This window comes from Hyperoodon ampullatus, assembly GCF_949752795.1.
Source record: "Hyperoodon ampullatus genome assembly, chromosome: 13".
Lineage (NCBI taxonomy): Eukaryota > Metazoa > Chordata > Mammalia > Artiodactyla > Ziphiidae > Hyperoodon > Hyperoodon ampullatus.
In genome coordinates this window covers 26777480-26903011 of record NC_136926.1, presented here as the reverse complement: position 1 = coordinate 26903011, position 125532 = coordinate 26777480, and the positions used below count along the sequence as shown (strand labels likewise).

The 125532-nt window shown below is 53.7% G+C and overlaps 6 protein-coding genes and 1 pseudogene across 9 annotated transcripts; 5 read left to right on the top strand and 2 right to left on the bottom strand.

The window, feature by feature from the left end:
- The first annotated feature begins 5088 nt into the window (after positions 1-5088).
- On the top strand, positions 5089-47515 carry UBE2L3 (ubiquitin conjugating enzyme E2 L3). Of its 2 annotated transcripts, none has more exons than XM_079717613.1 (4): positions 5089-5148; positions 18544-18639; positions 42522-42708; positions 47156-47515. In XM_079717613.1, exons 1-4 carry the CDS (start codon positions 5122-5124, stop codon positions 47308-47310), a joined length of 465 nt encoding a protein of 154 aa, XP_079573739.1. In that variant the 5' UTR covers positions 5089-5121; the 3' UTR covers positions 47311-47515. The 2 variants fall into 2 exon arrangements, with proteins under 2 accessions (XP_079573739.1, XP_079573740.1); XM_079717614.1 differs by lacking the exon at positions 5089-5148 and adding an exon at positions 13453-13472.
- A 4734-nt stretch (positions 47516-52249) lies between these two features.
- On the bottom strand, positions 52250-54073 carry YDJC (YdjC chitooligosaccharide deacetylase homolog; the record flags this gene model as incomplete). Its single annotated transcript, XM_079717431.1, has 5 exons — positions 52250-52914; positions 53111-53288; positions 53368-53467; positions 53664-53823; positions 53910-54073. 5 exons carry the CDS (start codon positions 54071-54073, stop codon positions 52545-52547), a joined length of 972 nt encoding a protein of 323 aa, XP_079573557.1. The 3' UTR covers positions 52250-52544.
- Positions 54074-56555: 2482 nt separating this feature from the next.
- On the top strand, positions 56556-61841 carry CCDC116 (coiled-coil domain containing 116; the record flags this gene model as incomplete). Its single annotated transcript, XM_079718156.1, has 5 exons — positions 56556-56627; positions 57452-58015; positions 58131-59015; positions 59893-60501; positions 61539-61841. 5 exons carry the CDS (start codon positions 56556-56558, stop codon positions 61839-61841), a joined length of 2433 nt encoding a protein of 810 aa, XP_079574282.1.
- Positions 61842-65655: 3814 nt separating this feature from the next.
- SDF2L1 (stromal cell derived factor 2 like 1) lies at positions 65656-67575 on the top strand. The gene is made up of 3 exons (XM_079717362.1): positions 65656-65859; positions 66157-66353; positions 67173-67575. The coding sequence occupies exons 1-3, from the start codon at positions 65673-65675 to the stop codon at positions 67452-67454; spliced, it is 666 nt and encodes a 221-aa protein (XP_079573488.1). The 5' UTR covers positions 65656-65672; the 3' UTR covers positions 67455-67575.
- Positions 67576-74310: 6735 nt separating this feature from the next.
- LOC307062437 lies at positions 74311-81291 on the top strand (annotated as a pseudogene). The gene is made up of 6 exons: positions 74311-74532; positions 74696-74819; positions 76194-76391; positions 76935-77005; positions 77276-77380; positions 81117-81291. The product of its transcript is annotated as an uncharacterized misc_RNA (transcript).
- Positions 81292-82893: 1602 nt separating this feature from the next.
- On the top strand, positions 82894-106302 carry PPIL2 (peptidylprolyl isomerase like 2; the record flags this gene model as incomplete). Its single annotated transcript, XM_079717079.1, has 20 exons — positions 82894-82925; positions 84444-84493; positions 86747-86792; positions 88489-88551; positions 89436-89487; positions 92112-92163; positions 95152-95243; positions 95814-95903; positions 96736-96811; positions 97515-97675; positions 98683-98758; positions 99208-99314; positions 99472-99561; positions 99762-99795; positions 100324-100441; positions 104806-104862; positions 105453-105525; positions 105634-105696; positions 105785-105924; positions 106108-106302. The coding sequence occupies 20 exons, from the start codon at positions 82894-82896 to the stop codon at positions 106202-106204; spliced, it is 1569 nt and encodes a 522-aa protein (XP_079573205.1). The 3' UTR covers positions 106205-106302.
- A 1024-nt stretch (positions 106303-107326) lies between these two features.
- On the bottom strand, positions 107327-125133 carry YPEL1 (yippee like 1). Of its 2 annotated transcripts, none has more exons than XM_079717688.1 (7): positions 125036-125133; positions 112641-112923; positions 111282-111325; positions 110795-110903; positions 109904-110129; positions 107905-108040; positions 107327-107631 (listed from the first exon to the last, which is right to left on the bottom strand). In XM_079717688.1, the coding sequence occupies exons 2-5, from the start codon at positions 112845-112847 to the stop codon at positions 110040-110042; spliced, it is 450 nt and encodes a 149-aa protein (XP_079573814.1). In that variant the 5' UTR covers positions 112848-112923; positions 125036-125133; the 3' UTR covers positions 107327-107631; positions 107905-108040; positions 109904-110039. The 2 variants fall into 2 exon arrangements, with proteins under 2 accessions (XP_079573814.1, XP_079573815.1); XM_079717689.1 differs by having other exon boundaries at positions 107327-107573.
- Positions 125134-125532: the final 399 nt, after the last annotated feature.

The following is a 125532-nucleotide window of genomic DNA, read 5'->3' as shown; positions in this document are numbered from 1 at the left end:
GTGGGAAGGATATGCCAGAGCTGAAGGGGAGACACTGCCCCTACAGGACACGGGCACTAATTCATGTCATTTGTCAGGTTCTAAGGAGGACTTGGGTTGAATAGTGTTTTTTAATAGTGTTTAAGGAGGTATGCTGGGAATTCCCTGGCAGTCCAGTGGTTAGGACTCAGCGGTGCTGCCACTGCAGGGGGCACGTGTTTGAGCCCTGGTCGGAGAACTAAGATCCCACAAGCCTCACGGTGCAGCCATAAAAAAACAAAAACAAAAGGTGTGCTGCTGGCAACAAGTTTGAGAACCTCTGGGTTAGAGACCCTCCTGTCTGTTATGGGCACAGACACCACTGCCCCAACACCCCATGATTCCACTGATCCTGAGAGGGGGCACGTGCCCCTCACGTCTGGCTTCACCCCATGTCACCAGCCCTGTGCTCCATGTGTGACCTCTGGGTCGTGTGGGGTGCTGGGATGCTGATCTGCATCCCTCCTTTGCCACCCACACCCTGCGTTTTGCAGAGCTTGAGGCCTTGGTGAGGGCCCTGGGCTCCATCCTGAGAGCCCCCTGGAGGGTTTTAAGCCCCCAACCTCTGTGGCCACAGTAGTCCCAGCTTTCCAGCCCACTTCTCTTATGTGTGAGTCATCAATGTGTTTTCTGTCTGTTCTCTGATACCTCCTCAGCGTCTAGAACAGTGCCCAGTACATGGTCCACACTCAGTGAGTACGCGACTAAAGACGGAGGCAGGCTGACCAGATGTGGCCTCTGTCCTCGTGGAGTTTACAGTCCAAGGGCAGACACAGGCACTAAACACAAATATGGCAAAGGGACATAGTGAACTCGGAGTGTGGGCCAGTGCTGGGGGCTGAGGGTGGTGCTAACGGGGAGAAGACCCCAGCTGAGCTGAGGCAGGAGAGCAAGGGCTGCCCACAGCTGAGACTGGATCTAGGGCGGAGAGACCTGCCAAGCTCCTGGCCCCTCTCAGTCTGTCATAGTCCTTGTGTGCCTGAGGAGGGACTGGGGCTCAGAGGGGAAGGGTCACTCAGCCGTAGCCCACACAGAGCTTCCTGCTCCAGGTCGTGGGAGGCCTGGCACCCCCAGCACCAGCCCTTCCTGGATGGATATATTCTCTGCCGCCACTCCTGGGCCCTGCTGCCTGCTCTGGCCAGTCCACACCCTCCCGGGCAGGCAGGGACAGCGTGTGCCAGCTTCCAGCTCTCCGGCTGGGGCTCCCTGGCCTGCTAGGCTGGCCTCTCACCTGGCAGCCTCAGCCTCACTCCCCACACGTGTGCCCCGTGGGTGGCCAGCCCCCCCACCTCCGCACATGACAGGCCTGACACCTGAGGTCCCACCACAGCTGGAGAGGCTGGCACTGTCCTCTTCAGAGGAGGAAACTGCCTTGGCCCGTGCGACCCAAGTCTGGGCTCTGAACTGGTGCTGTCAGAGCCTGCCCATGGGCTCTGGCCACCCGGGTGCCATCGTAATCCCCAAGCTGCTGCCTCCCGAGGACCCCACGGGGCTGCCAGCAACATCTTGACTTGCAGCTGCCCGCTGTTGCCAGGACAGAGCCATCATCCGTCTTCTGCATCTGCATTCCTCCCCACTCTGGGCCTATTCCGACCACCCTTCTCTCTCCATAGCCTGAAGCTCGAGGCCTTGTCCATCTCGCACTGACACTAGTGGCAAGACCTTTCGTCCAGTCATTTGGCCATTGCTCTAGGTCAGGGGATGGTCTTTCCTTCAAAAAAGGAGCACCCAGTCTGGCTGAGCACCCAGTCTGGTCTGGGCAGAGGGTGGGGGGCAGGTGCCATATTAATTCCTTCATTCACTAAACAGAAATCCTCCAATGGGGTTTGTGAAGGAAGGATGGAAGGATGGAAGGAAGGAGGGAGAGTAGGGGGGCGTAGCAGGGAAGGAGGGAAAGAGGGAGCCCTTTGGGTTGGCTGAGTCTCCCAGCCCTTACTTTACCCCACACAGTCCAGGAGCAGACTTGGACTGGACCCTTAGATGGCCAGGGGGCTGAGAAAAGCTTGATTGACCCCTTGAGCCTCAGTTTCTTCCTCTCAATGGGTCTACTAACAGTTCTGACCTCAGAGGATGGTTGGAGGCGTCAAAGGAAGGCTTGTGCGTCGGCACCGGTAGGACCCAGCACACCGCAGGTCATCAAGTTCCCCAAGCAGGGTGGCAAGTCATGTGCTGAGACCTGACTGGCACTTGCAGAGGGACAAGGCGGTGTTGGGGGAGGGAAGGACAAAGGCACCTTGGGCAGTGGGGGCAGCGTGGGCAGAGGCCAGGGCACAGGCTGTGGGCAGGTAGGGATGCGGGACTCGAGGGTTTGGGCCGGCAGAGGGAGGTCAAGGCAGAGCCTCACCACATGGACCACATCCGGGTCTACTCCTGGAGCCCTCTTCCTAGCTGGGCGAGGCAGGGCAAGCTACTTCTCAGAGTCTCAGCTTCCTCCCCTGTGAGACAGAACATCTAAGCGCACGGCCCTGTGGTGCCGATGAGCTCAGTGGAGGGTGTAGATGTCCGGCCCAGGGCCTGGCACCCCTTTGGCCCTATGGAGTGTGAATACCATTGCCAAGTCCCTGCCTTGCCAGAGACACTTCCTTCTTGCTGCAATGCCTCCTCCCTTTCCTGGACCCTCCCCTGTCCTCTGAAGGGCCCCTGTCTGAGCCTCAACAAACCCTCACACCTCTGTCATTTTCCTTGGTGCCTCCCCAGGGTGTAACAAGCCCCTTGAGGGCAGGGACCTGAATCTCCTCCCTGAACCTAGAGGTGAGCACCCAGGACCTGTGCTGACTGGAGAAAGGAGCAGCAGGTGGTGAGTTTGAGCAGAAGGGCCTGGAACCCAGAAGGAGGAGGGAGAGGAGGAAGAGGTCACTCTTTTTTTTTTTTTAATTAATTAATTATATTTTTGGCTGCACTGGATCTTCATTGTTGCGCGTGGGCTTTCTCTAGTTGCGGTGAGCAGGGCTACTCTTCGTTACAGTGCACGGGCTTCTCATTGTGATGGCTTCTCTTGTTGAGGAGCACAGGCTCTAGGCGCCCGGGCTTCAGTAGTTGTGGCACATGGGCTTAGTTGCTCTGCAGCATGTGGAATCTTCCTGGATCAGGTCTCAAAGCCGTGTCCCCTACTGACAGGTGGATTCTTAACCACTGCGCCACCAGGGAAGTCCCGAAGAGGTCACTCTTGATGGGAGGCTTGGGGAGGTAGCACAGAAAAGTCAGGTCTGGATGAACAGGATGGCTGAGTAGAGGGGAGCTGGTGTGACCAGAAGCCAGGACTGCTATGCAGAACAATGAAGGTTTAAGACCCAGAGAAGGGTCCCAAAGTCCAGGCAGCTTTCCCACCGGGACTGTGTGCTTGTTTATGGCCTTCCACTTTCCAGGGCCTGTGCCCACTTGCAAAGTGGGTGCCAGGGAGCCATCTTGCCATGGGGTTGAGGATACAGGAGATGCTGCAGCAAAGGTTAGCTCTTGGCACTCGGCCTCTTCCAATCCCACCCCTCTCTTCCTGGTTTAGCACGTCAAGGTGAAGGGTATGCACTGTACTTCCTCAGCTGGCTTGGGATTTCTTCAGGGCAGGGTCCCCTTCCCTCTGAGGAAGCAGTTCCCAATAGAACTGTGTTCTTTCATTGACCTGGGCCCACTAAGCACCAGGCCCAGTGCACAGGAGGACCATAGAGTCATTTCCCAGGCCAGGCTCCCAGGTCCCCTGTGGCTCTAGGGAGTAACTGATGGAGTCCCTCATACATTTGCCAAATGTGTCTTGTTGTTGTTGTTTTTATTTATTTATTTGGTTGCACCAGGTCTTAGTTGCAGCATGTGGGCTCCTTAGTTGTGGCATGTGAACCCTTAGTTGTGGTATGCATGTGGGATCTAGTTCCCTCACCATGGATCGAACCCGGGTCCCCTGAATTGGGCGTGGAGTCCTAACCACTGTGCCACCAGGGAAGTCCCTTGTTGTTTTTTGTTTTTGGCCACTCTGTGCAGCATGTGGGATCTTAGTTCCCCAACCAGGGATCGAACCCGCACCCCCTGCAGTGGAAAGGGGGAGTCTTAACCACTGGACCTCCAGGGAAGTCCCACATTTGCCAAATGTTTAGGAGCACCCACTGTGTGCCAGCCCTGGGGGGAGATAAAGGACAGGCAGGGTCCTCATTGCATGAGGCTTATCATCTAGTTTCTTCCCCACTCTCTCCCTGCGTTAAGCCTGGGCTCTCAGGTCTCTGGGTGGGAGGCCGGCTCTATTCCAGGCTATCCATCTCCAGTGCTCTTTTCCTCTGTCTTCTAGTGGGAAACCAACTGCTCTCAGAATGGAGAAAAACTCCTTCACAAGGCCTGAATGATCTGAAGCTGCACCCTCCACTTTGCCTGCACTGCCACCGAGGTCCAAACCGCCATCACCTCTTTGCCTGGATGGCCACAAACAGCTTGTACATGGCCCTGCTCCCCTTCTTACCCCCTACCTACCTCATCCTCCATTCTCCAACCAGAGTCTTCTCCTTACACGCATGCATCTGACCATGGGCTTGCCCTTCCGTCCTCAGAGCTGCTCCTCCCCACCCTTCAGGTCCCAGTGGTGGCTGTGGAGCCAGCAGCCCCGTCTGGAACAGAATTGGGCTCTGCTCCTTGCCGGTTGCATGACCTTGGGCAAACCCTTGGCCTCCACTATGCTTCTGTTTCCTGTGAAATGGGGCTGTTCGTGGTGAATGTTGGCTATAATTACACTATTTCCTCAGTGAGGCTCCCTGACCCTCCCCACCCCCCCCACCCCCGCCCATGAGCAGGTTCCCACAGTCACTTTCCCCTCACCTCGGCGCTGATTGGTGCCTGAAATAATCCTGCCCCTTTACCCATCTCCCGCGGCCAGTATCACTGTGAACCTACTATGTGCCAGGCCCTGTTTCCCAGTGCCACCTCACTGGGCGCCCCGCAAAGGCAGGGTCCCCGCCGGTCCCTGCGCCCCGGCGCTCCCAGGCCGCCGGCGCCGTGCCCACACCGCGCCCGCACACAGTAGGCGCCTCGTCCGCCCGCGCCGCCGCCCTCCCCCGCTTCAGGAAGTGCGGGGGCTCCGGCGCCGGCCGCCGCGATGCATTCTGGGCCAGCAGCAGCACCAGAGCCAAGATGGCGGCCAGCAGGAGGCTGATGAAGGTAAAGACTATTCTCCGGCGCCGGCGGGGGGACTGGGAGTGGCGTCGGCCGGGGCCGCGCGGCCGCCCGGACCCCTCGGGGCGCCGCCGCCGCCCCCCGCCCCGCGTGGCGCCGCCGCCCAGGGCCGTGTGATGAGGGAGCTAAGGCGGCCGCTAGGCCGCAGCCCAGGAGGGAGCGCCAGGCCGCGCCGCCCCGGCCCTTCGCCGCCCGTCCGGCTGCCCCGCCCGGCCCGCGGGCTCCCTCCGCGCGGCGGCGGAGGCAGCGGGAGGCCCACCGGGCGCCTGCGGAAGGCCCGAGCACCAAGCCCGCGCCGCGGAGCTGCCCCGCCCTGGGCCATAGCGCACTGGGCTGGAAGCCGCCGGGACGGGCGGGCTGGGGGCTCGGGGCGGGGGCCGGCGGGCGAAAGTTAGGCCGGGCTGCCGCGGGCGATCGGGGTGCGCGGGGGCCGGCAGACTGTCGCTGCGACTGCCGGCAGACTGTCGCTGCGACTGCAGAGTCACACAGCGGCAAGTTCGGCCCCGGGGTGCAGGAGAGCGGGAGGGCGGAGAGCGGGGGGCGGCCGGCCGCGGCGCGGGCCTCCTGTCCCGTCCTCGTCATCCGCGCTCCGGGCCCTGCTGGAGCAAAGTGCCATTTTGGGGGTGGGGGTGGGAGTCAAAACCGACCAAAGTTTATAAAAATAACTTGGTACTTTGTATCTTGAACGCGGCGGGGTGCATTCTTGCTCGCTGGCTCCCCGGGTGAGGAGCACAGATGCCACCCGGGCCCAGTCCTTTCTCGAGTGTGTTTGCCGGCGTCCCCCAGAGCCGATCTCGCCTAGGTTTGCGAGTCGGCCGCCCTGCCGGTGGTGCTGCCGGGCTGCACCGGGCCGAAAATCAAAAGGGCCCAAGAGCTGGCTTCCTGGGGGGAGATAAAGGGCTGGGGTTCCTCCTGGGCAGAGCAGTGCTCCGGAGAGCCAAACGTTGAGTTTGGAGTCCCAGCCTCCGGGCCCTCCCTCCCTGGGAACGTTTCCTTTCTTTTGTTCCCTAAGGACTAGACACGACATTGAACTTCATAAGACTGGATTGGAAGTGGGCACAAAAGAAGAGTCAGCAGAGTCCAGACTTCTCTCTTCTCTGTCAGTGACACCACCGTCCACACAGTCGTCCGGATGGGAAGACTGTTATTCATTTATTTCCCTGCTCTACTTCCCAGAGGCAGTCATCCTTGCTGCCTTTCGGATTTTACTTTAAAGGTTTCTTGAGTTCCTGACTTCTTCTCTAATCTTACTGAGATTACTTGAATCCATACCCTCACCTCTCAGGTGCCTTTCTGAGTTCTCTCCTTCTCTGACTCGCCTTCTTGGCCACCACAGTTCCTTTTCTAAAGCAGATATTTAATCCTTTCATGCTCCTGACCTAACCTCCGTGATTTTATTGTCCTCGGAAGTTAATCCTAACTTCCTGACAGCAAGACCCTTAGGCTGCTGGAAAGTAATCTGTTCAGCCACACCTCCTGCTCCTTGGTTCGCCATCACTCTTGCACCTGATCACCGTAGCTGCCATTTTCCTTAGCCTTGACTTTGTGCAGCTCTGTACTTCATGTTCATGTTGGTGTGTAATTCTCCCTGTGAAGTAGACCCTATTATTCCCATTTTGTAGGTGAGAAAATGGAATGCAGGGAGAATCGCTGGCTTGCCCCAGTTTTCTAGCTAGGGAGAGAGTGAGCTGTGATATGACTAGTTCTGTCAGACCCGAGAGCCCCCGGCCCTTAGGTGGCTTTTGCACTCGCTGTTTGCTCTCCCTGAGAAAAGCTACCTTCCCCTTGCCTTTCATCCCCTTCCAGGGAAGTCCTGGGTTCAACTCCGAGGCCAGCTACTCTGAGGCCTTGCCTCCCCCATCAGAATGAGTTGTTTCCGCCTTTGTGTGACCACAGCACTTTCTTTATGTTTCTCTTTGAGCACTTGTCACAATCGGATTTGTGTTAGACTTGCCTTTCCTACCAGGGTCTGAGTTCCTCAGGGGCAGGGATCTTGACCTAATTCATCCTGGTATCCCTTAGTCTAGGCCAGCTGACCCAGTTTGGGGCTCCCAGGCTCCCAGGGGTCTGAGAGGGGAGTTACTATGGTTTTTCAATTATTTTTGTGTTTCAAAAAAATTAGAGCTTAGGAAAAAATATGTAACATTAACTGAGTACTTGTTAAGTGCTAGATCGTTTACGTAAGTTTTTTTTTAATGTTTTCAATAACTCTTAAAGGTAGTGTGTTGTCATCTTTATTTTACCAACGAGGAGGTTGTGAGGCTTAGCGGACCATCCTGGAGAGAGATGAGATGCTACTTCTCCCTGGCTCCCTATCCCAAGTTCCATGCCCCTTGTCACATGGCCTCCTTTCTTATTCCAAGGATGCACGGAGGAGTATGTTGATTCCTGACTCTTGCCTGGAGATTCTTTCAGTTTAGTAGGGGATGCTCGTTACAAGATTGTAATCATTGGCTCTGAGAGTCAGTGTTTAGGCCTGGTTAATTAAAAAAAAAAATTTATTGAATGAGGTTGATCAGTACATGGGCTGGATAATAAAAAGGATTTTCAGTGGTGAAAAGTAAACATGTTGAATAATCAAATGGATTACATCTTAACTGAAAATTTCCTCAGAAACCATTTTCTGAGACACTTGGAGTCAAAGATTTCTTTGTAACAATGGACTATCTGCAGATAGTGTAAAATACATTATTAAAAGTAGAGTGATTTGCATATATCAGGCTGAGAAGTTATTTTAGGCAAAGTGAATATGATAAAGTCTTTAATTTAAAAAGCAATTGCCAAAAGGATTAGCCTTTTTCAGAACACTTTAGGAATTACAATGTTAATAAAACATTAAATACATTTTAATTTGCAAGCAGCTGATTCAGCATGGATGGCAACTGCCAGATTGTAACCATTGCTTCAGTCAGGAGGGGAAATAGCTACAAAAGTGAAACCTGTAGGTGTGGCTGAGGGAAATTGATTGCAGTCTGTTCATTTCTTTTTAGCCTCTCAATTGCACACATCTCCTGGAAGGGCCCTCCAGCTGGGTATCTTCCCAGAAGGGCTTTTCTCAGTGGGGAAATTTGTAGATTTAAAAGAGGAGTGACATTTTATTAGTTATTATGGCATAACTCTTGAGATAAGAAGTTGAGATGTGTAGCAACCTGTTAATGCTCTTTAAATACTGCTCACTCAGAGCTCCATGTTGGTGTACTTTCAGCCCATAATCACATGTGAATGAGTAGGAGGAGTTGCTAAATAATAGTTCATTGGAATTCATTGTACTGAGCAGTGAACTAGTTTGCTCTTGAGTGCAGGTGTAGTACTCCCTGAGGTTGGGTAATGAACACAAGGAGCGGTGAGTGTGTCTGGTGGGTGTGTTGTGCATGAGGGGAGTTTTACAGATGGTGTCAGTGTTCTGAATCCACTGGGTTTTTGGGACTCGAGGAAAGCACAGCATTTTTTACCCTAAATTCATGCATCGCAATGAGTTGGACTATTTTAGCCTCCCTTAATGATATTCTTTGTAAATGTTTCTCTCTTAAGAGATAATTGGGACAGGCCCTGGGAAAGAGAGTATGCTCATTATTGCAATATTGGAACCTTTTCTTGAGGTGTACACGAGAACAAAAACACTTGTCTCAGGGTACTTAGACCTATTCAGATTTTGCTACAACTCTGAGTTAAGAGGCTGTTGATTTAGTGTTTTATTACATCAGGTCACTTGAAAGTATTCTCACTCTTGGAAAGTATCACTAAATGTTCTAGAGATAACTTCTCTTTTCTTTGATGCAACAGTAAGTTGGGAATTAAAGCTTACAGAACCATCCCTCCTTGGGCCTTGACTCTGGTCATCCCCGACACCCCCCACCCCCACCCCGCCCCTCCTCAGGAGTTTCCTTTGAATGGTGCTGGACCTGCAGGCCTCCGGGTCTGAGCCCCGCCTGTGCCCCCACGTCTCTCTTGCCTCCCTTAGTTAATGGGCCACTTGTCTACTCCATCACCAAGGAAGAACCTGGGGGAACCTGCCTCACCCCTTCCTTCCACATTGAGCCACTTGCCAGATTCTGCTGAACTAGGCCTTTATCTCCCTTCTCCGCCTGTCTTTTCTGCATCTCCGCTGCCATGCCCTTCATGCAGGCCGTCCCTGTTGTGGTGGACACCTGCCTGGGATCGCTCAGTGGGTTCTTTGTGCTTGTCCCCAGTCAGCTCCTCACTCCCACGTCATCCCTAAGCGGCAATGCGTTGGAGAGAAGTGCTCACGCCCAGGCCTTGCCCCTAGAAACCGGATCCAGGTTCAGTAGGGCAGGACCCGCACTCCTCAGCGTGTCCTGTCGGGGGTTGGGCTCATCAGCCTCATCTCCCCCGCTTGCCCTGGGATCCCCTGGGCCCGCGAGCTCTGCACTCCCCGGCCTCCGGGGGCCACCCGGCTCATCTCTCTGCACCAGGGCAACTCCTTGACTCAGCTCCGGGGGGGTCTCCTCTGGGCTGTGCCCTCAAGGAGTTGAAGGAGGGAGAAGAACGGCCCAGCCTAGAACAAAGGTCCTGGGCTGCCTGTGTGTGCTGGACGCCTGCCAGCTGAGGAGTGGTTGGCGGGGTAAGCCCCTCTGGCGGGAGGAGGCCGAACTTGGTCTGGCCCTTCACTCTGAGCAGGGCTTTGGTAGCTTACTGGGCAGCTGGTGAGGGTGAGGAGCTTTCATCCTTCAGAACAGATGTAGTAACCCCTGGCCATGTGCTTCTGACCTTGCTCGGTCCCCTCTTTGAATTTTAGGGAGGCCACCCCTGTGGCGCTTTCCAGAAGCACTGGGGACTGACCTGGTTTTACCCTCCTCAGCGTGCCCAGCGTGCCTGGCCCTCCAGGACAAGCCCTCCCTCCGTCGGCTCGGCCGCTGGCAGAGCTGCCTCTGCACGAGGGAGGCCAGCGCGGGTGGGTTTCAGGACAGGTGGCAGAGAGACGCTGTGCCTTTCAGTTGAGGATCCAGTGGAGCCCCAGGTGCGGCGTCCAGAAGCGGCCGCTCGCTGATGAGGGCTCTGCTGGCATGTGTCTCCTGTCCAGACTCATTCTGTGTGTTCTCCAGGGCTTGGGTGAGCCTCACCCTCGCCCGGGAGAAAGGGGGAGGAAAGGGTCTTCCATTCAGGGCAGAGCTATTGAGAGTGGAATACTGCAGAGCGATTAAGAGCTCAGGTGCTGGAGCATGTGTCCTGATCCGCCGCGTCTTAGCTGAGTGAACCCAGGCAAGTTGCTTAACCTCTCTGTGCATTAGTCATGTCATCTGTGTGAAGATTGAGTTACTACATATCAAGCGCTCAGAAGAGCGCCTGCCATGTACTAAGTGTGGGTGTCAGCACGGGAGCCAGGAGAGTGGCCTGGCGGGAGGGAGGGAGGGAGGGTTTGGAGGAGATGGTGCTGCCCTCGGGGGTCATGGGTTGGGGCAGGGAGGACAGGAAGCCCCCCTCTCCACACGCCCTCCCGACTCTTGAAGTCACCTGTTCCTGAGGGTTAGTGAGAGGTTTCCTGAGACAGCTGTGCGAACGTGTCTTTGTTTAAAGATGTTTACTTTTTCCAGCAAAATCACACAGCTTTTGAATTCAAAATCAGTGTCTCAGAATCTCACCTGTGTGTTTTCTCTTCCTGTGCTGAGTGTTTGGGCCAATGAGGCCGCTGAGCTGGGCTGGCGGTCCCGTCAAGGATGCTGTGCCTTTGGTCTCCTGCTCCAGGTCCTCCAGGCCTTGGCCGCAGTCTCTAGCGTCCAGAGATGCAGGGCCCTGACAGGTGGGAGGCTGAGGCCCGGCCACCACCCACGGGCCACCACCCATGGGTGAGGCCAGCCAGGCGCTCCCTGCTCTCAGGGTTTCTCTCCTGCTTTTCACATGGCTGCCTGTAAGAAGGGATGGGATGGAGAGTAAAGTTCGTCTCAGGTTAGGTGGTGGTGGGGTTTGTGCTGTTTTGAACAGTTCCAGGCCTGTATCAGTTGGAGTTTTCCGTACTCCTTATCTTGCCAGATTTTGTTTCTGCTTCTCACTAGCAAGTTCGGCAAAGGGGTGAAGTGTGCCGGACAGCCCCTGGCCCAGTGGACACATGTGCAGCCAAAGCAGGGACTGGCATCAGGTCCAGTGCTTCTGCTGGTGCTCCCTGTCTGAGTGGACTGGGCAGTGGCTGTAGCTCCGAAGTCAGATGGCCCCTGAGCCCTTCCTGAGATGGTCTGTAAATGTGTGCGTCCGCCCCCCACCCCCGTGCCAGTCATTGGGAAACTCAGCACAGGAAAGCCACTTTACAGGTGGATCTGCTGCATGGTCCACATGACTGTCCCTGTCTCCATCCCGGGATGCTGAACTCCAGAGTGTGATGCAGGTCAGAGTGCCAGGCCCACCCCCGTTCAGTTGGAGGCACATGTGCATCCCGGAGTGAGGCCACCGTGCAGAGTGGGCCAGAGCGTGTGGGCAGCGCTGAGTGTCCCCTGCAGCCGTGTCCTGTTGGCACGACCGTGCGCGGGCGGCCTGCTCCCTGGAGCAGCGTGCTGTGGTTGAGTTCTCCAAGACCTGGTTCAGATCCTCATCTCTGCCGCGGGCTCATCTGTGTCCTCGCCCTGAGCCTCAGTGTCCTGATTTCTCCAAAGGGACAGTGACACTCCCTCATAGAGTGAGGACCATCGCTGTGTGTGTCCATCGTGGCAGTAACTGAGTGTGACATAGCTGGCACGCCACTGGCTCGCTGTGGAGACGTGGTGGTGGGGGCCCCTTGGCTGAGCAGTCACTGAAATAAGAGACTCATGTCCTGGAGCTTTGAAGCCTTATGTTTTAGATTTACAGTGTATTGAATTACATTAAGGTCATAATTGAGTGTCATTGCCACTGGTTCCTTTGTGCAAGCTTGGAAAGTGCATTTCTGTCAAAATTAGTCACTTCGATATAGTCCCACAAGCAGGAAGTAGCTCTTTCAAATTATTAACGTCCCACCAGTTGTGTGGCTGATTTGACAGGGATCTCGTACTCTCCCTTGAACGTCGGGCTCTACCTGCCGGGTTTCATTTTGCCTGAATGGGAGAGCCTAGAAGTGTTCCTGGCACAGAAGAAACAGTCGCGGGGTAACTTGCCGTAAATGGAGGGCTCAGGTGAAGGCTGCGTGTGTTCGTCCTTTTGTCATCCAGAGTCTGGGAAAGTGCAGTTCCAGGGCCGCCAGGCCCCCCAGGATCCTGACCAGGGAATGGGAGCCCCCACCCCCCTTGCCCACTGCTCTGTGGCTGGACATCCATGGAACAACAGCTCTGGCTCAGGCTCTAGTCCTGGCTCTGCCCTGTCCAAGGTCTGTCTGTGACTAGGTCCCTCTCAGCCTCTTTCCAGCTTTCCCTCCTGTCAAATAAAGCTGACGGGTTGGCCTGGCCTCCCTCAGGGGCATCGTGAGGCTCTGGTCTCTGCTTCTCACTCAGGGTCTGGCTCCTGCTGTTCACGTGGCTGGGTGGGGTGTGCGCCTCTTGCACAAATGCCCATATCTTCCCTAGCATGCCTCCTCCTGTTCTGCTTTGTTGGGATTTTGAAGGTGACAATGCCCTGTGGAGGGGAGTGTGATGCGCCATTGGCAGGCCCCTGTCTTATGCTTCTTTGTCTTTTTCTTTTTAATTGGATCAGGTCATTTCTGAAAGCTTTGTACTAACAACCGTAAACATCTTCATTTCTCCTTTAAGGCCCCCGTGAGCTCTGGTCATAGGCTGTCAACACCAATGTCATGTCATGTGTATGTCCTGTTATATAGAACAGATAGAGTATGTATGTTGGTGCCCTGACACTCTTAGATTTTAAGAAGTGTGGTGACACAGTTGTGGAGGGGAACGAACCAAACCCTAATTGAGTACCTCCTGCCAGCTTCAGCACCATCCAGCGTTTCTTGTAATTCTCAGCAGGGCCCTGAGGAGTAAGCTTCCTACCGTAAGACTAGACTCCTAGACTCGAGCTTCAGGTGGCGTGAAGGGTGGGGCTGGGTTGAGCCCAGGCCTGTCTGACTCCAGAGTCCTCTGCTCTTCCTGGTCCACTGATGATTTGTTGAAAAAACCACCTACCAAATCAAAATATTGTTTCTGTGTATTATATATAAAATAAGTGTTGAAGAGAATGGTTGGGGATTGAAATATTCTGCTTTTATCGCCCATAGGAAGGTTCAGCAGAGAAGGTTCAACAGTAGAATAAGCAATATAAGTCACAGACAGCATGCACCTTCTAAGAAAAGTTCAGACCGGTTTCCGGGTTTCTGTCGGCGCAGACTTGTTGCTGTCAGAGGGACTCCTCGCCTTGCTTCTGTGTGCCTGGCCCAGTGGGAGGCCTTTGCTCTGGTAGGAGCTTGTTTGCAGATGTGGAAGTGACACTGAGTCAGGGACTTGGTCTCTTCTTTGCTGGAAGGCTGGGTTGTTCTCAAGGAGGGGTGCCCCTCACTGTGGCCTGGGACCCCTGGCCCAGGTGCCTGGTGCTCTCTGGAGGTTCTCAGTCTGTGCGTCCACGGGAGTCAGGCACCCCTCACTCCCCCCTGCGCCTGGGACCGAGTCCCTGGCCAAGTCCCCAGAATTAGTAGCCTTTCCAGCCAAGCTCTGTTCCTGTTGCTTCCCTAACCACCCAGGGGTTCCTTCCTTCTACGGCTCTGCCTGCGTCTCCCACGGGGACACCTATTCTCCTCTCCACCCCAGGGTCCATCCTCCCCCTCCCTCAGGGCTGGTGTCAGCCTCTCCCGTGAAGCTGTTGGCCTCTGCTGTAGGCCCCCCACACCCCCCCGCAGGTCCCCAGAGCAGCTCCGCTCTCTTAACCCAGCTTCAACAGCCAGGAAGACCTTCAGCTTTACTTTCTGTAGTTCTTTAGGGGCACATTGTGCTTTTTTCCGTTTAGCAAATAGGAAATTACACCATGATATTAAATATGCCTTTTTTAAAAACTGTACCAGCGTCCCCTACCTTGACACTTGCCATCCACAGCATTGATTTGACATCTGAATCAGCCGTGACTCAGACAGCTGATTTTTCCTTTCCTTTCTGGATTTCATTTTTCATTTTTCTTTTTTGTTGAAGTATGGTTGATTTACCGTGTTGTGTTTCAGGTGTACAGCACAATGATGCAGTTATATATACACACATATATATATATAAGTTCTTTTCCAGCTTCTTTTCTCTTATATGTTTTTATAAAATACTGAGTATAGTTCCCTGTGTTATACAATAGGTCCTTGTTGGTTATCTGTTTTACACATAGTATGTCTGGATTTCTTAAAGAGGACCATGGCCTCACACTGATTAGGAACCACTGGCTCCTGAGGGCTTCTCAGTGTGTGAGGATTACCCAGGGAGATTGTAAACAGTCGAATATCAAAGAAGGAAAGAAACAGAGACTTTGTTAATTCTTCCCCAGCTCAGATGTGTACACTGCATTGTGAGACGAGGGCGTGCTGTGTATAATGTGTCCTGCTCCTTGTCTCTGCTCAGGGACCAGCGAGTCTCCTGCTGGGGCCGGGCCGTGTCCCCTGCTGGGGCCCACGGGGCTGTCGGGCAGTGGTCACTTGTGCCCGATGCCACGCTTTGGCCTGGAGTGTTGGCGACGTGCCGAGGTCCCCCTCTGGGCTTTGAGGAGTGCAGCCCTCTCTCTCCCTCGCCACTCACCCTGCCCAGGAAGCCCACTCCCCACCAGGAGGGGGACGTGTGAGTGTCTGGTTCTCCTTCCCTGGTGTCTCTCTCGGCCTGTCAGCATCGTCCCATCTGCCTGAAGCAGCTGATCGACTGCTCTTACACAACTGTCGCAGACCTTTGTGGGGCATGTTTTGTCAGTCCCTGTGGTTCTTGGCTTTGGTCTTCCCAACTCCGTTCTGGAGCTGGGCCCCTCTTTCTCCCACCATCCGTCGGACGTTCCAACTCTGAATCTATGTGGCCTCCTTGCCATTCCTTCCCCCGTTCTTCATCTTCAGTTACAGGCTGCAGTCACGCTGGAGGGTTTGTCAGGCCTTCAGATGAACCGGTCTCTCTTTTTTTGTTCCTATAAATTTATTTGTTTAATTTATTTATTTTTGGCTGCATTGGGTCTTTGTTGCTGCACGTGGGCTTTCTCTTGGTTGTGGTCCACGGGCTTCTCATTCTCTTTTCTTGTCGCAGAGCACAGGCTCTAGGCGCGTGGGCTTCAGTAGTTGTGGCTCGCGGGCTCTAGAGCACAGGCTCAGTAGTTGTGGTGCACGGGCTTAGTTGCTCCATGGCATGTGGGATCTTCCCAGACCAGGGTTCGAACCCCTGCCCCCTGCATTGGCAGACGGATTCTTAACCACTGCACCACCAGGGAAACCCCCGTCTCTTCTCTGAATGACTTGAGTCGGTCTTCAGCTTGTTCTTGGTGGAGGCGTGATTGGTATTTCGGGCTGAACAGTTCATGTCTGCGGGACTGTCTTGTGCATCTCAGGACTTTCAGCGTCCCGGCCCCCAAGAGTGTCAGTGGTTCTCAGCAGCTGCGGCTCTGGAGGGCGTTGGGAAGCTGGGTGGAGCAGTGTCACAGGCCTGGCATCTAGTGGGCAGGGCTCAGCGCCATCCTGTTGAGAAACTCCCAGGGGCTGCCTGGCATTCCCTGGAGATGACAGGACTGGATGGCTGGCTTGTTTGTCTTGGTTTCTCTTACTTCTGCCTTATACCCACTTGTTGTTCTTTAGAACTATGCAAAGGCGCCTGCCTCGTCATTTTTGCTGAGCGTCACTTGACGGCAAGGTGACTTGAGCTTACCCGGTAACCATGCTCCGGGTTTCCCAAGCATCCCAGCTCTGCTGTCACAGCATCGCCGTCTTCTCCTGCGGGTAGAGGGGGGGCAGGGTTGCTGTCCTTCTCGCACCGAGCGGAGCGGCTCCCGTCTTTGTTCCCGTGTCTCTTGATATCAGAGCATGATAGTTGCCCACCCTGCACCCCTGCCAACATGCCCACTCGCCCCTGTTTCTTGAGCAAGGTTCAGTTTCTCACTGCCAAGTTACGGTGGACAGTCCTACCTGCCACGTTTTTGTAATTTCCTTTGAAATGTACCTTCTTGTGTTTATTACCCATACCTGGTGTTGTTAGTGTGTGGATTTCTGAAGCTGTAAAGTATATTTATAGATTATTTTAAAATTTATTTTGTCCTATGAATATTGCATCTATTCTCTGTTGTTTCTTCTTTCTTACTCTTTTTTTTTTTTTTTAATTTTTAAAAATTTTTTTGGCCTTGCTGTGCGGCATACGGGATGCAGGATCTTCCTGAGCAGGGATTGAACCCGTGCCCCCTGCAGTGGTAGCATGGAGTCTTAACCACTGGACCACCAGGGAAATCCCTGTTTGACTGTCTAATTTCACAATTCTATCTGGAATTTTTTCCCGTCTGTATCTGGTTTAAACATTTTTTAGCTTGGTAGGACTCAGCGCTACGGGACGTGGTCTCTTCTGTTTCTAGACAAGAATCTTACTCTAGTGCCTTGAGCCAAGGGCCGGAAGGTCACAGCACATAGAGAGCCCTGTTTACCCCAGAGCCTCGCCCCTCTCCAATCCCCTGCTTCCCATCCGATCACTCACCGGATCACTAAGCAGATATTGTATTTGCACGTGACCATGGGCTCCTGGGCTTTCTGACCCCTGCCGTGCGCCTCCTCTTTTGGAGCTTACGTTCTGTTTGGGGAGTGGACCAGAGTGGGAGTGTGGGTGTGAGATTTGTTTCTTCCCCTTCCTGAATGTGCCCAGGCTTCATAATCCCCAGGAGAGCTTTTCCGATGAGCCCTGGGCATTAGTAGGAGGACCAGCTGACAGCTGGCAGGTCGGGTGGTCTCTCAGGTTCCATGATTCCCCTCCTGCGGGCTCAGGAAGAGGAGCCAGGCCACCCCTTCCCCCACTGCTGGGGCCATGGCCACTAGCATCTTCCTCGTGGAAGCTGAGCATTGCTTAGAAATGGAGCTCATCCTCTCACTGTGCAGCTTGCTAAAAATCCCCATTTCTCTCCACCCCACACCTGCTAGACCAGAGTTTCTGGCCCTGGGGCCCAGGCCGACGAGTGTGGTGGGCAGCTAGGGCCGGCAAGCAGCAGTCTTCCCTGTGGGAAGAGACTCAGCCTGGCCCCTGCCACCAAGCAGCAACGTGTCCCACCTGTCTCCTCTGTGTGGTCACTTGGCGTGCTGTCCTCCTCATCCTGCCGCGTGCCAGGCACACCTGTGACATTGGCTCAGCCCCTTTTCTCGGGACTCTTCTCCTTCCTTATCTCGTATCCCCCAAGGTGCCTTGTACACTGGCTGTTTGATGGGAATGTGGGGCGCAGAGGATGGGGGGGCTGGTTCAGAGCCTCCGTGCCATCCTGCGCCACGGCACCAAACATGAAGGGGCTTCCTGGTTCTAGAGGGCTGTGGGGGCTGGACCAGCGAGGAGGAAGCCAGGGCTGTGGGACGCCATCCTGTGGGCCCCGCGGAGGAGGCAGGGCTGGGCCAGGTGGTGCCGTGGGGTTGCAGAGAGAGGCATCCAGGAGATGCGGAGGACGCTGTTGTGTCGTGGATGAGAGCCGGGTCGGGGCGTGGTGAGGGAGTGCCTCACTGTAGGCTCTGATGATGGAGAAGCATGGGGGACCCAGGTGGGTGGGTGGCTGTGCAGTGGGTGGCTTGGGCCATAACGCCTATTGGACGGTCACTCGAGTTGTCAGGGAAGCGGTGGGAAATGTCAGGCTAGTGCAGGGTTGAAAAACAAGTGACAGACAATTCTAGGCTAGAGACAGGACAGGGCCCTGATGTCGCCTGGCCGGCCGTGCTTTCTGGATGAAGTGGAGTTTGTATGATAACAACCCCTCATATATTTGCAAGGCGTTCTCTTGCTCATAGCATGGTTCCCCCTCCTTGTCTACATCTTTGGGTCTCAATGCCCTTCTTTTGCAGCAGAGGAAACTGAGGCTTAGTGAAGGTTTCCATCCTCCCTCACCCCCCATCCAGTCCCAGCCTGGGTCGTCGTGCCCCAGCCATGTGCCCTGTGGAGGGAGAGCCCTTCTGAAACTGCACTCCGGCGTTGGGTGGAAAACTGTGGATTTGTTTGCTTCTCTTCCCCAGTTCCATTCACCTTTACACAGAGGCAGCGCTTCATAGATCTGGGTTGGAAGGAGTCAGGTCTGCAGCACCTGGCCTGTGCCCCTGCTGTGTGGGGACAGCCCATAGGGGAGGGGATCGTCCGCTGGGGCTGTGGGTTCACCAAAGTGGTTGCTTGTCTTGGTCTGGGGTACGGGTCAAGGGGGCCACTGCAGCTCCAGGCCTCTTAACCAGGCCAGGGCATCCAGCCATGCTCTGAGATGGCCTTGGTGGCGGTGTTGGCACTTGGCTTAATTTGAGGGAGTCAGGAGGGTTCTAATGTGTGGTGCTTTCCCCTATTTGACACCCCTTTATGCTTTGTCAATCAACAGGAGCTTGAAGAAATCCGCAAATGTGGGATGAAAAACTTCCGTAACATCCAGGTTGATGAAGCTAATTTATTGACTTGGCAAGGGCTTATTGTTCCTGTGAGTATTGAACACCTCCACTTCCTACCAGATTATTCTTTACGCTGACGTGTGTGCTGCGGGCTTCTCTCTCTGCTCCCAAGGCGGCTATGACTCTAGGCGGCCAGCAGGTGCCCAAGGCGGCTGTCGCGGAGGCTCACAGGGCAGGACCGTGAAGGGGAGCCCATCTAGGCTCTGGTCTCCTGACATTCTGGGGTCCGAGCCTTCCAGGCCTGTGGGGGTCGGCCCGGAAAGGACGTGTGTCTGTGCTCGTGCTCTTCCCTCGCTCCTCTCTGCCTGGCCGCATTTGTCCAGACGGCCGCTTTCTCCGACCTCTCTTGGGAGGTAGTAGGTGTTTCCATCCACGTCTTCTCTTTGCTCTCCTGCCTGGGTTTGCGTCTGTGTCTCTAACCCTCTGGACACCTGTGTTCCAGGTTTTATTCTTGGGACCCTCCAGTCTGTGCCTCCCATTGGTCTCAAGTCCCTTTGCCTAGTGGCCCCCCAGTGTTTCTCTGGGGCATCTGCCCCCACGCCCCACTCCCTGTCACCCAGACTTCCTTTGGGCGCTCTGGCCCCCTCCTCACCACGGCTTCCTGTGGCCTCCCTGCCCTCTGGATTCCGCATCTGCTCTTTCTGCAGCCCTTCATCTCCCCCTCCAGAGGCTTGTCCCACGCTGACTCCAGCTGTGACCCCGGTTTCCCTGCCCTCCCAGAACTGCTTCTGGCAGCACCTGGCCCACGTCCTCAGCCCTGGCTCGGCAGGTCCAGCCCCGGCCCTGATGTCCTCACTCCTGTCCTGCCACTTCCTCTCAACTCTTAGCCATGGCTCTTGTCCAGCCTCTTGCCTTTCTTTTGCTCTGTTTTGTCTCTTGGGGACCTTGCTTCTTCCAGTGTCAGGTCACTGGGTTCTTGCTGGACGTGGAGGGGTGCGTCTTGGCCTCTGCTCCTGCCCGCTTGCCAGAGGCAGCCTTACTTGGATGTCACGTGCCTTCCGTGTCCCCGGCTTGCGACAGAGACCCTCTGTGCCAGTGACCCCCGTTCCTTCCTGTTCTTCCCACCCCCTGCCGCCTCCTTTCATCCCCCCTGCCCTGTGCCTCTCCCCCTCCCCCCGCGCCCCCCATGCCCACCCCACCGCCCAATGTAAAATCTCTCCTTATGAAGAGATGGGTCACTTTGCCAGAGCCGAGCAGAGGGCATGCTGACCGGAGATGCTTCCTTCTTGACACTGGTTCTAGGTCATGCTTTTTTAACAGTCCCTGGAACTTGAACAGCAAATATTGGATTTGTAGTTTATTTTTATAATCATTTGGATAACTAAGGAAAGATATGCTTTGTAGTGTTTCAGTGCACACCAAAAATTATAAACCTGGCAGCGTCCAGCCTGGTTTTGCCCCCAGTGCTTGCCCACTGTGGGGACCTATTAGATGTTGAGTGGAAGGATGGCCAAGACCATCTGACCCCTGGCACTTTCCTAATTGAGATTTTGTTTCCTACTGATAAAAAAATAGGTAAATAGTTAAGATGTGGATCTTTTGAAAAATGATAAGAACGACCGGGACAGTTTTAAGCGGTCAGGCTGGGCAGCCTACTGTGGGAGCTTAGTAGCCAGCTCCAAGGGTAGGTGGCTCTCTGGCAGGCGCCTCCCTGGTGTCGCATCGGCAGAGCCTGTGGAACGGGCGACTTCTCATTGAGCCCCGCATGGAGATGGCTGGTAGAGTCCCAGTGGCCTGGGCCAAGGCTCCAGGCAGTGTCTGGAGCATCTGGGGAAGCTGCGCCTGGAGACAGTGCTGTGGCCAGGGCTCCTCTCGCCCTGCTCACGCTGCCTCTTCCTACTTCTCTGGCTTCCTTCCTGTGAGCACGGCCTGGGCCCCTGGGTTGGCGTGAGGAGAGTTTCAAGGAGAAGGTTGGCAACTACTCTGTCCAGGGTCCCCACTAGTACCCCACACCTGGGCCTCAGGTCTTCCTGCTCTGTAGGGGCTGGGTCAGCAAGGGGTCTTCTCCCCAAACTCACCTGCGATCCATCCAGCTGGAGTGAAAGCAGGGCCAAGCTGATAAAGATGTGGCCCCTGGGAAGTGGGCCTTTACAGCAGGGTACTTGCTGGTCCTGGGGAAGCCACCTGGCAAATCCACCCTGGTTGCAGTTCAGAGAGAGGGCAGGCCCAGACCCCAGGGGGCGACGGCAGGGGCACTTCATTGTTACCATGGCAGTTCAGGTTGATTCCCTTTAAACACTTGTGTTTTTTTTTTTTTTTTTTTTTTTGCGGTATGCGGGCCTCTCACTGTTGTGGCTTCTCCCGTTGCGGAACACAGGCTCTGGACGCGCAGGCTCAGCGGCCATGGCTCACGGGCCTAGCCGCTCCGCGGCATGTGGGATCTTCCCGGACCGGGGCACGAACCCGTGTCCCCTGCATTGGCAGGCGGACTCCCAACCACTGTGCCACCAGGGAAGTCCTAAACACTTGTTTTTATATAACATTTTTCCATTTAAAATTCAGATGTAAGGTCTAAGGAAGAAAAGAATCCCATAATCCCATTATGAAGAAATTCAGTTTAGTGAGTTTTCGGCACCTGCCCTTCAGGAACAGAGACCTAGTAGTGAACCTTCTTGAGGCGTCTCTCCCAGTGGGCGTGTCCACCCCTAACCAGGTGCTCACACCCCTTTTAATGGGCCAGTTGCTAATGTCATAATTTTATCATTATTTGGTCATTGCCTTGAAACTCTTCATGAACATAAGTTTTAGTAACTATCCAATAGCCCATGTTTTATAAGTTATAGGTGTACAATATAGTCATCTTTATTTTAGATTCTGAGCTTAAGATACAGTATTCTGTATTATATATTCCATTAGGGTCAGGGTTGTACTATATATAAGGAAAAACCATCTGTAGGGCTATATATGTTGTCAAATTATTTTCCGGAAAGGTTGTGCTACTTTGCACAAGTGCCCACAAGTGCCCACACGTGTCCTTGGCTGTGGTGGAGGTTGCTGAGCATTCTTAAAGGGGGTTCTGAGTGGCACGTGCTTCAGCACCCAGGCTGTGGGGTCCCGCTGCCCAAGGGGAGAGCCCCAGCCCTGCCCCTGACTGGAGGGGTGGTGATCTTGGGCCAGCTACACAGTTAGTCCCAGCGTCCTCACCTCTAAAAGGAGCACTTCCCTTCTGGCTGTTGTAAAAGTTCAGTAAGTGCACATGTTAAATGCTTAGTCTCACTTGGGGGCTCTCTGGAACTCTGTTTGCCCTAACAGAGGGTCCATGAAACAACGCGCAGAAAGAAATTCTTGTCAGCTTGATAGGTGCAAAAGTTCTCAGCTTGATTTGTGTCTTTGTCCCATTTGGGCTGTTGTATAACAAAATACTAGACAGCTGAGCTTATAAGCAACAGAAATTTATTTCTTACAGTCCTGGAAGCTGTAGGTCTGAGATCAGTGCTGGTTGGGTGAGGGCCTTCTTCTCACGAGTCACAGGCTGTTCCTCGCATGGCAGAAGGGGCACCAGTCCCATTCGTGAGGGCTCTGCCCTGGTGGTCTAATCCCCTCCCAGAGGCGCCACCTCCCCACACCATCACCTTGCGGGGGTAGGTTTTTGTTTTTGTTTTTGTTTTTGTTTTTCTGGCTGTGTTGGGTCTTCGTTGCTGCACACAGGCTTTCTCTGGTTGTGGTGAGTGGGGGCTTCTCTTTGTTGCAGTGCGTGGGCTTCTTGTTATGGTGCCTTCTCTTGTTGTGGAGCACAGGCTCTAGGTGTGCAGGCTTCAGTATCTGTGGCTCACGGGCTTAGGTGCTTTGCGGCATGTGGGATCTTCCCTCACCAGAGCTTGAACCCATGTTCCCTGCATTGGCAGACAGACTCTTAGCCACTGCGCCACCAGGGAAGTCCGGGGCGGTAGGTTTTTTTTTTTTGCGGTACGCGGACCTCTCACTGTTGTGGCCTCTCCCGTTGCGGAGCACAGGCTCCGGACGCGCAGGCTCAGCGGCCATGGCTCATGGGCCTAGCCGCTCCGTGGCATGCGGGATCTTCCCGGACCGGGGCACGAACCCGTGTCTCCTGCATCGGCAGGCGGGCTCTCAACCACTGCGCCACCAGGGAAGCCCTTGGGGGGTGGTAGGTTTTGACATAGGAATTTGGGGGGGACACAAACATTCGGACCATAGTAATTTGCATTTAAACTTTTGTTTTTGCAGTTGAAGGTTTTTTCACTTATTTGTTGACTGTTTATGTCTCTACAGTCTATTATCTAATAAGGTTTTAGTATGTTTTTCGAATTGCAGGAATTCTGTGTATTAATCCTTTGTGTCTGGGACAAATAATTTTCAGCTTAGTGTTTTCTTTTAAATTTTGTTTATTCAAAATTCCTAATTTTAAAGCTTCTCTTTTAAAAAATTTAAAAATTTTGCTTCATCAATCTTTTTTATTGTGGTAAAATATATATGACATAAAATTTGCTATTATAGGGCCTCCCTGGTGGCGCAGTGGTTGAGAGTCCGCCTGCCGATGCAGGGGATACGGGTTCGTGCCCCGGTCTGGGAGGATCCCATATGCCGCGGAGCGGCTGGGCCCGTGAGCCATGGCTGCTGAGCCTGCGCGTCCGGAGCCTGTGCTCCGCAACGGGAGAGGCCACAACAGTGAGAGGCCCGCGTACCACAAAAAAAAAAAAAAAAAAAAAAAAAAAAAAAAAAAAAAAAAAAAAAAAAAATTTGCTATTATAGTACTTTTTAAGTGTACAATTCAGTGACATTAATTACAGTCAAAATGTTTTGCAGCCATCATCACTGTATTTCCAAAACTTATCACTCAAACAGAAATTCTGTAGCCATGAAGTAATAACACTCCGCTCTCCTGCCCCCCAACCCCTAGTACTCCCTAATCTACTCTCTATGTCAGTGAATTTGCTTATTGTAGATATTTCACATAAATGAATCATATAAAATTTGTCCTTTTTTATCTGGCTTATTTCACTCAGCATAATTTTTTCAAGGTTCATGTACATCATACCATGTATCAGAACATCAGTTTTATGGATAAATAATAATTTAATTTTCTTTTATATGTCTGCACCACCTTTTTTTTTTTTTTTTTTTTTTTTTTTTGGCCTCGCGTTGCAGCATGCAGGATCTTAGTTTCCTGACAGGGATCGAACCCGTGCACCCTGCAGTGGGAGTGTGGGGTCTTAACCCCTGGACTACCAGGGATGTCCCACTGTACACCACCTTTTGTTTATCCATCTGTTGATGGGCACTAGGGTCGTGTGCACCTTTGGCTGTTGTGGGTGATGCTGCTGTGAGCATTGGTATGCAGGTATCTGCCTGAGTCCCCATCTTCAGTTTTTCAGGTGTATATATGTAGAAGTGGAATTGCTGGATCACATGGTAACTCTGTGTTTAACTCTTTGAGGAACTGCCAGACTGATTTCCACAGTGGCTGCACCATCTTACATTCCCACCAGCAGTGCACAAGGATTCCAGTTTTTCCACATCCTCACCAACAATTATTTTCCTTTTTTTTTTTTAAGTTATAACCATTCTAGTAGATGTGAATTGGTATCTCATGGTGGTTTCGATTTGCATTTTCCTGATGATTAAGGATGTTGAGCATTGTTTCATGTTTTTATTGGCCATTTGTATATCTTTGGGGGAATGTCTAAAGTTCTTTAACCCCCCCTTTTAAAAAATTTTTATTTATATATTTATTTTTGACTGCATTGGGTCTTCATTGCTGCTCGCGGGCTTTCTCTAGTTATGGAGAGTGGGGGCTACTCTTCATTGAAGTGCGCGGGCTTCTCATTGTGGTGGCTTCTCTTTGTTGTGGAGCATAGGCTCTAGGCACGTGGGCTTCAGTGGTTGTGGCACACGGCCTCAGTAGTTGTGGCTCGCAGGCTCTAGAGCACAGGCTCAGTAGTTGTGGCGCACGGGCTTCGTTGCTCTGCGGCATGTGGGATCTTCCTGGAGGGCTCAAACCCGTGTACCCTGCGTTGGCAGGCGGATTCTTAACCACTGCACCACCAGGGAAATCCCTTAAAGACTTTTTTTTAAGAGCAGTGTTAGGTTTGCAGCAAAATTAAGAGGAAGGACAGATATTTCAGGTATACCCCTCCCCCCCCCCCACATAGTCTCCCCCATTATCAACATCCCCCACCAGAGCCGGGCATTTGTTATAACTGATGAACCTATGTTGGCACACCATAATCACCTAAAGGGCACAGTTTACATCGGAGTCACTCTTGGTGGTGTACATTCTGAGTTTGAACAGTGTATAATGACATGTATCCACCATTAGAGTATCATGTAGAGTAGTTTCACTGCCTCAGATCCTGTGTGCTCTGTCTGTTCAATCCTTCCCCACTCCTGGCAAATACTGATTTTTTTTTTTTTAAACTGTCTTCATAGTTTGGACGTTCAAGACTGTCGTATGGTTGGAATCATACAGAAGCTTTTCAGATTGGCTTCTTTCGTTTAGTAATGTGCAATTAAGATTTCGTTGTGTTTTGATAAGCTCATTTCTTTTTAGCACCAAATAATATTCTGTTGTCTGAATGTACACAGTTTGTTTATCCATTCACCTCCTGAAGGACATTTTGATTGCTTCCACATTTTGGCAGTTCTGAATAAAGCTGCTATATACATTCTGAGTTGGGTTGTTTGTCTCTTTGTCTTTGAGTTAAAGGAGTTCGTTATATATTCTACATATTAAACCCTTACTAGATATATAATTTGCAGATATTTTCTCCCATTCAGTTGTTGTCTTTTTACTCTCTTGACTGTGTCCTTTGATGCACAAAGATTTTAATATTCATGAAGTCCATTTTATCTATTTTTTCTATTGTTACCTGTGCTTTCAGTGTCATATTTGAGAAACCATTGCTAAATCCAAGGTCATGCAGGTTTTGCCCTATGTTTTCTTCTGAGAATTTTTATAGTTTTAACTCTTGAACTTAGCTCTTTGTTCCATTTTGAGTTTTTTTTAATGGTATAGGGTAAGGGTCCAGCTTCATTCTATTGCATGTGGATGTACAATTTTCCCAGGACCGTTTGTTGAAAAGACTGCTTTTTCCCGTTGAATGATTCTGGCATCCTTGTCAAAAATTAATAGAGCTAGATAACTAATAAGGACCTACAGTGTAGCACAGGGAGCTCTACTCAGTACTCTGTAATGGCCTGTATGAGGAAAGAATCTAAAAAAGAGTGGATATACATATAACTGATTCACTTTGCTGTACAGCAGAAACTAACACAACATTGTAAATCAACTATACTCCAATAAAAATTAAAAAAATAATAGAACATATATGTGAGGGTTTAATTCTGGACTCTCAATTCTGTTCCTTTTTATATTTATTTATTTGGTTGCACTGGGTCTTAGTTGCAGCAGGTGAGCTCCTTAGTTGCAGCTTGCAGGCTCCTTAGTTGTGGCACGTGGGCTCCTTTAGTTGAGGCAGGTGGGCTCCTTAGTTGTGGCTCCAGGGCTCCTTAGTTGTGGCTCACGGGCTCTTTAATTGCGGCATGTATGTGGTATCTAGTTCCCTGACCAGGGGTCAAACCCGGGCCCTCTGCATTGGGAACATGGAGTCTTATCCACTGTGCCACCAGGGATGTCCCTCACTTCTGTTCTGTTGGTCTGAATGTCTGTCCTTATGCCAGTACCACACTGTTTTGATTACTGTAGCTTTGTAGTAAGTTTTTGAAATCAGGAAATGTGAGTTCTCCAACTGTGATCTTTTTCAAGATTGTTTTGACTATTCAGGGCCCCTGTGTAACTGGGCAGGACCCTATGGGGCCTTCCCGGAACAGACCCCTCCCCCATATCCTCTGCTTTAGCTCCTCCCTGAAGTACCTAGATAAAAGTATCTGATGCACATTTCTTGAGTTGTTTTACAGTTGCTAAAACCACCACCAAATGGAAGAAATTAACTACTTGATGACCATGAGTAAGTAGCTCTCAGACCTACTGGCGCCTAAGGATTGATAATATTAACCCCTGTGACACTACCCTGTTACCTCACCATCAACCAATCAGAATTGTGCACAAGCTGATTACATACCCTGGGACTTCCCTCCCTCACCTGGCCTTTAAAAATGCTTTCCTGAAACCCATTGGGGAGTTCGGGTGTTTTGAGCACTAGCTGCCCTGGACTCCTTGCTTGGCACCCTGCACTTTCCTTCACTACAGCTCAGTGTCAGTAGATTGGTTTTACTGAGCATGGGCAAACAGACCTAAGTTTGGTTCAGTAACACCTTGAGATCCCATATGAATTTTAGGATGGGTTTTTCCATTTGAGAAAAAAAATATTGAGGTTTTGATAGAGATTATATTGAATCTTTAGATCACTTTGGGTAGTATTGTCATCTTTACAATAGCAAGACTTGCAGTCCAGGAACCCAAGATGTCTTTCCATTTATTTAGGTTTTCTTTAACTTCTTTCAGCAGTGTTTTGTAATTTTTGGTGTACAAGTTTTACACCTCTGTATTTTTCAGCTCAGGATGAAAAAACAAAACCGAAACAAAATCATAGCCTGGGTCACTTGAAACAACAGAATTCAATTTTCTCACAGTTCTGGAGGCCAGAAGTCCCAGATCAAGGTCTGGCAGTAATCAGTAATCAAAAACCTCCCAAAAAGTAAAGTTCTGAATTGGATGACTTTTCTTGGTGAATTCTACCAAACATTTAAAAAATTCGGTTGGTTTCTGATGAGGACTCTTCCATAGCCTTCTTGCTGTGTCCTCATGTGGCCTTTTCTCAGTGCACAGGGAGAGAGAGCAAGGATGCTCTCTTTTTTTTTTTGGCCGCGCCATGCAGCCTGCAGGATCTTAGTTCCCCGACCAGGGATTGAACCTGTCCCCTCAGCAGTGAAAGCATGGAGTCTTAACCACTGGACCACCAGGGGAGTCCTGGGAGCTCTCTTCTTTTTAGGATACTAATGCTGTCAGATCAGGACTCTACCCTGTGACATCATTTAACCTTAATTACTTCCTTACTCTCTAACCACACTGAGGTTAGGGCTTCAATATAAGAATTCAGAGGGGACACAGACATTCAGTCTGTAACAGCCACCTCGGTTAAATTTATTCCTAGATATTTTACTCTTTTCAATGTTACTGTAAGTGGAATTGTTTCCTTAATTTCCTTTTCGGATTCATTGTTGTTCACTGTTAGTGTACAGAAATGCAACTGATGTTGGCGTGTTGATTTTGTATCCAGGAACGTTGCTAAATTCATTTTTTCTAACAGTTTGTGTATGAATAATCTTTAGTTTTCTATGTATGAGATCAATTCATCTCTGAATAGAGGTAGTTTTGTTTCTCCCTTTCCAATCTGGATGCCTTTTATTTCTTTTTCTTGCCTGATTGCCCTGGCTAGAACTACCACATATTGTATTGAATATAAGTGGCAAAAGTGGACATCCTTGGGACTTCCCTGGTGGTCTAGTGGTAAAGAATCTGCCTTCCAATGCAGGGAACGTGGGTTTGATCCCTGGTTGGGGAACTAAGATCCCACATGCCACAGGGCAGCTCAGCCTGCGTGCCACAACTACTGAGCCCATGCACCTTGACTAGAGAGCCTGCATGCTGCAAACTACAGGGCCCACGCGCCGCAACAAAAGATCCCGTGTGCCACAACTAAGACCTGACGCAGCCAAAAAAATAAAAAGCGGGCATCCTTGGGAATTCCCTGGCAGTCCAGTGATTAGGACTCGGGGCTTTCACTGCCGGGGCCCAAGTTTGATCCTTGGTTGGGGAACTAAGATCCCGCAAGCTGTGCAGTGCAGACAAAAAATAAAAATAAAAAATGTTGGCATCCTTCTCTTGTTACTAATTTTAGGAGAAAAGCTTTCAGACTTTCACCATTCAGTGTGACGTTGGCTGTAGGTTTTTCATGTTGGCTGTAGGCTTTTTTCATGTTGAAATTTCTTTCTGTTCCTAGTTTATTGAGTGTTTTCATCACAAAAGTGTATTAGATTTTGTCAAATGCTTTTTCTGCATCAATTGAGATGATCTTTTTTCCTCCTTCATTCTATTAACATGGTGTGTTGATTGATTGATTTTTGTATGTTGAACTGTCCTTGCATACCTGGGATAAATACTACTTGGTCATGGTGTATGATCCTTTTAATATGCTGCTGAATTTCAGTTTGCTAGTATTTTGTTGAGGATTTTTGCATCAAAATTCATATACTTTTCTAATAGTGTCTTTGACTTTGATATCAGGGTTATGCTAGACTTGTAGAATGAGTTAGAAAGTGTTCCCACCTCTTCAGTTTTTTGGAAGAGTTCAAGAATGATTGGTGTTAATTTTTTTAATGTTTGGTAGAATTCACCAAGAAAAGCCGTCCAATTCAGAACTTTACTTTGTTGAGAGGTTTTTGATTACTGGATTACTGATTCAGTTTCTTTACTACTTATAGGTCTATTTAGATATTTTCTCAATTCAGTTTTGGTAGATTGTGTGTTTCTATGAATTTGTCCATTTCATCTAGGTTATCCAATTTTTTGGTGTACAACTGTTCATAGTATTCTCTTGTAATCTCTTTCTATTTCTATAATAAATGTAATGTTCCCACTTTCATTTCTGATTTTAGTAATATGGATTTCCTCTTTTTTCCTTAGTCTAGCTAAAGTTTGTCACTTTTGTTGATCTCTTCAAAGAACCAACTTGTTTTTATTGATTTTTTGTTTTCTCTATTTTTTTTCCTGCACTGTTTATCTCCTCGGTAATTGTTACTACTTATTTCTTTCTTCTGGTTTTGGGTTCAGTTTGTTCTCTTCTCACTTTTTAAGGTATTCAGTTAGATTATTGATTTGAGATCCTTCTTTTTTGTTGTAGGCATTTACAGCTGTAAATTTTCCTCTGGGCACTACTTTTGCTGCATCCTTAAGTTTTGATGTCTTGTGTTTATCATCTCAAGGTATTTTCTAATTTCCCATGTGATTTCCTTTTTGACCAATTGGTTGTTTGTGTTTAATTTCCTCATACTTGTGAGTTTTCCAGCTTTCCTTCCATTATTGATTTCTAGTTGTATTCCATAGTGGTCAGAAAGATATTTGTTGATCTTCTGTCTTGTTCTGTTATTGAAAGTGGGGTATTGAAATCTCCAACTATTATTTTATAACATATTTCTCCCTTCAGTGCCATCAATTTTTGCTTCATGTGTTTTGGTTCATAATTTGTTAGTTGCATATAGGTGTATAATTGTCATATCTTCTTGATGGATTGAACCTTTTACCAATATATAATGTCCTTTGTGTCTTGTACTTTTTCCGTCATTTACTTCTAACCTCTTTGTGTCTTTGTATGTAGAGTGAATCTCTTATAGTCAGCATATGGGTGGATTGTGTTTTCTTATCCATTCAGGCAATTTCCATCTTTTAAGTGGAGAGTTTATTACATTCACATTTCAAGTAATTACTGATAAGAAAGTATTTGCTTCTGTTATCTGTTTTCTGGATGTCCTGTATACACTTTGTTCCTAAATTCTTCCATTATTGCCTTTTTGGGTATTTAGTTGATTTTTTTGTAGCGTATTATTTTGATTCCATTCTTCTTTTCTTTTCTGTATACCTGTTAGTTATTTTCTTAGAGGTTACCTTGGGGATTACAATTAACATCTTAATCTTCTAACAACCTAGTTTGAATAATACCAACTTAATTTCAGTAGTTACAAACACTCTGGTCCTATATATTTCCATTACCCAGCCCCTCATATTGTTACTGTCACAAAGAGAAGTTACAAACCCAAAGTATAATAACCAATAATGTTGGGTTTTATATTATCTTGTATAGTTTCTTAACCATTTTTCTTTATTTCTTTTTATGGCTTCAAGTTACTGTCTAGTATCTTTTTGTTTAGCCTGAAGACTCCCTTTTGTATTTCCTTACAGAACATCTACTAGTGATGAATTCATTCCCTCTTTTTCTTTTAGATTTTTTTAATCTGGGAATATCTTAATTTTGGCTTCATTTTTTTTTTTCTTTAAATTTTTTTCTGGCTGTGCCACACAGCATGTGGGATCTTAGTTCCTTGACCAGGGCTCGAACCCACTCCCCCTGCAGTGGGAGTGTGGAGTCTTAACCACTGTACCACCAGGGAAGTCCCTCACCTTCTTCTTCTTTTTTTTTAAAAAATTATTTATTTATTTACTTATTTTTGGCTGCATTGGGTCTTCGTTGCTCCACGTGGGCTTTCTCTAGTTGCATTGAGTGGGGGCTACTCCTCATTGTGGTGCTAGGGCTCCTCATTGCAGTGGCTTCTCTTGTTGTGGAGCAGGGCTTTAGGTGCACAGGCTTTAGTAGTTGTGGCACATGGGCTCAGTAGTTGTGGCTCACGGGCTCTAGAGCGCAGGCTCAGTAGTTGTGGCATACAGGCTTAGTTGCTCTGAGGCATGTGGGATCTTCCCGGACCAGGGCTCAAACATGTGTCCCCTGCATTGACAGGCGGATCTTAACCACTGCACTGCCAGGGAAGTCCCTCGCCTTCGTTTTTGAAGGATATTTTTTGCTGACAGTCTTTTCCTTTTAGCACCTTGAATGTGTCCTCCCACTGCCTTCTGGCCTCCATGGTGTCCGGTTAGAAATCAGTTGTTTGCTGCTTTCAAGTTACTTCTTTTGCTGCTTTCAAGATCATCTCTTTGTCCTTTGATGATTTGACTATATATCTTGGTATGATCTCTCTGAGTTGATCCTGCTTGCAGTTCCTTGAGCTTCTTGGATGTGTAGATTCATATCCTTTATGGAATTTTGAATGTTTGGGGTCATTATTTTTTAAAATATTCTTTCTGCCCCTTTTCTCCTTCTTATCTGTTTGTGGGCCCCCATAATATGTGTGTTGGTGTACTAGGTGATGTTCCATATGTCCCTACGCTCTGTTCACTTTTCTTCATTTTTCTGCTCCTTAGATGGGATAATTTCAATTATCCTAACTTCAGGTTTGCTGACTCCTTCTTTTGCTTGCTCAAGTCTACTACTGAATTGCTCTAGTGAGTTTTTCATTTCAGTTATTGTGTTATTCTCCAGAATTTTTGTTGAGTCCCTTTTTATAATTTCTGTGTCTTTATTGGTGTTCTCATTTTGTTTAGACATTATTTTCCTAGCTTTGTTCAGTTTTTTTTTTGGCTGTGTCGGGTCTTAGTTGTGGTGTGCTGGCTCTTCGTTGTGGTAAGCGGGCTTCTCTCTAGTCGTGGCGTGTGGGTTTTCTCTTCTCTAGTTGTAGTGCGTGGGCTCTGTAGTTTGCAGCACTCGGGCTCTCTAGTTGAGGCTTGTGGGCTCAGGGGTTGTGTGCGGGCTTAGTTGCCCCACGACATGTGGGATCTTAGTTCCCCGACCAGGGATCGAACCCACATCCCCTGCATTGGAAGGCAGATTCTTTACCACTGGACCACCAGGGAAGTCCCTGGTTTTGTTTAGTTTTTTGCCCATGACTTTTTTTTACCTCTTTGAGCACTTTTTTTGGGGGGGGGGTTTTGGCCACACAGCTTGCAGGATCTTAGTTCCCCAACCAGGGATCAAATCCGGGCCCATGGCAGTGAAAGCGCCGAGTCCCAATCACTGGACTGCCAAGGAATTCCCTCTTTGAGCATTTTTAAGACAGTTGATTTTAATTCTTTGTCTGGTAAGTCTAATGTCTGGGCTTACTCAGAGATAGTTTTTGTCAGTTTTTTTTTTTTTTCCTTTAAATGGGCCATACTTTTCTGTTTCTTTGTATGCTTTGTGATTTTGTTGTTGCTGTTGAAAATTGGACATTTGAATATTATAATGCGGAAATCAGATTCTCCCCCTCCCTGCAGGGTTTGCTGTTCTTGAGTGTTGAAGGCTTTGCTTGTGTTCCACCAGTGTTTTGACTGAAATTTCCTTGAATGCCAGGAGCTTAAAAAAAGTCTCTCAGTCTTTGCAGATTGGCTCTGTGCTAGGGTACTTCTTGAACATGTAGCCAGGCCAGTTACATTTCTGCCTTCTTCACTTCCTGCTTTTCTTGAGCCTATGGTTAGCTGGTGGTGAAAGCTTCAGATCTTCTCAGTTCTTTTCTTAGCGTGTATCCTGTCCTAGGCATATGTGTGACTTTCTCAGCTCCCCAGTGTACCTGGGTACTTCTGAATGCCCTGATATCCCTGGGTTTCTCTGTGGCTTTTCCTCCTTGGCTTTATGCAATCTGTTGTGTCTCACCTGCCATCCTTTGCTGTAGGCAGCTGTGAGTTTTTCATGGCCTTACAGTCTTTTATTTATTTGGCTGCTCTGGGTCTTAGTTGTAGCACATGGGATCTTTGTTGCAGCATACAGGATCTTTAGTTGCAGCGTGCAGGATCTAGTTCCCTGACCAGGGATCGAACCTGGGCCCCCTGCATTTGGAGTGCTGAGTGTTAACCACTAGACCATCAGGGAAGTCCCCTACAGTCTTCTTGAGCAGTTCCTGTGCTTTTCCCATGCTCTGTGGGTTTTGAGCGAGGCAAAACAGATGAGCACCTGTGTCAGCCCTCCGGGTAGCCCCTGGACCGGTTAGAACAGACAGACAGTAATAAGGTCTGCTCTGCTTCTCTGGAATGGAGGGCCCGGGTCCCACATGGTGGTCATAGGTGGCCATCATTCACCCATCTTCAAGATGCCTGTCGCCCAGCCAGGGAGCGGCCAGGCTAAGGGCAAGTAAAGTCGACACAAAGCTTTCCTACTGTGTTTTAGTTGCCTTTTTCTTGATTCTGCATTCACAGCCAAAGGTTGCTGTAAACCTTTGACTGTTTTCCAGAGTTCTGACAAAGTTGGTTCTGATGGTTTCTGCAGTATTTTGTTTGTTTGTTTCTACGGAGGGATGGGAGTTTGGAGCCGCCTGCTTTGCCATTTTGCTGATGTCACACCCTAAATTTTTCTCTTTTAATCAGGAATGAGTGGATTTCATTAAAGGCCATATTACTGTCAATTAGGTTTTGTGGTGTGGGTTTTCAAAGTGGCCTGTTAATTAAGCCCCTCATTGCTTTCTGGATTAATTCCCCCTTCAGTACAATGGACTGTTTTTAAATATTCCAGTGTATTAAATTTCCTAGTCTTTAGTGTGTTTGCATCTGTGGTCATATGTGAGATTGGGTTGTGTTTTCTGTGTTTAGAGGATTTTGATAGATGGTTATACTGACTTCATATATCAAGAAGTAGAAATTTCATTCTTTTTTCTGTGTTCTGATTTGCTAATTTTTGCTTTTATGGTAATTTCTGCTTTTATGTTATGTCTTTTGTTTTCCTTGGTATTTGTTTGCTCTTTGCTCTTTTTTAAAATTTATTTTTAATTTATTTATTTTAATTTATTTGTTTTTGGCTGCATTGGGTCTTCGTTGCTGCGCGTGGGCTTTTTCTAGTTGCAGTGAGCTGGGGGCTATTCTTTGTTGCAGTACACAGGCTTCTTATTGCGGTGGGTGCTCGTTGAGGAGCACGGGCTCTAGGCACGCAGGTTCTGTCGTTGTGGTGCGTGGGCTCAGTAGTTGTGGCTCGCGGTCTCTAGAGCACAGGCTCAGTAGTTGTGGCACATGGGCTTAGTTGCTCCGTGGCAGGTGTGATCTTACCGGATCTGGGCTTGAACCCGTGTCCCCTGCATTGGCAGGCAGATTCTTAACCACTGCACCACCAGGGAAGTCCCTCTTTGTTCTTTTCTAACTTGATGATTTGAGTGCTTAGTTCTTTGTGTGGGGGGGTGTTCATCCCCAGTTGAGTTCCTTTCTTGCCTGGGCTGCTCCCTACCCATGTCATTGTCACCCTGGACTTACAGGGGTGCTGCTGCTGGTTTTACCTTTTATTGAGAAGGTAAGACATGCACACGTGACAACGTTTCAACAACGACAGTGTCTTCTGTCTGTGCCTCTGTCCCTCATTTGTAAAAGGAGCTGGTAAATGCCTGCCTCTCGTCAGTGTGTAGTCAGACTGCCCTGGATTTCTTTGCCTTTGGGCTTCAGAAGCACAGACTTGGGAGTCAGCTTTGTACTCCTGAGGCCTTGCATCTCCAAAACTGTGTCAATAATTGTTTTTAAAATGAAATTGAGTTTCGTGGAGAGGCCTCGTACCGCCCTGGTGGTCACTCCACCAGCCTGTTGGGAGAGGACACAGTCTTTCTGCCATCACAGTGTCTCTGGCCTCTGCACTAGCCCCGAGGCTCGCGCACCAGGTTCTGCTGAGCAGAGTGTTTTTGGGAATGAGCCTCAGGTACACCGATCACATCCCATTGCAGAGGCTGCAACTGCCTTTGCCTCTGTGCAGGCCATTCCGTCTCACAGGTTCTTTGAGCACCTCGCAGGCCCTGGCTCCCCGACCTGGGCTCGGGCCCCAGCCTCTTTCGAGGAGCTTTTGCTCCCCTGTCCTGGGGCTGGGCTGCTCAAAACTGACAATTGTTGAGGTAAATACCTGTTTGTTAACTTTCAGAGAGAGAGACCTCCTATTCTGCTTGTGAAGCCGTGTGTGCCCCTTCCAACTGGCTCATCCTCCTGCACCTGCGTCTTTCTGGTGCTCTCCATTCCCTGGTCTCAGTGAATCACTCCCTCCTCTCTGTTCCCTCCACTCACCATTCATAGTAGTGAGGTCGCTTTTGACTGCAAGTAAGGAAACCCCCTACTTAGTGTGGCTTTGAAAAGGGAAAGTTGCTGCCCCTGACAGAGTCCTGTGGCAGGGGCTCTGGGCTGGCCATCCAGCGGCTCAGCGAGGGGAGAGCACAGACCTGCCTGGGCTTCACGGTTTCCCGGAAGGAAGAGACCGTCTCTTCTTTTCTCTCTCTCTCCTTGAACTTTTTATTTTGAGATAATTGTAGCTTTTCATGCAATTGTAGGAAATAACACAGAGATTCCCCAGTAGCCTTCACCTGTTGTGGAACTGTAGTGCAGTGCTGTAACCAGGAAGTGGACCCTGATCAGTCCACCAACCCCATTCAGACTTCTCCAGCTGTGACACGTGTGTGTGTGTGTAGTTTGGTGTGACCAAAAACAAAGACGCCCATCCCAGGGGCCCACCACAGACCCCTCACTCCTCATTATCCAGAACCAGGACGTGTGGCCACCCCTGGTCTGTCACTGGCTGAGGTGTAGGCAGTACCATGATGGACTGTGCTGTCCAAAAGGAGTATACTGCAAGCCACAGCCATGCTTCTAAATTTTACAGAACTCCCATTAAAAATGAAAATGAGGGAATTCCCCAGTGGTCCAATGGTTGGGACTCCACGCTTTCACTGCTGAAGGCCCGAGGAGGGTGTGGGTTGAATCCCTGGTCGGGGAACTAACATCAAAGGAAGGAAAGAAGGAAGGAAGGGAGGAAGGAAGGAAGGAGGGAAGAAGGGAGGAAGGAAGGAAGGAAGGAAGGGAATGAAACAGGTGGAATTCACTTTGGTAAGTATTTTACTTAATACAGTATATTAAAAATATTCTTCTACATGTAATCAATATAAATAATTATTAACTAGTTTATTCTTTTTTTTTGCACAAAGTCTCAAATCCAGGTGGTATTTTACGCTTATGGCACATCTAAATTCGGAAGAGTCCTGTTTCAAGTACACAATAGGCACTTGGGCTGCTGGCCACCATATTGGGCGGGACAGGTGTAGACCAGTCAGGATTTACCCCTGGTTCACAATGAGGGGGCAACATGGACGGAAACAAAACTGGGATTTTGCCAGCAAGGAGACAGCGGGGAGCAGCCGTTGGCTGGACAGTCCGTTGGGGTCAGCTGTGGTCCAGCCCCCCTCTCTTTGGGGCTCCTCAGAGGGCTAATTCTGCTTTATAACTGGTGGTGTGGGTGTCGTCTCAGCGAGTTCTGGTTCAAGCAGAGACCTTTATCTGTTTCCCTCCCACTTCCTGTCCCTAGCACTGTGCATTACACAGAGTAGGCGCCTCACAAACAGTCTGTAAGTTATTGAATTTGTAGTTCTCAGAGAGCCTTGGAAACTACATTTTGGTGTGTGCAGGTGGATTATTCGTGCAGGGTTGTCTCTGTTTCTTGTTCATTAGATGCCAGTAGCCACCTTTGTCATTGGGACAACCTCAGGCATTTCTAAACCTCTCCAGGAGGGACAACACTGTCCTCAGTCGAAAACCCTGTTTCTGAGTTAGCTTTGATTTCCTTTTTAACAGTTTCATTGAGAGTCACAAACCCTGCATTTCATGCATTTAAAGTGTACAATTATTCAATGGCTATTAGTATATTTGCAGAGTTGTTTCTCCATCACCACAATTTTAGAACATTTTTTATTACTCCTCAAAGAAACCTCCCCTTGTTAGCATCACCCCCAGTCCCCCAGGCGTAGGCAACCACAGATCTACTTTGTAGATTTAGCTATCCTGTATATTTCATATAAATGGAATCATATAATACGTGACGTTTTGTGTCTGGCTTCTTTCCTTAACATAATATTTTCAAGGTTTATCTATGTTGTAGCATGTATTCATACTTCATTCCTTTTTATTGCCAAATAATATTCTGTTGTAATGGATATATCATAGTTTACTTATCCGTTCACCAGTTGATAGGTATTTGGGTTGTTTCCACTGTTTGGCTATTATGAATGATGTTGCTGTGAACATTCGTGAACAGGATTTTATGTCGACATGTGTTTTCATTTCTTTAGGATATTTAGGAGTGGGGTTGTGGGTCCTGTGGTCGCTTTATGTTTTTGGTAAGGAAGCGTTTGGGTCCAGACACTCTTCACGAGTGCAGCAAGTTCTCGCCCGGCAACGAGGAGGAGGTAAGGAAATTGTGCTGCATCTGATGGTGGAATATGCTGCAGCCCTAGTGAAGGTGTGGGCGCGCCGAGGGCGGGCGAGTGGATGCTGCCAGCAGCAAACCGCATGCGTGTGTGCAGGGGCGCCGCGTGCCAGGGCGCTGGCCCACACCGCACGTTTTCTACAACAGACAAGGAATTCTCCCATGTTAGTAGCTCTGCGGCTGGGTCTTAGAAAGCGAAGTGTGATCTTCCCCACGCGTGGGCGGGCACAGGCTGTGTAGCCAAGAGCACTGCCCTCCCAGAATCCGGGTCCCTTGACCAAAGGGTGTGCTGACTGCTGTGCGCCGCAGGCTGTGTCGTGGACACGCTCAGCCCTTATCCTGGGGCGGAATGTCTAGTACTACTTTTTTGGTGTGAATGTTATATTTCGATGAGAAATAACAATAAAGCTACTTTTTTTTTTTTTTTTAGATGTTGGGGGTAGGAGTTTATTTATTTATTTATTTATTTTTGCTGTGTTGGGTCTTCATTTCTGTACGAGGGCTTTCTCTAGTTGTGGCGGGGGGGGCACTCCATCGCGGTGCGCGGGCCTCTCTTGTTGCAGAGCACAGGCTCCAGACACGCAGACTCAGTAGTTGTGGCTCACAGGCCTAGTTGCTCCGCAGCATGTGGGATCCTCCCAGACCAGGGCTCGAACCGTTGTCCCCTGCATTAGCAGGCAGATTCTCAACCACTGTGCCACCAGGGAAGCCCCAATAAAGCTACTTCTTTTCTTGAAGGGAAGGTGAATCATGCCGTGAAAGGTGCCCATGAGTTCAGAGGAGGGAAAGTTCCTGTGGAATTCCGTTTTATTGGAGACGGTGTTTTTTTTTTTTTTTTTTTTTGCAATATTCAGCGTGCTTTATTGGGTTTTTAAGAAATCATTTTGAAACTTAGTGACCAACCTAATTTCTTTAGTTTTTTTCTTTGTAATTTATTTTACGGAAGTGTAGTTGATTTGCAATGTTGTGTTAGCTTCTGGTGTACAGTAAAGTGATTCAGTTATATACATGTATGTATTCTTTTTCCTATTCTTTTCCATTATGGTTTAGAGATTGTGATTTTAAATTTAGGTGTAATTCAGAGGGTAGTTTGGTCATGAAAGATTGGAAAATCTGTTCTAAAAATACTTCCACAAATGTTTATTTTCAAAGAGAAAACGATGGAATTTTTAAATGTCAGAGTGTTCATTGATAAAGAGCTGTACTGTGAAAAGTCCTGCTAACCCAATTGTTGGAAACATTACAAAGAGGTCATCTTCAGAAAGCAAAGTTAGCAGACGATGACTCTGTTCACTGCGCAGACTTGGTAATTCAGGCAACCACGGAGAGATAAGAGAGAATGAACACTTAACGGTTACAGGGGGTGAGAAGACACAGTCTGTGCTCAGAGGCCAGGAGCTTTTCCTGCCTTTCGACCAGGCCCTCTAGTGGACTGTGAAGGTTAGAACGCAAGGAAGCCCACCTTCCCGTCCCTCTGTAACTGGACCCCGGGGCAAGCAGCCTGAGGGTGGGTCTGGGCCAGGCCTGGGTAGACGTCCTCAGGGCAGCCAGGCCGGGCTGTGTTCCTTGTGGGTGAAGGGTTACCCTGCGGAAAGGACACTGCTGAGGGTTCTCCACCGGTCGACACACGTGGTCGATCATCAGTGGATCCATCTAGGAGCTGCCTGTCCACATCAGTCCAGCCACGAGTCCCGTGTTGTGTCAGATTGCCAGTTGGGCATGCACCACGGGGACTTGGTGTGGCTGCTGTCCAGGTCAGGGAGTGGCTGCTAGAGAGCTGTGGTGGAGAAGTGGTGTCCTCCCTGAGCCCCAGGGAAAGCTGCCACAATGGTGACACAAACTGACACAAAACTGTGACTGATGTACGATGGTGGAAGGACTCTGGGTCTTCAGTGGATTAAGAGATGCATGGGGTGTGGTGGGGTCTCGGGGTTCCTGAAGGTTGCCCTGGGGAGGAAAGGGCCAGCTTGCCTGCAGGCCAGGAGTGGACCCGTGGGGGAAAGGCCCAAGGGGTTTGGAGGAGCCTCCTCTTGGTCTTAGTTGCTCCAAAGTGGCTTTGTGCCTGGGGAGGGTGGGGCGAGAGGAGCCAGGGTTTGCACTGTCCTTGCCGGTATCCCTCCATGGCTTGTGGAGAGGACCGTCTGAGGCAAATTCCTGAAATTTTGAATACTATTTTTCTACCACAAAGCTGTGTTTTCTCATTGAGGCCCCTTCTAGTTTCTGAGCTGCCTTCCCACAGAATAAGTTTAGCTCTAATGTGTGGAAAACTCACGTGTGGCACTTAGGCCTTTATCCACAGGGTAGGTCCTGTGTTGAATTTTTGCACACCCCCTTCCACACAAATCCCTGGGGTTTTGGAGCCACTCCTTTGGTCACCCCGAGCCCTGGACGGGGACAGAATCTCCGAGGAGTTAAGACACGTTCCCTGTGCAGCGAGAGGTTCGGCCTGTCCTGTGTCCTGTAGTGAGAGAGCTGCTTCTCCTGACTTTTTGCCCATGTGCAGCATGCAACGTGGGTGGCTCCTACCTCCGGGTCACCCCCACATGACAGATGTTGGGGAATGTCCTGGGCTTGCCTGGCTGGCCTGGCTCGTCCTTGTCTCCAGCTCCTGGCACGTGGCCCAGCACGCGGCGGCGGGCCCCAGGTGGGGTTGGTCAGTCCTGGGTGATGGTCGAACATACCTGGTGGGTCTCAGCAGCCAGGGTCATCCAGGAAGGCTCTTTCCGTGGCTGAAGCAGGTCCCTTCTTAAAACCCTGAAGCAAAATCTCCACGTCCCCGTGGGCTCGTTGGTAATGGTGAGTCTAGCTCTCCTAGGTAGTGAGCAGTCAGGACAAGGCCTGGGAGGAGTCCGCTGCCACTTTAACTTCTGGACAGTGTTCTAGACAATTCTGTGTTCCCTAAAGAAGGGATTAGGGAAGGTTTTGTTAGGGTGAAAATGATTTCCCAGTCCAGCCATGGCCCACCCCCTCCGGATGTGCGTGGGTCTGTCTCCTCACCCAGGTGCAGCACCCGCGGTGTTGACATCTCCTCCCTCACCTGCCCCTGAGGCACCACCTTCCTGACGAGCTTCCCGTAGGTTCATCTTCCGACCGCGGATCCAGCTGCTCGATTGGGTGGTTCAGACCCCTAAACTTGGCCCCAGCCTCCTGTCTTGCTCCATGCTGTCACCTCCAAGCCCCTACCGTCCTAGTTTTTAGTCCTCTCTGCTGGGAAGGCCTCTCCCACCCCTCAGCCTTCCCTAATTTTACCCTTCTTGGGTGGGGATAGACCAGGGGACAGTGTGGGGACCTGGCGTGTGCCGGCCTCACTCCCCAGCAGAGGAATCCCATTTGCTGGAGAATATCTCATTACGCTGGTGCTTGAGGAGCGCTGTGCATTCCTGGGCACTCAGTGAAGCCGGGCCTCCTTTGAGTGGGCTGGGACCCCGGAGAGCTGGAGTCCGGGGCCGGGAGGCCGAAGACTGGAGGGCTGGCTCAGCTCTGGACGTGGAGGCAGAGGCTGGAGAGAGGCTGGCCTCTTTCTCTTGGGGCATTTCTCAGAGGCTCCTGGGCCATCAGTGTGCAGGCCCTGAGGGATAGTTCTCTGAGTGGTCCTAAGGACACAGGGGTGGGGCATGGTTCTGGCCCTGCCTGGCGACCAGCTAGGGGCCAGCTCAGTTCCTCAGGGGCCAGCCGTCCAGCTGAGTGCTGGCTTTATTCTGGAGTTGTGGCCACCTCTTTGGCCTTTCAGCACTTGGTATGATCTGGGTTGGGTTGTTATTTACCCCTGGTGTAACTCTTCATACCTTCAAAAAAGATAAAGAGATATTTGCAAAAGACATTATCTGAAAAAGGGCTGTTAACCCCAGATATACAAAGAACTCTTAAAACTCAATAACAAGAAAACAAAGAACCTGATTTTAAAATGGGCCAGGGACTTCCCTGGTGGCGCAGTGGTTAAGAATACTCCTGCCAATGCAGGGGACACGGGTTCGAACCCTCGTCCGGGAAGATCCCACATGCCACGGAGCAACTAAGCCCGTGTGCCACAACTACTGAAGTCCATGCACCCAGAGCCCGTGCTCCGCAACAAGAGAAGCCACCACAATGAGAAGCCCGTGCACCCCAAAGAACAGCCCCCGCTCACCACAACTAGAGAAAGCCCGTGTGCAGCAACGAAGACCCAACGCAGCCAAAAATAAATAAATTTATAAATAATAATAATAAAATGGACCAAAAATCTGAACAGACTTCTTACCAAAGAAGACATACAGATAGCAAATAAGCATAGGAAAAGGTAGTCAACACCATATCATTAGGGAATTGCAAATTAAAACTACAGGATACAACTACACACCTGTCAGATTGGTGGAAATCCAGAACGCTGACAACACCAAATGCTGGCGAGGATGTGGAGCAACAGGAACTCTCATCAGTGCTGGTGGGAATGCAGAATGGTGCAGCCACTTTGGAAGATAGATTGGTGATTTTTTACAAAACTAAGCATACCCTTAACCTACAATCGTGCTCCTTAGTATTTACCCAAAGGAGATGAAAATATATGTCCACACAGAAACCTGCACACGGTTGTGGATAGCAGCTTTATTCATAATTGCCAAAAGCAACCAAGCTGACCTTCAGGAACTGAATGGATAAACTACATCGAGACAATGGATTAATATTCAGTGACAAAAAGAAGTGATCTAACAAGCCACAAAGGAATCTTAAATGCATATTACTAAGTGAAAGGAGCCAGTCTGAAAGGGCTGCATACTGCATGATTCCAACCATAGGGTATAATACTTTATAAAACCCATTCAGTGTCCAGCACCGAGAGTGAGCCCTGCTGTAGACTGTGGACTGTGGGTGATGATGTGTTGGTGTTGGTCCATCACCTGTAACGCGTGTACCACTCTGGTGGGGGAGGCTGTGTGTGTGTAGGAGTTCTGTACTTTCCTCTCAGTTTTGCTGTAAACCTAAAACTACTCAAAAAAAATAAAGTCTATAAAAAAAAAAAAGGGAAAGAGGCCAGGGCATCCATCTCAGACCCTTTCACAGGTTAGCAGACATGTTGCTCTAGAAATACAGATTGATTGTTGTTCCCCTGAAGGTGACAAGGCTTCAGTTGATACAACCTCTTGAAACAAATTAATTTTTCCAGTGAACAATTAGAACATTCCTGTCTCAGCTACAGGTTCACTCCGCCCTCTTTCCTTTCCCTCCAGGACAACCCTCCGTATGATAAAGGGGCCTTCAGAATTGAAATCAACTTTCCAGCAGAGTACCCATTCAAACCACCGAAGATCACATTTAAAACGAAGATCTATCACCCGAACATTGATGAAAAGGGGCAGGTCTGTCTGCCGGTAATTAGTGCTGAAAACTGGAAGCCAGCAACCAAAACTGACCAAGGTAAGGCATCTCCTCGTGTCTTCTGGGGACACTGCTGCGGGCAGGGCCTTCTAGGCCCCTTCTGACACCACGTCGCACGGAGTCCAGAGAAATCCTATAGCGCTGACCACCGTGTCCACAGAAGGCTGCTGTGGTCCCGCTGTCCCATGAGCTTGGCGCATCTCAGCTAAGCTTCAACCCACGCAGGTGTTCTCGTGCTCGCAGCCCAAGGGGGACCCGCGCAGACAGACCAGACCAGCGCTCGCTCCCAGTGCAGGGAGGGGTGTGACCCTGTCCCTGGGAGTGTTCGTGAGGATTGTGGGCTGCCTGGAGTGGGGGAAATGGCCTCACACAGCCGTTAGCATGTGGACTCAGACTGGAAGGGGGAAGGGAGGGTGTTGAGGGCCTGTGGGCTTGAGCCGGAGCCACGTGGCAGGCCACAGGATGCTGGGGCTCACTGGGGTGTCTTGGGAGGGCACGGCCAGACTTGAGGGCAGTGTGCCCACGTGAAAGCACACAGTCAGCCTTAGCGGGCCTGGAACTCCCTGTGTGTCCCTGGGTCTGGGTGCCCTCATTTTTCTGGGAAAAGTACTTGATTCACTACTGTGGTCGCCCCTCTCTTTTCCCCGGCAGGTGACTAAACTTTGTTATAGACTGTGTCTAGTTTTTATTCTTAATTCTAGAATTTTCTTTTGCAATCCTAACCTCATATTTTTGGTGGCTTTTTTGTAAGTAACTCCCTGAACCACTTGTGGTCTTTTTAGATTAAGGAGAATGGATGAGGCTGGAATTTGAGAGGCTGCAGGTATTGGTTTTTTTTTTTGGTGACTGATATAAACAGTCATTTTCCAGTGGAACCCCTGAAAGACTCACTGAAACAGTCACCATGAAAGGCATCCACCAGGCTCCCACAGCTGAGCAGCAGAAAGCAGTGGGTACCAAGCGTGGAGTCACAGTGGAGGGGTCTCCATGGGGCTTGGTGCTTGGTCGTGCACAAGCTGATGTCTGTAAAAGATTGACAGAGTTGTTCTTAAGCACACAAACTCCTAGCTCTGTGTGGGAGCCTGCAGTTGCTGCATTTGCTCAGGTGGCCAGACCACAGAGAGTTAGGGTCTCCTCCCTCACCTGAGAATTGGGCGCAGGTACCTGTGCTCTGCCCTTCTCACAGGGCAGGCTGCCCAAGAGGGCCGTGGCAGCACCGGTCCTGTTTTCAGCTTCAGGTCTCGGTGAGCAGCCAGCATGCTCTGCTTTTCCGGGTTGTGGGTGCTTTTTTCAAATAGTCAGATAAATCTAAGATAGGTTTTTCATTCTTTTGTACTTGTTGACTTAAGTTTTGAAGATAAAACTTTTATCTTAAACACAGTGCTGTTCTACATGCAGCACCGGGAGAATTGCTATTTTGTGATCAGAGACAGGGTTTCTCTCTAGATCATTCTGTAGATTCATCCGGCATGGCCTTGAGCTTATCCTCACACACTTCAGGAACGTTGTCCCTGGCACTTGACACCGTGTCCCCCCTGTTTCAGTTACCTGTTACTGTATTACAAACCATCTCAAAACTTAGTGGCTTAAATTAATAACAGTTTATTATTTCTCATTCTGTAGGTTCACTGGGCTCAGCTGGGTGATTCTATAGCTGGTCATTCCTGGGGTCATTCATGGTTCACTATAATTCAGCATTCACAGCAACTTCTTAGTGGGTAACTACTGTGAATAATGAGAAGCAACAGTATATGGAATGTCCAGAATAGGCAGATCTATAGTCAGAAAGGAGGTTAGTGTTTGTCTGGGGCTGGAGGAGGGGTCTAGGAAGTGATTACTAAGGAGAGTGGATATTCTTTTGGGGATGATGAAAACGTTCTGGAGTTAGATAGTGGTGGTGTCACACGATTTTGTGAATACACTAAAAACAACTGAATTGTATACTTCTCAGAGAGTTTATTTTTTGGTGTGTGAATTATATCTCAATTTTTAAAAAGAAAGTAAAGAAGCATTAAAAATTGAGCAAAAGTAGGAGAAAAGTCAAGAAACAAGGCAAACCTGTATCATACAGAAAGGTGGTAGGAGTTGGCAATAATAACAGTAACCAGAAGAAAGGATGTAAAAACAAGAGTTTTCCTCAGCAGTGTGTCTGGTTCTGGTACATATCTATCAACAGAGCAAGGGCTTTGTTGGGTGGTGAAAGAGATTCGCCATATGAAATACAGTCAGTAAGGAAGCCTGTATAATACTGACCTCTACACGAACCAGACAACACAGCAACAAAATTATATAAACAGAAAAGTCAGATTCATAAATATCAAATGTTTTAGTCCCCCCATACCCATTTGCTGTCTTATAACAAATCAAGTAGATAAACTTTAGAAAGAGGACTCAAATACAATAAACAGGATAAGATTAATAAACTTACCCTTCATAGCACAATCCATGGAAGACCACTGCATTGTATGCCTTCGTGTATGGGGGAAGGTATGGGTCACATTTTACTCTGTGAGAATGGAGCCCACTGGGTCCCCATGAAAAGGGATGAGTTACAGATACGGTTTACATCCTCCATCACAAACTGTCAGAACAAAAACAAGGAAATTTTATAGACTTTAGTCTCTGATCATATACAGTGAGAAAGGAGGTAAGTTTTGATAATGTTTTTAAGCCCCTACATTTTGGAGGGGGAAAGATCCTTCTGAGTAGCATTTGGGTCAAGGAAGAGATCAAGAAGCCAGGGCTCGATCATTTGTAAAACATAATGAGTGTGCCCCCCCTGTATGTGAAAGTGATGGATGGGGCTGTGGTTGTGGTTTGGAAAGCGTCGTAGCTGTCGGTGTTCTCACTGTGGAAACAAACGAGCTCAGCTGGGTTTTCTTACAGTTTACAGGAGTAGAGAAAGAATGAAGCACTCATCAGAACTACTTAGTTAACTTGAAAATATTTAAAGCAAGTTCTCCGAAAAGAATTAGACGAACTGCAAACTTGCAAAGTGAATTATCTTTTGAAAAGCACGTCTTAACGATGAATGTATTTGATGCTAATACATTAGGTATTAAGATGATCATAGTGAGAATCAGACAGCCTGAGTCTCCATAATGGAGGAAAACTTGAAAACTCATCAGTGTCAACTCTGCTTCAGAACCATTTCTAATCCTGGAAAAAGATGGGAAGCCACCTTATAAATGTGCTATAGGGCAAATGTGGTTCAGGTTTCCCAAAAGTTAAGAACAGCAGTCTCATGGCTGAGCGTGCTGTGGAGAGTCTTGGAGTGCATTGGGCTGGGGTGCCTCAGAGATGCTGAGAAAGAGCCACTAGGAAGAGTGTTTGTTCCGGTGGTTGCTTCCTCTGGCCGGGAAGGAGGCAGCATAGGTGCTTATTTCATGTTTATGGATGCATGCCTTCAGTTTATGGCAAGTGAAAGTGATTTTCCGTAAGAGTTACTAATAGTTAACTTTCTTTAAAAAATATTTTTGATGTGATTTAAAGAAATATATTAAGTAAATAATCACTTAAGCGCCATGTGGATTTGTGACAAATAAGGAGAAATTGGAACAAAAAGCTTTTTTAACCCATTCCTTGTGATGCTGGGGTGAAGAGCGTGGGCTCCCAATAAAGGCACCTGGCATCGGCAGTCCAGAGGAGAGGGGCCTTTTTGCTAGGACAGTGGGGGTGCTGGTCCTGGTGGGGGTTGGGGGGAGTCAGGGGACGTGTGTGGGAAGCCTGGTGGCTGCATGCACCCCACTTCTGAGGAGACCAGGGGTTCCTGGACCTTCTGTACTTCCCCCTCCCCCACCCTCCACTCCCTCCTGGCCCTCCTGTCCAGGGCTCGCTGTCTAGCACATCTGGGCCTGACTGCCCTTTGGGGGAGCATTGTGGAATCCACCCTGAGCCATCCGTGTGACTTCCACCTCTGGAATGGACTGTGCAGTGCTGATGAGGGCTACAGCCTCCCAGTGGTTAATGCAGGGTGGTCGAGTGAACCTTTCTCGGCCGTTCAGAAGCTGCTAGGGGTCTTTCAGGGTGGGCTCATTATCCATTTACACGGTGCAGGCCTGTCACACACCCTGAACCGAGTGTAGTGCTGGGCACATTGCCCAGCCCCTGCACTGGAGAAGCTTCACCTGCCTGAGAGTGGGGGTGTCAGTGGTGGGCCTGGGTCTCCAAAATAGGAGAGGGGTGAGAGTGGCTGGGGACTGGGACATCCCCAGTGTGTCAGTACAGGAAGGCTTCCTGGAGGAGGAGGAGGAGGACGTGGCATCACTCTGTACGGTTAGTTATCTACTGTAGCGCTGGCTGTTTGTCCTCCATCACTTTCTTCTCATCATGGGAATGATGGGTTGAGTGCTGGTGGTTAGAAATTTGCATAAATGGGAGGCTGCTCTGTCTGAGAAGCATATAGATGTTTAATCAGAGCTGTGTTTCTTGCCATGCCCCTTCCAAGGGCCTTCTAACCAGCGGTGCCTTGTCCTTTTCTTGGCAGTCATCCAGTCCCTCATAGCACTGGTGAACGACCCCCAGCCCGAGCACCCGCTCCGGGCTGACCTAGCTGAAGAATACTCTAAGGACCGTAAAAAATTCTGTAAGAACGCTGAAGAGTTTACAAAGAAATATGGGGAAAAGCGACCTGTGGACTAAAATCTGCCGCGATTGATTCCAGCAAGTGTGAGCAGAGATGCCGAGCAGTGCATTCAGACACCCCACGAAGCAGGACTCTATGGAAAATTGACATGTGCCACCGCCTGGCGTCTGCTTGTGGCAGTTACTAACTTTCTACAGTTTTCTTAATCAAAAGTGGTCTAGGTGACCTGTAAAGAAAGGATTAAAAATTTAAGATGTTCTAGTTCTGCTTTCTTTGTTTTAAAAATCACTGCTTCAGTCTACTTTAAAAGAATGGTGTTTCTTTTGCTGTCCAAATTTATCCAAAATCTTCAGTTTACATTTAGCCCATAAGGTTAAAAAAAAGTTGTGGTTCCCCTCTTCCCCTGCCCTTGCAACTCCCACTTTCTTGCATTTAGTTTGTTTTCCGCTCACTTCCCCAAGCCCAGGCCCTGCCTCCCGCCGGGAGGGGCCGCGGAGTCCTCTGCGGCTCCTGTGCTCCCCTCCTTGGCGCGCGGCCTGGTGTGGGAGTCAGTTAAGTTTCTCTTGACTCTGATTTATAATATCCTTTTAAAAAAATTAAAAAGCAAGCAAACAACCATCTCCACTCCCGCCCCCTCCCAAAAACAAAGCTGTGGAAAGGGAGGCCTAGCTCTGCTGTAAAACTCTGGCTAATGTTACCCCAGTAATGCTGACCAGATTGGCAGACCCTGCTGTCTGCGTCATGATGAACTCCACCTGGGCCGGCCTGCTTAGGGAGACCCCCCAGCACCAGGTCTGCGACAGCCCCCAGGGGTGTGCCAGCCAGAGCACGGTGCACTTGTGGGAGGAATTTTTCACCAGAGAGGCTCCTGAGGCCACAGGTTGCCACTCCTCCCTGCAGCTGTTCTAGAAGATGTCCAGGTCCCTGCGGACAGTGCTAAAGCCAGAGTGTCTACTTGAAATGCCACGCTCACCGACGTGTCCACCCGACGTAGCTCAGAGCTCACCCTCTGCGTCCTCAGTGCAGCAGCCCCACCGCGGCCCTTCCTCAGCACGTTTGACCCTCTGGCAGACTCCTCTGTCACCGGCACCAGCCTGGGGTCACCGGCGCCCCACTGGCCCTTCCTCTGGAGCATCCACACGGCCCAGCCCAGGAACAGGATGGCCTCCCCCTCCCACTGGACTCATGGCCTTCGCGGAGTCAGGCTCCATGTGAAGCTCACTCAGTAATATCCTTTACATGTTTTATATTGTTTTGACTGCCTTTTTTTTGTAGAAATAAAAATTGACCTTAGAATTTATCATCAGATGAACTTGTAAGGATTTGAATGTTAATGTCTTTTCAAAGCAAGTGGGACTGTCCCTGAAGTAGAAGAGTCCTTGTCACTGACACCCAGGGGAAGCTAGTGGTCCAAGCACTGTGTGTCACCACTTCCACTTCTGCCACTGGTGGCTTCGCTTCTGGGCGCTCCAGGGGCTAGATCCTGTGGAGATGACTTAACCTTGGCTTTCTGTTGTAATTTTAGTTCTATAATTTGAGGTCTTTCCAGGCTTGCAGACCTGAGGTGGCTTGTGTGCAGAGGTGGGGTGATGGTGGGTGAGGCCGCATACGTGCAGCCTGCAGCGGGTCTCATGAACGCAACTTCTTTAGTCCCAGGTACGCAAGAGTCACGTTCTGGAGCCTCCCGTGCGCCCGGGCTGGTGAGGGCGCCGGCCAGCACATCCACATCTGTCTCTTCATTAGCAGAAAGGCGATGATGGACTTTATTTCACTCACACGCAGATTTGTAATAAAATGCCAAATTCTGTCAGAAGCTATCCAGATAAGTCACCATTTGTTCTCGTCGCTTCTCTGAATCCAGAAATATTGCCATTCCTGGAAACTGTCCCATTGCTTCGTATTTCTACCAGCGTAGCTCTGCCCGCCCATCGCCCCCTCCCTTCTCTGCTCACCACCAGGAGGACGTCCACCATGGTCGAAGCCGGCGGCCCCTCAGGGACTTGCATCCCCTGGCATCACAGCCGGGGTTCACCCATCAGCAGGGGCCTGGCCTCCGAGAGAGCGGGGTGGTGGGCGGTCCCTCCCTCCAGCTGGGCTCCTGCTCCACCAGCGGGCACTCCCCGAGCCCTCGGGCAGGCATGAAGCGTGCCAGTAGGCGCCTTGCTGCTCCGGGGCCAGACAGCTGGATCCCCCAGAGCAGGGGAGGGCTGTGATCACCACACCTCTGATGGGCCCCGTGGGAATTCACGCTCCTGCCCGGTCCCCCCGCCCCTCCCCCTATGGCGGGGACTAGGCTTTCTAAGATGCTGCGATCTACTCTGCTGCCCTTAATAAAAATGGTCTCGGACACTCGTCTGGTCGTGTGGGTCTCTTCTTTACTGGGGGTGGGCAGTGCCAGTGGCCTGGGGTCTTGGGCAAGTTCTTCTGGCTTTCTCCCCACGCCTGGCCTCCAGGAGAGGTGCACAGAGGTGTCCTGGCCATGCTGAGGGAAGCAGAAAGGGCTGCAGAGACACCCTCAGGTGTCTGGGGAGGGGAGAGTGACCTCTGTATACGTGTCACCTCAGCCACATTTAATGGAGGAGCAGACTGGGGCCCTGAGGAGGGTGCTGTCTGGAAGAAGGTCAGGGAGCTGGTGAGGGTGTGCCCAAGGGAGGGGCTGGGCCACTTCCTTGAATAGCTCCAGCCCAAACCCACCTTCTGCGACTGCAGCCCTAGTGCTGACTCAGTACCAGGCCAGCTAAGGCCCTGACACTTATTGTCAGCTGAGTCCCCTGCTTGGAGTCTGACACCAGCTGAGACCCTGACAGCTAGGTCTGTAGTCCAAGAGGGAATTTCCTGGGGCAAGTTTCTGGGGCACCAGAAAGCAAGGAGGCTGGGGGCCTTCCTTGATCATCAGTGGGGACTCTGCTCGTCCTAGCGCGGTCCTAACTCTCAGGACAGACCCGCGGGCACCATTACCCTGTTTTCACAGAGGAGGAAAGTGACTCGGTCAAGGGCCCCTGGCCTGTGCTGTTACAGCCTGGTTCCAGTGGCCTCGCCTCCCACGACTGGCTCCCTTTGAGCCCAGACACAGCCTCAGACCCTCCCCAAAGCCTGTGAGACCCTCTCAACTCCCTCCACTCCGTGGCCACCGTCCTCTCGCCTTCCTCACTCTGTTCATTGTTCAGCTCGAGATACGCAATGACTGTATCACCTTGGCCTGGCTTCTGGCGCCCTCCTGCCCCCTGGGGCTCCTCTGGCCAGGGCCCTGGACTTCCCAGTGCCAAGTCCACAGGGGGTGGCCTCAGCCCTGCTCTCGCTGTCTTCCCTTGGCAGCATGTCCGTGCCGCACCCTGCAGGGCTGCACCTGAGCCTCAGTCCTCCTGCCGGTCTGCACTGGCTCCTCCTCGCCTGCTTCCCTCATGCACGAGGGGGAACGGCACACCTGCCCCAGGAGCAGAGCTGAAGGTCGGTTCTTGCACAGCACAGTGCCTGGCCCAGGCCACACTTGGTAGACGGCTGTTTCCTGGGTGCTGGCAGCCTGGTCTCCTGGGGGTGCCGTGCAGGCTGTCACCAGAGTGGAAGTCTCAACATCACAGAGGCTTTGTCCCCATGCTTTGCTGTGTATTCCCACCCCCCACTGCAGCCCGGTCACACGACTGCCCCCGTGTGTGTACCAGACTGTGAGCTCCTTGCAGGCTGTGTCCCAGCTCCCAGCCCCAGCCTGGCATGGAGCAGATCCTCCGTGCCTGATGAATTGGTGGCTAACAGTAAACCCCTAGCCTGGGCCGTCCTGGGCATAGCAGGTTTTATGTGAAAAATACCCCATCTCCCTGGTGGGATGCCAGTGGCCAGCCTCGAAATGGGCCCTCTGCCTTCTTGTCCCCTTCTCTCTGTTCTTCAGTGCCCATGGCCTAGGGCTGGTCTGGGCCCTCATCTCTGCTGCTCCCTCTCTGGCTCCCTGGGTGACAGTGGCCACTCCCACAGCTTCCTCCAGCATCTGTGCAGACCCCCCCTAGTCTCTCCCTTGTCACCCACACCTCTCTCCTGGGCCCCAGAGCCATACAGCCAGCCCCTCCTCTCAGAAGAACAGACCCGCCTCGGGGGAGGTGCCTCTGTGCTTGCTGCCCAGCTCCAGCCAGCAGCCTGTGGGAGCACGGCCAGACCCCAGCGGGCCGGGGCGAGGAGGCCAGGGCCACACTCACAGCCATTCCAGTTCACAGCTCTGGATGAAATGGGGGAGGAAAGGGCCTGCGGCTAGAGAAGTCAAGGTCAGAGGAAGGGTAGGGGTAGAGGATGGAGCCAGAAAGAGGGGGCTGAAGCCACCAGTCAAGGGGATGGGGCCCTACCCTCACCCCTTTAGAAAGTGCAGAACTCTTTTGGCCCTGGTTCCATGCTTGGTACAGACTAAGGCCCAGGGCACGTTGAGTAAATGAACAGGCAGCTTCCCAGCTCTGCTCCCCTACTCCCACCTCTAGGTCTGCAAAATGGGGGCACCGGTGCCTGCACACAGGCACTATGATGTGAGATTACATGAGACAAGAAGAACCACATGGGTTTCCATCTGCTCCTGGCATCGCCTTGATCCAGGCCACAGGAGCCCCAGTCACAGGGCATCTACACATCACCAGGGGTGCCATTTCTGTAGAAGACCATCCCTCCTGGAAAAACGTAAACACACTCCTGCAAGTTTGCAGGACCTCCTCAGACCCATCCCCTAGGATGGCAAAGGGCTGCTTACTTCAAACAGGTGATGTCTTTAAAGTCAAAATTGAGATTATAATATGCCTCCCAAAAAGTAGCCTAGTGAGACATTCTTCCAACCCCTCACTCCCCTCCTCCTACCCACCCCCACCAAAAGAAAAGAATGAAGAGAGCCTAAGCATGAGCAGCGGCAAAGGTGGAGGCCCTGCAGATCTTTGGAACAGTGACCTCGGTGGGCCCTGAAGGAATTTCGTGTCCTTCTTGTGTCTGGGAAGGTTTCCCAGGCACAGTCTATAAACACCCAAGTTTACAGGACACGTTACTTTATTAATACAGCCATCTCTGCCCTGTGCACCCAAACAAGGAAGATGCTTACACAGCACTGTGTTGCCCCCCTACCCCCACCCAATGCTTGGCAGGCCCCAGGCCCAGAGGTCACAGCTGCCACCAGCAGCCAGAGGGCTTGCAGAAGCTCTGCTGCCACTCTGAACCATGAGGACCTGGGCACAGAGGTGGCAGCATCCAGCCCAGGAAGTCACAGCCTGCTCTGGGACCCAGTTCCCTTCCTGGGCACCAAGGGATGTTAATGCTTGGCTGTCTGCCAGGGTCACAGTGGGGAGGGCTCCAGAAAGGTTTCCAGAGTGGCTTTACTGGGGGTCCCCTCTCCGGGCCTCTTGGAGTCTAGCTCGTGGAGGGCACAGAGCTGCACGCCGTCCTGGGCAAGCTGAGCCCACAGCACCGGTGCCGTGAGGACACGCAGCTCGTGTAGGCGCTCCCAGGAGCAGGAAAAGGCATCAGGACCCTCACCGCTGCCCCCAACCGGAGGCACACTCGGATAGCCGGGGTGTGCCATCAGCTCGGCTGTCACTGCGCGTCCAGTGGGTATACCCTCCAGGGCCCTAGCCAGTGCCCCTGACACGTGGTGAGCGGACATGTGCCGGCCGCAGGTGCTCAGGCCCACGAAGACATCGGTCCACCTGTAGATGCCGGGGCATCAGCGGCAGGACTGCAGGGCCGCAATGGGCAGGGGTAGGGCAGGGGTAGGCCGGGGGCGGGACGGATCTGGGGTGGGGACACCACCAGTCGAGGATGAGAAACGGACACAGCTGACCAAGGTGAACAGCCAGCTGGACACACTGGGACCTGGGCCTGGCAGGGGGCAGGGGGCCTTACCGCAGGCCGTGGCGGGCAAAGGGGCCCATGGCGGCGCGGGCGTCTTGCTCCACGGCGCAGGCGAAGGCGCGCGCTGGGGCCTCGAGCCAATTGCAGCCGCCCACCCCGCGCTCCATCGGCAGCCTAGTGAAGCGCACCCCGCAGGCCTGCAGCGCCTCAGCGAACACCTGGCACACTCCTGCGGGCGGGGCAGAGTCAGGGAGAGGCTCGTGCAGCAACCCCCCCCGACCCCGGCCTGGGAGCACCAACCCACGCACCTGGGAGCACATGCACGTGCTGGTGCCCGTCCACGTGAGTAGGGTCCCTGCCCAGTAATTCCCGGAAACGGCTCAGCTGGGCCTCCAGCTCTCCTCGAACCTGAAGTAAGAAGGTGATCGGCACATAGAACGTCCGGAAGCAGCTACCCAGAAGGACCCCGTCCATGTGGTCCCCTGTGATCGCCCCTGTGTTTGAACCAGGAAGGCATCCAGAGCCCAATTCTGCGCACGGTACCCTCGGGGCGGAGCTTTGGGGGAGTCACCGCGAGCATCTTACTGAAGCCGCACCTCCGCACCTGGGGCAAGACCACCTCTCCGGCGGCCACCGCCTCCCGGAATCCCATCTTGCCGAGGAAGAAGCCTTCGGGGCCGAGCAGTGACGAGGCGCCGTGGCGCGCCGGGCCCACGGGGCGGCCCTCGGATAGGTTGGCGTGGAGGCCCGTGGGGATTCGGTGCCTGCGGGCGGAGCGCGAGCGGGAGCATCGGAGGCGCGGGGCGGCGGCCCCAAGCCCGCCCGGACCCTGCAGGGGGCCGCTGCTCACCTGTGGGCCAGCTCAGCCGCGCTCTCGGCGGCCGCGCCGTTGACCAGCAGGGACACGCTGGTCACAGCCCCCGCCAGGAAGGCTTCTACGATGCCCTCGTCGCGCCGCGGGCAGTAACCAAAGTCATCTGCCGTGACCACCAGCCGCACACGGGGCCGGGCCATGGTCCCTCCACCAGCTGTTCGGGCCCGTGGGGCTAGGGCCGGACAGTCCAGGCCCCGCCCCAGACGCGGCCCGAGGCCCCGCCCCGACGCACGCGCCCGGCGCGCCCGCGCTTTAGCCTTTGTTCTCGCCACCTGCTGGTTCCCGGGATCCCTGCAACCGCCAGCCACCCAAAGTGCCCCGCCCCACCCGGACCGCGGCCCGGTTTATGGCAACGCGAAACTTACAGTGACTGCAGAAATGTTTAATATGAAAAACGGAAAAATAAACCTGAAGAAAAAAAAATCTCTTACCCTCCCCCAAGATCACCACCGTTCACTTTCCGGGTACTGTCTCCCGGTATTTTCTCTAAGCAAATAAATACACCCAAGTTTTCTGCTCCTTCACCACAAACTTTTTTGTGTTGTTTTGAGAAGACAATGAACACATCAGTGTTATCTCATTCTTGTAGTGTTTCATTTTTTTGATAGTGACTGAACTTTTTCATGTTTTTATTAGCTATTTGTATTTCTTCTTTTTCAAATTGCCTATTTGTCTTTTGCTGATTTTCGAAGATGAGGCTTCTTCTTGATTTGTAAAAGCTCTGAACAATAAGAACATGAAAGAAAGCATGTACACCAATGGCTTTGTTTCAGAAAGCATGAGTCCCAGCTTCCATCTCTTGAGCTCTGTGCCAGGCTACAACTTTTACACTCATGACCTCTTTTTTTCCTCTGTGATCTAGAAAAGCTTTCCTTACCAATGACTTTACAAATAATCACCACGGTTGACGGCCAGGGTTTTCATTGTGATGTGGCTGTCTTGATTTTCCCAGTGGAAAGTGCAGTATTTGTATCCAGCCTATGAGGTTGGTCATGCCATTCCTGTTTTACAGATGAGGAAACTGAGTTGGGAGGGGTAGTGTCTTGCCCTGCGTGAGGAGCAGTGGAGCTGGGACTGACTCCGGAGCTCTGGCCTGCCTCTGGTCTGCTCGGCTCCTCTACACCCTGATGGCCCCCAGGTCAGGGGCCAAGAGGACAGAGCCGAACTGGAAAATAACAGATAATACCCACCTCCGTGGGGACGTTGTAAGAATTGGAGGCCTCAAAGAGCCCTTCACCAAGTTTTTTGGCATAAGGACTATTGTGTTCAATAGTGGTGATTCAAGTGTGGGATCTCAGCCACTGGGAAGCTGGTCCTGGAAAGGCCAGAGGCCCTGAGGGTCCGCTACTGGAAGGAGGAAATTCACATTTATTGAGCACCTACTGGTATTAGAAAGATCATAGGTTAGGGGTGAGCGCTGCAGTTCCTATCTCCAAGGAGTGCGATCTGACAGTCAAGTAACAACAAGGTGTGGCAGAGTCTGGGATGGGGTGTGTTGTAATTCTGTTGGGGGGACGGGCCCTCTGGGAAGGCTTCTCTGAGGAGGTGACACCTGGGGGGGGCGGGTGTTGCATTAGGAAGGCCTCCGGGGCAGAGAGGGAAAGGAGGGAGAGGAGGTAAAGATTTACAGGGTCTTATTAGGGTGCGGGTGTGTTGTAGGAAGATTTGATGTACTTTCCAAGCCCATGTGGAAGGACGCTCAGCTCCACTTACAGAGAAGGAGCAGGTGATTAAAGAAGTTGAGTCACACGGGCAGGAAAGAGCAAAGCTAGGAGTTGAAGCTCGTCTGTGACTTAGAGCCGGGACTCCTCCCACTGCGCTGGGGACAGACCCTGGGGTGTCCACACTGGGCGAGGGGAGGACCCTGGAAAGGAGCAGTCCGCGAGCAGGAGCCAAGGACAACTCAGCGACCAAGAGGGGAGCCGAGGAAGGTGCTTGTGTCACCGGGAGAGGCCGTGGCTTTGTCCCTTAGGCTCCCCTCCAGGCCGGACCGAGGCGGTCAGCAGCAGCGACATCCTCCCGCTCCCTCTGCGAATATGGGCGGGGCAAAAGCGTCAAAGTGGGGGAGGAGCCGCGTGGGCCCCGCCCCAACTATTGTGCCGCGGGAGCGGGCGGCGAACGGCGCGGAGCGAGCCAATCAGGACGCGGCGTGCAAATGAGCAGGCCCGCCAGAGGCCCCGAGCGGCGCGGACGCCAAGATCCCAGTGCTGACCGCACCGGAGCGTGTGCCCAGTGGGCGCGGACTTGGTGAGCAGGTCTCCCGGGGCCGGGTGGCCCGGGGCCGGGGCACCAGGGCCAGGAGGACGGAGGGCGGACGCACTGGGCCCAGAGATGGACGGAGACTGGATGCGCAGTCCCTCGGGGGCCCCAGCCCCGACGACTCTGGACACGGACGGTGCTGAGACGCCCACGGGGCTCCGAGCAGAGGACCGGCCTGACATGTGAAGGACGTGGGGTGCGGGGAGCCATTGACCAGCGGCCCACGGACGGAGGGAGATGCAGACCCACGGAGGGCTGGGGGCACCCTCACACCATCTCCCCGACCGGTTCAGAGAGGAATCTGCGGCTGCATCGCGGAACCAACGAGAGAGGAAGAGGGCATTGGGCCCGGCCACTTGCACCATGACCAGCTGTCGCCACCATTCGGGATACTTGGCGGACGACGAGGCTGGCCACACCACCTACGTGGCCCGGGTAAGTGTGCCCAGCAGGGCCCAACTCTGAGCCTCACCAGTTCTGGCGCCCACATCACAGCCCCCTTTCTCACTTCCTACTGATGTCCTCTCTGGACCTCTTAGTGACCTGTTGCCTTGACCACTCCTAGTTACCCCTGCTGGGCCCTACCTAGTCACCTCGGTCTCAGTCTCATTCCCTGTGTCCCCTGATCTCGGACGGGGAGGGGCATGGTGGACTAGAACCCCAGAGTGGGAGCATAGAGTCTACTCGGGGCCTACGGCTTGAGGGGCAGAAGCAGCCATGGGGCGCACAGGGCTCAGGACCACAGGTAGTCTGTACAGACCAGCAGTGGGGACGGGGCTCAAGGGGTTTTGTGATTCATGTCCTGGGTGAGGACAGAAGTGGACTTTCAGACTCCCCAGCCAGGTCTTTGGTATGTGAAATGTACGTGTCAGGGAAGCTTCAGGGCAACCCTGAACAGATCCCCACTTTACAAGAGAGGAAGTTGGACCTCAAGAGGGGCCTTCGTGCCCACAGTCACATGGCCTGAAGCTGACAGAGCCAGGGTCCAAATCCAGGGCTGCCTGGCTCCAAAACCTAGTTCCTGGGACTTCCCTGGCAGTCCAGTTGTTAAGACTCCATGCTTCCACTGCAGGGGGCACGGGTTCAATCCCTGGTTGGGGAACTAAGATCCTGCATGCTGCGTGACACGGCCAAAAAAAAAGAAAAAAGTTTCTTCCACTGCCCACTTCCCACCCAGTTGCTGGTGCCCTAGGAGGACCCCAGGGGACCCCTCCCCCCATGGGGCATCACTGCCCACTGTGATATGCCTGTCTGCTCAGGTCCAGCCACCTAAGAAGTCACTGTTCCCGGAAATGGGGCAAGCCTCCAAGCTGGGCCACACACCACATCCCACTTCGACGCATGGCCCCTCAGGCAGTTCAGGGCTCTGCAGCCACCGCCGAAACCCCAAGGGCCCTCGACCCTTTAGGAGCTTCCTGGATTTCCTTGTCGAGGGTCAGGTGCTGGACAGCCTGAAGACAGTGGTGGAGGAGGCAACTGAGCGCATGGCCACCGTAGAGACAGAGGCTGGGGTGCCGCTGGTGGAGGTGGAGGACCCGATGGAGGTGCCGAGGGGTGGGCGTCATGCGCGGGCCCGGCCCATCCTCAGTACCGTGCACCAGCACTGCACCCGGCCGAGCCTCTGCATGGGGCGTCCCAACAATTACCCGTCCTGCTCCAGCTCCATGTCTGACTCCCACAGCAGCTTCACGGCCAACTGGCCGGGCTCCCATAGCTGGGACAGCGACCTGGGTGCCCGCAGCTTGGGTGCACTGCCACCCATGAAGGACAGACTCCTGCTGGAGAAGAACCTCAAACGGCTGCTGCAGCTGGAGAACAGAGGGGTGAGGTCTGGGGCTGCGGCCCAGGTGGGGCAGGGGTGGACCCCAGCCCAGAGCCCAGGGCCAGGCCTGGCTTGGCTGCCCCTGGACGCCTCTGAGAGTCCTCCTCTCTCTGCAGAAAGGCCTGGGGCAGTCCTGCCCCCATGGGGACTCCCTGCCATGGGACTCACTGGGCAGCCAGACCAGCAGCCAGTGGACCCTAGAGCAGCCCCTGTCCTGGTTCTCAGGCCTGCTGGGCTCGAGCTCAGGCACGCCCGAAGTGTCAGAGCTGGGGCCAGCAGAGCGGGAGCTGATCTTCCTCAAGCGAGAGCTGAACAAGGAGATGAAGTCCTTGCTGAGCCAGCCAGGGTCCTTTGACCTGCCCGGCTACTGTGCTCTCCGAGAGCCCCATCGGACCCTAGACTTCCTGGCTGAGCACCACCTGTTCCCCGCCCTGCAGGACGTGGTCAACCAGGCTGTGGACAAGCTCAGTGGTGCCTGCCGCCGAGACGGCTGCCCTCTCTTCCTGTCAGAATGGGAGCCCTCCCCAGAGTCCAGCTCCAAGCTGGCCACACCCACTGATGGGGAGGAGCCCTACGATTTGCTGCCCACCACAACCTCCAGTCCCAGGATGGAGCACAGAAAGAGCATCAAGTACAGGGGACGCGGCAAGGCCAAGGAAGGTGGCTCCCCGCTGTCTAGCACCCAAGTGGACACCAGGTTCCGGCTTGAGGTAACACCCACAGAAGAGCCCAAAGTCCCTTCTCCCCACCCCAGGCAGGAGGGGCTTGACCAGGACCCCAAAGTACGGAGACTACCCCTGCCCACTTCTGGGCCCCTGAGCTCCAGCCAGAGGACCCAGCCCTGGTGGAGCCTGCACCTTACCCTGCCCGCCACCGGGATTGTGGTGAAAGTGCCCTCACGACAGACCCATGTCACCACCCTGGTCTCAGCTCCGCTGGCCTCCTCCCTCCCGTCCTCCTCCCACTGCCTCCCCAGGTTCTCACCCCACGACACCTCCGTGGTAAGGGGCTTCTTGCCATCTCCTGCTGTGCCATATCCGGAGGTGACCTCCTCAAGGTTGGGGCCAGGGTTCTTAGGGATGGATTTGCAGTGGTAGGGCTCCTACCGCCACCGCACCTAGCGGCCACTGTCACTAGCAGGTGCCCAGGGTCCAGGTCTCTTGCCCTGCCCTTGTGAAAACCACCTGAGTAGGGGATGAGCTGATGAGGGGACCAGGAATCCTGGCCTAGCTACTACCACGTGTTGTCAAAGATGAATAAAGGCTATTTCTTATTCTGGGTATTTTTTTAACATTTGCATGTGAATCTCAGAGGCCCTCCCATGTGAGGAGGGTCCTGTCCCTCGTGGACAGTGGCCTGAGCCCAGAGTAGGGCCCTGTGTCTGAGGTCTAGCCCCCTCTGGTCCTGCTGCCCAGGACGGGACTCACCAGTGTGTCTGCCCCGCCGAGAGGGAGTTGCTTGGGAAGGGTGCGGAGAGGACTTGGTGGCTTCACCCTGGCGGCTCCCCAGCGTGGCCCCTGACCCTGCTTTCACCCATCAAAGCCCAGGCGTGCTTCCCTCCTCTGAACCCTGGCCTGGGTGAGGGTTGTGCAGGCTCCCTTTTGGCTGATACAGTGACTGATGTCACTGGCCTTGCCCCGGGCCTGACGGGTGTGGCTGGCATGATAACAGGGTGGTAAGTGGGAGGTGGGCCAGCACGCAGGACCCCAGCTCAGCTTTCCATCGGGCCAGCAGAGCAGGTGTGGTGAGGCCGCACCCTGAGTGGACTGAGCGTGGCGCCGCGTGGGTGACGCGGAGGATGCTCTGGGTGGGAGGGCACCCAGGGTGGCAGGCAGGAGTGGATGACGTGTCTCCCTTTCCCTCCCTGCTGCCGCACAGCGCCCCAGTTACAAGTTCACCAAGAAGAAGACGCTGCCCTCCATCCCGTCCAAGTCCACCACCATGTCCCGCCTCTCCAACCCCTGGCACGAGGAGCTCGTTGACTACCTGAAGGGCCAGGCTGTGTCCTTGCTTGCCTGCAAGTACAGGTTTGAGAAGAACCTCACTGAGCAGCTGGGCTTCATCTCCTTCCCCATCACCGAGGCACTCCTGGACCTCTTCCTGGGCTTCAGGGAGGTGAAGGGCTCGCGCATCCGTCTGTCCTCCACAATTGACTGGAGCTGCCTGCTGCACAGGCTGGAGGAGGCCGAGTTTAGCCAGCGGTCACCCCAGCGGGAATCCCGGCCCCCTTCCCGGCACACCTCCCAGCACAGCATCCCCCAGCGCAGCATGCGGACACCCACCGCGCCGTCCAAGCTGGCCGCCAGGACCCACAGGGTCCAGGACAAGCCCACAGGGTCCCGCCTCAACATGAGGTCCCCGGAACCCCGGCTGCTCGCCTCACAGGAGCGCCTGGCAGCCGCGGAGCAGGAGCCCGCCAGACTGCCAGAGCCCAAGCTGTTCCCGTCCCCCGCCAATACTGGCGTGGCCTCCCACCAGTCCGACCAGGCAATGGACATGGAGGACCACCAGAGCATCGAGGAGGAGGAGGAGGAGAAGGAGGAGGATGGAGAGGAGGAGGAAGAGGACGAGGATGACTTTGGAGATGAGGGCGAACCCCAGAGCTCCCTGGAGCCTCAAGAGGAGGCCGTGGTCAGCGCCACGGCGGCAGGCTCAGGTGTGGGCCATGGTGACTGCCCATGGGGCCCCTGAAGTGCACCGAGTGCTCCATGCCCCACTCCTCCCGCCCCAGGGGCCACTGCCCTCGCAGCCATCCCGCCCCGAGCAGAGGTCAGAACAGCTGGTGCCCACGAGGAGCTCTGCTGAGCCTCTCAGGGGAGCCAACGGGAGAAATAAAGCTTGTGTTGATGGAACACGGTTTTCCTGTCAGAGATCTCAGCCATCCTTCTGACCACCTGCCCCCGAGGAGCATCTCTGGAGAGCTGGGCCAGGCCTCCACGGCAGCTGCCGGTGCCCTGAGCCCCGTGACCTCCTGGGCTCTGCTGCTCGCTCTTCTGCACTCCAGTCTGCACCTTCCTGCCTCTTCAAGCCTCTTAGGACTCATGGTCCCCACCCCCACGGCCCCTGTGCATCACACTCCCACTTCCCTAGGGCTCCTCCTCTGCCAGGGCGTATCCTCCCTCTCCTGATGCTCCCACGGCTACCTGTCTTCCTAATTTTTTTTTTTTTTTTTTTTTTTTTTGCTGTACGTGGGCCTCTCACTGTTGTGGCCTCTCCCGTTGCGGAGCACAGGCTCCGGACGCACAGGCTCAGCGGCCATGGCTCATGGGCCCAGCCGCTCTGCGGCACGTGGGATCTTCCCAGACCGGGGCACGAACCTGTGTCCCCTGCATCGGCAGGCGGACACTCAACCACTGCGCCACCAGGGAAGCCCCGTCTTCCTAATTTGTATTTCTCAGCTCGTGCTCCTGAGGTCACCCAGGGGCTGCTGGTAGGTCAAGCCATGGATTGGCTGACCCAGCTGGCCATGTGACTGACTACCCCTTCCGCAGAGGCCCTGGGCAAGGCAGCTCTCTCTCTTGAAGGGTCTGTGGGCTCAGCTGGTGCTGTGCTCAGAGGATCTCATGTCCAAGGTTCTCCTGGAGCTTCTGGCCATCCGGTGCCCCCAGCTCCTCCCCTCTGCCTTCCTCGGGCAGCCTGTTTGTTCCCCTTCAGGCATCTTCACCCAGGGAGCAGCTCCACCCCCACCCCCACCCTGCCCCTGTGGTGGAGAGAAGATGCTCAGCCTCGCTGAGCAGGCCGCCATTTCGGGGAGGCTGGTGGATCTCTCATGCCTCCCCTGGAGCCCGCCAGGTGCACAGAGGCCAGACCTGCTCGGCCCGGGCTGACCGTGCTCAGTGGCCCACAGGTGAGGACACAGCAACTACAGAGCTTCCTCTGGAACCAGGCAGGGAGGACCCTGCGATTCGGGGAGGAGGACCTGCTCCTCTGACTGGCAGAGGGGCCAGGGTCCTAGGTGGGGAGTCAGGGACCCATTTTTCCACAGAGTTCTTGTGACAAGGATCCTTCAGAGCACATGCTCGGTGCTAATGCCTATCCTCCGAGGCCACCACTGCCACCACCGCCGCCATGTGGAACCACAACAACCACTTTGTACATTACTGCCATATCACTTGGCCACAGTTGATTGGCCCTACTGGTGCATCCAATACCTCTGGCTTCCAGGTCCTGCTGCCCAGTCCTCAAGGGAGAAGGGTGTATGTCCCCACCCCAGCCTCAGAGGCACACATCTAGGCCCTGCGGTGGGAGCAGCCCCTTTGGGCACCACTGGCACATGATGCTAGAGACAGCTCCCCTTAGCTCCTGTTTCAGGCATCTGTTGCCATGTAACAAACCAAGATTTAAGTGGCTTCAAACAAAATCATCATTTGTAATGATTCTGAGGGGGTTCTACGGGCTCAGCTGCAGTGGTGTAGCCAGAGCGTCTGGGGTGGGAGTGCTGCTTTCGGCTGGGGGCTGGGCTGAGGCTAGGACATCCCTCGTGGCCCCTCCCCTTATATCATCTCTCTCCCTGTTGCCCCTGGCCATTCAAGGGTCTGTCTGGGCAGGGGCTGGCTTCCTAGAGGGAGGAAGCAAGAACCACCAGTGAGTGCTCTGGCAGCCTGTGCTCGGAAGTCCCCAAACAGCACTTCTGTGGCATTCTCGTGGTCAAAGCCAATTACGACGCATGCCCAGATCCAAGCGGAGGGGGTAGGGACTCCAGGACTTGGGAGAGGAGCAGGTTGTGCTCACAGGGGTGGGAGGCATTATTAGCAGATGTATTTGGAGACTAACACCTCTCCATCCTCCTTGGCTGACTGCACCTTGAGCAGTCCCCGGAACTGAGTTGAGTCAATCACGTCCCCTCTTGAGAATCTGAACCTGGAGACAAACTGTGGTATCCTGGTGGAGGGCCCTGAGCATCTGCCCATGAGGTGTTCAGGAAAAAGGAACAGCTAGGAGAAGCCATGAGGCTCCAGAGACTCAGGGAGAGCCGTGTTGGCTTCCCGACTCCAGCCCTGGGGTCTCTGCTGCTCTTGAAACCCTTTCTTTGCCTGTCAGGGAGATTACTCGCTGTGTCCTTACCATTGTCTGCTCCCAGTGCAATGGGAAGCTGTTGGCAGCTTTCAGCAGGCACCTGGCGTGATCCGATTTTACTTTTTTTTTTAAGTCTTTATTGAATTTGTTACAATATCGCTTCTGTTTTATGTTTTGTTTTTTTAGCCCCAAGGCATGTGGGATCTTAGGTCCCTGACCAGGGATCAAACCTGCACCCCCTGCATTGGAAGGCAAAGTCTTAATCACTGGACCATCAGGGAAGTGCCTTGATTTATGCTTTTTAAGACAGAAATCACTTTCCTGGGTGGAGAATGTCTTGGAGGGGCCCAAGTAGCAGGGAAATCTAGGAGGGGTGGTAGATATCTGAAGGGGAGATGGAGTGGCTTGGATTAGGGTGGTGACGGGGGACGCAGGAGAGATGCCTTCCAATCTGTTTTGGAGTCAGAGCCATCAAGACATTCTGGGGCTTCCCTGGTGGCGCAGTGGTTGAACGTCCACCTGCCGATGCGGGGGACACGGGTTCGTGCCCCGGTCCGGGAAGATCCCACATGCCGCGGAGCGGCTGGGCCCGTGAGCCATGGCCGCTGACCCTGCGCGTCTGGAGCCTGTGCTCCGCAACGGGAGAGGCCCCAACAGTGAGAGGCCCGCATACTACAAAAAAAAAAAGACATTCTGGGGTAGATGTGAGGAGTGTGGTAAAGAGAGGAATCAAAGATGAATCCCAGGTTTGGGGCTTGAACAACTTGTAAATGGAGGTGCCGTTCCTGAGACTTGGAAGCCTGGGGGAGGAGCAGTGTGAGGGAGACCAGGGAGTCCTGCTTGGGGCATATGAAGTTCGAGATGCTTGTTGGTGTGTCTAAGAAGACACACCCAGATTGTACTCTAGCCCCCCTGCCCTGGGTCGGCAGCCCCTCAAGGGCGGGGTCTACCAAATCCAGGGCAGACTGTAAGCATTTTTTTAACAGACACACATTTATTTATTTATTTTTGGCTGCATTAGGTCTTCATTGCTGCACGTGGGCTTTCTCTAGTTGCGTCGAGCAGGGGCTACTCTTTGTTGCGGTGCGCGGGCTTCTCATTGCGGTGGCTTCTCTTGTTGCAGAGCATGGGCTCTAGGTGCACGGCCTTCAGTAGTTGTGGCATGTGGGCTCAGTAATTGTGGCTCGTGGGCTCTAGAGCGCAGGCTCAGCAGTTGTGGTGCACTGGACTTACTTAGTTGCTCCTCAGCGTGTGGGATCTTCCCAGATCAGGGCTTGAACCCGTGTCGCCTGTGTTGGCAGGCGGATTCTTAACCACTGTGCCACCAGGGAAGTTACCATAAGCATATTAGACACTCTAAGCACTGAAAAGATCAAGACACCTCGACCCATATAGAATTCAAAATAAAGACAATGTTAAACATGACTGTCCAGTGGTTAAGACTCTGTGCTTCCACTGCCGGGGGCCTGGGTTCTATCCCTGGTTGGGGAACTAAGATCCCACAAGCCCCATGGCCCCAGGGGTGGGGGTAGGGAGACATGAAAACCAAAAAAGAACCCATTGCTGTAATTAAAATGGCTCTACCCTGGATTTTCTGAATGCAAAATTCTGGATGATTTAATTAAACACAAAATTTTCTCCCTGCTTTGCTGGTGCACCAAGTGCACGGGTAGTCAGCCTATTGAGTAACATATCCCAGAGCCGGTTCCTGGGCTGGGCTGAATTGATGGGCCTGGAGTGAAATCAATGTAAGAATATTCCACGAATGAATAAATAAACAGTGGTTTAAGTTTCCCCCCTTATACCGACTGAGCTGACAGCCCTCTGAGAAGGCAGTGAGTCCCAAGCCTGGGACACACAGTCACCCAGGCTTGGTTCCCAGTCGCTTGGTCTCCCAGGGCTCCAGGTTCCCAAGACAGCTCGGGGGCTTTCTGCTGACCACCTGCCACTACCCTCTACATCACAGCTCCCTGCTGCCCTCTGCTGCCCAGTGGCCTAGGGACCATGAGAAGCCCTGGAAGGGGTCCATGAATGGCTCAGGGAATTCAGAAACCCCAGGGTCCAGGGACTGAGGTGACTCAGTGTCAGAGAGTGGTCAATGACCGAGCGACTGGGGGATTAGTTAATCCCGGGGTCCAGGGACTGAAGGACCAGGTGACTGAGTATCTGAGATGCGTCCACTTGTGACCACATAATCTAGTGGTCTAGCAACCTTAAGACCCTGCAGCTGCGGGCCCAGGGTCCGAGGGAGAGACCATGATTGAGGGCTCGGGGGTCTAGGATCAAGGGGCTTCGTGAACTGGCGAACCGAGTGTCCCGGGACCTGGCGGGCGCTGGAGGGGCGCCCTCGCCTCTGTCCGCACTACCTCTGCTCGACGCAGCCCCGGCCTTCCCTTGCTACTCATTAGTGAGTCCTCGGAAGCGTGGACCAATCAAAACCCTCCTCGTATCTCCAGTCCCCTCCCAGCCGCCGCTCTGGAAAGCTGCGGGCGGGTCCTTTCCACGCGGACCCAATGGAAGTGCGGGCGGAGCGCCGTGCAGGCTGGCGATTGGCTGCCGTGGCGGGCCCTGTGAGAGCCGGATTGGCCGGCAGCAGAGACGGAAGCGACCAGGACCCGAGTTGCCGGAGCCCGGCCGGGGCGATGTGGAGCACGGGCCGCGGCCGAGCTACCGGCACGGCGCTGCTGGGGCTGCTGCTGGCGATCTCGGTCCCGGGCAGCTGTGCCGTCAAGACCGGCGCGGGGCTCGTGACCTGCGGGTCGGTGCTGAAGCTGTTCAACACGCAGCACCGGGTGCGGCTGCACTCGCACGACATCAAATACGGATCCGGTGCGCGGGCCGGGGCTGGGGTCTGACGGCGGGGTTCTGCGGGCCAGGGGGCTGGGGGTCATCAGGGGCTGGAGTAGTTGGGGGCCGAGGGGCACAGGCCGGCCGTTCGAGGGGGTCTTCGGGATGCCGTTCGGAGCTGCGGACCAAGGGACTTGGAGTGCGGCCGGAGGCGGGCGGGGGCTGGGGGAGCCGTTGGATCCCAGGGTTGAGGTGGTCCGGGAAAGCTGATGGTGTCCGGGTCGAGGGTCGGAGTTCCCGCGTTGACAGTGACCCCGGGGGTGGGATGTCGCCCCCCAGGCAGCGGCCAGCAGTCGGTGACCGGCGTGGAGGCGTCTGACGACGCCAACAGCTACTGGCGGATCCGCGGCGGCTCCGAGGGCGGATGTCCGCGTGGGTCCCCGGTGCGCTGCGGGCAGGCTGTGCGGTTGACGCACGTGCTCACCGGCAAGAACCTGCACACGCACCACTTCCCGTCGCCGCTGTCCCACAACCAGGTGAGCCCCTGGCGTGTGTGCGAGGGGCCCGGCATCTGCTCGGAGCCCCAGCTTCCTGGGTGAAACGGGAATTACAAGTCAGAAGTGTTTGCCGAGCGCCCCCTATGGGGATACAGAGGTGACTACTCCAGGGTCCTGCCCCCTGGAGTCCCCAGCCCAGCGGGGACACAGACAGGAAGAGCTGTCCGTCTGGATAGCTCCACTCCTGGGGGCGAGTTGGACACAGGAGGGGGATCCGCATGGCCGTTGGGGTGGGGAATGGGAACCCTGCGGGGAGGAGGAACTGGGGCTGGGCCTGGAAGGATGAGTAGGAGTCCGCCAGGCCGCAGAGAGAAGGGCATCTTTCCAGGCCTGGGGAAGAGCCTGTGAGCGGAGTTCATTGGAACTGGGTGGGAGGTGGTACTGGAACAGAGGGTGCTTTGGGGAGGCTATCAGAAGGAAAGGATGAGATAATAGAACCTTGGCTGTCAGCCTGAAGGGTGGACTTGATGCTGAGTGAGGGTCAGAGGGGTTAGGACAGGAGAAACCCAGAGGAGGAAGGAGGGGGATGTCTTGGTTCTGTGGGGGCCACTGGTCACCGTCCAGGCAGATGAGGTGGGGTGTGCGTGTGTTTGAAGAGCTGGTGTTGGGGGGGCCCTTCTGGATGCTGGGGGTGGGGGTGGTGGTGTCCCAGTTTGCAGCTGTGGAAGCTGAGGCTCAGAGAGGTGCAGGGAAGGACCTGGGTGTGAGTGCAGCTGCCAGGCAATTGCCCATGGGGGACTCAGTGTGCCCTTTGTCATGCGTGACCACTGTCCTCCCACACCACCCCCGCCCCCACAGGAGGTGAGCGCCTTTGGGGAGGACGGCGAGGGTGATGACCTGGACCTGTGGACGGTGCGCTGCTCGGGGCAGCACTGGGAGCGGGAGGCCGCCGTGCGCTTCCAGCACGTGGGCACTTCCGTGTTCCTGTCGGTCACTGGCGAGCAGTACGGGAGCCCCATCCGGGGGCAGCTCGAGGTGCACGGCATGCCTAGTGCCAACATCCACAATAGATGGAAGGCCATGGAAGGCATCTTCATCAAGCCCAGCGTGGAGGCCTCTGCAGGCCACGATGAACTCTGAGTGCCGTGGACCTGCGGGTGGAGGGCAGCAGGGTGGGTCATCTGCAGGGCCACTCTTGGGGGGGACTTTGAGTTTGTAGGGGTTCTCAAGTGCCTTTATGATTAAAGAATATTGGCCTGTGGTTGCATTTTGCTGTGAGCCTGGGGGCGACCAGGAGCTGCCAGCTGGCCCAGTTCAGCATCTCTTCCTCATTGCAAATCCTCTGTCCCACAGATGGCAGCTGAACCCTCCAAACCTCTCTGATGCTCTTCCGTGCACTCCCAACACTGCCCAGGGCCATCACAGCTCCCTCTCTACCCTCAGATGGTCCAATGGCCCCAGTGACCCCAGTTCCCCAGCCCCTGAGCTTCATGAACCTTCCTGATGAGGGCTGGGGCCTCAGAGAGGTAGCAGGAGCCCAACTCCCTACCAGCTGGGACGGGCACAGGCTCTCCAGCCCCTCATCCCTTGAGGTGCGCCCCCTCCTCCTGGCACCCCTCCACTGGCAGTTGTGACAGTCTGGACACTTGCCTTTGACCAAGCACTGGGTCAGGACTCTGCTCATCTGCTGGAAATTCGCATCGCAGGATCCCTCTCGGTGCAGATGGCACCCCACACACCCAGCTGGCCCAGACGTGTGGCATCTCAGGCCCCACTGTAAACTTCCAAAGTCCGGAGGCCCTAACAAAACTTCAAAAGATATTGCAAGGGAAGATAACCACAGAGAACTGCCAGCTGCAGACATCTGAGAAGGCTTCCTGGAAGAAGAGGCACAATTTGAGCCGGCAAAGCATTGCAGTTTAAAGAAAGGAGCAATAAATAGGCGGGCCCTGATAAAGGAAGGTAATAGCTATTTTGCTGGTGCGTGGGTGACCTCTAGAGGTTATGGTGGAGATTACAGTCAGAGAGGCTTGGGGAGCTGCCACTTTCCTGCAGGAGAATGAAAGAGCTGAAGGAGAGGCTGGGGGTGGCAACTGGTTGGAAGGGTCTTGGAGGAGGGTGAGCAGAGCACCTTACTTCTGAGAAATCAATTGACCTTAGGGGGTGGGAGAAAAGCTCTAGCCAATTGTGAGACCTGAGGGGAGGAGGATCATAATTAGGCCCTTTATGCCCCTGTCCCCTCCCCCATGAGGTCCTGCTCTGCTCAAACCTCTTGAGCATCGTCTACAAGTCTCCACTTCTCTCCCATCACTCACCTGACCTGAGACAGGAGTCCAAGCAGATGGTTGGGAAGTGATCCCAGAAAACACTGGGGCAGAAGAGTGGGGCTCAGAGGAACAGGCAAGGCAGCTGGTGAAGGTTGCATTACTGAGCAAGTCACCCCTGTGAGCAACTAGGGCTTCATCCCACCAGGGAGCGCTGGGCCCCCATGTAGAACATGCATCAAAGTTGTCCCAACCGGGCTTCCCTGGTGGCGCAGTGGTTGAGAGTCTGCCTGCCGATGCAGGGGACACGGGTTCGTGCCCCGGTCCGGGAAGATCCCACATGCTGCGGAGTGGCTGGGACCGTGAGCCATGGCCGCTGAGCCTGTGCGTCCGGAGCCTGTGCTCCACAACGGGAGAGGCCACAACAGTGAGAGGCCCGTGTACCACAAAAAAAAAAAAAAAGTCCCAACCACGGGGCAAGAAAGTGGGGGTATTTATCCAACCAGCATATCTTCTCTCATTGGCTGAGGGCTGCTGGACAGGTGGGAGGATTACTCTGCAGCACTTCCCACTTGCCCTGTATTCTACAGCCAGAATGAAGCCCTCAAGCAGAGCCGAAGGTGCCAGCAGGGAACATCCTTTCGGTAGAGGTGAGTGCTAAGGGGGTGTAGGCGGGGCATCAAAAGTGTGGCCCACGGTGCAAATCTAAGGGGCATTCCTCTGATCCACCCCTGGCCCCTCTGGGCTGTAAGAGCCCACTTCTGCCTCTGCTACCTCCCTACCACCACACATACAAAAGTGAGGAGACTCCAACAGTACACAGCATGTAAGAATCCTTGGGAAATCAAGGCCAAAGCTGTGGGAGCAGGTGAGAGGGCTGCAGGCAGAATGCAGTACAAGACCAAAAATTAAAACCGCAGCAGCAGCCGAGCTCTCATTTATTGAAAACTACGTGCCAGGCACTGGGCCAACGATTTACAGAGCATCTCATTTGCTCCTGGCAACAACCCTATGAAGCATAGCACATTCAATTGTCATCTTAATTTTGCAGAGGAGGCAACCGAGGTTGCTAAAGATTCAAACCCAGCTCTGCCTGCGTCCAAAACATTTGCTCTCAGCCACTGGACTGAGAGAATAAAAGAGGAGGGGGCCCAGATGCACAGTAGCCTAAGCACCACCCGCTCCAACACACACTGCAGCTCTATGAGGGCCAGGCGGGCGGTGTACATCCTTCCGGGTCATCAGCCCTGCGGAAGCATTTAATGAATGCTTATCCACAGTCACGCAGGGACCCAAGCGACGCCCCCTTCCCCGTGCCTCCCACAGATCCACAAGCCTCCAGGGGCTCCAAGACCGGATCCCGCAGGCCAGGCCCACCCTTGGGCTTCAGACAAATCTCATTTGGGTCAAGTCGGGCGATGCGGTGGGATTGGGTGGGGAGGTGGCTACCTCAGCCAGGAAGTCCACCGCAGCCGAACATGCCATCCGAGAGGCACAGGGAGCAATTTCAGTTTGCAAAACGGGGCAGCCAGCGGTCGAGTTGGTGCAGGCTTGACCGCGGGTCCGGACATTTTCCTCCAGTCGTAGCCCCCTCCCCAGCGGGCTTGGCCGCGCGGCCGGCGCCCCCCACTGGGCTTCCAAGAGCCCTCGCCCGCGCGGCGAGAAAACTCACCGAGACTAGAGCTGCGAAAAGGCGGGCAAAGTTCCCTTTGATAAGTTATGAATGGGGAGAAAGTGTTTGTAAAACTCATTGTTAAAACCGCGGAGCCTCAGCCTCTGCCCGCGCCAGGCCAATCCGGGCCCGCAGGCTATTTTGAAATCGCTCCGGCCTCAGCCAATGGGCGTGCAGAAGGCGAAGCCCCCGCCGGCGCCGGCCAATGAGCGCGGCGCTATGCTAAGGAGCCGGGGGCTGGGCCGCCGCCTGTCAGCGAGTTAAAGATGGAGCCGGCGGCGGGAGGGCGCCACGAGGTGCGGAGTGGTCCTGGGGGGCAGCGCGGGCTGACGGCCGCCGGGACCTCTCCCCGCAACCTCCCGAGTCCTGCCCCGGCCTGGGGCGGAAAGGGAGTCCCGCCGCGTGAGTAGCTGGGTCCGAGGTGGGGGCGCGGGCAGGGCGGCCCTACCCGGCGGGCGGTGTGGAGGGGCGCAGACCAGACCCCGGGCGCCCCCTCCGGGCAGGTGACCCTAGAGGGGCGGGAAGCCCCCCATTCCTCTTCTTCGCTCTGGGCCGCCGGGCAGGGAATCTGTTGGGACAGAATGCGGAGCCCAACTTGGGGGCCAGGAGCCACGGGCCAAGGATGGGGGCCTGAGTCGGCAGGGGCGCGTCGGCCCGGAGTGGGACCACTCTTCTTCTCCCGGAGCCTCAGGCCGCGGGAGGGCGCAGGGTCGTCGGGCTATATCCACTCCCGCCCCAGGCGCGAGTGGGTTTCGGACCGCGTTGGAGCGCGGGCCCCTCTCCTTTGTGTGTGCGCCCTTTCCCGGGCGCGCTCCCGCTCAGGGTGTGGAGCTGCCCCTCAGTCTGGGGTCGCAACCCCACGGCAATCTGGAGGGTGCTGGGGAGGGTCCGGCCCCTCTGGGGTCCTGAGGACTCCGAGGACCGCAGCCCCGCTGAAATCCCCTCCCTGCCCTGCTGTCTAGGAATGGGCCCCTAGCCCCACCCACCCACGGTTGAGCTTCCCGCCCTGCGTGTATTGGGGGTGGTGGGGCTCCCCGCTGCTGGCCGCAGGTGCTCTGACGAGGTTGCACTACTGTGCTTTGAGGAGCAGTGCAATGATATTGTCAAAGCATCTGGGACCAGCCTTGGGGACCCCTTCCCCCACACTGCCACTTTCCCTCCCCAGGCCTGGCCCCTGGACCTGCAGGCCCTCCCCTCCCCCTTGCCCAGCTCCGATCCCTTCTCCATGGAAACTTGAGATCCTGGCCAGGCCAGGGCCTCTGGGGTCAGAGGGCACCCTTTCCCCAGGCAGAGGCCCCGCCTCAGGCCCCTGTGGGCCTGCATTCCAGGTCTCAGATCCCCACCTACCACTGGGAGAGGCACTGGCAGGCCTGCCTGACACTCTTTCCCTGTTGCACTACTGTGGGCCACTGGGAAGCAGTGCAATGATGAAAGGGCATCGGTCAGGCCCAGCCCACCAGCCACAGTGCCTGGGGGGTGGGGGGGAGTCTTGCTGCCTCACTCCACTAACCAGCAGTAAGGCGCAGGTGTGGAGCTGGTCTGGACTCTCCATCGGAGGATCAGGTGAGGGCAGAGCTGGGGGGTCCTCCGCCAACCTGTCCATCTGGATCATGGCTAGGCAGGGGGAAGGGGCAGAGGCCTCCGACTCAGAAAAGCTATGGTTTGAAGAGGATCTTTACAACCAGCTCCCAGGTAAGCCTGTGGACTTGAGGTTTGGTCAGGGCCCTGTGGAGAAAGAGGCCCATTGCTTTGCACGGAGGGTCTGCCCAGGCCTGGCTCAGAGCCAGCTCAACAACCTTGACTACGTGGAGGTGCCCTGGGCCCAGCCCTCCTGGAAGGCCTGGGGAGGACCAAGCTCTGGAGAGAATGTTCTCCTGGGTTCTCAGCAGGAGCAGCACTAGCTGGGTGGACAGTGGACTCGGGATACAAAGCCTGCAGCTCACGTCCTCCAACCATGCCCACTTGTTCTCTTACAGGGACATGTGCTGCCCTGAGCCTGCAGGAGAGACTGTGAGGTGCCTGGCATGCCCACCCTCACAGCTGGAATCGGGGGGGAGTGGAGCCCAACGGCCAAGAAGCCTGGCCCCAGGCGTGCTTGCAGGGTCACCTCCAGCATCAGGACCAGACACAAAAGATTTTGATGTGCCCAGTGACAGCCACTCAAGCCTGTCTCCTTGAGAGGAGGCTCAGGTCTCCGGATGGGCATTTGGGAGTACCCCTCACCAATGGTTGAGCACAGAGGGGCCCTGGCTTCACCCCCACCCTGGGCGTAGAAGCCCTGGCATCCCGGGGAGGATGAGGGGAAATGACACATGCTCCTCTGTCTCCTAGACCTGACCCCTTGGGGTTCCTCCATCCCAAGTTCACCTGACTTAGGCCCATGGCTGGAGGTGGCCACCTCTTGCTCTCGTGCAGATTCTGTACCCATTGGCCAAAGACCCCCATGCAGCTATCTCCTGCCCTTGCTGGGAGAGGCTTGTGAACTCAGGGCTCTGCTCAAATGTCCCCTCCTCTGGGAAGCCTTCCCTGGGCTCCAAGACATCCGATGTTCCTCCACCAGAGCATGTTAGATCACATTTTTCTCCCTGTGGCTGAAGCCCTCTTTAAATGGGGAGCCCCTGAAGGCAGGGAGCATGTAGTTTTTTCTTTCTTGGCAGTGCCTGGCACAATACACTTTAAAAATCCAAATAAACAGAAAAAGTGTAAAGTATTATAAGCATAACATGATGGGGGTGTTAATCAGGGGTCTGCCTGACCTCTCAGAGGATGCTTGTCCTGTTTTTAAAAAGGCACCTACTATGTATTTTAAAGTCAAATCTGATTTTGTAAGTCATATGGACCCCGCCTCACATCGGGGGCCACCTGCCTGGGGCAGGTGGCAGAATGGTGGCAGAGATTTGGATGCAGGTGTATCTGAGTCTGCCTGCACCCGTAGGCGAGATGCACAGGCCAGACCTTCTCCCTCCTTGGTTGTGTCCATCTTGATCTGTGACATCAAAGCAAGAGGAAGTGAATGCTGCCTCCTGTGTTGGGGAGAGCTGGAGCTGGCCGTTTGGTGGTAGGAAGTGAAAAAATCTCAGGTGCACTCCACGGATCACAGGGCTGATGGAGAGGGGGGTGGGTTAGGAGGGGACCTGAACTAAGCAGTCCAGGACGCACCCCCTCATCAGCGGCTGGGGTGGATGGTGGGGTCGGCCACTGACCAAGTAGGAGAGGGAAAAGAAGCAGATTTCAGGGTGGGAGGGAAGAAGCTGCATGCCAATCCGGATGTGCTGAGCGTGAGATGCCCAGGAAACGTCCCCTGGGGACACTTAGATGTGGGTCTGTAACTCAAGGGACTTGGGGTTAGTTAAGTCAGTTCTAGGTTGGGACTAAGAAGTGGGTAAGATGTCCAAGAAGGTATGGTAAAGACAGGACCCTCATGAGGAGAGGAGACAGGATAGAAGCGGGAGAGGAAGTCAGAGGAGCGTGAAAAGTCCGGGGCTAGAGGAGTTGGGGGCAGAAAGAACTCCTGCGGCCTTGTCTACAGACGGTGAGGAGGGGAGCAGCCAGGATGGGAGGTACTGGAGTCCGGCCAGGGGCCGAGCGCCTTAAAGAAGTTGTGAGAGTTGACGTGGCCACGGGCGGGACCCCGGGGTATGGGCCTCCGCCAGGGGTACCTGCGTCCCACCGGCCGCGCCGTCGAAGCCTGACGGCGCATGCGCAGAGCGGCCGGCATTGTCACGTGCGGCCGTCTCGCGCGGATTGGCCCGCGGTCTCCCGAGACTGGCCGGAGTTGTCTGTGCGGCGGCGCGCGCGGAGGGAGCCTGCGTAGGCGCGGTGGAAGGGGGACAAAGGTGCGTCCCCGGGCCTGGCCTTCTGGGGCCGACCCCTCCTCTCCCTGACCTGGGCGGGTGGGGTGGGCGCGCCCGGATCCCGGTGGCCCCGCCTGGATGGTGACCCGAGCTCTGGCCCTCGGGGGGTCTCCCTCCTCCCCTCCTGGGGCCGGTGGAGTGGGCCGTCCCCGACGGCCGCTCCGCCCCCAGGCAGCCAGGCAGCCCGGCAGCCGAAGCCCTGGAGAATGGAGGTTCTGGACGAGTTCGACAGCGAGTTCCCCCAGAGTGTGACCTTCTGCCAGCTCATCTTCGAGGAGGACTTCGAGAGGCAGGTGGCGACCTACACTGAGCGCGCGCTGCGCCTCCTCTTCCGCAGCCTCGACCGCAACCCGGCGCTGGCCGAGAGGGTGGTGCGCAAGGGCAAGCAGGCGGAGTGCGAGCGGCGCGGGCTCCTGTCCTTCCTCTGGGTGCGGGCCCGGGGGGGCGGGGCTCCGGGGTTCCGAGGTGGGGGCGGGGGCGCCGGTGTCCGCCCTGCTTGAGCTGCTGGGAGGGGTCTTTCAGGAGGCGGCCCTGGCCAGGCGGCTCACGCGTCCGGCTTCCTCCTCCCTGCCTCTCCCGCTGTCGTCGCAGGCCAAGGTCTCGTGTGCCGTCCAGGGGGAGCTGAACTGTTGCAACAGCATGGGCGCCCTGGAGATGCACCAGCGCCTGGAGCAGCTCAAGAGGCGCATCCACCGCGTGTACTTATACTCCCAGGGTGAGGCTCCATCCGCGCTGGGCTCGAGCAGCCTGGTTGACCTGACTCACAGCTCCCCGGTGGTCCACAGAAGGCTATCTACGCTCGGTCTGTCAATCAGGATCCGGCGAGGCCTGCACACTGTTTGGGTGGGAGGCAAATTCGTGTACACTCCGGGCCCCGCGAGAGTGAAATGAGAGGCGGCCTCATTAGTGGCCACACAGGGTGGCAGGTGGGGATTCTGTCCTCGTCTTTTGAAGTTCCTTTGGACGCGGGATGCCCTCACCTTTCCCCGATGCTATGGACTAAAGAACTGTGTTGTTCTTTGGGGGACCCACTCGATGGGTTTGTATCTGTTGTCTGGGTCCGCTGGTGTGTTTGCTCTTCCCCCTCTGCCTGTTTCTTGGATAGTCGTTCTAAAGCCTTGATGAGGTTTGGATTTGGTCCTTGGGAGTGTCCGTGTTCAGGGATGGATGGTGGTGTTGGGCTTCTTTGTCTCGCCTCACATTGGGGGGCCCAGCTCACCTGGGGGGGGGTCCCACGGCACCGTTCATCCAACAGCTGGACCCACAGCATGTGTAGCTCTTACCGCGGCCTCCCAAGATGTTGGTGTGGTGTTATTTATCCCTGTTTTACAGAAGAGGAAATGGAGGCCCACAGAGGTTGTCCGGCATGTGTAGGCCACACAGGTGTGGTGGAGCTGGACTGAGACTCAGGGGAGGCGCTCAGCCTCCAGCCAATGCTCCCTGGCAGTGCTTATCTCACTCTAGATGAGCCGTCTGAGAGGCTGCAGGAGGGGCTTGTTAACTCCTACTTTGCTGGTGGGACCCAGCTTTGAACAGTAGAAAGACCCAGGCTCATTAGAACAGGAGAGAGGAGGTGCAGGCCCTAGGTTCCTCCCCAAGCCCACCTCTGCAAGAATTCCTCCCCGTGCACCCTTTGCGCACCCCCAGGATGACCCGGGGCTGCGTGTAGTCGGTGGGCTCACTGTCTGGGGACTGGACACCCCACTGGGGTGCTGGCAGACTCCAGGGCTTTGGGCCATGCCTGGGAGGGTGGGTGGCAGGCCAACCTGTTCGGGCCAAGCCCAGCCCTCCTTGGCGGTGACACTACGTCACTTGCTGTGAAATTCTGCCCTGGAAGGCAGACAGCCCGGTGTGGCCCCTGCCTGGACCTTGTATAGTTCGAACTTCCCGCTCCACTCGTAAGATAGAGACAAAAGTACTGTTGCCCTGTGGGGTGGTTTTGGGGCCAGTGAGGTGGCGTGTGTTCGTGCCCGTCAGTAGTGATGCCCTTTGTGGGCCTGCCTCCCTCCTTGTTGGAGGGCCTGTGTTTGGCGCCCCCCCAACCTGTTTGGGCCTTGGGGTAGGTGCTCACCGACACCTTCTGTCCCAGATGCCAAGAAGAAGAGAAGCAAGCCAAAACCGAAAACCAGAACCCATCGTCTTGCGGGACCGGTCGACCTTCCCGTGTCTGCCACCAACCCTGCTGCCACCGCCTGCCACCACCATGGCCTCCATGGTGGCCCCATCAACCTCTGTCTACACCCTGCCCAGGGTCTTTGGCCCCTTCCCTCTGCTGCCCAGCCCGTCGGTCAGTGGCCCTGGGAGGGGCAGCCTCTAACCCCCTGCTCAGAAGCACCCCAGCGATGCCCGGTCCCACAGCAGTGGTTCCCAGAACTTTCTCTGCAGGCAGCAGTAGATAGATGAAAGGGGGCTGCTCTGCTCGCAGAGTCGGGCTGGGGGAGGCACAGGGCTCTGCCTGCCTGGCCTCAGTGAACTTGGCGCAATTCCGGGACTCCCAGGGGACGCCTGAAGCCTGTCTCTCCCCGTGTGTGTCATTCTCCAGGCTGCCCTGTAAGTACCTCTGCAGTGCCCTTCCGACTCACCTACCCTTCCTGACTCCTGCTTATCCGTCACCTGTCCCCCAGGCGAGGCTGGGATCTCCTCTGTTGGCTCCCAGCCCCCACGCCGGGCCCCATCCCCCTAATACCAAGCTCCAGGTGGCACCGAGGATGAGCCTGGTGTGCTTGCTGATTGACTGGAAGGCACATCGTTCTCATAGTTCTTGGAGAAGGTGTTTCTCTTCACGATGAGGATCCCACCCTTGTCCTAAAGTTTCTTTTGTTTGCTGCAGATGGAGCAATTGGAAGTTTCGAGGTCTGAAGCAAAATTGAACTGGACCGGCCTGTCATCGAACCCGAAGAGGTGGGAGGATTTATCCCGGGCCCGAGGCAAATGAGACGGGAGGGTTTGGGAGAGCCTGCTTTGTGCTAGCTGGGCTGTGATTCCCTCCCCTCTCTTAGTGGATCCATCCTGCAATCCTGAGTGGTCCTTCCTCTCCTGGTCCCAGGGAGGAGTCGGGGCTCAGAGGTCTGCCTGAGTACGGAGCCCCCGTGCCCCCGAGGCTGGGGAGGCACCCCCCACCCTGGAGGAGCCCAGAGCTGAGTGTGTCCCCCGCCCCGCCCTGTCTTGCAGCCATGTAGTCGATCTGACCCCCTTGGTCCTCAATCCTGGAGGCTTCCACTTCTTGTACTTGGCCAGGAACAATGCGCACAAGCTCCACTGCCCTGGCTTCCCCTGGTAAGTGTGCCCCCGAACCATCTGGCCTCTGAGCAGCCTGCATGAGGGCTGGAAGGATATTCAGTGTGATGGTCGCTCCCACTTCCAGGAGGGACCCTAATGTCGTCAGGGGTGCTGGAAGGTTGCTCCCCCTTCCTAGTGTTTGTGCTGGTGGGAAACCAGAAGCAAACAGCCCAGAGGCCAACAGAAGGGAACGATTCAATCAGCTGTGGGCAGCCCTGTGCTTTATCTACATGCGTGTTTTGCAAAGCAGGGATTTACTGAATATGGGTTTTTTATTACCGTTTTTGTCAAGTATTTCCCACGTCATTGAGTATTTAGATTAGCTGCTTCATTGCATCAGATGACTTTTTTTTAAAACAGCTTTATTGAGGTATTATTCACATGGTATAATTCGCCCATTTAACATATACAATTCCTGGGACTTCCCTGGCAGTCCAGTGGTTAGGACTCCGTGCTTCCACTGCAGGGGGCCCAGGTTCCATCCCTGATTGGGGAACTAAGATCCCACAAGCTGCAAGGTGTGGCCAAAAACGATTAAATAAATAAATAAACACACAATTCTATGGTCTCTGGTATATTCACAGTTAGGAATGCATCACCACAATTAATTTTAGCACACTTTCCTCACCCGAGAAGCCCGTAGCCCTCACTCTTCCACTCGCCCCTCTTCAGCACTTTCTGTCTCTATAGATTTGCTTATTCTGGACGTTTGCTATAAATGGTATCATAAGATATGTGGTCTTTGTATCTGGCTCCTTTCAGTTGGTTAATGTTTTTGTGGTTCATCCATGTTGTAGCAGCACTCATTCTTTTTAAAATTTTCAAATAGATTTCATTTTTTAGAGTAGTTTAGGGTTTACAGTAAAACTGAGCTGAAAGTACAGAGAGTTCCATATCCCTCTGCCCTCCCCCCACAGCCTCCCCCCGCGATCAACATCCGCCAGAGAGTGGAACCTTTAATACAAACTATGACCTACATTGACGTGTCATTATGTAAAGTCCATGGTTCACATTAGGGTCACTCCTGGTGATGTACATCTTATGGTTTTGGACAAATGTATAATGACATGTGTCCACTATTACAGTGTTGTATGGAATAGTTTCCCTGCCCCGAAAGTCCTCTGCCTGTTCGGCCCTCCCTCTCCCTCAGCCCTAGGCAACCACTAACCTACTTTCTGTCGCTATAGGTTTGTCAGTTCTGGACATTTTATGTAAATGGAACCATACCATAAATTGGTCTTTTGTGACTGGCTTTTCTCAGTTAGCATAACATTTGCAAAGTTCACCCATGTTGTAGCATGTGTCAGTACTGCATTTCTTCTTCTTTTTAATTTCTTCTTTCTTTTTAAATTTAATTTATTTTTGGCTGCGTTGGGTATTCGTTGCTGCTCGCAGGCTTTCTCTAGTTGCGGTGAGCGGGGGCTACTCTTCGTTGTGGTGCATAGCCTTCTCATTGCGGTGGATTCTCTTGTTGCAGAACACAGGCTCTAGGCATGCAGGCTCAGTAGTTGTGGTTCGCGGGCTCTAGAGTGCAGGCTCAGTAGTTTTGGCACGTGGGTTTAGTTGCTCCGCGGCATGTGGGATCTTCCCGGACCAGGGATCGAACCCATGTCCCCTGCATTGGCAGGCGGATTCTTAACCACTGCGCCACCAGGGAAGTCCTCGATGGTCTCCTTTAAAGCACAAAAATTAAGGCTTAGTCCTGTTGAAAGGCAATCTGTCAAAACATATCAGGAGCCATGCCAGTTCTCAAATTCTTCAGTCTAGTATTTTTCATCCTGGAACCTGGCCCCAAGGAGAGGATTGAGGGAAAGAAAAAACGATTGTGTATAAAAATGTTTATGGCAGCGTCAGTTAGAAAGAGCGAGACTGGAAACAGCTCAAATGTGCATTCACATAATTATGGAATACTATGCAGAAATTAAAATGTTTGGCGTGATTACACACGAATGTATAGACCCATGAGTTGTGTCTAAGTGGAAGCAAGAGGCTCTCAGGTGGAAGGAGGCGGCGTGAAGAGGCGTGAAGGTGACTGACTGCCGGTGACAGAGCAGGGGGTGGCCAGTGGTGAGGTGACAAAGCCAAGCTTAGCAGTAAAGCATTGAGCACCGTCAGGGCCTCGAGAACAGCAGGGCCACAGTGGGGGCCAGGTCACCACAGGTCTTTGGTATATTCACAGTATGAACGCATCACCACAATTAATTTTAGCACACTTTCCTCACCCCAGAAAGATCTGTCGAGAGATCTTCTGGCTTTTTCTAGGCATGGTGTAATAAAGTTATGATTCAATCGGACAATGCCATTTTAAAATCTTGCCTTTGGCACTTAACATTAAAGCCCTGGGGAGCTGTCCACTTCTTGACAGCCTTTTGAACGCCAGCTTCCTTGGCCGTGTGACAGACGTCCAGCATGTGCGGTACCCTCACTCAGCGTGTGTGTGTGCATGCGTGTGTATCTATGTATGTGGTGGATGGGCATAAATATGTTATCTCCCGCTTCCAGAGAAAATGGGTGAAGGTCAGCATGCCCTTCTTGCACCTGCTGCTTCTGGGGGTTTTGTTTGTTTGGTTTTGGTTTCTTGTTTGTTTGTTTGTTTTGGCCCTGCTGCGCGGCTTGTGGGATCTTAGTTCCCTGACCAGGGATTGAGCCTGGGCCCTTGGCAGTGAGATGCGGGGTCCTAACCACTGGACCGCCAGGGAATTACCTGGCATCACTATCTTTATGTGCTAAGCTGTCCCTGAATGTCAAGATGAATTTCCAGAAGTGAAATTACAAGGGAAAGGGTAGGAACAGTTTTCAAAAGCACTACCATTTTTCAGATTCTAAAACAGGATCTAGTTACTGTAGACAGTTTGAAAACTACCCAAAAAAGACACCAATCACTCTCACTCCCAAGGTCAGAAATAACCACTGTTGGCACATATCCCTGTTTCGCTGTAGGTGTTCCCCATGGACATGAGTGTACGTGCACAGGTAGTAGTTTGTTACATAGTCAGGAGCGTCCTGTGAGCAGCTTTGCAGCCAGTTCTGGAACATGTTGCTTCCCTGTCATTAAAAATACCTAGAAATTCACCAGTAATCATAGATGCAAAATACCCACCCCACTGTGTGGACGGAGCATCATTTACTCAACTACCCTTGCTTGTTGAAATATTTCATTAATGGGGACAATTTTTAGCCTCCTGTTATGTATTGCTTTCTAAGTGAGCTGTGCTGTCTTGGCACTATCCCCCAAAATGGATTATTTTAAATTGTTTTCTAAAAGTTTACAAAAGCATAACATACTCTATGGAAAAAAGGTCACAATATAGAAATGAATACATGAAATATGAGTCCCAATACATTGGTTAATTTTTTTTAATCAAATCAGGATTGTACTGCACGTACCTCTCAGCAACTTGTTCTTTCCATTACTGTACCATTGGGGTGTCTTTACTTGCTGGGATGTACAGACCAACTTTGTTCCTTAAACAGCTGTGGAATAGTCCACTGCATGCCTGTACCATGTTTTTTTTAGCTGTTTTCTGATGGACGTTTGGATTGTCTCCAGGTTTACACAATCACAAACATTGCTGCAATGAACAGCCTTGAGCAAACATCCATGGGAGGGATTTCCAGCAGCAGTAATGTATCGAGAGGCATCCCACAGCCTGGGTTTTGTCGTGTGTTCCACTGATGGCCCTGTGTGCCGTGTCCCCCTCATGGACCCATGTCTTTTGTGTTTCCTGAACAGGCCCTCAGCCTGCAGTGGTTCTGCCAGCACCAAGGAGATGCTATCCCCATCTGTGAAGGCCTCCATCTTCACCCCACCTGTCCTGCTCAAGTTCCAGCCTGTGCCCAGACGCAAAGATGACTCAGAGAATGACTCTGGCAGCACAGAGTCCACGCCCCACCAGAGGGACCCATAACCTCTTCTGTACAGACCACGGCAGGAGAATGAATAAAGTTCCCCTGGTGGTGCCTTCCTCGTGCCACGCTCCCCAGGGGCTGTGCAGTCCCACGGGCTCTCTGCAACCCCAAGAGGTGGTCAGGGTAGTGTAAGCCTGAGGCTCTTTGGCCTGAGACTGCACACAGTAGGTGGTCAGGTCAGTGAAGTCCCCTCACTTGCACCTAACCTGGGAACTCAGTCCTGTGCACTTTGAAAGAGTGATGAGTGCAGGGAGTGTGCTGCCCCTCCCTGCAGTGACTCTGTGGCCCCTTTGGGCCTCACTTGACCCCACTGAGTCGCAAGACTACCAGTTTTTGCTACACCCGGCTCCTAAACACAAGGCTTATCTGGGTGCAAGTTTAGAAACAATGGTCTGTTCCCTCCTGGGAGGAAAATGAGCTGGCGTGTCAGTTTCCAATTTGGTGCCTCCCTAGCGTTTCAAAGAGTTTCAAAGACACTGACTCTGATTACCTCGCACGCTGACCTTAGAATCAAACCTGCATGTGAGACATGAGTCCTCACAAAGTGCCCAATGATGCTGGCCATTAGCAGATGTCGGTTGAGCCCTGTGGATGCCCTGTACCTTGCTTGCGACTGGAGATAATAGACCAAGCAGTTGGGGTCCTGGCCCTTAAGGAGCTTATGTCCCATCCATGTGTGTGTGGTAAGCCAGTACATAGATAAATTAGTACAGGATTACAAATTGTGATAAGCCCTTGTGGGAGCTGAGATCGAGATGTATGGGGTGGCTGGGTGGACAGTGGTACCTTGAGGAGAGTGGACACTAGGGGTAGAAGGGAGTGGAGAATTATGCTTTTACCAGACATGTTAAATTTGAGCTCAGTTGGTACCCAGGTAGAGGTCAGGAGTCAGAAGTGCTGGCCATTTCGTGTTCGGAGACGAGGGATACAGGTGTTTAAAGCCATGACCCTGGGCAAGGTCACCCAGTGCTTGAGTGTAGAGGGAGGTCCAGGGTTCTGCCGGGGCACACAAACGTGGTGGTCCAGCCGAGGGAAGGGTCAGTCAGAAAAGACCGAAGGGATCATCAGGGCTTTGGACCTTCAGGCTTCATGGCCACCGGCCCCTGGGCCGCCCACGAGAGGGGCCTGCAGGCGGTGGGGACCAAATGGGCAGTGAGTGGGCAGACAGCGAATGTGTACGTCGCTTTGAAGGTTTCGGCCTGGTGGGGAGCAGTGATGGGGCCGAGGCTGGGGGTTCTTGGGGCTCCAGGCCTAAGACCTGAGAAACCAGGGAGGGTTTGGGCGGGGATGGCGTTGAGCCGGGGCCGGGCGGGCGAGGCGGTCCAGCTAGAGGCCCCCGGGAAGACGGGGTTTCGAGGCGGAGGGAGCTCAGCTCGGACGTGGCCGAGCCAACCGCGAGCTCAGCCCAGAGACCCAGGGAGCCGCCTGCGCCGGCTGGTCATGCGCTTGGGCACCAGGAACCACAATTCCCGGCGTGCCCAGCGCCCGCTTCCGGGGCGGGTCCGAGAGACCCGGAAGTAGTTACGGAGCTCGGCCGAGAGGGCGCGGTGTGAGTTGTGTGCCGTTGTTTTTCCTCGTTCGCTGGTCGTGCCGCCGCCGCCATGGGGAAGCGACAGCACCAGAAGGACAAGATGTAAGTTGAGCCGCCGCCGGGAGCGGTCCTGTCCGCACTCTGCGCCGCGCCGAGTTCCTCTTGACGTCGCTTCCCCGGAAGCCTCCGCCGGCCCCCGGCGGGGCGGCTCCCTCAGGCGCGGGTCTCCTGGGGTCCCGTCCTCTCGGCCCCTCCGCTCGCCAGCTCTGACCCCGCCGGCTTTCCCCGGGCGCGGTTCTCGCTCCCCAGCCTGCTCACGGGCTACAGCACCTTCCAATTAAACCCACCTGGCACCACCAGCTGCCACCGAGTTTCTTTGATTTTTTTTTTTTATCACAAGAGGAAGATCTGTGTCGACCGGCTGTTTTCTGCTTTCCCTTTAAAACCACTCCAGTCGGGCTCTGCCCGCTGCACTGTTCTTGTCGTGATCCTGTAACTTCCGTGCGTCTCCATCCGGGGGTCAGTCAGTTCTCAGTCCTCATTTTGTTGGGCTTCTCAGCAGAGTAGGACGCGGCTGACCGCCTCTCTCCCTCTGAAGCCCTTGTACGGTGCCTGGGACACCACACTCTGTTTTCAGGCTACCTCAGGGGTCTTTCTTTGTTGGTCTCCTCTGCTGGATCCTCCTCCCCACCGTTCCGGACCTCCTAGGTCTCCTCCCCCAGGCTTCCTCTCCATTTACATCCTGCCCCGGGGGATCTCTCCAGTCTTGCTTAGGACACCTCCACTTGGAGATCCGATGGGCTTCTCGAATTCAGTGTGACCCACGGGGAAACAACTCTTGATTTTCAGCACCTGAGCCTGTTCCTCCCCCATTTTCCCATCTCAGTGGTCACACCGCTCTCCGCTCGGTGGGGTCAGAAGCCCGGGAGTTTCCCTCAGCTCCTTCTGCCTCCTGTCCATCAGTACGTCCTGCTGGCTCTTCCAGGAATTGACCGCTTCTCACTCATCCACCAGTCCTCCCACAGCTGGAGTTGATGCCAGCTCCTTCTTGGACCTTTGTAGTCGCCCTCAGATTGGTTTTCTGCTGCCTATTGCTTGACCCTCTGCACACAGCAGCCAGAGTGATGCTTTGAGGACTTATGCTGAATCAGGGCCCTTGCATCCCGCCTGAAGCAAATCCAGAGTCCTCCCGCGGCCCGCGAGGCCCCTTGTGATACGACCACCACCCGCGTTTCCATCATCAGTGGCCCCGTGCCCCCATGTGCACTCTTTTTCAGTGGCTTTGCCCTTCTTTGGGAACACACTAGATTTTCTTGCCTCAGGGCTTTTATACGTGATTAGTCGGCTTGGTCCCTCTGCCCGGAAAGCTCTCTCCCCAGGTCTTCATGTGGCCAGCTGCTTCTCATTGTTAACCCTGCTATTTGGAGCAGGACCGTTTGGGTTTGCTTACGAGTTTGCATATCCCCGTGTTCTGTTGTGTTTTTCACTATGTGCCTGACACATAGTACGTGTTAAATAAGCATTTTCCGAATGAGTGAAATGATTTCGGTCATCAACTTCTTACTTCCAGCGACTATTCTTTTTATAAAGGGGTGGTAGTAAGATTATCTCTCTGTCCAGGTACATTACCTGTGCTGAATACACTCACTTCTATGGTGGCAAGAAACCAGGTAAGGCATGAAATCCTTCTGTTCCTTTTGGTGTGTGTGGGTATAATTAAGGAATGATGTCTTCACAATGCAGTAAGTGTAAAAATGAACAGTTAATAAGAACATGGAAACTACAGTAGACAAATGGGCTGAGGACACAGTTCACAAAACAGGAAATACACTAAACATAGAAGAAAATGTTTAATATCGGTGGTGATTTTTTTTAACATAGGTTACAATAATATTTTCTCTGTCAAGTTAATAAAGAATACAAAGAACGGGGACTTCCTTGGTGGCACAGTGGTTAAGAAACCGCCTGCCAGTGCAAGTGACATGGGTTCAAGCCCTGGTCCAGGAAGATCCCACATGCCGTGGAGCAACTAAGCCTGTGTGCCACCACTACTGAGCCTGTGCTCTAGAGCCCACGAGCCACAACTCCTGAGCCCCCACGTGTCACAGCTGTTGAAGCCCACGTGCCTAGAGCCTGTGCTCTGCAACAAAGACAAGCCACCGCTATGAGAAGCCCGCTTACTGCAACGAAGAGTAGCCCCTGCTTGCTGCAACTAGAGAAAGCCCGTGTGCAGCAACAAAGACCCAAAGCAGCCAAAAATAAATAAATTTTTAAAAAAAGAATGCAAAGAAAAATAATACCTAAAGCTATCAAGGCTGCAGTCAAAAGAGCACTGTCACGGTCACTGGTGGGAGCAAAACTGGCCCAGCCTCTTGGAAAGCAAAGCCAAGAGGGAGACCCACAGCAGGGGTGTTAGTTAGGGTTGTGGCAGAAACCCACCTGCAGTATGTACTTTTTCCTCTAAGCTCTTTCTTTTTTTTTTTTTTTTAATAAATTTATTTATTTTTGGCTGCGTTGGGTCTTAGTTGCTGCGTGCGGGCTTACTCTAGCTGTGGCGAGCGGGGGTACTCTTTGTTGCAGTGTGTGGGCTTCTCATTGCGGTGGCTTCTCTTGTTGAGGAGCACAGGCTCTAGGCGCGCGGGCTTCAGTAGTTGTGGCTGGGGGGGGGGCTCTAGAGCGCAGGCTCAGTAGTTGTGGCTTGCGGGCTTAGTTGCTCCGCGGCATGTGGGATCTTCCCGGACCAGGGCTGGAACCCGTGTCCCATGCATTGGCAGGCAGATTCTTAACCACTGCGCCACCAGGGAAGCCCTAAGCTCTTTCTTTTTTTTTTTTTTTTTGATTAATTTATTTATTTTTGCTGTGTTGGTTCTTCGCTTCTGTGCGAGGGCTTTCTCCAGTTGTGGCAAGTGGGGGCCACTCTTCATCGCGGTGTGCGGGCCTCTCACTATGGCGACCTCTCTTGTTGCGGAGTACAGCTCCAGACCCGCAGGCTCAGTAGCTGTGGCTCACGGGCCTAGTTGCTCCGCGGCATGTGGGATCTTCCCAGACCAGGGCTCAAACCCGTGTCCCCTGCATTAGCAGGCAGACTCTCAACCACTGCGCCACCAGGGAAGCCCCCCCTAAGCTCTTTCTTGATGTATCCCACGTTTTGGTTCTGTCTAGAGAAAGGTTTTAGTACACAGCAATTTTTGCAGTGGGTAATTTACATCAGCGTTTTCTTTTGTTTCTTTTTCCTCTTTTTTTAATCTTAGCAGGTTTTATTTTTTTATCGACGTATCATTGGCCTATAACACTGAGTGGCTTCCAGGTGCACAATGCAGTGGTCTGATATTTATGTACATTGCAAAACAAAACCCAAAATAGGTCTAGTTACCGTCTGTCACCACACACAACTATTACTATTATTTATTTATTAAAATTTATTTTATTTATTTTTGACTGTGTTGGGTCTTTGTTGCTGCACGTGGGCTTTTTCTAGTTGCAGCAAGCGGGGGCTATTCTTTGTTGCAGTGCGTGGGCTTCTCATTGCAGTGGCTTCTCTTGTTGAGGAGCACGGACTCTAGGTGCATGGGGTTCAGTAGTTGTGGCGCACAGGCTCAGTAGTTGTGTCTCGCGGGCTGTAGAGCACAGGCTCAGTAGTTGTGACGCACGGGCTTCATTGCTCTGCGGCATGTGGGATCTTCCTGGACAAGGCCTCAAACCCGTGTCCCCTGCATTGGTAGGCGGATTCTTAACCACTGAGCCACGAGGGAAGCCCCACACACAATTTTTAAGATATCATTGACTACAGTCTCCATGCTGTGCGTTTCATCCCCGTGACTTACATGCACTTTTTCTTAAAATGTAGTTGACTTGTTGATAGAGCACATGTGTGAAGTTTTTTACAGAGTAAGTCTTCTGTCCTTTATTTTCATTTTACACAGATATCACACAAACAGATTTTCGTCGTCTACCTTTTGACCACTGCAGGTAAGAATTTGGAGAGTTTAACCTTGCCCTCGTGATTGTTCTTGGATACTCAACTGTTTGACAGTGAATCTGATCCCTGGAGATGCAGGTGTAGCTTCTGTCTGCGTTCTCCCACCCGGATCTTCCGTGGACTGGAAGAAGGGACCCAGCAATGGAAAGAAATGATGATGGTTTTCTGCTTGTTCTGTGTCTCCATTTATGTGCATTGTCTTTTAACCTTGTTCTTACCTACAGAGGTAGGTAGGCTCTGTCATCAAGCCTGCCTTACAGTTGAGAGAATCAGTGCTTCGAAGAGTGAGCTCCCTCTCCCAGGTATCCCATCCAGGAAGTGGTCTGACTCTGAGCCCAGGGCTTTCATGCTTTCCTTTTGGTCCAGAGTCTGAGTAGTAACAGCAGCCCCGATAGTTATGATACTGTGGCCCCTCCCCCTTCCCTGAGAATGCAGGTCACTGTGGGGGTGGGGAGGGACCCAGCTGCACAGCCACTTGGATGCCTCTTCCCACGCTCGTTAGACTAATGAACCCCGACACATTGGGGCTTGGGGGGAGTGGGCAGGTCTGGTGGTCCCCATGGGCCTGAGTTTCCCCAAGTTTGAGCCGTGGTCAGCTCTGTCCTGGACACACGTGTCTACACAGCATTCTCCCCACCTTGCTCTCCTCTCTCTCCGACCAAAGTTCTGATTCCATAGGTCAGGGTGAGCCTTGAGAGCTGACCAAGCTCTCCTGGTGATCCCAGCACTGTGGTGAGGCAGGTCAGCTGATACCACGGGGCAGTGAGGGGGCAGGGGAGGCTGAGGGCACAGCCGCTGCATCTGCCCAGGGCTCCCAGGAGGCTCCCCACATGGTGAGTGAGGGCTTCACCTGTTTCACTTGGTCAGGAAGTATGAACAAGTGAGACATCATCAGCTGCATTTCTCACCACCGCCACCAGTTTTGTCATCAGCCTCCTGGAAATGTAGTCTTGTAAATTGGTTCTATGGAAATCTTTGGTTCCCAGTTCTTCCAAGAGGTCTCTGCTCTGTGTCTCGCCCATTTTGTAACTACCTTGGGTTCTGGGTAACACATGCTTTGAGAATGTGCCCTTCAGGCCCTGTTGGGAGAAGACGCATGTTCACTGTCTTGCTGTTTGGAGCTTGCCTTGTTGTTGGGTCCTGCTCTGGTCGGTCCCCAGCAGTACTACTGGGTTAGAGTAGAAGGTTGGGCCAGAGGGGGCGCTGGTGAGGATTCCCCACAAGGGCTCCCTGGGGCAGCATCCGGGGAGGTGATCCTAGTGCTGCCAGGCTGTCCAGGTCCTGGTGCCTGACCTGTGCTGACCGAACTCGTAGGTGACTGATGTACAAACAAGTCATCAAGCCAGGGCTCTTGGTGACTAGTGATGGAGACCCCATGCCAGAAGAAAAGGTTATTGGCTCAAGGAAGTCCACTGGATACCATCCTCCTCCACCTGTGGGCTCTGCTTTTCCTAAGCGGACCCTCCATGAGGCAGGAATATCCATATCCCTGCACTGGAACTTACCCAGGGCTCCCAGGCGTCAGGTCTTGTCTGAGCCACTTACCCACTCCTTGGAAACATGGCGGGAACGGAGCCTGCTGTGCAGCCAGGAGCAGGCAGGGCTCCTCCAGACCATGGTAACCGCCCCCAGAGTCTCCTGGGATGGGATGGGGCAGTGCTCAGCAGTGACCCTGTCCTTCCTCAGTCTCTCTCTACAGCCCTTTGTCTACCCGGTCTGCACCCCTGAAGGCGTCGTCTTTGACTTGCTGTGAGTTTTCCCTTGACTTCTGACTAACAAATGTGGTGAGATTGTTGACACCCACTCAGGAAGGGGCTGTGGGGCCAGCTGGAGTGTTTGGGCTCCAGGCAGTGCTGAGCCTGGACACACCGAGGTCCCAGTAGGCTTGGGAGCCCTGGAAGGGCCTCAGGCATGAGGCGGCAGTGCTGCTGTGACCTCTGCCTGGAGGGGCGTTGGCCTCTCCCCCATGTGGGGGTCCCTAGTGCTCTAATTCTCACCCCATACCTGTTAGAGTGTTAATGAGCTGAATAGCAGAGCCATAGTTTAGGTGCATACTTTTCTAATGCTTCCCTTTGAAGCTTTGTGCTCAGTTTTATGTCCCAACATAAGCCAGCTTCTGTAATTGTCTCATAGTTCAGACTCAGTTTAGAAGATTTGCAAAATACTTCAAAGGAAAAGAGAAAATTGGCCATAATTGCATTGTCCAGGGAAAGCACTGTCAATATCTGTAGTGCTCTTTTTCTGGGAGTGTATTTGTGGTAACCTGTTTGAGATCATACTGTTGAAGATAGTTCAGGATCCATTTTTCACTCAGATGAGAGCTTTTCTCCCCTATGTCATTCAGAATTCTCTGGAAGTGTGATTTTTGATGCTGGCCCAGTATCTCATTGTATGTACGTCTTTTTCTGTTAATGTTGTTTATCCATGTTTATGCATAACTGGAGTAAAAACCCTGAACGTACTTTGAAGCCCATGTAGCCAGAAATATTCCCCCGTTTCCTCTAATGAGGCAAAAAGTGAAGTGGAGTGTAGCCCCTTCCCAGCTCCCCCTGGAGGCAGACCCCCTGCACTGTGGCCCTGTCGCCAGGCTGCACCTGCCCTCCCGCTGACGCACACTGTCCTCTTCCCTTCAGGAACATTGTCCCTTGGCTTAAGAAGTATGGGACCAACCCCAGCAACGGAGAGGTAGGTGGCTGTGCAGGAGCTTTGGTGATGCCGGTGAACACCAGGTGTCAGGTACAGGAACGTGGTGGAGGACCCACACCGGTCCTTTCTGGAGTGTTCCCCACTTGTGTACACGTGTGCAGGCATCTGTCTTACCTCGGTCGTGGATGCAGTCGCTCGGTGACCCCACTGCCCCTTGCTTCCACCCCCGAGGTGTCGGTGCGTTCGGCCCTGCCTGCGTCCGTGGTGGCTGCGTGAGCCCTCCTATGGTGGCACAGTTTGGGGGGGCGTTTGGAGTTCTGCTGTTGCAGATGGTGGTCACACATGCGCTGTACCCCTGGGACTGCTGGACACTGGGGGCTGCGTTTTCAGCTTGGTAGCTTCCAGCAAGTTGCCCCCTGGAGGAGTCGCACTGTTCCAGACTCCCATTAGCGGCGTGTCAAGGGGAGATGCACGTCCTAGACCCTCGGCAGCTCTAGGAGTCACCTGTCTCTTTGGGTGATGTAGCTTGTGGGCACCAGCGTTCTGTGACGTGTACTCTGTGGAGAGTTAGGTTAAGCAGCTGTTGATGTGTCACACGTACAGGTGCAGGAGAGAATCTGGAGTCGAGTTCCAGTATACTTCCCTGCTGGACACACCCCACCCCTCCGCATGCCTTGTTGTAAAGCCCCGGGGCGCCCACTTTCCACTCTTCCCGCTGCTCTCTGTTCACTTCTCAGCTTGCCTTCCCTCTGCCACGTTTATTCGGTTGCACCCATTCACTCACAGAAAGGGGTTAGCCATGTGGCATGAGGCCTGGTGCTGTGAGCAGAGTGGGATGGGATGCTGACCAGAGCAGGATGGGGGACCTGGGGATGTCTGTGGAGCAGTGCTATGGAAGCTGTGACCTGGGGATGAGGGGAGATGGTGGCAGATAGTCTGAGTTACATCGTGGGGGGTCTTGCCAGCCCTGGAGGGAGCCTGGCTTCGTTCTGGATGGGCTGGAGGCCAGATGGGTTAAGCCGTAGCGAGCTGTGATCTGGCCTGTTTGGAAGCCTGGCTCTGGCTGCTGTGTCGGGACCAGACCTCAGGGAGGTGAGGTTGGAAGCAGGGAGGCAGCAGGGGCCGTGTACTTCCTGGGCAAGAGGTGCTGGGTGAGCCTGGGCTAGGGTGCAGGCTGAGGAGGTGCAGTGCAGGGGCTAGAGGTGGGCGAGCAGGGAGGGCGGGGCCTTCTGCAGACCCTGGAAGCCAGGTTGGCTCCCCCAAGGTGTCAGCCTGATGGAAGTCTGGCCTGCGTTGGGGGAGTGGTGGGCAGTGTGGTGACTGGCACTGCGGAGCTGGGAGCTGGGCTGGGTGGTGGTCAGAGCCCTGTCTGCCGGGATGAGGCCTGGTCAGCTCTGTGACAGACCCTGGGGGCCCTGTGGAGAGTGGAGGCTGTCATTGTCATCGTCTTTGGGGAGGCCCAAGAGGATCCGGGTACGGTGAGGCTAGGGGGAGGGAGGGAGGCGGACGAGGGGTGTGAGCAGGGTCCTGGTCACCAGCCTCGGATGTGTGAAGTGTCGTGGGTTCAGTCTTTGCTTAGCTGTGCACTTGTTACCTGTGTTCTGGAGGCGGATGTGTACTCTGGGGCCCTGGGCAGTGGCCTTGTTTTTGGGATGCACCACCTCCCCTGGGATCAGGCTGCGGCTGTGTCGAGGCTGGGACTTGCTCCTCTGTCGGTGGGGGCTGCACTTTGCCGTCGCCCCAGCCCCCTGTGTTTCCTGGTCCACGTCTGGCCCCCCTGTCCTCGGTCTCCTCGGTTACTGTGGACAGCCGCTCCCTGGGTGCTCCCCAGCCCCACAGCACGCCAATCGCCTGCCCCCAGCCATCACCTCTGCTGCGGGTGTCCTGTCAGGGAGTCTGCGGTGTGTCCTTAAGCGGGGCCCGTGCCCCTCCCGGCCTGTGCCAAGAGTCCCCGCGGCCGCGGCCCTGAGGACCGTCCCTGTGGTGTCAGCTGCTGTGAGCTCCTGTCACCTCCCGGGACCCCAGGAGGAGGGTGCTGCATGTGGGTCTCCCTCGGTTGGCTGTGCCTGGGGCGGGCACCCACCATCTGTCCATAGGTGTGTGTGGGCGGGTGGTTGGCTAATGAAGGCAGGGCCGAGGTGACTGTCGGGGAGCGGGCACTGGGCTGGGTGCGGGGACTGTGCCAGGGGAGGGAGGACGTGGGGCAGAACCGGGTTCGGCCCTGGCAGAAGGATGCCCGGCGTCTCCTCCAGGTGGCCCTTGGAGCTGGCCAGCGCTGCACGGCTTGTGCCTCCCCTTCCAGGGTCTGCCCGCTGCCCCCTCGCTTCCTCTGACGGAGGCCGCCGCACTGGGCGGCTTTCCTCCGGCTGCTGGACTTTGCTTTATTGTCCAGGTTCCTGGAGAAGAGGTGAGCTGCAGACGAAGTCCAGAAGTTTTGAGAAAGGATCCCGTCCCATCCCCTCTTGGCATTTGCATGCATTGACTCCTTTTCCCCCACGTTGTAGTGCCCGGTGTTTCTTGGGTCGTCACACAGCAGAACAGCAGGGCAAACGCCTGGGTCCCCACTGCCCAGCTGAGGAGATATTGATTTGGCCAAAAAGTTTGTTCGGATGCCTCTGCCCTTCATGTGAATTACTTGTTATTATTAATTACGCTTCTTTCAGAAACTGGACGGGAGGTCCCTGATCAAGCTGAACTTTGCAAAGAACAGTGAAGGTGAGTAATCCTTTACAGCCAGTTCTAGGATTGGCTTGCAGGACCCGAGGCCCCCGCCTCTCACCAAGTTTTTGTTCCTTTCTGATCAGGCTGGAGGCTTGCTTTTGATTTCTCAAAGGCTAATAATTTTTTCTTAAAGGTCCAGATAGTTTAAAGCTGGGGTGGGGATGAAACCTCAGGCTTGGGGCACTTCTTCCCACAAGGGCACTTGGGCCGTGTGGGCCTCCGGTGGCCTTTGTGGGTCCAGCTGGGCCCCACGGGAGACAGGCCCTGCCTGGCTGTGGCTCTGGTCCAGTCATCGCTGGAGACAAGCTGCTCAGGCTGCGGCCCAGGGCGGGCGGCCGGGCAGTGGGCGTGGGGGGTCTGGCTGATTTGCCAGGTGGCTCTTGGGCTGGTTTCTGCTCGGCACTGGTCATAAAGCCCCAGTCCAGTCCTGGGGTCCTGCTCTGCACCCCTCCACACCCTCCACTGTTCTCATTGGCCAGACGCCTGCACCGAGGCAACCTCCGTGGACACCCACCTTGTTCTCGGTTCTCTGTGGGCCTGGCGCCGTGCCCTGGGCGCGTGTAGGTGCTGTGGTTGAGGTCGGTGTCGGGGCTCGCTGGGCGGGTGGTTCCGGGAGATGCTGGAGCAGCTGAGGCTGGCCTGGCTCCCAGCAGGTGCCAGATGACAGTGAACGAGCAAGCAGGCCTCGGTGGCCGGGAGCACAGCACCCCATGGATGGTCCCTGGGTGCCATGTGGCTCCCTGCTCTGAGAGTGGGTGATTCGGGGAGGCCCTCGGTGTGTCTCCTTCACAAGTGTTTACTGAGCGCCTGCTGTGTGCGGAGAGCAAGACAGGCCGGGTCTCTCCCGGAACAAAAGAGAGGGAGGAAATTGGAAATGAGATCACTGTAGTGTGTCAGGTGCTGCGTGTACCAGGTCAGAGGTAAAGCAGGGTGAGAGAGGGTCACAGGATGACTCGCTGACAGGGTTTGAGTGTAAATCTGGGGGGAGGGGGAGGAATGGCGGGGGAGGGGAGCCCTGTGGGGATATGGAGAGACCATTCCGGGCAGCGGGCTCAGCCTGTGCAAAGGCCCCGAGGCACAGCCAGGAGTCCAGTGTTGCTGCATCAGGGTGAGCGGAGCGGAAGCAGGGTCTGTGGTCCAGAGTCAGGTGGGATGGGGTGCAGAGCAGTCATGCGGGGCCGGGGTGGCCGTGGGAGAGCTAAGAGATTCCAGCAAGAAAGATCTGACCTAACTTTGCCTTTTTAAAAATTTTTACTAACTTTGATCTATTGATTGCCTTTTTTTGGCTTTGTTTTGTCTTTTAGTTGAAATTTTTTTTTTAAATTTATTTTTGGCTGCGTTGGGTCTTCGTTGCTGCGCGTGGGCTTTCTCTAGTTGCGGCAAGCAGGGGCTGCTCTTCGTTGCAGTGTCGGGCTTCTCTTGTTGCAGAGCACGGGCTCTAGGCGCGCGGGCTTCAGTAGTTGTGGCATGCAGGCTTAGTAGTTGTGGCTCGCGGGCTCTAGAACGCAGGCTCAACAGCTGTGGCACACGGGCTTAGTTGCTCCGCGGCATGTGGGATCTTCCTGGACCAGGGATCGAACCCGTGTCCCCTGCATTGGCAGGCAGATTCTTAACCACTGCGCCACCAGGGAAGTCCTTTTTTTTTTTTTTTAAAGAAAGCATTATTTATTTTCTTTCTTTTTTTTTTTTTTTGTTAATCAATTTATCCTTGGCTGCAGTGGGTCTTTGTTGCTGTACGTGGGCTTTCTCTAGTTGCAGCAAGCAGGGGCTACTCTTCATTGCGGTGGGCGTGCTTCTCATTGTGGTGGCTTCTCTTGTTGCGGAGCATGGGCTCTAGGTGTGTGGGCTTCAGTAGTTGCGGCACGTGGGCTCAGTAGTTGTGGCTCACAAGCTCTAGAGCACAGGCTGACTAGTTGTGGCACATGGGCTTAGTTGCTTCACGGCATGTGGGATCTTCCTGGACCAGAGCTCGAACCTGTGTCCCCTGCATTGGCAGGCGGATTCTTAACCACTGCGCCACCAGGGAAGTCCCTAGTTGAAATTTTCAGGGATGTGAAAGTAGAGAGATTTAGGGACTTCGCTGGCAGTCCAGTGGTTGGGACTCTGTGCTTCCACTGTGGGGGGGCCCAGGTTTGATCTCTGGTCTGGGAACTAGGATCCCGTGGTGCGGCCAAAAAAAAAAAGAAAGAAAGAAAGTAGAATTAGTGTGTGACTCCCTGCCCCGTATCCATCCCCAGCTTCAGCTCCCATCCATTGTCAACGTGTCTGATTCTACCTGTGCTCGCATTCTGCACCTACTCAGGTGATTTTAAGCAGATCCCTCACATCATACTATCTCGTGCTTAAGTACTTCAGTGTGCATCTCTAAAAGCTAAAGATTTAAGAAATAATAACTACAATACCATTGTCACATCTAAAAAGTTAGTAGGAATGCCGTAGTATCTTTGACTATCCAGCCAGTGGTTAAGTTTCCAGAATGCTCTCATAATTATTTTTTGTAGTTTTGAAATCAGGATTTTTAGAGTCCATACGATTCAAGGTCTCTCATCTCCAAGTGTTCCCCTTTCTGCAGTGTTCTTGCTGGGACTTGAAGAGGCTCCCTGGCTGCGGGCGGGTGTCGGTGGGGTGGGGCAGGGCACGGAGGGCAGCTGGGGCTGGTTGCAGTAACCCAGGCGAGGGATGCAGGAGGTACGGGGATGGGGCAGCATCTGAAGGACGGGCTACTGGTGGGTGGGCAAGGGTGACAGACGCCTGAGGTGGAGAGGGAGGCCAGGTGGGCTGGGGGCTGACAAGGCCGACTTTGCTGAGGAAGGCCCTGCAGGGGTTGGGTCTTGCAGGATGAATGGGAATTCATGCTCTTGGAGGAGGAGCTTGAGCTGTGGGCTGTCCCTCGGGTCCGCCCTGGGCATGCTGACGCAGGGTTCCACCTCTCCCGCTCTCTGACCTTGGCTCTCTGACCTTGGGCGTGTGCCTCCTCTCCAGGGAAGTACCACTGCCCTGTGCTGTTCACCGTCTTCACCAACAACAGCCACATCGTGGCCATCAGGACCACTGGCAACGTCTACGCTCACGAGGTGGGTCCTTGGGGAGCCCCAGGCCGGCTCATGGGCTGAGAGCCGCCGGCTCATGGGCTGAGAGCCACCGGCGCAGCCAGGAGATGGCAGGGCCTCCTCGTGCCCTCCAGACTAGACCGGGGCAGTTCTGCCCACTGAGCAGGTCCTTGTTCCCTGGTGCCCCCCCACAGGCATCGGCAAAGACCCTGGAGGGACCTCAGCTCCTAGTGCCACCCCAGGGGATCACATGTTGTGGGGGGGGTCCCGATTTCCACACCCACCCTGCTCTGGGCCTGCTTTGGGCTGGGTGCAGATGGCAGGGCTGTGGCCCCGTGATGCGGGAAACCCTCCCTAAGCCTTTTTCACGCCCATCCGTGGAGGTGGCCCCGCGGGGCTCTGGGGTCACGGATTCGGGTGGCTCATTGGGAGACAGATGTGTGACAACAGCAACCTGTCTGGGACACAGGAAGCCCCGCCCCTTGGTGGTACACACTTGTCCCCCGCCTTGGTCCTTTCCCTACCTCTGGGTGGGCTCTGGGCTGCCAGGTCAGGGGGCAGGCAACGTGACAGCAGACTTTCTCCTGGGTTTAGGCTGTGGAGCAGCTAAACATCAAGGCCAAGAACTTCCGAGACCTGCTGACTGACGACCCCTTCTCCCGGCAGGACATCATCACCCTGCAGGTGGGTGTCCCCTTCCCTGCCTGCCCGGGGACCACCCGCCCAGGACCTTGGCTCCTCCTGCCTCAGTGGTCTCGCAGCCCCCTGCCTGCGTAGCTCCCAGCTGTCCCGGCTGTTGGCAGAGCCCCTCCCGCCCTCCCTGCCCTCAGTCACCCTGGGCCTCCACACAGGCAGCCTGCTCAGTCCAGGGCTCACCGCTCCCCTCCGAGGCCGCCCCTGCCGTGTCAGGGCCCTCATCTCTGCCCCCAAAGTCACCTCCACGTCCCGGCAGCCCCGTTGCAGGCCTGAGGGCTGGGGCTGGTGTGCTTGGGACCCAGGAGCGAGTGTAGGGTGTGCCTGTAGGTGTCAGAGCCCCGAGTGAGTTCATGAGAACCCGGCCCTAGAAAATCAGGGTGTCTAGATCCTCCTGTGGCTCATCCCGTTCTAATCAGAGGCCGGTGCCTGGCTCTCCCCAGAGATGGGCTCGCTGTCCCCAGGGCAGACCGTGGGGTCAGTCTGGCAGCCGGGCTGAAGCGGGGCGGCCTGCAGGAGGCCTGGAGGTGGGCACCCCACGTCCCGCGCTAACAGCCAAGGGTGTTCGGCTGTGTGCGAGGAGAAGGGGACGCAGCTGGCTGAGCAGCCATCTGTGCCACTGTCCCCGCCCCACCCCTGCTCGTCACCCTGCGCAGGGCAGAGTCCCTGCTGACCTGCGGTGCCCATGCAGCCCCCAGTCTCTCCCCTCCAGCCTGGTCCCTCTGCCGGTCCACCTGTCCTTTGTTGCCCAGCAGCCACACAGCCCAGGATGGGTCTGGCTGTGGTGCCAGGCTCACTGCCACGTGTGTTCTTTTTGCCATAGGACCCCACCAGTTTGGACAAATTCAATGTCTCCAACTTCTTTCATGTTAAGAATAACATGAAAATAATAGACCCAGGTATGTATGGCCAGGGCTGGCCCGGGTGCCAGGGACTTGGGTAGAAGAGCCTGTGCTCCTGGGTGAAGCCCCCACCTCCCTGGGGCTTGAGCGTCTGGGAGTCTCACCCAGGTTTTCACAGGTCTTGCATTTCCTGAGCCCATGCTCCATTGTTTTGTGCTGGGGTTGGCAGACCACATTGGCCCATGCCTGCCATCGGGGGCCAGACATGTCGGTGCCAGCCGGGCCATCACCATGGTGCCCAGCCTGGCCATCTCCCCGCCACCCCCGCCCCGTAAGGACTTGGCTCTAGGTCTCTCAGAGCTGCTTCCTTTCCCACATGTTCGGGGGCCTGGATGGGCCTTCTCCTCAGAGATTATCTGTGTCCCACCACAGGGATGGGCCATTCGTGCTGGCCGCTGGGTGGGTATGGAGGTCCCATGAAGGGTGGTGAGTGCTCGTGGCCACTGGGTCCTGTGATGCGAGGCTGTGACCCCTGGGGCTGGGGCCGGTCTGGGGACAGGGCAGTGGCCTCGCTCTTTTTCCCCCACTGGCTCCTCGCTGGGTTGTTGTGACCAGGAGGCCGTGACTGTGACAGAGGCTCTGGTCACTTCAGACTCGTGTTCCGGCTGGGGCTCTCAGTGGCTCTGGCCTCCTGTCCCTGTCACAACATCTGGGATGCTGCTGGGTCTCGGCTGCTCAGGGCGACTGCGCTGTTTTGTAGATGAAGAAAAGGCCAAGCAGGACCCATCTTATTATTTGAAAAACACGAACACAGAGACCCGAGAGACGCTGCAGGAGCTCTACAAGGAGTTCAAAGGGGACGAGATGCTGGCAGCCACCATGAAGGTCCCCGAGAAGACAAAGGTTGACAGACTGAATGCTGTGAGTAGGCAGCGGGCCTTGCCGCTGCCCTCTTTGCCGCTCAGGGCACTCCTGGGGACGGGGCTGCACTGAGGCTGGCCCGGCAAGGCTGGGGCCACGGACAGGTGTGGCCGGCCCGGAGCAGATGTGCTAGGTGGACAGCTGTCCGGTAGCTTCAGTGGTTCCTCGCCCCACAGCTGCCTGGGGTATGGGCAGAGTCACTGCCCTGCGAAGCTGGTTACTCGGTGCTCAGAGCAACCTCAGGGGTGCCAAGCTGCTGGAGGGAGGGAGCCAGTGGTATTGGGGGTACCTGGCACCCACCCTCACCTTCTTGTCCCACACAGCCCACGGTTGTTCCTGGGACCCCCAGTTGGCAGTGAGGGCACCAGGGTTTGCACCCTGGCTTGTCAAGCCCCAAAGCTGCCCCTCCCCTATTCAGGCAGGACCTGGTGAGCTGGGGCTGGGGGACCCTGGTGGGGGGACCTCTGAGGTGCCCCCGTAAAGAACTGTCCAGAAAACTAAGCGTGCTAAAAGAAGAAGGTTTGTTGTTTATAATCTAATCCCACCTCTAACACGATGGTTCTTAGCATTTTGGTGTATTTCTTTCTCATGGGAAGAAACTTTTTTGTCTTTCTGTTTAGAAGGAAAAAAATCGTTTATTGAGGCTTATTTTTTCCTGTAGGGACTTAACACATTTAAAAAGAAGCTCAAGTTCTTGGTGCTCTGAACCCCAGAGATGCCCAGGCTCTGCCTGGTGTGTTTTTCTGGGTTTCACTTAACGTGAGAGCTTTGGCAGGGGGGCCTTCAGCCCAGTTGAGGCCCGTGGGCTGCTGGTTCACTGTGCCTCTGCTTCCTGGGCCCTCGGGGAGAGGCTAGTGTGGGCTGGGCTGTCCTGTCCCCCTTGGTAGGCCCCTGCAGGCGCCTGTGGGTGGTGGTCAGGGACACCTTCCTGGAGGAGAGGCACCGAGCAGGGCCTGAGCAGCGGGGTGGCCTCCCGGGGCTGAGGAGCCAGCGTGGTTTCTTGGCAGGCCCACTATTCCACCGGGAAGGTCAGCGCCTCCTTCACCTCCACTGCCATGGTTCCCGAGACCACGCATGAAGCAGGTAGTGGCCTTTGTCTCCACCGCCAGCGTTAACAGCAGCCAAGGGTGGGGTGCCCTCGTCCGTGCCCTTCTCAGCGCCGCTCTGTCGCGCCTGGGCTTTGTGGGCTCGTGGGCAACTCAGGAGTGGCCAGGCACAGCCCCTTTTGAAAGTGGGCTTGTGCTTGGGATAGGGGCAGCTGTCCAGGGGACTCCCTGGTGGTGGGAGGCCCTCCCCATGCTGGGGCCACCCCACCTCAGGCTCCAGCCCGAGTCCCACCTTGGCGTTGCCCCCAAGCCCCTTTCCTTTCCTGTTCTTGGCTGGTCGGGCCCCCCTCCCCCCTCCCCCCTCCCCCCAGCCCTCCCCTCCCCACATCGAGGAGCTGTCAGGCCCCGCTGCCCCACCCTCCCCAATGCCCCTGGGGGCTCCGGGCCACGGGCAGGCAGGCAGGCAGCTCAGGCCTTTGCTTGCAGCTGCCATTGATGAGGACGTGCTGCGCTACCAGTTCGTGAAGAAGAAGGGCTACGTGCGGCTGCACACCAACTTGGGTGACCTCAACCTGGAGCTGCACTGCGACCTGGTGGGTGAGGTGGCCGCCTGCGAGTGCCTGGCTGCTGGGCCTCGCAAGTCCTTCCTCACTGTCGGGGCCACCTTCCACTGCCCAAGGGCCCTGGGGGTCCTCGGGACCCTTCCCTGGCTGCCATGTGCCTCAGGGAAGCACCTTGCCTTTTTTGTAGACGCCAAAAACCTGTGAGAACTTCATCAAGCTTTGCAAGAAGCGGTACTACGATGGCACCCTCTTCCACAGGTCCATCCGCAACTTTGTGGTGAGTGCCGTGCGCCGGCCTCCCAGTGCCCACGTGCGGAGCCCTGCAGTGACCCATGTGTACCCGGGGGCCAGCTGGCCACACCAGGCCTCTCGGGGGTGAACCAGGAGGGCCCCATTCTCACCAGGAGCAGCTGGGGGGGCGGGCACGGGGGCTGAGGCTCATGGGCACGGCTTCTCACTGGCTGGTTCTTCCTGCAGATACAGGGAGGTGACCCCACGGGCACAGGCACAGGTAGGTGCTCGTGCTGGGCCCCTGGGAGCTCTGGCTGTGCAGCGGGCTCTGAGGGCAGGGGTGTGGGGACTCTGCTAGCCCCACGTGCTGTTTCCTCGTTCCAAGGTGGTTGTGAGCCCTCAGCCACAGACGAAGGGTTGGGGGCACATTACCTCCCGCTGGGCCTCCAGGGGCACCCTCTCTGCCCACAGACCAAGGGGGCCCACAGTGGGCGGAGGTTGGGCCCCACCCTGGACGCTGCCCCTCCAAAGCCCCCCTTAGCCTGCCAGCTGCTTGGGCCAGCTCATCCCTCACCCTGTGTGGTGTGAGCAGGAACCACCTGTCTCCTTGGCACTTTACTCCCTGTTCTGCGGGCCGGGCCCTAACCAGGGGCTCTGAGGGCCCTGGGGCTGCGGGGGTGTCCTGCGGGGAGTTGGTAATGAGGACCCCAGGGATTGCGCACGGGTTTTTGAGCTGGGCCGCGTCCCAAGAGCTGTGCTCAGCTGGGACCTGGTCATTCTTGCTGCCATGTGCCCCCTCCTCCTCCAGGGGGGGAATCGTACTGGGGAAAGCCCTTCCAAGATGAGTTCCGGCCCAACCTCTCGCACACGGGCCGCGGCGTCCTCAGCATGGCCAACTCGGGGCCCAACACCAACAAGTCTCAGTTGTGAGTCAATGGGCAGCCATGGGAGGGGCCCGGGGAGGGGGTGGCTCCTGCAGGTTCTCCATGAGCCTCGCCCTACATATTGTGCCCCCCACCCCGAATCCAATCCAGAAAGTGTGGGGACATGCGCAGACCTGCCTGAGCGCTGGGCGTGTACACCTGCACATAAGACGAGTCAGCCGGCAACCCCACGCCTCGTGGTGGTGCCTGCGACAGGCCAGGGCAGCACCAGATGAGAGTGTGGATGTGGATGCCCGGCCGGGGGGCGGAGACCCAGTGAGGGGTCGGAAATTCTGTGAGTGTTTCGGCGTTAGATGCCCAGGACACCCACCTTGGTCCTAGTAGGTCTAAGTTTTGGTGCTGAGAGGGTGAGAACAGGCTAGACGTTCAGGCTTGGGTGGCCTGTGTCCAAGTGTCTGGGGGGTGGGGGCCTCCAGGAGCAGTGGAAGGTGGGGGGCGGCGCAGGGGAGCTGCAGGGCCGCAGAGGAGAGTGTTTCCCCAGGAGCCACACGCTGCCTGCGGAGGTTGGTTTGGGCCACATGGCCACTGATGGCACGTCGAGGACCGTTTGGGTGGCGGCTCGCATGCACGTTTGCTGGCTTCACCTGCAGAGCCGCCTGGCTTGGTGGAATGGGGCCCCAGGTGGAGTGTTTCTCTCCCGCTCAGCCTTCTCTAGGAGCTTGATGAGTTCATCTACGTTTCTTCATTTATGATTCTTAAAAATCTTTAATTTTTTACCTGTGTTCCAGATATTTTCCCAGACTTTAAAAATTTTGTGGAAAGGTGGCACATGTTTTTACATCTCTCCTGTGGCATTTCCACTTGTGCTTAAGGAGTCCCCAGTGCCATCGTGCATGTGTCTTGGGGAAGTTGTGGAAGGCTTTGGTTTTGGGATCTCGCTGGTGATTGTGTGTGACGTGGGCACAGTGTTTGTTTCCTCCCAGTTGTGCTGGTGTCACTCAGAGCAGTCCCCTCCCCAGGTGGATGGTAGCCTTGCTGGCGACTGAACAGTCAGGATGCCCATCACAGTCTGTCAGGTGGCTAGTTGGCACCCCGGCGATCGCGGGCACCGGTGGAGTGGGGAGGGGCCCCCGAAGGGCGGAACACACCCTCCTGCCTGATGGGTGGTCCCGTCTTAGGTGACTCATTCCCAGTGATTTCCCTGCTCATCCTCCAGCGGAGCCCCTGAGAGAGCTTCCCACAGAGAAGGCACTTCCCGCCAGCCATGAGGGCCTCGGGTCGTCCTCCTCGTGCCCCGGCACTTGGCACCTTCCTGTGGGAATTGGCTCTCACTCTGTTTGTTGTTCCTTCTGCCGACGTTACACTTAACCTGCTCACGCTAGCTCCGCCCTGGGCTCTGTAGTGAGTTCCAGAAGGAGGTCCACCCTCACTGTCTGTTTGCACGTTGCTTTGGCTTTGATTGCTTATTCTCTAATCTGGACTTTATTCTAATTGGAGCGAGGTGACGTGTTTTTTATTTATTTAATTAAAAAAATTTTTTGTGACGTGTGTTTTAGAACAACGGACGTGCGTGGGGTAGTTTCCATCTAAGGATGTGCCTTGACTTCTCCTTGGATGTCTTCTATCTTCTAATGCGATTTTACAGTTTCTTCACATGGGTCCTTTGCCTTCCTGGATAAAGCTATTCCTTAAGGATTTTGTAGTTTGTGATATTTTTGCAAACAGATTTTTTTTCCCTAATTCTGGGTGGTTATTGTTCATGTAGCGAAAAACTATTGTTTAGGCACTTTATCAAATTCTCTTATATTTCCAGTAGTTGTTTACTGAAACTGTCTTAGGCTTCGTAGACATTCACGTTATCAGCTTGAGGGGATGTCCTCTCCTTCCTGGTGCAAACATGGTCCCCTCACCGTCGGGCTGTGCGGGGGAGGACATGGGCTCTGTTGCGTCACCCAATCAGGTTTGCTGTTGGGCCTACTTTTTCAGGCGAGGTTGCTGAGTTTGCAGATGCTTTCCTGTAGCGTCTGTCCCTGTAGCGTATGCTGTTTTTCTCCCGGAGGCTGTGGGCCAGCCTTTCTGCTGTGTCCGTGTGTCTGTCCTGGCCAAGATTGTAGACTGCTGCTCCCTCCACATGGGGGCTGGCCTGGGTCATCTGCGCTGGTTTGATGGGGTCCGAGTACCGTGGGCGCTGCCCATGGGGCGAGGTGGCCAGCGCCTTCTGGTGGGACAGCTGAGCAGCTTTGGAGGCGAGGCAGCTGTTGTGACCTTGCTGGGCAGGGACGGCCGCAGAGCGTCCTGCTGACCCTCAGGTGGGCTTTGCTGCTCTGGCCAAGCACTGATTCACATTGTGCCAGGATGGGACTCACCCATCCTCTGGATTCTCAGCCTGTGTCCATGCATCCCCCCCTCTCCCCATCCCTGACCACATCTGTGTCCGTTCTTCCTCAGGGCTTACAAGGGTTGTTTGCTGTCACCTTCTCTGTAGTTATTTTCAGTTTCTACCTCGAATTGCTTCTTCCTGGTTTCTGTTCTCTCCTTTCTTATTTTCGTGTCTCTCCCCCTGCAGCCTCGGCCTGTGCGTCCCCCGCCCAACTGCTTGCTGGTGGCTGGTGGTTCCGTCTGTCTCATCCTGGCAGGGCTATGTGGCGGGTTTCTTAGCCCCACAGGGCTGGGTGGGTGCTCTGCGTGCTGTTGGCAGGGCCGGTGGTGTCACCTTTTTTTTATTATTTCCGACTCTGCTTAAATAGCCGGTAAAACCGCTGCTGGATTGGTGGCGGTTTTCTCTTTTTATTTCTAATATTATCGGGTGTTTTGTCTTTTCAAAGAGCTAACTTTAGACTTTATTTCCTTTCTGTTATGTCTTGGTCTCCCTTTTGTTGGTTTTCTGTTTTCCTCCTGTTACTTCAGGTTTATTCCATTCTCTCTTGAGTTTCTTTAACTGTGTTAGAAGTGAGAATAGGAGACCTGCCTGGCGGCCGGAGCTCCGGGATGCACAATTCCGCGATTTTCGACGTCTGGCAGCCCGATGGGCTTGGAAGGGGTGCGCTCCCTGGGCGGCTGCTGACGCGTGTTGATGGAGCTCGGTCCCACATGGGCTGTGGGGATGTGGGAGCATTGCTGCACTCCTCTGGGGACTGCTCCGTGTTGCGACCATCACCACACTTCCTGCCTCTATCCCTTCTGTCTGCTTCCGTCCTTCTGCTTTTAGCCTTGTAGATTGTTTTGTGTTTTTTTTTTGCGGTACGCGGGCCTCTCACCGTTGTGGCCTCTCCCGTTGCGGAGCACAGGCTCCGGACGCGCAGGCTCAGCGGCCATGGCTCATGGGCCCAGCCACTCCGTGGCACGTGGGATCTTCCCGGACCGGGGCACGAACCCGTATCCCCTGCATCGGCAGGCGGACTCTCAACCACTGCGCCACCAGGGAAGCCCAGCCTTGTAGATTCTTGAAGTCTTAAAGCAGTATCTTACACAGCACACACCTAGATCTTGGTTTATTTTAATTCAGCCTAAGTGTGTATTTAACTTTCCAGTCACTGTGCTGCTTCTGGTGATCTGTTTTCTACTTCGCCTTTTCTTCTATTTCTTTTTGTTTCCTTCTTTTCGCTCTCTCCTGGTTTAGAACTTAGACGTTTTCCTTGTGGCTTCATGTCACGAAGTACATCCATCTAATGTCTGAAGTTACTGGTTAGCGCCCTTCCCCCCCACCTCAGTCAACCCGCCGGCTCTCACATCTGTGTCCTCGGGGAGTTTAATTTGCCCTTTAAAAAATTTTTTTAAATTTATTTTTGGCTGTGTTGGGTCTTCGTTGCTGCATGCGGACTTTCTCTCTAGTTGCAGCGAGTGGGGGCTACTCTTTGTTGCGGTGCAGTGGCTTCTCTTGTTGCGGAGCACGGGCTCTAGGCGCACGGGCTTCAGTAGTTGTGGCACGTGGGCTTCAGTGGCTGTTGCTTCTGGGCTCTAGAGTGCAGGCTCAGTAGTTGTGGTGCACGGGCTTAGTTGCTCCATGGCATGTGGGATCCTCCCGGACCAGGGCTTGAACCTGTGTCCCCTGCATTGGCGGATGGATTCTCAACCACTGCATCACCAGGGAAGCCCCCTAATTTGCCCATTTTTATACCAAATTAGACGTGAAGATTTTTGAGGTTGGTCCTTGTGTCCCTTTCCCGCGTGTGTCTGTGTCCAGACCCCTTCCTGCTCGTCGCCTCCTTTCTTCCGGGCTACAGTCTGTGGTCCTGTAGTCAGTGTCTTGATGGGACAGGCTGTGGGCACAGCATTGGCCCAGGAGGAGGTTGGCGGCGGTCAGGCCTGGAGGCAGAGCCCCTACCCCTTCCTGGGCGGCCTGGTAGGAGGCCGAGGCAGGCAGGTGGGGAGGCGCAGGCTCTCCCTGACCATCCCTCTTTCCCCAGCTTCATCACCTTCCGCTCCTGCGCTTACCTGGACAAGAAGCACACCATCTTCGGGCGGTAAGGAGCTGCACGTGAGGTCTGAGTGTCGGGTTGGGCGGCTACCTTCCCCTGGGCTGGGCCTGCTCCCACTTGCCCCGTCTGTGTCTCTGCACAAGTGGGGGCTTGGGGCTTCTCTGGGGGGGGATGGGGATGGGCAGGGAGTTGGGCCCTCTGGACCTGAGACCCGCCCCAGCGCCCTGCCTGACCCCCTCAGGCTCTCCCCCTTGAATGGTCCCAAATCTTAAAGCTGGGCCACATCCTGTCTCTCTCCCCATCTCCTGTCTGGGGCTTGGCACCCATCCTGTGAAGGCTCAGATGATATTTCCAGCTCTGTGGCTTCATGGTCTCTGCCACACCCCCGCTCTGGTCATAGCACAAAATCAGCTACAGATATTATGAGGGTGGATGGGTCCCGATCAATCTTTGTTGACAGAGCTGGCAGCCAGCTGGACTTGGGCACCAGCTGGGCCCGGGGACCCTGCCCCTCATCTCTGGGTCCTACTGGCTCGTTCTGGAGCCACTCTGTGCCCCTGGCCTGCGCAGGGACATGGCCTTTGGGGGTGCCCTGCCCTGGGCACATTCTCAGGTGCCCTATCACTCTGCTGCAGGGTTGTTGGAGGCTTTGACACACTGACGGCCATGGAGAATGTGGAGAGTGACCCCAAAACTGACCGCCCTAAGGTATGTGCCCGGGAGCGTGGGGGCTGCTCCTCAGGCTTGGCACTGGGCGGGCCCTAGGCGGGCTGGGGGCCTGCGCCGGCTCTGCTCACCCCCTCCCGCCCCCACCAGGAGGAGATTCGCATGGACTCCACCACAGTGTTTGTGGACCCCTACGAGGAAGCCGACGCCAAGGTGAGGGGGGCACTCGGGGCCCGTTCTGTCCCCAGGAGCCCCACCCGGCCCAAGGGCTCCAGGCCAGACACTCCCCTGCCTGCCACAGATCGCGGAGGAGCGGGAGAAGACGCGGCTGGAGGCAGCGGCCCTGGAGAGCACAGCCAAGACCAGCCAGCCCCAGCAGGGGAGCCAGGGCCCCCAGACGTATCGCCGGGGGGTGGGCAAGTACATCAGCCCGGTGGTCACGTGAGTCTCCATGGTGCTCTCCCTGCACTTACCGCCGGGGAGTGGGCAGCCAGGGGCAGGGGATCCTGTCATGAGCTGGCTGCTGGGGGCGCCTTGGTGCAGGGTGAAGGAGGGGGAGTCGGGGCTCCCAGCTCAGGGCCTGGTACTCACACAGCAGCTCTCGTCTGCTGCTTCTCTCCCCAGGAAACGGGTAGCAGAGGAAGAACCCTCCACCAGTGCAGCTGTCCCTGTGGCCAAGAAAAAGCCCAGCCGAGGTTTTGGGGACTTCAGCTCGTGGTAGCAGCAGGCTGGCCGCCCTGGATTCTGGTAGGGACTTGGACTGTGTCCCCTGAGTTGTCTGCCCTTTGAGCTGCGACTCAATAAAGCTCTGGTCTATTGGCCTGGGTCCTCTTTCCTGGCCTTGGGAGTCCACGGGCCACCTCTTCTCTCCCTGGGTAGGACGGCCTGGCCCTGTCTCCACGTCTGTTCCTCTGCCTCAGTCAGGAGGGTGAAGCCAGCTGGCTCCCGCTGTTGGCAAAGGGCGAGCAGAGGCCCTGGGACCTGGTGTCCGTCGTCCCCCCACCCCCTGCCAACTACTCTCCAGCCTCAGGGCCTGGCCTTCTGCTCACACACGACCTGGGGACCTGCTCGGGGGTGTCTCTTTCTACTGAAGATCTTCAAAGTCTGCCCTTTCTGCGCCCTCTGTCCCGCAGTCCTCCTGACACTGCTCCCTTGGCTTCCAGAAGCTCCCATGGAAGCTCAGGGACAGCTGCCTCCTCCCAGGACCCGTCTGCTCCCTCTGCGAGGCCAACAGGGTCATCGCTGCCCTTCCCTACTCTCAGCACTTGTGTCCTCGGGTCAGCAAGGCCACCACCCCCTTGGGCTCTGGTCCCATTTCTCTCCTTTCCTGCCTCACCCGAAACCTCACGTCAGTGAGTGCCAACAGCTCTTACCTCTAGAAGGTACTGTGGCTCTTTCCGCGTCTCTGCTTCTGAGCCCTGGTCCTGTCTCACCTGCCTCCTCCGAGCCTCGTGTGCAGGTCCCCACGGATGGCGGCGCCTTCCTTGTGCACGGACTCGCTGTGCAGCCTGTCCTCCGAGGCTCCTGCCCATGACCGTCAGCTGGGACCTGGACTCTACGGTGACCTTCCCACTCCCCCGATGCCTTGGGCCAGGCTGCTGTCCCTCATGTCTTCCCAACCCTCTCACCATTGAGGGGCTTACACGCCCGTGCTGTCTCCTGGAGCTGGGGTCACGGGGAGGAGGTGGCCGGGCCTGGTGACGGCCAGCCTAAGTGCCCTTGTGGGCCACGCGGGGACGCTTGCCTAGGGCTCCTGGACCCCCGGATTGGGGACTCCGCGCTCGGCAGCTCCTTGGCTACCCCGTCAGGCTGCGAGACCCGTGATGCTGCTAACTAGGAGACATTGGATGCTGGAAGCTTTATTTTTAAACCTCACACAGACAGAGGACAGAGAGCCAGACGTGGGGCCAGAGGAAGCCTGTGCACGTGAGCTTGGCAGTCCTGCTTGAGGGGCAAACCTTCGGGCTGGCCTGGGCTTCTGTCCATCCGTCTGTCCAGCAGCCATGCCCAACTGCCCTGAGGGAAGGCCGGCCACCCTGGGCTGCAGCCCCGCGGCACCACCCACAGCGGAGGACAGGCCTGCCCAGAGCCTTTGACAAATGAGGGTTTACATTTCTGTAGGTCGTTTTGAGCTTAAATTGTAGTTTTCTAGACATTAAAAACATTCAGATTTTGTTAATTCCCTGGTGAGGTTATCAGGTAAATTAAAGGACTTTTTAAACAATTCCCATTTCTCATCCCTCCTAATATCTGACAGATGCCATCAAGAATAAGCGTTAAGGTATAAAAATACTGTATATGTACTGTGCAGAAGACATTACATAGTTTAACTTAAATGCATTTATATTCCTGGCATCACCTCCCACTCTTCGAAAGGAAAAAAATATCTTAAATAAATAAAAGTCACAGGGTGATATTTACTGTTTAGGAATTTAAAAGGGTGGCGCATCCCAGCACTTGACCAGCACATCTGGTTGTGGTCTTGTGAGTGTCCGTCCTCGAAGCTGCTCACGGTCAGTTCATTTGGTTTCAAAAGGAGCTCGGATTTTGCAGAAGACTAACAAGAAAAGTGTTAAGAGTCTTTGTTGGTGTCAGCTACAAAAATACAAAAGTCGTCATGGACCACTGGTAAAACACTTCGATGCCACCACAGAGACGGCACAAAACCAAAGTGCTCAGAGCGGAGGAGCAGTAACTGTGCCCAGAACATACAAAAGCTCTAAATGTAAGTTGCGTGTATAGTATACAGAGGAATTTTAGGAGGTTCCTCAGTGTCAGGAAGCATCTTTTGGAGAAGCAGCTGGGCCACAGGCTGAAGCTTGGGGAGGAGGCCCGGCTGAGGAGCCGCTGGCTCAGGTGGGGTCTCAGGGATTCGTACTCACGTCTCAGGGAAGATGCTGGCCGGGCCTTCACGGGGCACTGAGGACCAGGCCCGGGGCCCAGCTTGGGAGGTGGCAGAGTGCCTGCAGTGGAGGCCTGCGCCGTGCCAAGCACTTCCCTTGGCAACTTGAGATGCATTCAGGCCCGCTGGGCACCCTCGTGGACGACCCAGCACCCAAGGCAGGCAGGGCACTCCCCACGATCCAGGCTGCAGGTCCAGGCAGAGACGGTGTCAAAGGGAAGCCCAGGTGAGTGGCTGGGGTCAGGGGAGGGCCACCCACCAACTGGCAGCCAGTCCCTCTCTGTCCCCAGCCAGCTCGCGCTTGTGGCCATAGGACTAACCTCGTCTGAAGGAGTTTGGGAGCCGGCCTGTGCCCTCCTCTCTTCCCCCCTCCCTCAGCCCTCTCTCTGACCCTCGGCACTGGGGTCCCGGGAGTCTCATGCCCCGGTGACCACACTGAAGGCCCCCAGACGCCCAGTGGCAGGCTGGGCCCACTGGCCGGAGCCAGGTAGAACACTGAAAATGAAAACTGTTGTGGGAATGCCTTTTGGCCTCCATTCTCTGCAAAGAGGCCAAAACCCGTGGGTGGTGCACCCACTCCCTGCATAGGCATGGTGAGTCAGAACTTGAACCTGTGGCAGAAACGCAGGACTCGGGAGGCTGGCTGCTGGGCCCTGCCTGTGTCGGCCCACAGGACAGAACCAGGGAGGCACGGGGACCTGCTGAGCAAACCAAACATCTTCACTGAAAGTTTAAACCTGTCTTCCGACTAACCTTTTCCAAAAAAATTTTAAAACTATCTGGCAAATGTTAAATTTGGAAGCTTAGCCCACTCTGGCCTCTTTCAAATATGCAAAAAATAATTCTTTTTCTTCAAGTGCATCAGAGTAGAAAAGGAAACCCGATTCCCCTTGGTCCAGCGCATTCCACTCTTAACTCCATGGACCAGCCGCCCAGCGCCTGACCTGGAGCCCCTGTGGGCCTGCGCCTGCACACTGGCCCAAGACCGTCTCTGCTAACGACTCGTTCACTCACCTGTGAGATAAGGAAGCTATTGGCTTAAATAAACAACATGTTCCATTAGACACATTTCTCTATATAGCTTATCTAAAATGTTATCACTGGTGGCCTCTGTTTTTGAACAAGGCTAAAAAACACCCTTGGTGCATAGATTCATAGATTTCTGAGAGATTCCTAAGTAAGCACTGCCCTCACAGCTCGTCTGCAAGAAGAATAACCAACGTGTTCTGCGAATCAGGGAGAAGTTACCGTACCTTCTCTCCAAACAAGAGGGGAAGCTGGCTCTCCGAAGAGACCTCCCTGTGGGCTTTGGGGCTTCGGTCTGGTTTTCTATCAAACACGAAAGAGCACAGCCAAACTATCTTAAAGGCATTGGTTAAAGAAGGTGTTAACTGGATGGATAAGTCACCAGTTGGTTAGGTCTTTTCTGTACATCTTGAGAAATTAGAAAAAGGTCATTGAAACTTTTCAGAAATAACCGTGTTATTGAAGAAGACACAGATCGGAGGGACGCCTTACCCAGGGTGTTGGCCTGGAGAGGCCGCCTGTGAGGCTCGAGTTCAAGAAACACTGCCATCAGATGTGCCTATGTTTCCATTACTTTTACCGTCTCTTTCACAAAATCGTATTCAAAAGAGAACAGGAAGTTTTCACTTTACTCCCAACCATTGTCTTTGATCATGTGAGCAAGCTCAATGATAAATTTTCCTTCCTTATATTTCTGACTGCTCTCAAAGGCGTGTTCCTTGAAAAGAGAGAGACAAGGTTTCAGGACAGAATCAGTTTTGTTTTTCAACTTCATTTTACACTTTGCAAAGAAAATAACTGCAGTATCACGTCTCCCCAGATGTCCCTTGTGCCGTGTGGTCCAGGGCGGGGGAGGGGTGGCCTGGACTCGCAGAGTGATGGTGAAACTTGTCGGGAACTACTGATTCAAGTTTGTTACTGAGCACCGACCACGTGCAGGGCAGTTTGGGAAGGGAAGCCAAGCAAAGGCCTCCTTCCGGGACTCCAGGTACAGGGGAGTGAAGTCCTCAGGGTAACAGATAGTGGAGAGGGGAAGGCCCTTCTCGGGGGCGAGGGATGCAATGGCTCGGACACAGCGCCCCCTGCCGCCCCGTGCCGGAGTCTGGGGGTGGGTGGTGTGTGGGACAGGACCAGGGCACAGGGCCCAGGCAGGTCCTGGGGGTGGGGCCCCAAGGGGTCTGCTGTGAGCACAACTGCAGGGTCATGTCCAGTCCCCCACCTCCCACCTGGCTGGTGACCATCCCTCCCTCCCCCAGTCCATGGACTCTCAAAGATGCAGTTTTAAAATGTGTTCCTTGACTGGCAGCACCTATCCCGCTTCCTGGCATGTTTTGTTTCCACTGGGAACGTGTTCTTTATTACAGCGGACCCGCGGTCACTCACGTATTTCCACCCGAGTGTGGTCTTGCAGTTCTCACAGTAGATGTCTGCCACGGCATGCAGGCCGGTGAGAAGGACCCGCTCCTCCGCAGGGCCGCAGCCCACGTTCACCCTGTGGGGAGGAGGCGCTGGGACCCTCATGGGGCCCCGGGCCCACAGTTCCGCCCCCACCAGCTGTTCCCAGGACACAGGGTATCCTTCCTGACTCCCCTCCTGTCCCTGCCTACCCCCACCTTTGATGAGAAGGAACAACTTCTTGCCTCCCCCGAGAATCCAGGATGGGACAGGCTGTGGGGAGGGGCCCACAGTCCTGCTGTCTCGGTGGAAATCAAGATCTACCCCAGTGGGAAACAAACCACACCCAGCCTGGGAAAAAAGCATCTGCTTTCCCGAGCCCTCGATGGCAGCGAGCACTGGCAGGCTCTCAGCAGCAGCACGCGGGGCCTGGTGGCAGACACGGCACTGGCGAGGCCACGGCAGCGATACTCACACTGAGTTGAAGAGGTAGGCTCGTCCCTGACTTCCCTGAAAGGACTGCAAAGAAGAAAGAGGGGTTAAAGGCTTTGTCGTGGTCAGATGGAAGTGACGCCATTCATCACGAGCTGGAACGAGAGGCCACGTCGGGGCGGCTCCACCCAGAGGGCCTCTGTGCTTGATTATTTTAAAGAACAGCTTACTACTGGCTTTGGGGTCCTTTGAAAGAAGTACCTCAATTCCTTTTGGACACTAACAACCCACTCCCCCCACCGTGTGGCCAGAGCAGTGCCTGAGCTACACGGCCGATCTGGAGGCCCCGGAGCAGCTCTAACTCCGAAGCTGGTGCTGAGGGGCTGCCCTTCCACTGAAGCTTCTGGACGCACAGAGGGGCCACAGAAGCAGTGATGGCATAGACACCACCTTATCTGACGGCTTTCCCTTAAGATGATGGACCCAGGACTTCCCTGGTGGTCCAGTGGTTAGGACTGTGCACTTCCACTACACGGGGCACAGGTTCCATCCCTGGTCAGGGAACTAAGATCCTGCAAGCCGCACGTGTGTCCCCCGCCGAGAAAGGACCCTGTCACTTCCTTACCACAAGTACAGAGATGTTCTTCTAGCTGCCTGAAACAAGAGGCCTAAGCATGGATTCCAGAAACTTCTTGATGACTTTGTTTTCAAAGGAGCAGAAGGCTCCTGCCCAGGGAGGCAGACTTAGAGGACGGGTGGGGATCGTGACCCACAGCGCGGGGAGGGAGGACAGTCACTGTCTCCCGAGGGATTGTTTTAAATGTTCCCAAGTGGTTGGTTATAAACAGGACAAACTGCTAGTCAAGAGTTCAAGGCAATGACGCGGGTCCTGCCCTCTTCGCCCCCAGGGGGGCTGCTCGTGGGCCCCACAGCGCCGCGGCCCTGGCTGAGCTTCCCTCCCAGGCTCTTTCCTGAAAGATCCAATTTCCCCCAAGGCAGCCTCTTCTCTTCTTAACCATTCTGAGTTTTAAAACTCTCTTAATTCCCTTATTATGAAACTATTTCCACAGATTTTCCAGGCTTCCTTCTTTGTACTGTCCATGTCCTCTGGCTTTACATGAATTTAACTGCTCTGACAAGTCACTGACTCATCTTACTGTGGGATCTTCAGAGGCCTGTGGCCTGGCCCCCAAAACCCACCACTTGGCAAAGACCGCGGCCAAGACCACGACGTAGCTGCCCTCACTCACACACACAATTTCCCTCAGTGCCGTCCACAGGGCTCCAGACATTCTGGGCCCAGCAAACCCAGAAGGCCATGGGGTGGTTCAGTATTTGTCTACACTTAGGCTCAGTGATCATGGCTGAGGGCAGCCTGCTGAGTTCTTGACCAGACACTTGCCTTGGAGATCAGCTCATCGTGATTGGCCAGGTGGGCCCGGCAATGGACACAACTGTACGTTCGGTGGCAGTTTGGCAGATACGCTTGAAAAGTTTTGGACCTTGTCATCTTCACCATCTCCGCTGGGCACTCCTGGCTCAGCTCAGGGCTGGCACGGGAGGAGCTGAAGCTCTGCTGGGCTCTCTGACAGAAGAAACACTGGAACATGCACGCAAGAGCCGTTGTTGTTCGGAGGGCGTGTGGCTCTGTCCACACAGCTGGGGTGAAAGAAAAACGCCACAACCTGTCAACAAGTCAACACAGAGCAGAGGGTCACAGAGAGAATGAAACGCAAAAAGTGTGTTTAGGAAGCCTGTTGTAAAGAAGGGAAGGGCAGGCCTAGACGTTAAAGATCTAATACTTCAATAGTAATATGAGTACATAAAAACACTAATAGCTAATCATGGCTTAGCCATTCTAAATTTAGTTGGAAGTGGCAGGTGAACTACTTTTACACATAAATAATTTGAGAAAACTTTTGCCCAAATACATCTTATATCGTGTGGCTTCAGAAAACGTGAAAGAAACAGCAGCCAACACGACTCCCATCTGAGTGAGGCCAGCAGCACTGCATACATCTTGTCCCAAACAATGGAACTGGCGACTCAAAGCACCATGACATTTATGAATACGTGTGTGATGGATCCAGTATTAATCTCTGAGAAATTACGTATCAGTCCAGAAGTAAACCCTCACATATATAGTCAAGTGATTTTCAACAAGGGTGTCACAACCATTCAATGTGGAAAGAACAGTCTTTTCAACAAATGGGGCAGGAAAACAAGATATTGACATGTGAAAGAATGAAGTTGGACCCCTGCCTCACACCATATACAAAAATGCACTCAAAATGGATCAAGGAACTAAATGTAAAAACAAACTATAAGACCCTTAGAAGAAAATGTAGGGAACAATCTTCATGATGTTGGATTTGGCAGTGACTTCTTGGATCTGACAGCAAAAGCACAGATGTGTGTGGATTTACAGAAGGTAAAGTGAGAGAAAAATGGGGCAGAGGCACTATGTGAGGAGATGAGGAGGCGATTCCAGAACTGAAGAAAGACACCAATCCACAGACAAGTCCAACAATCCCAAGCAAGATAAATAAAAAAGCCACACCTGATCACATAATAGTGAAACTGCAGAACACCAAAGAGAAAAGAAAAAAAGTCTTAGAAGCATCCAGAAGGGAAGGGAAAATTACCTTTCAACAGCAACTTCCCAAGTAAAACAGTGGAACCCAGAAGGCAGTAGGGGAAGGTACCTGTAAAGTCCTGAAAGATAATAACTGCTATCCCAGAATTCTACATGCAGTGAAAATATCTTTCAAGAACTCAGGAAATGGGGGCTTCCCTGGTGGTGCAGTGGTTAAGAATCTGCCTGCCAATGCAGGGGACACGGGTTCGAGCCCTGGTCCGGGAAGATCCCACATGCAGCAGAGCAACTAGGCCCCTGCGCCACAACTAATGAGCCTGCGGTCTAGAGCCCACGAGCCACAACTACTGAAGCCAGCACGCCTAGAGTCCGTGCTCCGCAACAAGAGAAGCCACCTCAGTGAGAAGCCCACACACTGGAATGAAGAGCAGCAGCCCCTGCTTGATGCAACCAGAGAAAGCCTGCGTGCAGCGACGAAGACCCAACACAGCCATAAATAAATAAACAAACAAATAAATAAAAAGAATTCAGGAAATGACATTTGCAGACAACTAAAAAGTTTGACTTCTGCAAAATATCTCTAAAGGAAGGATATGATCCAGACAGAAAAACAAAACAAAAAACCCCACTAAAGTCTAAACTTCAGACTCTAAAAGAAGGCTTCAATGGTGAGTAAAGAAAATGGTCAATGTGCAGGTGGGCAGAGCAGCAGCGTCTCACAGAACTTTGAAGAGATCCGCTCATGATATGTGAGCAGGAGAAGCCAGGGCGAAGGCACAGACCAACGACTCCCAGAGTCTGGGTACTGTGTCCAAACAAGAAGACCCACGAATGGATTAAATGTAGATCCTGGTACATTAAGGATAAATGTTGTAATTTCTGATGAAACTTCTGTAAGAACAAAGAGCAGGTGTATAACTTCCAAACCTGTAAAGGGAGGTGAGGAAGGGAGGAAAAACACCATGGGAAGAACAGGAAGCACAATGACAGAAGGAAGATTTAAACCCAAATATTTCAATGCATATATTAAATATAAATGAACTAAATGTTAGAGTTGAAGGTTTCAACTAGACAGAAAACAAACTTTATCTAGATGCTACTTATGAGACACACACCTTAAACAAGGACGCAGAAAGGATAAAAAGATATGGCTAGAACCTGGGTGGTGGCAACACAGACCTATGAATCATAATTATTTGCTAACAGTATATTTGTTTTATGGATATCTTGTATGTATGTGATTCACACAAAGAAGTTAAAATAGAAAAATGCAAACCAAAACTACCATGAGATATCACCTCACACCTGTCAGAATGGCTATCATCAAAAAGAACACAAATAACAAATGTTGGTGAGGATGTGGAGAAAAGGGAGCCCTCCTACACTGTTGGTGGGAATGTAAATTGGTGCAGCCACTACTGTGAACAGTATGAAAGTTCCTTAAAAACTAAAAACAGAGCTACCATATGATCCAGCAATCCCACTCCTGGGTAAATATCCAAAGAAAACCATACTCTGAAAAGATACATGCACCCCAATGTTCATTGCAGCACTATTTACAATAGACAAGATACAGAAGCAACCTAAGTGTCCATCAACAGATAAATGGATGAAGAAGATGTGGTATTTTTCTACAATGGAATATTACTCAGCCATAAAAAGAATGAAATAATGCCATTTGCAGCAACATGGACTGACTTAGAGATGATCATACTAAGTGAAGTTAAGTCAGACAGAGAAAGATAAATATTATATGATACCACTTACAGGTACAATCTAAAAATTGATACAAATGAACTAATTTACAAAACAGAAACAGACTCACAGACTTAGAAAACAAACTTATGGTTCCCAAAGGGGAAAGGTAGGGCAGGGGGTTGGTGGGGAGGGATAAATTAGGAGCTTGGGATTAATTTACACACACTACTATATATAAATAGATAACCAACAAGGACCTGCTGTATAGCGCAGAGAACTCTACTAAATATTCTGTAATCTTTCCCATATAGGGAAAAATATCTGAAAAAGAATGAGTATATGTGTATATGTATAACTGAATCACTTTGCTGTATACTTGAAACTAACACAACATTGTAGATCAACTATATTTCAATAAAAATTAACAAAAAAAAAGAAGTTAAAGTAGCAAAAGGATAGAAAAAGATATTTAAATAATAAAGTAAAGGGACTTCCCTGGTGGTACAGTGGGTAAGACTCCGCACTCCCAATGCAGGGGGCCCGGGTTCGATCCCTGGTCAGGGAACTAGATCCCGCATGCCGCAACTAAGAAGTCCGCATGCCGCAACAAAGACCCAGCGCAGCCAAAATAAATAATAAAAACAAATATTGAAAAATAATAAAGTAAAAACTATATTAAATATATTCATATTTTCTTACGTAGTACCATTTTTTTTTGTTTGTTTGTTTTTTTGTTTGTTTGTTTGTTTTGCAGTACTCGGGCCTCTCACTGTTGTGGCCTCTCCCGTTGCGGAGCACAGGCTCCGGACGCGCAGGCTCAGCGGCCCTAGCGCACGGGCCCAGCCCAGCCGCTTCGCGGCATGTGGGATCTTCCCGGACTGGGGCACGAAACCGTGTCCCCTGAATCGGCAGGCGGACTCTCAACCACTGCGCCACCAGGGAAGCCCGCCATTTTTAAATTTTTAAAAATTAATTATTTTTGGCTGCATTGGGTCTCTGTTGCTGCGCACAGGTTTCCTCTAGTTGCCATGAGCAGCGGCTACTCTTCGTTGTGGTGCACGGGCTTCTCACTGCAGTGGCTTCTCTTGTTGCAGAGCACGGGCTCTAGGTGTACAGGCTTCAGTAGTTGTGGCACGCGGGCTTCAGTAGCTGTGGCGTACGGGCTTAGTTGCTCCGGGGTATGTGGGATCTTCCTGGACCAGGGATCGAACCCATGTCCCCTGCATTGGCAGGCAGATTCTTAACCACTATGCCACCAGGGAAGTCCCTACATAGTAACATTTAATGGAAAAACTTTATGAGATAAAACAGCAGGGAGATAAACAGCAAGCGTAAATCTTGTTACCTAATAACACAGTCTCAAAATATGTAAGTCAAAAACTGGAAAAACCTTAAGAGATAAATTTATAATCAAAATAGGACTAGTAATTGTAGTATATAAATAGTTTACACAGTAATTTATATATTTATAGTATATTTAGTAAATATAAATACATAGTATATATTTGTATAAAATATAGTATATATTTTACTGCATCTTTCACTAACTGGTAGAACAACACAAATGAGGGCAGATATACAGGATTTGCACATTGTGATGAAGAAACTGGAATTAAAATACATGTAGAAAACTGTATCTAAGAACCACAGACTCATTTACTGCACACATACATTTACAAAAGTTGACCACACAGCACATCTCAACAAATTCAAGGACTGAAACCACAGTATATTCTCTGATGACCACAATACAATTAAATTAGAAATCAATAATAAAGTATAACTAGAAAAATCCTCGGGCTTCCCTGGTGGCGTAGTGGTTGAGAGTCCGACTGCCGATGCAGGGGATACGGGTTCATGGCCCAGTCCGGGAAGATCCCACATGCCGTGGAGCGGCTAGGCCCGTGAGCCATGGCTGCTGAGCCTGCGCGTCCAGAGCCTGTGCTCCGCAACGGGAGAGGCCACAACAGTGAGAGGCCCGCGTACCGCAAAAAAAAAAAAAAAAAAAGAAAAATCCTCATATGTTTATAATTTAGGAAATGTACTTCTATATACCCATGTGTCTAAGAATAATGGAAATTAGAAAATATTTTGAACAGTAACAAAATAGGTACTTACCAGAACTTAAAGGGAAATGTAGACTCTTATTAGAAAATAAGCAGGTAGAATTAATGAGCTAAACACCTATCTTTAAGAAGTTTGAGAAGTAACAGGAAAACAACCCCCAAAAAATATAAGGAGGGAAAGAAGTAGGAAAAAAATATTGAAACAGAAAAGGAAAACTTGGATCCACCAGGGGGGATCGACAAGGCAAATGTGTGTTCTCGGAAAAGACTAATGACCTCTGACAGCAGAGCCAGCCATCAGAAATGGCTTCTGGGGGCAAGACTCATGGGGAAGAGGTGCTGCGGTCAATTTAAGTCAATATATTGGAAAATGTAAACCACACAGATAAATTCCTGGAAAACATTAAGTTAAAAATATGATTCAAGAAGAAATAGAAAACCTGAATAATCCTATAAACATTAAGGAAATCAAATCACTGGTAAAAAGTCTCCTCCCCCAAGATGCACACATATCAATGCAAATCAAACACACCTACAGGCAAGGAGGAGCTTCCCTGGAGAGCTCCACCATACTTCAAGGAAGAATTCATTCCAATCCAACACAAACTCTTTCAGGAAAGAGAAAGGGGAAGCACTCTCCAACCATCTGATGTAGCTTAAACTGACACAAAACCTGGGTCAGGGCAGTACAAGAATGGAATTCAGGGGAGTTCCCTGGTGACCTAGTGGTTAGGATTCTGGGCTTTCACTGCTGTGGCCCAGGTTCAACCCCTGGTCAGGGAACAGATCCTGAAAGACCCGCGGTGCAGGGGAAAAAAAAAAAAGGGAATTCACTGTAAGTTTCTTCAAAGAAACCAAGATGCAAACATCCTAAGTAATATGACCAAACAGGGTCTAGCAGTATTTTAAAGGATGGTACAATATAATTAAGGTGATTTTATCACAGGAATGCAAGATCATTTAATATCAGAAAAATTTACCACCAATTGTTCTGTTTATCTCAATAGATGCAAAAAAAAAAAAAAGCATTCAACAAAAATTTAACATCCATTCACAATTTAAAAAACATTCCAGGGCTTCCCTGGTGGCGCAGAGGTTGAGAGTCCGCCTGCCGATGCAGGGGACACGGGTTCGTGCCCCGGTCTGGGAGGATCCCACATGCCGCGGAGCGGCTGGGCCCGTGAGCCATGGCCGCTGAGCCTGCGCGTCCGGAGCCTGTGCTCCGCAACGGGAGAGGCCACAACAGTGAGAGGCCCGCGTACCGCAAAAAAAAAAAAAAAAAAAAAAAAACACATTCCACACAAACTAAGATTGTAAGAGAACTTCCTTACCTTTTACGAGGCATCTACCAAACAAATAAAAAAATCCCAAAACCACTCACAGCAAACATCATGCTTAATGGTAAAACTTAGAAAACATTATCTTTGACATCAGGAATAAACCAGGATGCTCTCTACACCGCCACTTCCATTCAAAGATACCAGAAGTCCCAGCCAGCTGGTAAATCAAGAAAAGGCTTATAAGGGAAAACATACACTCATACAACAGTGTAACAATAAAGTATCTAAGAGCACATCAAAGACCGGAAACACCTTTACAGAGAACATTAGAAAACTCTGAGGGGTATAATAAAAACCTAAAGCAATGGAGAGCTAAATCATGACCAGGACTGGAAGATACTGTAAATATATGAATCGTCCCCAAAGTAATTGTTAAATGCAATTCAAATCACAATCCAGGAGGGTGTATGTGTGTGTACAAATGAGCCAGGGAGTCAGCGAGACAAAGAGAGAGCTTTGAGTCTAGAACTTATCTTACAAGTGTCTGCAGGGGAGGGAAAGTTTTCCTTGACCCTCTTAGGGTCCCTGGCTGGGTCTGAAAATGAAACTAACAGAGTAACAGGAGCAGGAAGCTTTTATACCTTTTAGACAAGGAATCAATAAGTTTGTGAAGAACTGACGAGGCTGGAGAGGTTTGGGCTGGGGTGGTCCATGGTGAAGGAGTAACTAGGAAGACAAGACAAGGTTTGTTTATACAGATTTCTCAGCCCCAATTCCCTGCCTTCCCTCTTCCTGGTGCAGGGAGGGGGCCCTCTCAAAGGGGCGTTTCATGGCGGGGTTCAAGGAAGAAGGTCACTCTGACCACCCCCCTTCTGCTGTTTTCTCAAACTCCTTCAAGCTTTAAGATACTCAGGAAGCCTAGGTGCCACACGTTGGGGTGGTGTGTCCTGAACTCCATCACGTCAGAGGCCAGAAGCAGCCAGAGGGAAGCTCGTGCTGCGGCGGAGTCGGCCTGGGAGCGGTCATTTCAGGGTCATTCAGACTCACCAAGGCTGGGGTATCCCGGCTCAGGACAGAAAAACCAGCCTTAGCAAGGACGGAAAGCGCTTGTTCTGACTGCAGTGCTGACTGAACACATGTTGTCTGTTTCAGTATCTTCACCTGAGTTTTTCTCTTTGTATTTAAAGGACCTTTAAATGAATAAACTCTCTTAACCCTGGTGGTTCAGGCCTTCACAGTCCTGGGCCCCGTTAGTGGCAGAAGCACAGCTCCCAGTGACCTGAACAGAGACTAAAGAAACGGCCTTCATTTAACCCATCCTTTAGACAAATGACACCACTCTGACTCATAATTAGAAAGCAGGACACCCCTCGTTTCTAAATCGGAGTGGCCTCTGATGGGGTGACTCTATTTAAAGGGGCAACTTAGGACGTCCCCGGCAGTCCAGAGGTTAGGACTCCGTCCCCCACTGCAGGGGGCCCAGGTTTAGTCCCTGGTTGGGGAACTAAGATCCCGCAAATAAAGTGGCAACTTGCCAGGCGTTTCTGTTTCTTTGAATTTCTCCATGACGTGAATGCCCCCCACATGCCGGGGGCCTACCTGAACGCCCCTTCCCTCGGAGCAGCCCCACTCTTGGGCTCCTGTCACCTTTGTGGAGCCCGGTCCATCCTCAGCACCCACAGTCACCCTTCAAAGGCTGGGTGTGCCTCCCACCCTGGCGTCCTGCCATCTGTGTCCTGCCGTCCGCCCCTGTCACCGCCCTCCCGGGGGTCCTAGCGGAGCAGCGGCCCAACCTGACTGGATCTCAGTCACAGAGAAGCGTGTCGTGATTTAACTAGGTTTCAGGCTGGATATCCCCGAGGCAGGGAAATCCTGGCCAAGTGCTCCAGCCACCAGTACACAGACAGGCTCTTCCAACCACACCTGCTGACAAGTCAGGACCCACCTTAGTACCTGAGGTGAAATGCATCACGTGCCTCACTTCTACTGCAGCCGCTGTGTCCCCTGAGTTTGGGGAGCAGCCACCACCCCACGAAGATGTTAGTGTGGGGTAAGTTCTTAGGCCAAAAACAACATTCTGGATTCCAGAAGTTTCTCTCCTAAAATAAGCATGGATATTTATTTTAAGAGAGCGTAAATCAGGCCCATGTCCATATGGTGCTGTTACCACGCTTCCAAAGACAAACCCTGAGAACCAGCACCCAAGCAAGCAGCTGACACTCCCAGGAGGGCGTGGGCTCCCGGCCCTTCTCGTCCTGTATGGGTTCACTTGTCCTCCCAGCCCTGCCTCACCCACCTGGCTGCGGGGAGGGACGGAGGCACAGGTGGGCAGGAAAGCGGGTCTCCCTGGGGCTGGTGCACAAGCTCTGGCGCTGGCAACAGCGGGGAAGAACACAGCTCAGAAGGCCGAGGTGATTCCCACGCGCCCGCCCCATCCAGCAAGGAGAGAGCCGCCCATCCAGCACCATCACGAGGTGCCCAAGAGCCTTGTGGCCCAGGCTGCTGCTGGTCTATGAGAATCCCATGAATTAACAGCAGCCCTAAGACACGAGTGGTCTGATTAGTCCCACCGTGCGGAGAGGGAAACGGACACCCCGAGAGCTAGTAAGCAATCTGTGCAGCTGGATTCAAAGCTGAGAATCTACACCCTGGACCCCCGTAAACACGTGTCTATAGACACGTGAGCAGGTGTGAACATCACAAACGGATGCAAACCAAAGGCGCACTGTACCTGTCTTACAACCTAGTAGGCTGGCAAAGATTTTTAAAAGTTGACAACCCCACTGGCAAAGACACCTGGGACATCCCTGCCATCTGGCAGCACCCAATGGCGCTCCCAGGCGCAGGCCCCAGGCCCAGGGTCCATCCCCAGCATTTCCCCCCAACCTGCTTGGCCCCTTTGCAAAGTAACCCGGAAAAGGCTGTTACAACATTGCCTGTAATAACTAGAGATTAGAAACTATCTCCCGTCTCACCAAGAGGGACTGGCCAAACGCACTGATCGACTTATCAGAACTGTTTCTAAGGTGGGGCCTCAGCCACTTCTTTCTCATCATCTACTTTTTTGTAACTTTTGATTTTGATACCAAGTGTAGGTACTGATCACAAACACACACACACAGCACATGGGCCCACAGGCGGTAGGGGGCCTGGAAGGTGTCCATCAAAGAACAACAGCACGTGTACAATTTGCTTCGGGCAGTACCAGCTTCCCTTCGCACACATGGACCTCCTGCTTAAATTACAGGGTGAAAAGCTTTTTTCCACGTCTCTGGAACCGCAGCCTTCCTGGACTGCTGGCCGCTGGGAGGGGCGAGAAGACTCCTTCAGTTCTCCCGGCCGCCTCCTGTGCCCTCAGATGAAGCCCCCTCTGCCCTCATGCCCCACCAGCTGCCCCCGCGTCCCCCCGTAACCAGCCCCCTCGTTCCCCCAGCGTGGCCTGCCTCCACCTCCTCCCACCAGACTGCTGAGGAGGGCGCTGGCACTGAGCCTTTCTTTTCTAAGAACCTGTGATACATTCTTTTTAATTTCTCCCACTAACTAAGTTTCCCAGCCGTGGCCCTGGGATGCCTCCTAGCAGAGGTTGCCTTTTTCCTCGCTAAGAAGGGAAGATGCAGGCATGATAGAGGGAGTGCTGCCCTGTCTTCAGCTGGAAGTGGGAGGAAAGAGCCTGGGAATCTTATGCCATTTTATTAACCACATGCTAATTGAAACATAATCAAGCATCCCTGTGTTGGGGAACGGAAGGGAAAAAACAGAGAGGCAAAGAGAAGCCAGAATGGGGCCGGTGCTGGGGGTTTGGGGGCCATATGGCTGCGGGAGCCAGGCTGCTGAGGGGGCTCGACCCAACCAAGCCACATACACAGAGCCTGTGGGGCCTCAAGCCGAGCTGGTACCCAATCTGTAAAATGGGGGTGAATCGTGAGTCCCATGGAGGACCCAAGAATCACACCAGGTGTCAGGTTGCTGTTGCTGTTGCAGTGGCCGAGGTTTGGCAAGCTGTCTCAACGCCTCACAAACCCCACGGGGAACCCTGGTGCTGGTTCTCAGGCTTCCTAGGTGTGGACTACGTGGCTTGGCTCCATCACCGGCGACAGGCTTTCAGCAGTGCCGGTGCCACTATCACAGGAATGATTTCGCCGGCAGCTGACTGGACCTCATTCTCTCGACTTCTTTCCTGAATCCAACTCACACTGCCCTCCCTGGACCTTCAGCCTCCAGTGACCTGGCGGTTCAGAACTTTCTCCATCCTCCCCTCACTCAACTCTCTGCTCACAATTCCCACTCCCTGCAGGTTTTGCTGATTAGCAGATCTAACTACTTTCTAAAAAGTTAAAAGCAAATGACTTGCGAATAAAGTGTCAGAGATGAGAAGGTTTTAAAGCAGCGGACTTCTACTGCTTCTTCATATTCGAAACTATGTTCCACTCATCAGCCTACCAGGGAGAAAAAGACTCTGCACGGAAAGTCCTTGCCCTCTGTACCCGCCACCACCCCCCCACCCTTGAGAGGATCCTGGCGGAACCTGGTGAAGGCAGGTAGGGGTCAAAGGCTCTCAACATAAAGAGCTTTATACATTTTAGTGGTTCAAAAACGGAAAAAGTAATGTCTGGAGTTTAGTCAAAGGCATATACCTCTATCAGTTTTTAATTTTGGCAAACGTACTATGGCAACATGGGATGGTAACACCGGGGACACGGAGTGCGGGGCACGTTGGGACTGTCTGTACTATCCTTGCAACTTTTGTGTAAATCTAAAGTTTCTAAAATAAAGAAGTTGATTTAAAAGCAGAAAGATGGGGACTTCCCTGGTGCTGCAGGGGTTAAGAATCCACCTGCCAATGCAGGGGACACGGGTTTGAGCCCTGGTCCGGGAAGATCCCACATGCCACGGAGCAACTAAGCCCGTGCGCCACAACTACTGAGCCTGCGCTCTAGAGCCCAAGAGCCACAACTACTGAGCCCGTGTGCCACAAATTCTGAAGCCTGAACACCTAGACCGTGCTCCGCAACAAGCCACTGCGAGAAGACCGCACACCGCAACAAAGAGTAGCCCCCACTCTCCACAGCTAGAGAAAGCCCGCGCGCAGCCAAAAATAAATAAAATAAATTTATTTAAAAAAATCAGAAAGATGATTAATCAGATTGGTGATTAAGATTTCAGTTACTTTTTTAAAGTGCTCACTACAGGCCAAGCCTTGTGCTACAGCTGTGCTAAGATGGGGTCCCCCTGGTCCTGGCTGAGGGGCTCCCACACGCAGAAGACACTCTAGTCTGAGGGGAGTTAGCTCCCCTCAGACCAGATCCCACAGCGAGGGTCGGGGGAACCCGGGCAGGATCGCAACACTCAACACCAGAATTAAGCACAGCTGCCGCGGAGGGGCAGGGGCTCAACCAACGTGTGTTCCATCTCTTGGAGCAGAGCGGAGGCCGCAGCAGGCACAGGTGCAGGGAGAGCAGCAGCTTGCTCAGGGACGCACCTGAAGGCCATCCCCGGAGGAAGGAGGCCTGGGTAGGAGTTCAGGAGAGTGAGGGTTATGGGTGGAAAGAATAACATTCTTAGCAAAGGAAACAACAGGTTGAGGTGTGTATATTTCATATAGAAGAAAAATGCAACTGCACAGAAAAAGCTTGGGGTGGGGACGCCAACGTCGTCCACACCGTGGTCCATCTAAGACGGAACTGCAGCCCTTTCCCACGCAGAACTCGGCACGTAACCTGGACTCCGGGCGATTCCCGTTGGAGGCCGGCCCCGCCCGGGAGAGGAGGCTCAGGCTCCTGCAGGCTCTGCGCCCGTGAAGCTCAGTCGGTGCCACAAGTGGGGAACGAATGCGGGGCGAGGCATTTCGGCCTCGCCCTTCACGTGGGCAACTTGAAACGCCCCCCTTCCGTGAACACGCTGGGAGGCCCCTTTTGTCCTCATTTCCCTCCCCAGGCGCGACCTTTCTTTTAGGGGAAAAGCCTGTTACCGTCAGGCGGGCGGCTCCTCCCGAGCCTCCTCCAGGGCGGGGTGGGGAGGGGCGAGAGGAGAGAGAACCGGGGAAACGCTCCTGACCCGGCGTCGCGGTCCGCGCCGAACCCAGGTGGTCCCGCCGCAGCGCGGCCCCCGCCCCACGGCCGACACCGCCCGGTGCGCCCGCCGGGCCCACCCTACTCACCGCCGCCCGCCGGTCCGCGCCCCAGCCTGCAGCGCCCATCGGCCCGGCCTCGCTCAGCGCGGGCGCGGCTCCCCGGCGGCCCCGGCGCGGCCCGGGGCGCGCTGCGGCCGTTGGCTCTCCGGCTGCGCGCGAGGCATGCCCGACGCCACCGTCCCCGGGCCGCCTGCCCTTTGTTTTGAAGCCGCTGCCCCGCCGCGCCGCCGTTAACGGCCTGGGAGCGCGGCGCCGACCAATCAGCGCGCGGCCCTGCCCCCGGACACGGCACGCGCCCCGCCCCTAGCCCCGCCCCGACGGCGCGCCCCCGCCCCGCGCGCCCCCGCCCACAGCTCGGCCGGCTCGCCCTCGGCTGGGCTGGGCAGGGCGCACGTGCCGCGGGGGGGAGCGCAGCGCTCCCATTGGCCGGCCTGCCGAGCGCGGCCTCGGAGCCCGCCAGTGAGGGTCGAGGGGAGCGGGGGCGGGGCCGCGCGGGGCAGGGCTGGGGCGGGGCTAGGGCGGGG

Excerpts from the sequence above, each read along its gene's own strand:
- UBE2L3 (XM_079717613.1), top strand. The coding sequence starts at position 5,122 with ATGGCGGCCAGCAGGAGGCTGATGAAG. Across the intron at positions 18,640-42,521 it reads GGCAAGGGCTTATTGTTCCT|GACAACCCTCCGTATGATAA; the intron begins GTGAGTATTGAA and ends CTTTCCCTCCAG. Across the intron at positions 42,709-47,155 it reads AGCAACCAAAACTGACCAAG|TCATCCAGTCCCTCATAGCA; the intron begins GTAAGGCATCTC and ends TTTTCTTGGCAG.
- SDF2L1 (XM_079717362.1), top strand. The coding sequence starts at position 65,673 with ATGTGGAGCACGGGCCGCGGCCGAGCTACCGGCACGGCGCTGCTGGGG. Across the intron at positions 65,860-66,156 it reads CGACATCAAATACGGATCCG|GCAGCGGCCAGCAGTCGGTG; the intron begins GTGCGCGGGCCG and ends GTCGCCCCCCAG. Across the intron at positions 66,354-67,172 it reads CGCCGCTGTCCCACAACCAG|GAGGTGAGCGCCTTTGGGGA; the intron begins GTGAGCCCCTGG and ends CCGCCCCCACAG.
- YPEL1 (XM_079717688.1), bottom strand. The coding sequence starts at position 112,847 with ATGTTCCAGTGTTTCTTCTGTCAGAGAGCCCAGCAGAGCTTCAGCTCC. Across the intron at positions 111,326-112,640 it reads ACGATGAGCTGATCTCCAAG|TCCTTTCAGGGAAGTCAGGG; the intron begins GCAAGTGTCTGG and ends TCTTCTTTGCAG. Across the intron at positions 110,904-111,281 it reads GCCTACCTCTTCAACTCAGT|GGTGAACGTGGGCTGCGGCC; the intron begins GTGAGTATCGCT and ends TCCTCCCCACAG.